Genomic DNA, 144,179 nt, shown 5'->3' with positions numbered 1-144,179 from the left:
CACTTTCCTCAAACCTGGTATCAATCCACTAATCAGAATGTCGCGAGATGCGATCCAATATACTCTTGGCTTCCGTATATGATCTATCCATCAATCCTCCTATTGCAGAGGCATCGGCAACTGCTTACATTGATTGATCTAAGCCATTGTAAAACGTCTCCATCAGAATGCTATCGGGAATCCCGATATGCGGACAATTTTTCATTAATTGTTTGAAACGCACCTAGACGATGCTCAAAGTTTCATAACCCTTTTGCTCAAAATTCAACACATCCCTCCGTCTCCTTGCATTGACAGTAGGAGGGAATAATCTATTCATGGACCTGTCAACCAACTGTTCCCATGCTTTAATCTCATCCGGCTGTAACAACTGAGCCCACCTCTTTGCTTCATCTCGTAATGTATACGGGAAAAGATATAACCTAAGTCTTTCTTGAGTCACATCAAGCATGGAGAATTCACTGCACATGTCTACAAAATTCGTCAAATGCGCATGTAGGTCTTCTCCTTGTAATCCTCCGAATTGACCTATATTCTGAATCATCTGCAGCATAATTGGTTTGATTTCAAAGTCTACATTCTCCTCAACCGTTGGTCTTGAGATTCCTGGTGAGAAGTTGTAGAAATCCGGTGTCGAATAGTCTCTCATTGGAACGTTACGGTCAACAGCAAGAAATATGGAATCTTGCGCTGGCCAATTTTCCCTTTGATTCCCTATGGGAGCCTCGTTGTTATTAGCCATGCTTCTTCACCACTTGATTCGGCCCTGATGTACTTTTATGCGAATAATACACTTGATCTTTGGGTCCACTTAGAATCTCTTGATCACTCCAGCACTCCTAAGACCTCCGACTGCTCTTCGCGTTGAACAACCAGTACAAAGAGATCTGTCGTGCAAAATACCACAAACATACTCAAACAATAAACCGTTAACCAATCCTCACCAACGGCGCCATAAATTTGATGGGGCATATTTTAAGTCTTTATCATCATAAACAATACAATGATGCAAGCAAGGATACAAGATACAATGTATTCTTATCTTATGCCATACAACACATGGATGAATGACGACTTTATTTCCTTTATGCGATACTACTTCTAGATATGCGTTATAAATTAGAATCTTGAAGTATACTATGCGTTGTCACAAGTTTCCTTGCGTTGAAACCAAGTATAATTCCACCACAAGTTTCTCGGTGTGATCCGAGGTCGAACACAGGGAATGTTTTAGGTTATTGCGTTACATTTGTGATATATGTGACCAAGGGTTTCTCAATTTATGAAAAAGTTATGTGTACAATGTGTATTTAAAAATGTGATAAAGTAAAGGTAAGTGATAAAAATGCGATAATAAAGTAAATTGCAATAAAAATAAAGTGTGATAAAATAAACCTAAGCTATGATGATATAAGATACATGTTTCATGATACAAGATACTGAGGTGGAGACTGACTATGAAGAATATACAAAGATTGTGTTATGCGGTGGCAAGTCTTATGTGTGAAATAGAAAGAGAAAAGATAATTAGTACAAACATCACAAGTTCCTTAATTGCGTTAAAGGTATAAGTACGGTTCCGCTTTTCCCTTGGCATACACCTCTCGGTGATCGGTCGTGTTCCTACATCTCTGTGGTGAAACAGGGACAAACGTAATGAATGCAAGGTTGCTTCCATCTCTGGAAGTACTTCTTGCTTTAGTTAACGCATTCTTTTAACCTTCTCTCGACAAATCAGAATGGCATCTTCACTTTTGCTCTCATAGGTGAAGATGTTATCTAGCATGCTTTAGCTAAACATCTTTATTTTTTTAGCACAAGTTAAGTTACTTGTTTAATTCATATTAATCACCAAGGGATTAAGAAAACATCATGGAGAAAATGATTTATGGAGGAACGGAAATAAACAGAGAAGTGGAAATGGAAATGATCAAGACATTCAATAATACTATTTAGTGTCTAATAGTATAGAGCCAATACTATTTAGTGTCTAATACTATTTAGTGTTTAATAGTGTCTAATAGTTAATGAAGAGATTAAGAAGATGAAATACAATTGATGAATGAGAGTTAGAAACAAATACAAATAAGCGCCAACGTCTTGGCACATATCTGGAATGGAGAATCGCTTGCCGGCATTGATGGAGTGAATGGAAGGATGAGCTTCCCTCTCAGGCTTGCTCAATTGGTAGAAGGGATGTAAGTATAGAGCTTCTCGGTGGGGATTTGGTAGAATTACACTGAGACTCACCTCTCGACCTTGTCTCTTCTCCTCTCGGATGTCCTCCTATCAGCACTCAGATCAGCTCTCTCTCTCACTAGCCTCGTATCAATTATCCTCTGTATCAAGTATATTTTTCAGTGAATTCTTTGAGGGTATTTATAGGCTGAAGGCTTTGACTCTCTGACTTGTGTGGTCCCCACTTTATTGATATAGAAATTTCAGAAATGGTGGAATAAATATTCATTCTGTTATGCAATCAATCCGTCGAATATGCACAACAGTTAGTTGTACACGTGTCACAATCCTCCGCGTTTACGTTGCTCATTTGCATCTTTCGATCGTGTGTCCGCATGCGGTGTTTTTTTTTTATTACCGCATGCGGTTGAAGTTCAGCTTTGGATCGACTGCTGCATTGCGCCGTCATTACGTTGATCGTCTCTTTAGTATTGATTTAACAGACGCATTGCGACGGAGATACGTTGTTCAGTTTCTCTCTGAGCCTTGAGCGCAAGCGGTGACTTGGTTTCCTGCAAAACAGACTTGAAATATCCTTTTCTACCATCTTAATGGTCTTTATGGGTGTATTTGCGATAATTTATAATTATTGTATTTCTTAGCTAATTTTCATACAATCGACACATATTTTCTCTCTTTTGGCCGCAATATCTGAATAAGACAGCATAAATAACTTGTATTTCTACAAGTTATCAGGGGACCTTATGGACCTACAGATCATGGGCTCCAACAATCTATGATTAACCAGCTAAACTTTTTAACCTAATTAACTACCATTCGTTAACTATCGGGCCACTCCACTAAAACCTAGTAGTTGCACTCTCCTCATTGTAGATATATTATGTTCACTCGATATAACTATGATTAGTAAGTTAACCCTTCATAGGTTGTTCGTAATAACGGCTGGGTCAAAAGCTGTTTTACCCCAAAGATTACATCTTGCTCCTTAAGTCCCACTGGTCCTCTAATGAACAATTGGTTTATGATCCAATCACTAAACCGAGTCCCTCTCAGGCCAATGAGAGAGTGGGGCCCCTTGTTCAAGATCCAGAGTCAGCACTTAAGGAAAAAACATCTCTACTATCCCTAAAAGTGGGTAGGAGTGAATTCTGTCTTGCACCCTATGTCCTTAGCTATCTACCCGGTCTTACCCCTGAAATGGGAGGCTTATTGAGCCAACGCTGTTGAGCCAACCCTCAACCATGCAAATCTAAAAATAATCCCGAATAAATAGGAGTTTATTGTTAGCTCATGATTAAGATCAAGTTACCTAGGTCATCGCTTTGAAATAGTCAGTCTTAAATAGTAAACAACGTTATAAAGTAAGAGTGACTTAATTCTTGGTCCAATCTTATGCAAACTCATTGCATAGGACGCCCCCCTCCTTATGTCAATACATGAACAAATCAAGATCATTTTGTTTATAGCACTTTACAACAAATTATAACAACTACAGATTGGGTCGCATCTAATAGTATTACCAGAATAAGGCAACCTTATTCATATACTATAGATCATTTTGACTATTTACTCGAACCTGATCCACTCTTATGTCTCCACATAAAGTTCAAGTACTCATGTAATAGTCATTGATCTTTTAGTTTATTGGATTTATTTTTAAAACAAAATAAGCAATTCCTATATTCAATAACAACTTTATCAATTTACAGAATAAGTTTATTGTTTACAAACCACGAGTTTTAAGACATGAAACCCATCACCAATGTGGGCACCACTACCAATGAACCTCCTGTATCCTCCTTAGAGGTTGAAAATTGGTAGGAGGTGTGGGCTCTGCTACTTTTTGGAAGATGGAGAGAAGCAATTTGAGATGTAATTTTTTTTCCTCTGGGAGAATGTGTTGGACGATCAAAATTACACACACAAAACAAAGAGTGATCCTGTAAATCTTATGTGAAGAAGATGAAGTACGTAAAACTGAATCCCCCTTCCTATTTCCATGAACTGAGAGACTTAAGGGGAAATGAGTTACAACTCCTTCCAATATTAAAATTCAAATAAAAATAAATTATTTAATAAATTATTAATTTATATATAAATATATGATAACTACCTTATCATATATTAAACTATATTTATCAAATATAACACATAACCTATAGTTTTTTTATATTGTATCAAATACAATATAATCTATAGTTTTTAATTGTCTCAATCATTTGTGGTATTTAATATAAATCACAATTATACTAATTAATTATATGAATCCAATCCATATAATTAATATTTAAATCATATTCAAATATTTAACTTCTTTCAAAATAAACTTTATATTATAATGTATCAAATACATTATTCTAATTATATCACATATAATTAATTTAAATTAATTATATCATATATAATTAATTCCCTCAATTGATTTGAAGAATTCAAATTAATCCAAAACCAATTCTCAATAATCCCAACTGAGCTATAGAGGGGACTTTATGGACCTGTAGATTGAAGCTCAAATGGTACTTGGATAATTAATTTAACTTCTTTAATTAAATTATTCAACATCCATTAATTACCAATCACTCCACTAAAGACCAACAACTTCACTTTTTGCACTATAGATATATTTCTGTATCCATTAGATATAACCAATCAACAGTGTGATAACCCTTCACAAATTGCTCGTAAGTATAATAAGGCCAAAATTATTGTTTTACCACTATATTTACATCTAACTCCTTAAGTACCACTAATCCCTCTAAAGAACAATAAGTCATAGTTCAACTATGACCAAACCCCACCCGGGTTAAGAGAGTGTGTGGCGCCATATTTTTCAAGCCTCGAAATCAGCCCTTAAGGGAGCAATTTATCTACTTACCCCGACATCAGGTAAAGAGTGAATTTCGTCTTGTGTAGTTGAGTTCCCAACTCCCAAATCAGGTGAATCCTCGAAATGGTAGGCTTATTGATTCGGCGATCTGGCCACTCTCACCCATACAAATCAAAGAACTGCCTTCATAGGTTGGAGTTCAAAACTCACTCAAGATTCTGGTAAAATGTAAGTTTCTACTTTTAACAACGTTATATAAAGAGACTATTTATTTCATGATCCGATCTTATACAAACTCTTTTGTATAGAACATCCCCGCTCATGTCTCTACATGAATGATCAAGATCAAATCATTTATAGCACTTTACAACAATTATAACATCCACAAAACGGGTCATATTCTAGTGTCACTAGGAAAAAGTATCCAACGTTATCCATCTCCTACAGATCATTTAGGTTATCACTTCAACATGATCCACTTGTATGTTTCCACATACATGTTTAAGTTACAAAAGATAACCTTGGATGTTAATTTATTAGTTTTGTGGGTTAATGCTATTAAATATCGAATAAAATATCGCATATTTTATTAAATAAATAAAATTATTTGTACATTACAATTACAAACTACAGGACCCATGAGATTTAAGGCATTAACCCCCAACAATTCCACTGTATCTAGAGACCCCATCCATCCACCATCCACCGAGCCCATTCTCCCCATCGTTACAGTATCCACCGCTCTCTTTATGATACCACATATTTCTATGTTGCTTCTAGAGATACCACCCTTTCCCCCATTGAAACTACTGTATCCTGAGTTGTTTCCCCATGGGCGTTGAAGAAGTTCAAGATTAAAGTTGAGCCCAAGGTGAAGGGCTAGTAGAAAGTGAAGGGTGAGCCTAAGGTGAAGGTTGAGCTTGATATGAAGGGTAAACCTGCAGACTTTGAGGGTGAACAGAGACGGAAAAGTAGGAAGAGGAAATCAACATAACCGTATATCCCTCCAGTTGACACGGCTAGGGTGGGGGAGAAAATTAGAAATACATTCAGCTATGTCAATGTTCGACTGACATCGTCCCCTATGACCCAGAACATACTATCCCAAAGGATGTGATAAATGTGTTCATGGTCTTGTTGACCAACATAGATATGGGTCCTCACTGGTCGGGTGATGAAGTCTTCTTCAGGACACATTGCACGAAGAAGAAGTTGTTCTGTAAGTTAACACGTGATAATTATTGGGTTGAGAACGACGTAAGTTAGCATCTTTATTACGTTTGTATGCTTGTTATTTACTATTTCCACTCATTAACTAGACTTATATAATATAGATTCTCGATGCTTTATTCATGTTTCTCTAATGGAAGTTTATTAGCTGGCCAGAGATATGTACTCATCAATTCACAACGTTGCCACATGGCATATTGGTAAGTATTATAGATTATTTAAATTTTACACGATACACTTAACCTATTGTTATCTATTTTGCACAGTCTTGAACCTGCAGGGTCTAGATAGCTTGTTTCATGCCATATATAAGAAAATACGTGAAAAAGCTACTAAATTGTGGGAGAAAGAGCACATGTATGTCAATTACATGCTCGGATTGGTAGTTGAACATCAAACTAGATAGGCAGATGTCGATTACGTGCTCAGATTGAGTCGGCGATCTGGTGAAATGTAAGTTTCTACTATTAACAGCGTTATATAAAGAAACTATTCATTTCGTGGTCCAATCTTATACAAACTCTTTTGTATGAATACCCCTGCTCACATGTCTCTACATGAATGATCAGGATAAGATCATTTATAGCACTTCACAACAATTGTAACATCCACAAAACAGGTCGTATTCATAGTGACACCAGGAAAAGATATCCAACCTTATCCATCTACTACAGACCATTTAGGTTATCACTTAAATATGATCCACCTGTATGTCTCCACATACATGTTTAAGCTATAAAAGATAACCTTGGATGTTAGCTTGTTGGTTTTATGGGTTAATGCTACTAAATGTCGAATAAAATATTGCATATTTTATTAAATAAATAAAAAAATTTATACATTACAATTACAAAATACAGAACCCACGAGATTTAGGGCATCAACCCCAACAATTCCTCCGTATCTAGTGACCCTATCCCTCCACCATCCATCGAGCCCATTCTCCCTATCATTATAGTATCCATCGCTCTCCCTGAGATACCACATATTTCTATGTTGCTTCTAGAGATAACACCATTTACCCCATTGACACTACTGCATCTTGAGTTGCTTCCACCACAGGCGTTGAAGAAGTTTAGGATTAAAGTCGAGCCCCGGATGAAGGGCGAGCAGAAAGTGAAGGGCGAGCCCAAGGTAAAGGTCGAGCCTGATGTGAAGGGTGAGCCTGCAGACTTTGAGGGGGAATAGAGATGGAAAAGTAAGAAGAGGAAGCCGACACAACCGTATACCCCGTTAGTTGACACAGCTAGGGTGGCGGGGAAAAAGCCGAAATACATTCAGCTACGTTAACGTCTGACTGATATCGTCCCCCATGACCCAACACATATTATCCCAGAGGACGTAATGAATGTGTTTATAGTCTAGTTAACCAGCACATATATGGTTCCTCACTAGTCGGGTGATAAAGTTTTCTTCAGGATACATTGCATGATGAAGAAGTTATTCTGTGAGCTAACATGTGATAATTATTGGGTTAAAAATGACGTAAGTTAGCATCTTCATTGCGTTTGTATGCTTGTTATTTACTATTTCCACTCATTAACCAGACTTATACATTATAGATTCTCGTTGCTTTATTCATGTTTCTCAACGGAAGTTTATTAGCCGTCCGAAGATATGTACTCATCGGTTCACGATGTTGCCACATGACATATTGGTATGTCTTATAGATTATTTAAATTTTTCACGATTGATATACACTTAACCTATTGTTATCTATTTTGCATAGTCACTTGAACGTACAGGGTCCAGATAGCTTGTTTCACACCATATATAAGAAAATACGTGAAGGAGCTGCTAAATTGTTGGAAAAAGAGCACATGTATGTCGATTACGTGCTTGGATTGGTAGTTGAACATCAACCTGAATGGGCAGATGTCAATTACATCTATAGCCCATTCAATTACAAGCAACACTGGATTATGTTGGTGATAGACATGAACCTTGGGCGCATCCTTTTGTATGACTTACTCCCTAAGTATATCACAAAGAAGGATCTGGTATTATTCCTAGTCCCCTATACTTCACTCTCCCTTCACTAGCATATTTCTACAACTTACATGCTGCAAAGCCCGACCTTGCACATAGTCTTTGGAGGTTGAGTCTTGTCAATACAAGTTTTCTATAAGGGTCAAATACACTAGACTGTGGGATATTTTGCCTTAAGATCTTCGAATACTTGGTGACCAGGTCTAGTCTGGAGTTTACGGTGAGATAAAATGCATGATTTTAGGTTATAGTATGGTGCCAAGTTATGGGCCAATCAGTTTTTTTTATTAGATCTTTCTATATAAATTTTGACAATTTTTGTAAATGTATGAACCTATTAATTTTATATGAGTAATTCGTATATTTCCATACTTATATGAGAAATTTTTTCCATAGTAAGCAACTGTATGTGTATCAAGTGTACATGATTTTAGGTGTCCTGTATCGAGTATCATGCATTGAGCATCAAGTAACATGCATCGAGTAACTTGCATCGTGTATTGGGTAACTTGCATCGAGTATGGTATAACGATTTTGTTGGGATTGGTGTCCTAATTCTCCGGAGTCTTGTAGTTTATAATCTATACACATTGTTATGAATAAATAAGAGTTATTTTATTTGGAATTTACTCATATCCAATAAACAAAGCTCCATGGTTATTGTATGTAAACTTAAGCATGTATATGAGATATACAAGTGGGTCATGCCTTAAGCGATAACCTAAATAGATCTATAGTATAAGGATTAAGGAGGGATACCTGATCCTAGTGACACTACAGATACGACCCGCTTTGGAGAGGTTTGCAAGTATTGTGAACTAGTATAGATGTTAGACCCTGACCATTCATGTGGAGACATGTGAGTGGGGGTGTCCTCTACAAAGAGTTTGTATAAGACCAGACCACGAGATGATTCATCTCTATATATAACGTCGTTGATACTAGAGACTTACATCTCACTTAAACGACCATAGATGACATGACCTCAATCCTGAATGTTTTGGGAACTCTTCCCTTTAAGCGTGGTCCTTTGATTAGTATGGGTGAGAGTGGCCAAATTGTCAACTCGGAGCTAGGAACTCAGTTACATAAGATGGAATTCACTTCTTCCCTGAAGCAGGGGTAAGTAGATAGATCTTAAGGGATGATTCCGGGGCTTGAACATAGTGGCCATAACTTCTCTTTGGAAAAGAGGACTCAGTCATAGTAGGATTATGACTTATGTTCATTAGAGGGATCAGTGGTACTTAAGGAGTTAAATGTAACTACAGGGGCACAACGGTTATTGGCTCAGCTGTGAAGGGTTATCGCACTGTTGATTGGTTGATATGGACATATAATATATCTATAGTAAGGAGAGTTCAGCTGTCGATCTTTAGTGGAATGCCTGACAGTTAATGGATGGTGGATCTTGTGACTAAAGAGTTTAGTTAGTTATTCACGTACCATTGGAGCTTCGAGCTACAGGTCCATAAGGTGCCATTGGTAGCTAATTGGATTTAAGTTGAGAATCAATTCTTGGTATTGATTTGAAATGTTCAAATTGACAAGAGGTAATTCGATTATATATGATATGATCGGTGTGGTGTATGAGATACATCAAGTGGAGGATTAATGTAAATGAGATTTACATTAAGTACCATGAAATCGAAAAGAAACTATGGTTTATATGTTTCATGAGATGAAATATTAAAACTATAGGTTATAAATATAATATGGTAAGTTGGTTATCATATATATTTATAATAATATTAATTATTGGATAATTATCTCTTTTTCTCTAATAACTAATTGAGTGGGAGGTTATTGGTGGTTTCATGGTAACCGTGAGATAGAAGAAAAAATGTTTTCCTAATTTTAGTAGTTGATGATTGAGATTTTCCATTCCCGAAAAGACTCACAGTGGCTGTCAAGTGAATGAGATTTACTAAACGACAGCTGCAGAGAGACTAAACGATCGTGGAGTGATACTACATGAAAGTGCACTCAGTTGGCCTTTAGCTAAACGATCGCGGAGCTTCTGCTAAATGATCGCATAACATTTTTTAAATGATTGGGCATCGTCTATACGATAGACCTCTACCATCTCCCATTGCTCAATTGTTTACACGATTGTTCTTCCTCCGGTCTCGTCCTCTAACCAAGTCCACACAGAGCCCACACTTCTGGATTCTCACACCGAGAATACTAAGGCGGCCATTGTGTTGTACTCAACTCGACATAGTCGAGGTTATTGGAGGTCGTTCGCTGTGTTTGTGGTCTTGGAGTTTGTTGTGTTCGTGATCGTTGTGATCGTGCACTGTAGCATTCGTAGTGTTCGAGCGTTCGTGATTGTTGTCTTGCTGTTGGAAGAGCATTCGTGATCAAGAGAGATTGAAGATGAGTCTTTAAAGGTATATGTATTCTTTCCCTTGATCGTATAGTAAAGCATGTTGTAATTTCGTTTTGTGCATAACCTATAAGTTTTTGTTTCTTGATTGTAATTGTTAATGTTCAAATACGAATGAAATTTGAAACGATCATTCCGCTGCTCATGGAAATCCCCACGTTCAATTTCCTTCACGATTATTGTATATCAAGTGAAGTCATTGGATCGAGTATTGTTTATCGAGTATTTTCGAGTAATCGTGTATCGAGTAACATGCATCGAGCAGTGAGTAACGTGTAAATTGAATTGAGTATCGAGTATTTATCATAATGTCTTTACTTTATAGAATGAATAATATAATGCAAAGTAATAAATTATAATGTGTTTATCAAAATGCTATACATTATTTGACATCGATTGTGTCTGGGTCCCTTGAGTCTCGATCCTAGCTCGTTTGTTGCATTTGGGCGTATCAAGTGTTTGGTTGCACTTTTGTCTATTATGTCCGGTTGGCCACACCGTCCACATTTCTTTAATGTGACATGTTCTCCAACAGATGTTATCTTGTTTACCCTTTGTCTACCGACTTGTACTACTCTTTTCAGTGGGAGTATTTTTACCTCGGTATAACCTAATAGCTTTTTTCATTTGGATACATGACCAAGTAGGTTTATTAACTCCGCGTATGCTAGCACTAGAGAATCAACACTATAGAATCTGCTACATAGAGTAAACTAATTGATATTGCACTCTCTAGTTGCAGCAATAGCGTGCAAACACGAAATCTTCAAACATTGAAATTGTACGCAACTACATTCTCGAGTGTTAAGGCTGATGATACTACCTAATCCACCATCCTTGACATGAAATCTATAACAATCGATTAGATTTACTTGGTATCGCCTAGCTTTGTCACACTCTAAACCCATTATTTTCTCTGCAAAGTACAATTTTCTAGTACCCTTGGGAGTATGGGTCATGCACCAAAAGAGAAAATTGATTGGCAAGGATAAACACTACAAGATTAAAAAATTAAGGATTCCGTTGGCTCCCCAGCAATGGCATCAATTTTGACGAACCGTATCTTACGATGTCGCTCTCAAAAGACGGCCGTGCAAATAAATTTATATACACCGAACAACTCTTTATACTAACTAGTAGTACAAGTACCAAGTCCAGGTTGAACTACAGAGAGCCTAATATGGATTCCTAAAAAGTTGGAACTTGTAGGAAGTAACCCGGGGGAGGGGGGTTGTGAAATTTGTTAAAATAGTGAGAGTGAAAACCGTGCAATGTAAACAATTGAGAAAATTTATTATGGAACAAATACTTAGCTTTGGTAATTATAATTCAATTCATTCCTCGTTAATTTTATCATGGACTACTTCGAAGATACATGAGATTATTTCAATTAAAAACTTAATCTACTCGATTAGAATCCTAAACGGTAGTCCATAAAATCAAGTTGATTAAGAGAAAAGAAAGAATTCTTAACCAATCAATTAATCAACAAGCACTAAGATTCCAGGCAAAACTAAGCCAATTATTCAGTTTCCATCATCTAACTGATTAATTGATTGAAATTTATCTAAGTTAGAAAGTAAATGCTTGATAATTGGTATCCCAAATTAACACAACAAACCTACTTAACTCATGCTTCTAGGTGACAACTACCTAACGATTACAAATTAGGACCAATCAAAGCAATCAATTTAACATGCATAGCTAATTTTTTAGATTATCCCATACACGAAAATTGAAGAATATGCTCAAGATAAATTTCATAAGATTCATAATAAAACTCATAGAATTACAAAACCAGTCTCAAGAACTAAATTGGAATGAAATTAAATTAACAAACCCAAGCTAAGTTCTTATCCTTTAGCCACTAAACATACTCGAATTCAATGCAATTGGCAAGGGGGATGAACTTATTACAAGAAATTAAAGAAAAAGGGACAAACATAGAACTAAAAGAGTGTTGGCGGCGCTCACAGCCTGAAAAAGAAGGGAATTTTTTGTATTGTATGAACTAGGCCTGAGGGGTTTATTTATAAGAATCGAGTCAGCGTCGCCCAATGCTACACACAGCGTCGCGACGCTGCCCTGCGCGCTTCAGCCAATTTGACACTTTAAGTCGTAGTGTCACGACGCTACCCTGTAGTCTTGGAAGTCTGCTTCGCGTCATAGCATTGTGACGCTGTGGATGGCATTGCAACACTGCCCTGCCTCCTCTTCGAATGATGTTACTGCCTTTTAGTGTCGCGCAATGGTCAAATCGAGCATTGCAACGCTCTAATTGGGCTGAGGATGCTATTTCCGTGACTCTCTTCCTTAATTTGTTCAATTGGGTGCTATCTTGGGTATCTTAGTGTCTTTTTGACCCAAACACTTAACTTGATCGCTTGTGCACTTGATTTCTACAAAATAATCAATTAAAACACATTAAGTAAATTAACTACCCTGAATTAAGCAAGAAAAGATAGCATATTTTCGGTGCTATCAAACACCCTGAACTTGATTTTTTATTGTCATCGATTAAGGTAAAACAAGCAATAACTTGATTTTTTATTGTCATCGATTAAGGTAAAACAAGCAATAACTTGATTTTTTATTGTCATCGATTAAGGTAAAACAAGCAATCATGCATGAATAATTAGTTTGTCAAACTAGAGTGCTTCCTACTCAAGCCTCAACAATCAACCAGAATCAAATTCACAATCAAATGGCTAATAAAAAAGCATTCCATCATTTCATGAACAGTCTGAAAATTCGTTTTAAAAATATTTTTAATGCATGTTCAAGATCAAAGTTATTTATTTTGAACTAGAGAGAACCTAGAATGGCTTTATGAATCTTCCATTTATTCCCCCCTTACACTGGCTCGAAGATCCTGAATTAGCTTTCCTAAATTCAAAGTGGTAATGACATAACATTGGATCGGTCAAAATCTATTCATCCATCGTCCTTTTTTTTCATGCTTTTTTTTACAACAAAAAATAAAGAGGGGAAACTTAATTCAGGAAACCGACTTTCGTTTTGGCTTGCCACACGGATGTCATGTGAATCATTCAACTACGAGTCAATTACCTTCAAAAGTGGCTAAGCTTACTCATTCCTCTAGGATACTTTAGCTTAAAGGGAAACCATGTGTCACACCCCCTCCCAAATTACCCTCTTAATCTAAAAGAACATGTGACGACAGCAGTTACCGACCCTCTTGTCGGCACTTACTGCCTAACTTACTTTTAAACCTGCTTTAGAACCCTGATATGCATTTATGTCTTGATAAAAACAATATTTGCAACCTTAGAGCTTAATATACTATACGTACTGAATAGATTAACTGAAACTTAACATTCTTACATCAACAGGGTTCCATAGCTACTATTCATGTACACAACTATGTATACTATAAAATCCAGTGAGCCCATGACACTAAGTTTAGTCCTTATACGCAAAAACATGTGTACTAGTATTTACAGAACAAACACCTAGTCTTCCTTTAGCCTTGAGTCTTTGAGTAGCAGAGCAGCAACAAAATTAGCTTCTGGGGAGTTGACTGCTACCTGGGGAGGGAAAAATATTTTTTTAAAAAAAATAGGGTGAGCGAGTAGCCCAATGAGTGACTTAATCAAACATAAATCTCATGCTTAAACTGAAAGCTAGGAAACTGAATACTGAAACTAAAAACTTGCCAAGCAAACGTGTACATAAAACTTTTAAAAGCATTGTATCTGAAAACATAGTTGAACTGATTCCCGGTTGAGAGAGAACCCCTTCGCTCGATCTCTCCACATCGAATATCCTTGTTTAAGAGAGAACCCTTTTGCTCAATCTCTCAAACATAAGCTTGGGCTGAGGTGAGAACCCTTTTGTTCAACACCTTTCAGCCAATGCTGGGAAAGAACCCTCGTGGTTCAATCCTACTGAACTAATTAACTGTCATATGTGCACGTAGAGTAAACTAGATCCTGACGACAAGAATCATAACTGAAGTAGGGTACCACTGCTCATTACTGAATTGAGTGAATTATTCTAATACCTTCTCTAAGTACTTCAGTATCAGAATCATAACATAACTGAAACTAGGTAGTACAGCTCAGAGACCTTCTCCTTGTACTTCAATATTGAGCTGGAAATACCTTATAGGAAAACATTTTCATAAGATAAGCTTACTAAAAACTTGATCTCATAAAACATAGTTTTCATAAGAATATCATTTGCTAACGCATGCTCAACAACATTAAGAGCACATATGCTTTAAAACATAATACAAATACTTGTAACTTAAACATGTCATAGAATCTTCTTTTGAGAGCTACCATGACTCAACCATTGTACCAAAGCATACTTCATAAATTTTGTAACTAGCACGCATTTATAAACTTTAGGAAAATGCGTTGCTTGGAACTTCCTGTAAAATAACTAGCATAAAAGTAACAGGAAATGAAGCATGGATTATTAAAACATTTATAAATCATTTATAATCACTCACTACTCGTCTGGGCTCTTAATAGTTTGTAAGCTTCTCCTAGCTCCTCTTGGTTTGAAACAACATAATTCCTTGTTAGATTCCTTAGAATTCTCATCAAGATGCTTCAAATAGTTTGCTTACTAGCGATATCCTTACTAGCGGGATCAACACTAGCGAGATCGTCACCAAACAGATCATCACTAGCGAGTTCTTCACCAACGAATCATCACTAGCGAGATCATCTTCTGAACGAGACTTAGCATGAAAATCAGTGAGATTAGGCATAAAACTAGCAAGAGTTTCCATTCTTAGCGAGACTTACAATTATTAGCGAGATTTAGTGTAATTTCTGGCAAGACTAGGTAGAAAACCAACAAGATTTGAGTGACCAGCGAGATTTACACCAAAAATTCAACGAGATTCTCTTCTTGAGCGAGATTTAGCACAAAAACTAGTGAGATTATCATCCTGAGCGAGATTCACATCTTCCTTGTCTCGCTCTCGCTCTCTATGGTGAGTTTCTTGCTTAATCTTGCCAAGCACCTACCTATTTACGCACCAAATTCCTATTTCAACTTCAAAAATTCATAACTCAAAATCCAAAGTTCTTTTCAAGAAACTTCCTTCTACAAACTTGTTTAAAATTGAGTAACGTATTTACCTTAAAATTTCGCCCTAAACTCCTTGTAATTTGGCCTGGAGCTTCCAATCTTCACCCCTAGCCTTGATTAATCCGAGAATCTAGCCTTTCTGCAATTTCTTTACTTTTCGTCCTTCTTCCTGTGAGATCTTCCTCCAAAAAACCAACCTAAAAAACTAGATTCTCCCAGCTTTCAAATGGTATCGATCTCACTTAATTCTCTCAAGTCATTTGCCAAAATCGAGCTTCTAAAGTTCATCTTTCTTTTATATTTCCGGTCGCTTCCCATGAATGAATATCAAACCACCACCTCACCCAGGAGTATCTTAATGCTTTTCGGCCAAGTTCCATTAATAAATTTCTTTAATCTTTTTTTTCTTTCCTTCATTCGTAATTCCATGTAATTAAACCATAGATTTCCACTTATCAATTAATTAACATAATATCCTCATGGCTAAACATACTTATATAGAAAATGTAGAATTTGGGGTTTACACCACGGGTGTCATGGCCGCCCCAGGTCAATCATACCCTTGAAGAAGAGGAGTAGACCCTTAAACATGCATAAATAAAAATTCTTTTTCTAAGCGACAGTGATATCAATTGACTACATCTCAAGCATGCATCACTAAATTGAACCGCAAAAAGACTAATATCTATCACCAAGGCCTATTGGAGTGACCAAGTCATAGTCCAATACCACTGATCCTTCTAATGAACAATAAGTCATAGTCCAACTATGACCAAGTCCCTCTCGTATCAAGAAAGGGTGTGGCCACAATGTTCAAGTACCGGAATCAGTCTTTAAGGTAACAATTTATCTACTTACCCCGACATTAGGGAAAAAGTGAATTCCGTCTTGTGTAGCTGTGTTCCCAACTTTTCAATTAGACGAAACCTCAAAATGGTAGGCATATTGAGTTGCCAATCTGGCCACTCTCACCCACATAAATCAAAGGACCGCCTCCATAGGCAGGAGTTCACAACTCACTCAGGATTCAGGTCATGTCACCTATGGTCATCCTGGTGAAATGTAAATATCTATAATTAATGGTGTTATATAATGAGATTAGTCATTTCGTGGTTCGATCTTATAAAAACTCTTTGTATAGGATACCCTCGCTTACATATCTCCACATGAATGATAAGTTAAAAATGTTGTGAAAGGAGCCTACTTGTAGTTGGATGTTCGTATGACACCCGTAGGAGCAAGCCAAAACGAAGGTGGGTTTCCAAGAACAACGTAGTATAAAGAAGAGAAAAATAAAAAGAGTGCAAGGGACAACTCCTCTGATTATCATGAGTTAAAGTTAAAAATGGCACACAATCATAGTTGGATGTTCGCATGACACCCGTGGGGACAAGCCAAAACGAAGAGTGTAACCATGATCAACTTTCTCTATGTGAAAAAATGATGCAAAGTTTTGACTCACCGCATATAGATACAGCAAGTTGTTTTGATAAAGAAGAGATAAACATTCTATTTTGAAAACTAGAAAAGTGTCTTTGAGCAGAATTTTGTTACATAGAAGAATAAAGTAGGGCTTGCTAAGAATTAGCAAGAATAGAAGGAAAGTGCGATGTCAAGTAATGTGCCTAAGTGTAACATTCGAAGCAACCAATCATTGCAGAAATATAGGATATGAATGGAGCATGATTGCCTTAGTAAAAGATATGCTTGTGGACAAGCATATATCTAAATTTGGGGGTGTGATAACTTGTAAAAAAAACAAGTTATTTATGCCACCTTATCTAGATATTACAGCCAAAAGTTAGTAATTATGTGCCAATTGTATGAAAATTAGCCTAGTATTACAATAATTATAAATATTTGCGATTACACCCACTAACACTAAAAAGATGGAAGACAAGTCGAACTTTACTCTGTTTTGCAGGAGACCAAGTCACCGCTTGCGCTCAAGGCTCACGAGAGACTAATTAACGCATCTCTGTCACATTGCGCCCGTCAATCAACAATGAAGAGATGAATACTGCAATGGCAGCAATGCGACAGTCGATCCAAGAGTTGTGTTTCAACCACATGTGGTAATAAAAACAAACATCGCATGCGAACCTATGATCGAAAGATGCAGCTGAGCAATGCAAGAGCGGAGGATTGAGACACGTGTACAACTAACGGTTGTGCAGAATTGACGGTCTGATTGCATAACAGAAGGAATAATATCCCTCCATCTTCGAAATTACCATAACCATGAGTGGGGACCACAAGGCTAGAGTCAAATATTTGTACCTATAAATACCCCATTGATTTCAGAGAAAAATATGCTACTTGATACGAGGCTAAATGCTGCTAGATTATAGAGAGAAGGTTGAGCTGAGTGTTTAAGAGAAGAAATCCGGGAAGAAGACGAGATAAGGTCGAGAGGTGAATCTCAAATCTAACCTTCCAAACACCCGATTGGAAGCTCTATGCAAAGATCCCTGCTACCGGTAGAGCAAGCCAAGAGGGAAGCTCTTCCTACCATCAAATCCATCATATCCAGCAAGCAGATCTCCATCGAATCTGTGTCAAGACATTGGCACTATTTGTATCTGTTCTATCTCTCTTTCATTGTGTAATTCATGTTTTCTTTATCTCTTCATTCACACACCATGTATTAAATGCTTAGTAGAAATATTAAATGTTTTCGATAAATTTCATTTACCATTTTCTGTCTATTTTCGTTCTCCCACCAATCACTTTCTCCATGATACCTTCTTAATCCTCTAATGAGCAATATGAATCACTAAGAACTTAATCTGTATTAAAGATATAAAATACGTTTAGTTAAAGCATGCTAGACGACGTCTTCACCTGTGAGAGCAGAAGTGAAGGTGTCATTCTGATCTATCGAGAGAAGGTCAGAAGAATGCATTAACTAAAGCGCGTAGTACTTCCAGACATGAAAACAACCTTGCGTTCATTATGTTAATCTCTGTTTTACCACAGACATGTGAGAGTGCAGCCGATCACTGAGAGGTGTACGCCAAGAGAAGAGCGGAACAGTATTTGTACCTTCAATCCAATTAAGAACTTGCGTCGTTTATATTATTTGTCTTTCTCTTTCTATTATGTTTATAAGACTTGTCGCCGCATCCCATGTCTTTACATAACTTTCGCAGCCAGCCTTAATCCCAGCATCTTGTACATGTAGTTTGTATCTTATATCATCTAGTTTAGGTTTACTGTCTTTTTATGTTTTTATCATATCTTTACTGCTTTCCTTTATTTTATTGCAATTTATATACTTGTACAAACACACTTTTAAAGATTGAAAACCTGGTCACATGTATCATGAACATACCGCAATAACCTAAACCAATCCCCGTGTTGGACCTCAGATCACACCGAGAAACTTGCGGTGGAATTACACTTGGTTCCATTGTAAGAAAACTTGTGACAACGCATGGCATACTACATGAACATCCATAATTAACACATAATTAGACTAAGTATCGCATCATTGTGAGTAATTTATATCATCCATCCAAACACGTTACAATCAACCCCAACAATCTCCAACTTGACCTAAAGCTAGTGAGGTGTACAATATAAAAGTCAAACTAATATTCAAAGTACACAAATAATAAACTAGCAGTACAGATCTCCCACTTTCCCTAGTCTAAACGTGGCCTATTTCATAGACCCATACTTTGTACGTGACCCTCAAACACCTTAGCCGGAAGGGCCTTTGTAAACGGATCAGCAACGTTGTGCTCTGAAGCTATCTATGTGACAATCACGTCCCCTATCTCATAAACCCATACTCTGCACGTGACGCTCTATGTGTTTCCTGCACTTGTGACTCCTAGGCTCTTTGGAATTAGCCACAACACCACTATTATCACAGTAAAGTCTGATGGGCTTTGACATGTCTGGAACCACTTCTAGATCAGTCAGGAATTTCCTGAGCCATGCAACTTCATAAGCCGCTACATACTCCGCCTCTATGGTGGAGTCAACAATGCACCCATGCTTGGTGCTCCTCCAGACTACTGCCCCTCCGTTAAGAGTGAACAATGATCCTGTTGTGGATTTCCTAGAATCCTTATCAGTCTAAAAGTTAGAGTTTGTATATCCTGTAAGGATCAAATCCTTAGAACCATACACGAGTATGTAGTCATTCGTTCTTCATAGATACTTAAGGATATTCTTAACAGAAGTCTAGTGATCATATCCTTGATTAGACTGATATCTATTGACTATCCCCACCGCATAGCAGATGCCAGGTCTAATACATAACATCGCATACATTAGACTCCCAATAGCCGATGCATAGGGGATCCGTCTCATTTCCTCAGCCTCTTGAGGTGTCTTAGGATGTTGTTCCTTAGATAATATAACTCCATGCCTGAAAGGTAATAAACCTCTCTTGGAGGTCTGCATCGAATACTTGACAAGCATTTTGTCAATGTACGATGCTTGAGCCAGAGCTGGCATTTTGTTCTTTTGATCTCTAAAGATCTGAATTTGTAGAACAAACTGAGCTTCTGTCAATTCTTTCATTTGGAATTGGATTGCTAGCCTATTTCTAACTTCAGTCAGTAGACCTACATCGTTCCAAATGAGTAGGATATCATCTATATACAACACTAGAAAAACTATTGAACTGTTGATGATCCTCTTATATACACAAGGCTCATCAACATTTTGATCAAAGCCATAAGATTTGATCGCAGTATCAAATCGTATGTTCCAAGATTGAGAAGCTTGTTTCAGTCTATAAATGGACCGATTAAGTGCCCTTTATTCTTGACCTTCGGTTATGAATCCCTCAAGCTACTCCATCTAAATGGTCTCTTCAAGATTGTCATTCATAAAAGTAGTCTTGACGTCCATTTGCAAAATCTCATAGTCATAATATGAGGAAATGGACAGGAGGATCTGGATAGACTTTAGTATGGCAACAGGTGAGAAAATCTCCTCATAGTCGACTCCCTCAACTTGGGTATAACTCTTTGCCACTAGTCTAGCCTTGAAGGTTTGCACATTCCCCTCAGCACCCTATTTTTTCTTGTACACTACCACAAATTTCACTTTTTAAAAAAAACAAAATAGCTATTAAAAAGGAAGAAAAAGGCGGAAGATCAAAATCTTAAAATTGTACACATGCGTGCTTCAAATTCTAGAAATATTAAGAAGTGTCATTAGGGCTCAAAACTTAATTATTTTTTTTTCATTTCTCCACCATTCTAGTTTCTCTCCCAAATTCACATATTTCTAATATTTTTCTTCGATTCTAAGGCATGTCGCAATCCAAGCCCCATCCTTTTCTACTTTAAGACTCGACGTCATCACTTCTCTTAGCTCGACAACAGCGATAAGGCCTCCACCTCTACCATCTCGACTCCATTTCTCCTTGCTCAAACTCTCCTCGATCGACTTCGATCAAGTTCTCCTCGCTCAAACATCAAGTTCTTCTCTCTCAGACTCTCCTCGATCGAGTTCTCCTCGCTCAGACTCTACTCGATCGAGTTCTCCTTGCTTAGATATCGAGTTCTCCTCGCTCAAACATCGAGTTATCCTCGCTCAGACATCAAGTTCTCCTTGCTCAAACCAACGAGTTTTCCTCGTTCAGACCATCGAGTTCTCCTTGATCAAGTTCTCCTCGCTTAGACATCAAGTTCTCCTCACTTAAACATCGAGTTCTCCTCACTCAGACTCTCCTCGATCGAAATCAAGTTCTCCTCACCCAGACTATCCTCGATCAACTTCCATCAAGTTCTCCTCGGTCAGACTCTCCTCGATCAACTTCCATCGAGTTCTCTTCGCTCAGACTCTCCTTGATTGACTTCTCAACTTTTTGCACTCGACTTTGACTTCTCCTCGACATAAAATTCTCCATCATATTCGACTTCACCTCTTCAATTTCTCCTTCTTTGGAGCTCTCCAAACGAAAGAATGTGAGCTCTCATTTCTTATTAGCATTACTAAAGGTGAACTTCAATTACTTCTTCCTTTTTGGGGCATTTTGTGTTCTTGCTTTTTCTTTTGAATGTTGTGAAATAGCTTTTAAGGATTCTATATATGTAAGATAGCTCTTGAGGATTTCCTACCATTAACACCTTTCTGAGTGAGAGTTTTGATTTTAGTTTTGTACTTGATCATATATACGACTTTAACTCTTTCATGATTTGAACATTAAAATTAATTGTATGTTGGAATCATGATTAATTTTTTGATTACGTGTATTTTTGTTGATTTGAGCTTTGTGTCATGATGTTAAGTCTGTTTGTAACTCAGATTTGTAAAAGCAAAATAAAGTCATTTCTTGTTTGTTAGTGACTTCCAAGACTTACTTGTATGTTTTATTCCGTGGGTTTGATTAACATCATTTATGAATCTCGTTATCTAGCATATTGTATTTCTTTTTAGTGAAGGTTAAATGCTTTTGTAGTCTCAAGTTCTAAAATATTCCACATTTGTAACTCTATTTTATGAACTTTGATTTAATTGTAATATCAGGATTTGTTTCTCTCTTTTATAGCATTGGTTATATATTTGACATCATGATAAATAAATTTTTCATTCCTAGTTTTGGATTGTAGGTAGTGGGGGGGTATATATCACTTGAGTTATTGTGGTTATTGTTATTGTTAGATTTTGCTTCCATTTTTCCCTTTATGAATGTTTTTTTTAATGTCTTTTGACTGTAAAACTATTATATATGTGAAAGTTTGATTTGGAAGGTTGTGGCTGTATTAGGTTTTGTTTTTTTTTTTTTTTTTTCATTTTGCTTTCTATCTATCTTTTTCACTGATTTCCTTTATCTTTACTCTTTTCTTTGTATGTCACTTTTGATATTTATGTTTTTGAAGTATGCCATCAAAAAGTTCATTGAAAAATTAGACATTAGAGCAAAGTAGCCGTTGATTTCACATTCTCACCTTCTTAAAAAACAACATATTTGAGAGTTGTAAGGTGAACACCTTTCACATACTCTTCTCTTTTATTAATTTGGAAATTTTTGTCCTCATTTGTTTGCTTTATGTCTAATTTCAATCTATTTTGAGTTAAATGAGCTGATCTCGTAGAGAGAGGTGATTAGAAACCCAAAAGGCAGAGGCATTATTTTTGCATATAGAGGGAATTTTATGTAACACAGACATACCATTTTGCCATTAATGGCCACAAAAGTACTACTCAAAGTTATAATTGTTAAGAGAATTTAGAAGGGGAAAAAAAAAAGAAGAAAAAGGTCATAACTTTTTAGTTGGCCATTAATTTTTTTAGATTATGACCCCTATTGATTATTTATTAATGATGATTTTAGGTTGAGATGAAGGAAAACATGCTACCACCTTAGACTATACAACACATACAGATACCTTGGAACTAAAAGTCAACGGAAAAAAAAGGTCCCTACGAAGGAAGATTTGTAGTGATGAAATGTTGCATGACCACCAACTAGAAGAGGTAGAGGTCCAGAGGAAAAAATCAAATGTGTCTAACCATGATAATGATAATTTGCATCTTCCGAATAACCACCCTGAATATTTCTCACCTAATCCTAATAAGAAGACAACTAAATGTAATCCTATTTCAATTCCTACATTAGACTCATCTCATCGGTTGCTCGAACAAGATTAGCAATTCGTAGGCAAACAACAACTTCTAATGTAAACAGACTTGAAAATGAAGATCATATAATTAACGAACCCCCATCTAAAACAACGACTCCGCCAAAAAGAACAAGGGGCTCTATAAAGATGAAGACAATAGCCGTTGATAAACAATCTAGAGTGAACCTTGTTTTCAATGAATATGGACAACCCATTAGGGATGAATCCATAAGGTTAGCTTCATTTCTTGGTCCACTAGTGAGCAATGTTGTACCAGTGAATTTAGAGAATTGGAAGAAACTATCTACGATGTTGAAAATAGTCTTATGGAAATCTATCTAGGTATAAAGTTACTTTATTTCATTTATATAATTCAAATTGAACGCATATATCATTATGATTTACTTTTAACTATTCATAACTTTAGTCAAGGTATAATGTAGATGAAGATTGGCAAAAAGAGTTTTTTTTTTTTTCTTTTTCCAAAAGATGGTTATATTATGGAGGGTGGGCAAATCTCGTCTGGTGAAACAAATTCGAGATGCCCCAACAAAGGATTCACTTTTGAAGCTAATGCTCGATAATTTGGAATTTGTAGATGACTGGATGGACTTTGTGAGTGAAAAGACTAGTGCAAACTTCATGGTATGAAAATCTTTACTTCAGAACATGTACATTTACATTTTCCTATTATTACTTTGATAAAAATATTGAATGTATTCTACTTGAGTAGTTGAAAAGTGAAAAATACAAAGCCATGAAGGAAAGAAATAGCTCCCGCATACATGTAGTAGGAAAGGGTATGCCCATTTGGCTGAAGAGATGGTAAACATCATTATTATTATATTTCAATTTCGCTTTCATATTGTACGTGAGTTCATTTTTTTAATCTTATTTTGTAGAAAAAAGTAGTTCAGATCAAACTTCAGTTACAAGGATTGCATTATGGACTAAAGCACACAAAAAGTGATGGAACTCTTATTCAAGAAACCATTGAGCGGAAGCAAGATCTTTCCAAACCCATTGTGAAAGAACAAAGCATTTACAAACATATAAGGAAAGTTATGCATTATAAAGCAAATTACATCATGCTTTCAACTAAAACAAAGGGAATCGAGTAACATACCTTTGAAGAACTCTTCTTCAAGGACTCCCTCGATCTACCCCAGTCTCGCGTCCCAGCAAACTCGATCACGAGCACGAACACAATGAACAACCAATGAGTTCACGAACTGTCAGATCCTCGACCCTCGAATATCAACATTTGACACTACCACTCAGTTACCTTGGTATTCTCGGTGTGAGAATCTAGGAGGTGTGGGCTCTGTGTGAATTTGGTAGAGGGAAGGAGAAAGTATACGATCAAGTAAGTGGGAGAAAGGCTTATGTCTATTGTATAAACCCTGGGTACTCGATCATCTAGTAATGAGGAGACATCGTCTAGTCAAATCGCTCGTTGTTTACTCTCTCAAAAGGCTATCGTATAGCTCTCTTTGTCACTTGATAAATTGTGATGTGCGATTCGAATATATTGAAAAAAATGAAAACTCTTTTCACTTTTTATTCTTCAGTTATTAAAATTGATAATAACCTCCTACTTCACAGACAGTTAAAGAAGAAACTAAAAAACCAACAAAAACAATTATCTTGTAATTGTTTTTATTATAAATAAATATAATAACTAATTTATCATATTATGTTTATAACCTATAGTTTTAATATCACATCATATGTAATATTTAAACCATAGTTCTATTCTCCTTTATTTAGTATAAATCATATTTATATTTATTCCTCTAATTAATGTATCTAATACATCAAATCAATTATATCATATATAATCAAACTCCCTCTTGTTAATTTGAACATTTCAATCTAACCCAAAAACTGATTCTCAACTTGAATCTATTGAGCTACCAAGGGGATCTTATGGACCTGTAGCTTGAAGCTCCAACGGTATGTGAATAACTGACTAAACTTTTTAATCACGATATCCACCATCTGTTAATTGTCGAGCACTCCACTAAAGACTGACAGCTGCACTTTTTGCATTACAGATATATTTCTGTGTCTAGTGGATATAACCAATCAATAGTATGATAACCCTTCACAGATCGCTCGTAAGTACAGTTGGGCCAATTTACCATTTTGCCCCTGTAGTTACATCTAACTTCTTAAGTACCACTGAATCCTCTAATGAACAATACATCATAGTCCTATTACAAGTAAACACTTCTTGAGCCATAAGAAATTGTGTGGCGCCACATTGTTCAAGTCCTGGAATCAGCACTTAAGGGAGCAATCTATCTACTTACCCTTACTTCAAGGAAGAAGTGAATTCTATCTTGTGTAGTTGAGTTACCAGCTCCCTAATCAGACGAATCCCCAAAGTGGTAGGTTTGAGTCGGCGATCTGGCCACTCGCACCCATACAAATCAAAGAACCGCCCTCATAGCCAGGAGTTCCCAACTCACTCAGGATTAAGGTCATGTTACTTATGGTCATCCTAGTAAAATGAAAGTCTCTATCATGAACGGAATTATATAACGAGACTAAACATTTCGTGGTCCGATCTTATACAAACTCCTTTGTATAGGATACCCCCGCTCGCATGTCTCCACATGAATGATCAGAATCAAACCATTTATAGCACTTTACAACACTTGTAACATTTACAACGGATGAGGTTTCCTTCCTTTATCCATACACTACAGACTATTTAAATTATCACTTAAGGCATGATCCACTTGTATGTCTCCACATACATGCTTAAGTTACAACGATAACCAGGGATCTTAGTTTATTGGTTTGTGGTTAATGTAACTAAAATATCTCATATTTCATAGACAATAATGAAGAAAATATCTCATATTATTACATCACAAATGTTTGTTCATACATGTGTTTATAAACTATAGGACCCTACGAGATTTAAGGCATCAACCCCAAAGTTGTTGAGACACTCGTATGTTTTCTTACTTACATTTTTAGTTATTGGGGGGGTAAGTCTTGAAAAATTTATAAGCATTGACTTTGTTTGAAAATGATATCTTTAAACTTTACTATGTTCTTTTTCTTAGCTTATGGAGTTTGTGAACTTTTATTGAAGAATGATTTGATTGAAGTGTATTATGTTTCGGGGGAAGGGGGGTTGACAAAGTTTATGAGTATTGACTTTGTTGGGATATTATGCTTATAGAGTATATGAAATTTGTTTGAAAGTGATATCTTTAAACATTACTATGTTCTTTTTCTTAAAAGGTTGTTAGGAATATACTTTGTTGGTATAATTAGCTTATGGAGTTTGTGAACTTCTATTGAAGAATGATTTGATTGAAGTGTAATATGTTTGGGGGGAGAGGGGGTTGAAAAATTTTATGAGTATTGAATTTGTTGGGATATTATGCTTATAGAGTATGTAAAATTTGTTTGAAAGTGATATCTTTAAACATTACTATGTTCTTTTTCTTAAAAGGTTGTTAGGAATATACTTTGTTAGTATAATTAGCTTATGGAGTTTGTGAACTTCTATTGAAGAATGACTTGATTGAAGTGTATTATGTTTTGTGGGATGGGGGAGGGCTGAAAAAGTTTATGAACATTGACTTTGTTGGGATATTGTGCTTATAGAGTATGTGAAATTTGTTTGAAAGTGATATCTCTTTAAACATTACTATGTTCTTTTTCTTAAAGGGTTGTTAGGAATGTACTTTGTTGGTATAATTAGCTTATGGAGTTTGTGAGCTTCTATCGAAGAATGATTTGTTGGTAAAGGATAGACGAAAATGTGGGATTTGTATTATATAATCATATACTTGTTGCTAGAAGCACATTGAACAAATTGAAGCTGAGATGCCAACTTCAACAACTAACGTGGTTGATGATGCTTTGAGTAAGTTTCTTGGCCCTGACCGTGGTCATGTAAGAGGATTTGGGTTTGGTGTGACTCGTACAAAACTATCTCTCTTGTCTCAACAAGATAACAAGTACAAGGTTCTTGAAAAAGAATATTTGAAGATGAAGGAGGAAATGATAGAAATGAAAACAATGAAGGATGAAATGATAGAAATGAAAGCAATGTCATGCTTTATAAAGAAACAAGTAATATTTTTTCTTTAAGTCACTTGCATTCTTTTTTTTTTTTTTTTGGTTAACTTTTTTGTTTCATATGAAATTATCATAGGTTGAACCAAGCGAGGAACTTTCAAATGCTACTGCAAGTGTACCTAAGGCAACAAATATTCCTTCAACTTTTCTAATATCATCTCTATCGGTAAATTTATTTGTAAATGATGAGAATTATTCTTGATTTCATTATTATCTTATTCTAATATCTCATATTTCCCTTTTGATAGAGTATCGATAAAAATAGTCAAATTAAGTGCAAGTTATTAGATTGGTATGGCTTAGGAGAGATTGTTGCAGAAGGACGATGGTCTTCTAATGATCCAGCCGCTCTTATACATCACATTCTTATTGATCCCCATGCAGTTAGAGTATGGGTTGATGTATCAAAGAAACCCGATGCATATTTGTGGAGGCCTACATCTAAGATCATATGTATTGAAGAAGCTTTAGACAGTACAGTTGCATGGTCATCTGATAAAGTGATTACTAGTATGTTATTTTCTAAGCTTTTTATCTACATTTATTAAAATATTTTCTATATTTATTTAATATTCACGACTGTTTGTGTATATAAAATCGTACATTGATATAGATTTTATAAATTTATGTAGGTGAATGAAATGATGCCTAACCAAAGAAAAAGAGAACCAACAATGACAACTCAACTACGTATTTTTGAACACTTGGTGAATTTTGAACAATTTGTATTTTGAGGGCTAACTTATGTTATTGGTGTGATCACTAAGTATTTTATCTAGCTTGTATCATTTAGACATAACTTTATTCTAGGAAATTATCGAATATTTTATTTTGTAATGTTAATAGATTATGAATGGAAATTATTAGTATTTATTATGTTATGAAGTATATTATGTGCATCTATTTTAACTAAAATAGAGTACTTGAGCTAAAATTTATCAAAATCTAATTAACTAAAAAATTATTTTTGAAAAAAAAAAAAAGTTACCTCTTTTATAGCCATGAGTTAAAGCTATAGAAAGATTTATATAGCAAAAATAAAATGCTATTAAAAGGTTATTATAATAATTATAATAATTGGAAAGGATTAACTAACATTACTATAGCATACAATTACAGCTTTAAATACTATATTATAGCATTGGAAAAATGCTATTATATGTTAAAGATAGCACATTATTTTAGCTAAACAAACATATTATAGCTTTAATAAAAAAACGCTATCAAATGTTTTTATAGCATCGTATATAAGCTGTATCTTCATACTTTATAATAGCAACCATTATAGCTTTAGAAAAATGTGATAAAAAGTCTTAGACTCTTAATAACATGGGCTGTCAAGACTTTTGAAAAGGGTATAAAAAGTCTATCATAGCTTTTTTCATTAGCTATTGTATATGTTATTTCTTGTAGTGGTAGATCCATTTGTAGCCTATAGGTTTAACCCCATCAGGCTGATCTATTAGATTCCAAACTAAATTGAAGTACATAGACTTCATTTCAAGATCCATAGCTTTGATCCACTCATCTTTGTCAACATCCTCTATTGCCTTCTTGTAAGACAATGGATCCTCAACATCTCTGTCAGCTACTATAGTTAGGATTTCTGTTAAACTCATATAACGAATAGGCATGTTCGCAACCCTCCCACTACGTCAAGGCTTCGTCAAAACTTAAGGTGGATTTGACCTACTAGATGATCCAACTTCAACAACTCTTGTTGGGGTGTTGGGTTCTTCAACAACTTTTGTTGAAGTTTCAGTAGTTTCTTTGAAATTTTATTCAACACTATTTTACTGTGGGGCATATGCTCCCTTATGTAGGCTTCTTATATAAAAGTACTGTTTCTCGATATAAACACTTTATTTTCTTTAGGGTCGAAGAAGTAACCACCTCTCATTCCTTTGTGATAGCCTACAAATAGGCACAATTTTAAACGAGGTTCCAATTTCTTAGGATTTACCTCAAGCATATATGCTGGACAACCCCAAATTCTGAAATCACGTAAACTAGCTTACGGCCATTCCATAGCTCCAAAGGTGTTCTCGTACCACTCTTGGATAAAATATGGTTCAAAACGTACACCGCAATATGTACTACAAAACCCCAAATCGAATCAGGTAAGGAAGCATAACTCATCATAAACCAAACCATGTTCAACAGTGTTCGATTTCTCTCTTATGATATATCATTCTGCTAAGGTGTACCAAGTGCTAAGAGTTGGGATACTATTCCATGCCCTATCAAATAGTTCTGGAATGTAAGATCCAAAAACTCTCCACCTCGATCAGATCGAAATGTCTTAATTGTTCTATTCAATGTATTTTCAACTTTGGCCTTGAACTCTTTCAACTTGATTTAGACTTATGTTGCATTAAATAAATATACCCATACCTTGAATAATCATCAATAAAGGTGATGAAATATTCAAACTTTCCTCTTTCTTTTACATTCATCGGATCACAGAGGTCTGAATGTACTAGCTCTAAAGGTTCTTTGGCCCTGTGATCTTTTCCAGTAAAAGATCTTTTAGTCATTTTACCTTCAAGGCATGACTCACACAAAAGTAAAGTATTTTCTTCTAGCTCGCTTAGAAGTCTGATAACGGGCAGAAATGCACGTTATCATAGTGCTAAGTTCTTAAACAATGTTGGTTTGCGTTGATGAAACATGTTAATTTGCGTCTATTAAGCATCAATTTCATAATATTGCGTTCAATGCATTAGAACAGTTGATTTTTGTATTTTTGTGCAGAATATGCATTGACGCAATGCAAAAATTGCAATCATAGGAAATCTTTGGTCGACTGCAACTTCACCGCAAGGCTTTGCGATGATTGTGTTTGCAAACATTCGCCCGAGAAGGATTGTCGCAACTTGATCAGCGCAACATGGTGAGCACATCTGGGTGAAAGGCTAATCAATCGCGATAGGACAGAAAGTTGATGACAGTCGAATTCGAATTAAGTTGACAGCCGATAACGGTCACAAAGTACATTCAACTTTTCGGTGACAATTATTCGACGCATCAGTCAGAATTAAAGTTGTCCCATCTGTACAACTAAAAGAGAGAAGTCACCTTTTACCATGGATGCTCTATAAATACCAAGGGCATTCTTCAGAGAATGGGTTGACGAATTAACGAGTTCAACTATTCTTTGTTCCATAAGTTCGCAGATTTCTTTCATTTTAAGGCGGAGCAAGAGAAGAGTGGTGTTGTCGGAGATCGCTCAGGGAAACTCGAGAGAGAACTTCGGGGCGAAGAAGCAGAGAGCGAGATTATCTTTTGAGCACGAGTAGAAATCAGTGTAAAAGCCTGGGCAACAAAAGATTGCTTCCAAGCCCTTTATTCTATACTTGCATTGTTATTTTGTACTTCATCTTCATATTTATACAATGGAAGTTCTATTTCTATCTATTCACTCTCTTAGCATGCATGAGTAGTTAAACTAGTCAAATGGGTTGAGGAAAACTAAGCTAACATGACCTAGGAAGTTCATTGCTTGCGATTGTCTTGATTTGTATTGTGTCAAATACCCTTTAGAGCTACTCGAGAGAGAGTCTAAAGAAAGAACCTAATGACTCGAGAGAGCTAGGTTAGAATCTGGACTCAAGAGAGCAAGATTAGAATTGCATAAACAAGAGATAGGAACTCAGAAATAAACTCTGTTTGTCAACTTACATCGCATGCATCCTAGAGATGGGAATGATGTTGGCTTTTTGGCCCTTAATCTCAAATTAATTAATTAATCAATGTTTTGATGATAACAAACTTAATTTTTAATTACTGAAAATTTTAGTGTTTTAATATGTCCATAGCGTAGAGCTCGGAACAACAATTCCAACACCTCTTGAATCACTCAAATCGGAGCTAAAACGAAGACGATATGACCGAAACAAGTCTATAGAGAAAATACCGTGGTGGATGTCGTGGCATAGCCAGACCATTTGCATGTAGACATATGGCAACATATTGGTTGAATGGTGGATCATTAAGAGATTAACATATGATGGACTTTTTATTTTTGGATTGATTTAAAATTAAAAAAAATGAAATTTAAAAGAAATTTAAAAGGAAAATAAATTTAATATTATTTTATGTTTGTGTCTAACGGCTAGTTTTTTACACATGGTATGTTTTTTATTTTTGGATTGACTTTAGAAAGAATGAATTTCAAAAGAAAATGAATTTAATATTATATTTTGTTTGTATCAAACGACTAGTTTAGTTTAAAATCTCTACCATTGATTTTTCTTTTCCAAAATTCAATAGTCCAAATTAATTGTGGTTTATAAAAATTTTTCCATCTACATATAAATCATCTTCCTCTCCAAATTTTAAATAAAAAAAAGTTTACATTTCATAATCCTCCAAAACTCAAAAGTTCCATTGTTGCTCTCTCTAAGTTCCCAATTTTTTTTTTCTTTTCATCTTATTCTTGAGAAAGTGTTATTGTATTGTGAGGATAAACTTGTTGAGTGCTTAAACTTGTAAATCCACTCTAGTGAGAGTTGTATTGTGTTCTTCAAAAATTTCAACATTTGTAACGGTTTGATCCTAAACCGTGGAAAGGATCGGGTTTGCTCTTGAATCAATAAAATGAGCGGAGGTGTAACGGTTGGGCTCTAATCCGTGGAAAGAGTCGAAAAGATTTTATTCAAATTCCCAAGAGGCGCTTGGGGAGTGGAGTAGGTCGAGTTTGACCGAACCACTATAAAAATTACGGTGTCTTCTTCTCTAACTCTTTCCTTTTTATTTTTGTAATTAATTTAAGCAATTTATTGTATGTTTTAGTTTGTTCTTATTTATTTGCTAAAATTTGATAGAATTAAATTATCACATTTTTTGTCATCTTATTTGTTGCATAATTTGAATTTTTCTTGCTAATTTAGAAAAACAAAAAATTAATTAAACCCTATTCACCCCTCCCCCCCCATCTAGAGTTGCCATATCGATCCAATAATTGGTATCAGAGCGGGTTGCTCTTCTTGGAATATTTATTTCTTGATAAATTTAATTGTTTTTTAGCTATGGCAACTTTAGGTTTTGTCCCTTTTACCGATAGTCAATCTATTACAAAGCCTCCTTTCTTTAATGGTACTAACTATAGTTATTGAAAAAATAGAATGAGATTTTTCTTGCTTTCTATTGATTATGATTTATAGGATATTGTTGAGGAAGGTTTTAAAATTTCAACAAAAGATGTTGATGGTGTTAGCACTATAAAACCTAAGGAAGAATGGTCAATAAATGAAAAGAAAAAATTCTCTTTAAATGTCAAAGCTATTAATTGCTTATTTTGTGCTTTGAATGAAGTTGAGTATAATAGAGTGTCTATTTGCAAAACTGTTAAAGAGATATGGGATAAATTAGAAATTACTCATGAAGGAACTAGTCAAGTAAAAGAAACAAAGATTGACATGTTAGTTCATCAATATGAAATGTTTAAAATTGATGAAAATGAAGCTATTTTCGATATGTTTATTAGATTTACTAACATTGTCAATGCTTTAGAAGGACTTGGAAAAAAGTACTCAAATCTTGAGAAGATAAAAAAGCTATTATGATCTTTGCCTAAGCAATGGGAGCCTAAAGTCACCGCCATTCAAGAGGCAAAGGATCTCAAATCTCTCTCCATTGATGAACTCATGGGCTCGTTGTTGACGCATGAGATAAAGATCAAGAACAACATGGAGGATGAGAAGAAAAAGAAAGAAAAGAGTATAGCTTTAAAAGACCTCTCTTTAAAAGTTGACTCCCACGATAAAGATGACCTTGATGAAGATGATGTTGCCTATCTTTCACGTAAGTATAAGAACTTCATTAAGAGAAAGAAGCAATTCAAGAAGCATCTCTCCAACCAAAAAGAGTCAAAAGGTGAAAAGAGCAAAAAGGATGAGGTAATATGCTATGAATGCAAGAAGTCGGGTCATATTAGTACTGATTGTCCTTTTCTCAAATCATCCAAGAAATCCAAGAAGAAAGCAATGAAAGATACTTGGGATGATAGCGATGAAAGCGAAAGTGGGAGAGATAATGAAGAAGTGGCCAATTTTTGCTTCATGGCTCATAGTGACAAAGAGGATGAACAAAATGATGAGGTAACTCTAGAACCTCTTTCTTATAATGAATTGTTCGAAGCTTTTGAAAATATGCAAAATGATTTAGAAAAACTTAGTTCTAAGTATGTTGTGCTTAAAAAGAAATACAATGTTTAGTAAAAATAAGTCTTTACTTGAAAAAATTGTTTGCTTAAAAGAGAATGAGCATGATGCTATGCATATTGATGAAATGAATATCTCTTGTGACAAGCATGCTTTTGATTGTGATGAGAAAAATTCCTTGCTTGACAAAGTTAAATTTCTTGAGCATGATAGTTGTGAAAAAGATCATTTGATTAAATTACTCAAAGAAAAGGAATTTAGTGCTTTGCAAGAACTTGATAAGGCTAAAGAATCTATTAAAAAGTTGACAATAGGTGCTCAAAGATTAGACAAGATAATTGAAGTAGGCAAGCCTTTTGGTGATAAAAGAGGTTTAGGCTATATTGATGAATGTTCTACTCCTTCAAGTTCTAAAACTATCTTTGTTAAAGCGTCTCATAATATGCCTAAGCTTAATATGCCTAAGGTTGTGTCTAAGCATGTTAAATCTAACTTTGTGCCTATATGTCATTATTATGGTGTTGATGGCCATATTAGACCTAAGTGTTTTAAATTGAAATATGCTCATACTACTTCTCCAAGAAGAAATTTTTCTCAAAGGGCAAAGTTTCGCAATGCTCCAATGAATAATTTCTCCAAGAAAAGTAGTGTGCATAAATTTGTTGTAAGAGATAAATCTTTGCATAATGTTGTTTGTTTCTCATGTGGCAAATTTGGACATACAACTTATTCTTGTTACTTGTCTAAATCCAATGCCTTAAATGTCTATGTAAAAATGAAATGGATTCCCAAGTTTGTCAATGCTAACCATCTAGGACCCAAACAAGTGTAGGTACCAAAGAATCAAACTTGAACATTTGTGTTTGTAGGTTTGTTTGAAATCCTCTAAGAAAAACAAGTTGTACTTGGATAGTGATTGCTCGAGGCACATGACGGGAGACCCATCCAAGTTTGTCTCTCTCTCCAAAAAGGATGGAGGTCTTGTAACCTTTGGTGACAACAAGAAAGGTAAAATAATTGGTAAAGGTAGTATAGGTAATGAATCTTCTATTTTAATTGAAAATGTACTTTTGGTTGATGGTTTGAAGCATGATTTACTTAGTATTAGTCAATTGTGTGATAAAGGCTTTAGAGTTGTGTTTGATAAAAAGAATTGCATCATTGAAAATGCTAGTGATAGAAAAGTTATATTTGTTGGAAATAGAGATGAAAATGTTTATACTATTGATTTGAATGATTGTCCTATTAATGATAAATGTTTATCGGCTTTGCATAATGATTCTTGGTTATGGCATAGAAGACTAGGACATGCTAACATGTACTTAATTTCAAATATTTCCAAGATTTCTTTAGTTAGAGGTCTTCCCAAATTTAAATTTGAAAAAGATAAATTTTGTGATGTTTGTCAAATGGGTAAGCAAACTAAGTCCTCTTTCAAATCTAAAAATGTAATCTCTACAACTAGACCCACCCCTTCAACTATTACACATGGACTTATTTGGCCCTTCTAGAATTGCTAGTTTTGGAGGGAACTATTATGCCTTTGTGATAGTTGATGATTTTTCAAGATTTACTTGGGTTTTGATGCTAAAACATAAGGATGATGCTTTGAAAAGCTTTTCTAGTTTTGCAAAAAGAGTTCAAAATGAAAAAAAAAATTTGATTTCTAAAATTAGGAGTGATCATGGAGGAGAATTTGATAGCAATGCTTTTGAAACTTTTTGTGAAGAAAATGGTTTTTCTCATAATTTCTCTGCTCCAAGAACTCATCAACAAAATGGTATAGTTGAAAGGAAAAATCGTACTTTGCAAGAATTTGCTTGATCAATGTTGCAAAAGTATGGTTTATCTACATACTTTTGGGCAGAAGCCGTTAACACTGCTTGTTATATTTTAAATTGAGTTTTAATTAGACCTTCTTTGGATAAAACTCCTTATGAACTTTGGCATAACAAAATTCTAAATATTGGGTATTTCAAAGTTTTTGGTTGTAAATGTTTTATTTTGGATAACAAAGAAAAACTTGGAAATTTGATTCTAAGATGGATGTTGGTATTTTCCTTGGCTATTCCTCTTCTAGTAAAGCTTATAGAGTTTTCAATCAAAGAACTTTAGTAATTGAGGAATCTATGCATGTAGTATTTGATGAATCTTGCAATGTTATTTCTAATGAGCCTATTTATAGTGATGTTTTAGAAGGAAATTTTGGAGATTTACTTGTCAGTGACAAAGGTAAGGAAATTGTTTCAAGTAAGCAAGAGGTGAGCTTAATTGAAAAGAACGAAGTTGGTTCTTCATCCATGCCTAAAGAGTAGAGGTATGCTCCTTCCCATCCCAAAGAATGAATTCTTGGTGATCCCGAACAAGGTGTGAAAACTCATTCTTCTCTTAATATGTTTAATAATCTTGCTTTTGTTTCTCAAATTGAACCAAAAAGTTTTAAAGATGTCGAAAATGATGAATTTTAGATTTTAGCTATGCAAGAAGAATTAAATCAATTTGAAAGAAATAAAGTTTGGGAGTTAGTCCCTAGGCCCTCTCATGTTTCTATAATTGGAACTAAATGGGTCTTTAGAAATAAAATGGATGAAAATGGAAATATCATTAGAAATAAAGCTAGACTTGTAGCTCAAGATTATTGTCAAGAGGAAGGAATAGATTATAAAGAAACTTTTGCACCCGTTACTAGATTAGAAGCTATTAGAATGTTGCTTTCTTTTGTTTCTTATAAGAATTTCATTTTGTATCAAATGGATGTGAAAAGTGCATTTTTAAATGGTTATATCATGGAGGAAGTTTATGTAGAACAACCTCCGGGGTTTGAAAGTTCTGATTTTTCTAATTATGTCTATAAGTTGAAAAAGGCTCTTTATGGCAAACAAGCTCCAAGAGCTTGGTATGATAGACTTAGTAATTTCTTGCTTGAGAATGGATTTAAAATGAGTAAAATTGATACTACTCTTTTTATTAAGACTAAAGAAAATGATATGCTTTTAGTATAAATATATGTGGATGCTATTATTTTTTGTTCTACTAATCCATCTTTGTGTGAAGAATTTTCTAAGTGTATGCATAGTGAATTTGAGATGAGTATGATAGGAGAACTTAGCTTCTTCCTTGGACTCCAAATCAAACAACTCAAGGATTGTATTTTCATAAGTCAAGAAAAATACACAAGGGATTTGCTCAAAAGGTTCAAATTCAATGAAGGTAAAATTGCAAAAACTCCTATGAGCACATCCACTAAGCTTGACAAGGATGAAAAAGGTAAGTGTGTGGATATAAAAACTTATAGAGGTATGATTGGATCTTTACTTTATTTAACCGCTAGTAGACCCGATATTATGTTTAGTGTATATCTTTGTGCTAGATTTCAATCTTGTCCTAAGGAATCACATTTACATGCCGTTAAAAGAATTTTTTAAATATTTGCTTGGTACTATTGATTTAGGCTTATGGTATCCTAGAAATATTGAATTTAATTTGGTAGGATATTCCGATGCGGATTTTGCGGGTAGTTTACTTGACTGTAAAGTACTAGTGGGACTTGTCAATTTCTTGGTAGTTCCTTAGTTTCTTGGTTTAGTAAAAAGCAAACTTCGGTTGCCTTATCCACTACCGAAGCGGAATATATTGCAGTTACTAGTTGTTGTGCTCAAATTCTTTGGATGAAACAAACTCTTTGTGATTTTGGATTAAAGTTTGATAATGTGCCTATATTTTGTGATAATACTAGTGTTATTAATTTGAAAAAATCCTATACATCATTCTAGGACTAAGCATATTGATATTAGGCATCATTTTATTAGAGAGCATGTGCAAAATGATAATATTACTCTTGAATTTGTAGGCTCTAATAATCAATTAGCGGATATTTTTACCAAGACTTTGAATGAAGAAAACTTTTGCAAAAATAGGCTTGAGCTCGATATTATTCGTTGTGATGCCTCTTGATTTTATAATTTTACTTGTTAAATCTTTTAGAAGGTATTTTGATAGGGGGAGATATAGAAAGCATGTGTTGATATTCTTAGGGAGAGTTATGCTAAATTTATGTTCATGTTTTTAAGGGAAACATTTATGTAGTTCTAAATTTTTCTTAATTATTCTTTTTTATGATTCTAAAGAGGGAGAAGTTTAAGAAAAATATGCTATGAATTTGTTATGATTTTGATTGTATTAATTAGTGGAGAATTTATTTTTTTTGAGTGAATTTCAAGAATGATCTTTATGGTGATATGTTGAATTTTATTATGTGCTACATATGGTTTACATGTATTTCAAGCTATTTTTCTTGAATAGTTTGTCATCATCAAAAAGGGGGAGATTGTTGGCTTTTTGGCCCTTAATCTCAAATTAATTAACTTTAATTAATTAATTAATCGATGTTTTGATGATAACAAACTTAATTTTTAATTACTAAAAATCTTAGTGCTTTAATATATCCATAGCGTAGAGCTCGGAACAACGATTCTAACACCTCTTGAATCACTCAAATCGGAGCTAAAACGAAGACGATATGACCGAAACAAGTCTATAGAGAAAATACCGTGGTGGATGTCGTGGCATAACCAGACCATTTGCATGTAGACATGTGGCAGCATATTGGTTAAATGGTGGATCATTAAGAGATTAACATATGATGAACTTTTGATTTTTGGATTAATTTAAAATAAAAAAAATGAAATTTAAAAGAAATTTAAAAGAAAAATAAATTTAATATTATTTTATGTTTGTGTCTAACGGTTAGTTTTTTACACATGGTATGTTTTTTATTTTTGGATTGACTTTAAAAAGAATGAATTTAAAAAGAAAATGAATTTAATATTATATTTTGTTTGTATCTAACAACTAGTTTAATTTAAAATCTCCACCATTGATTTTTCTTTTCTAAAATTCAATGGTCCATATTAATTGTGGTTTTTAAAAAAATTTCCATCTCTATATAAACCATCTTCCTCTCCAAATTTTAAACAAAAAAAAATTTTACATTTCATAATCCTCCAAAACTCAAAAGTTCCATTGTTGCTCTCTCTAAGTTCCCAATTCTTTTTTCTTTTCATCTTATTCTTGAGAGAGTGTTATTGTATTGTCAGGATAAACTTGTTGAGTGCTTAAACTTGTAAATCCACTCTAGTGGGAGTTATATTTGTTTCTTCAAAAATTCCAACATTTGTAACGGTTTGATCCTAAATCGTGGAAAGGATCGGGTTTGCTCTTGAACCCGTAAAAGGAGCGGTGGTGTAACGGTTGGGCTTTAATCCGTGAAAAGAGTCGGAAAAATTTTATTCAAATTCCCAAGAGGCGCTTGGGGAGTGGAATAGGTCGAGTTTGACCGAACCACTATAAAAATTACGGTGTCTTCTTCTCTAACTCTTTCCTTTTTATTTTTGCAATTAATTTAAGCAATTTATTTGTATGTTTTAGTTTGTTCTTATTTATTTGCTAAAATTTGATAGAATTAAATTATCACATTTTTGTCATCTTATTTGTTGCATAATTTGAATTTTTCTTATTATTTATAAAAAGTGTATTAATTAGTTTAATTGGATTAATTTAGAAAAAAAAGTTTAATTAAACCCTATTCACCCCCCTCTTGAGTTAATTTAAAAAAAAAAAAAAAAACTTAGCAATATCGTATATGTAAGCGATCGTGCAATCACTATCGTATAGACACTGATTTTCTAAATGATGACACTTTCTTTAACACAATATTCGTGCCTATAACTCATGTACACCGTCAGCTATTTATAATGCACTCATCCGTTATTTAGAACAGAAGAGACGCCATCCCATTTCCTTCATAACCGCCCAATGAATGTGATCTTTTCATATTCATAACATATAAATTAATACCATATATTAATTATAATATTTTCTTCTACTAGATATAAATTATATTTATATCCAATTTCCTCCAAATTAATGTATCTCACACATAAAGTTAATTATATCATATTAATTAACTCGTTCAATTATATCATAGATAATCAAACTCCCTCTTGTCAATTTGAACATTTCAAACTGACCCAAAAACTGATTCTCAACTTATATCTAAGCTACCAAGGGGACCTTATGAACCTATGGCTCGAAGCTCCAACGGTGCGTGAATAGCTGACTAAACTCTTTAGTCACGATATCCATCATTTGTTAACTGTCAGGCATTCCACTAAAGACCGACAGTTGAACTCTTCTTGCCATAGATATATTTCTATGTCCATTAGATATAACCAATCATTAGTACGATGACCCTTCACAGATGCTCGTAATTACAGTAGGTCAATTTACCATTTTGCCCCTATAATTACATCTTCCTCCTTAAGTACCACTGATCCCTCTAATGACTAATACAACATAGTCCTATTATGTGTGAACACCTCTCAGGCCATGAGAAAGTGTGTGGCGCCACATCGTTCAAGCCCAAGGATCAGCCCTTAAGAGAGTAATCTATCTACTTACCCCTACTTTAGGGAAGGAGTGAACTCCATCTTGTGAAGTTGAATTCCCAGCTCCCAAATCAGATGAATCCCCAAAATGGTAGGTTTGAGTCAGTGTTCTGGCCACTCGCGCCCATGCAAATCAAAGGACCGCTCTCAATGGCAGAAGTTCCCAATTCACTCAGGATTGAGGTCATGTTACCTATGGTCATCATAGTGAAGTGAAGTCTCAATCATGAACGGTGTTATATGACAAGACATTAACACTTCGAGGTCAAGTCTTATACAAACTCTTTGTATAGGACGCCCCCACTCGTGTGTTCACTACGAATGATTAGGATCAAACCATCTGTAACAAGTCACAACATTTGTAACAATTCCACAAGCGGACCGCGTCCGTATTGTTACCAAGATAATATTTCCCTCCTATATCCATATACTACAGACTATTTTTGTTGTCACTTAAGATATGATCCACTTGTATGTCACTACATACGTGCTTAAGTTACATAAAGACAACCAGGGATATTAAGTTTATTTGTTTGTGGTAAAATAAAAAACATCTAAATATGCAAAGTCAAGTAATGAAGTAAATATCATTTATATTATACATCACAAGTGTTCGTACAAAGTTGTTTACAAACTACAGGATACGAGACTTTAGGACACAAACCCCAACAGAACAAACATGGTTAGTGTCGCTCGAATCAATTATCTAGGTCGACTCATCATTCTCCACTGAACAGGTTTCCAAAATAAGTAAATCGAATTTACCTTACTTGGCTTTTTTTTTTTCTGCCAAGTATTTGGGATAGTTCCTCTTCCAATGTCCCTCCTAGTTGCAATGAAAATAGATTCCCTTTGCAACCTTGGCCTTCTTGTCCTTTTGGGAAGTAACTGGTAGGTTAGCTTTCCCCTTTCCACCTTTCTTCTTCTTCCACTTTTTGGTGCCGGAAGAAGAAGGCACATATTTTGTCCCAAAGGTCGAACCTCTGAAGAACTTCTTAGAGGATGAAATAACATTTACCCCATCCTTCTTTTCCTTGGTTTTCATCAAGGATTGAAAGGTCTATAGCTCATTGAGTAAGGTGGTCAGGTTGTAATCAATCTTGTACATAACAACATTGCTACGGAACTATAGGAAACTTTCGGGTAAAGTTTCCAGGATGAAGCTAACCTGACTGGCTTCATCGATTACGAACTCATTCATCTCCACCACGTTGAAGTGGACCATCATGTTGAGAACATATACTCTAACAGATGCCTCATCTTGCATACAGGCATTAAAGATTAATTTAAGAGCATCATGCCTGAGCTGTGCGGTCGGCTGTCCGAACATTCCCTTCAAAGACTCTTTGATCTCACGGGTCGTGAGCATAGGCTCATACTTTTTGGCCAAGACTTCAAAAAGGTTTGTTAAGATGTACGCTTGGTACTTCTCTTTTGCTCGTGTCCATCGCTCGTATGCTTCTTAAACATTTTAAGCAACATTTAGAGCTGGAATGGGAAGACAGTCCTCCATTAAGACAAACCAAAGGTCATCGATGATTAAGATAGTGTTGATTGTGTTTCTCCAACTTATCTTATTATCGTTTGTTAGATTGTCGGCGGTGAGTAAATTAAAATTTGCAGAAGTCATTATGAATAAATTTGCTGAAACCATATAATTTATTTATATTATTATATTTGCATTAAAACATTTAGAAAAACCAATCAATTTTAGTAAAATAATCTAATGCACCCTAAGTGACATCTATCTTGCAATGATGTTTCAGTGAAACGGGACAAAAGCCACCGTGGGGTGACAAGATGCCCCATCACTAAAATGAGACAATCTCAACCAATAGATAGAATAACTTCTTGTTACTATAACTATTAGTCACCATTGTTCGGTCCAAAAATTGTTAAACTTACTTAACATTTCTTGTAAGTGTAACCTCTCATTTTAGGTTTTGGAGTTCCACCCCAATGAGCCAATCGTAAGGAAAAACTTATTAGGGCAAAAACTAAAGTAACCCTTATCCATTTCTGGAGTTTGAATAAAGCATCACACAAAAATGTCATCCATAGGGGGACACTCAAGGTGCCATGATGTCGTGCATGAGACTTTACTTCAAACTAATGAAAGAGACTAGGGGATATGTCGTCACACGTCCCGCTCCCACTTACTATAAACACTCTCTCCATTCACCTTGATATTGATCTATACAAACACCATCCATAGGGGGACACTCAAAGTGCCTCGAGGCCGAGTATAGATCTCATGGTGTGAATTTTTAAGGAGAAACATGAAGAGGATAAAATGAAGTATCATATACCACATTTTCCTCCTACTGGGTGTTATACCTAGGGTTAATTAACCTAGGAAAATCCAACTACTAATTTTTAACTAAGTGATTGTTTAATTTGCCCAAAAACTGTTGGGTTTTATGTCCTAAAACTCGCAGTTTGTAAAAGATAAATATATTCTATAGTTAATAAACTTATTATTGATTCTATAAATTGCATACGTAAAAGTCTAATCCAATAAACTAAGATCCATGGCTATTATATGAATACTTGAACTTTATGTAGAGACATAGAGATGGATCAAGTTTGAGTAAACAGCCAAAACGGTCTATAGTACATGATTAAGGTTGGGTACCTTATTTTGGTAATACTATTGGATGTGGCCTACTCTATAGCTATTACAAGTTGTTGTAAAAATACTACAAACGAAGTGATCCAGATTCATTCATGTATTGACATGAGGAGTGTGGGTGTTCTATGCAATGAGTTTGCATAAGATCAGACCAAGAAATAAGTCACTCTTACTTTATAACGTTGTTTACTGTATAAGACTGATTATTTTACTTAGATGACCTAGATAACTCAATCTTAATCTTGAGCTAACTATGAATTCCTGTTTATTCAGGATTATCCTTAGATTTGCATAGGTGAGGGTTGGCTCAATAACGTCGGCTCAATAAGCCTCTCATTTCAGGGGTAAGATCGAGTACATAGTTGGAGACATAGGGTACAAGACGGAATTCACGCCTACCCGATTTAGGGATAGGAGAAAGGTTGTTCTCTTAAGTATTGAATCCAGGTCTTGAACAAGGGGCCCCACCCTCTCACTGGGCTGAGAGGGATCTGGTTTAGTGACTAGATCATACCAATTGTTCCTTAGAGGATCAGTAGAAACTTAAGAAACAAGACGTAATCTCAAGGGTAAAACAGACAATTGACCCGGCCGTTATTACGAACAACCTGTGAAGAGTCGATTTACTAATTATGGTTAAATCAAGTGGACATAATATATTTACAGTGAGGGGAGTGCAATTATGGGCTTGTGACCCATTAGTTAACGAATGGGGGTTAATTTGATGTAAAGAGTTTAGCCGATTAATCGCAGATCGTTGGAGCCTATGATCTGTAGGTCCAGAGATCCCCCTACTAGCTCGTAAATGGATTAGCCTTAGAGTAGCGTGATAAGTTAATTTGAAATGTTGAAATTAAAATTAAAGGAATTAGTAATTATATGAGATATAATTACGCGTTTAATTTTGGAATTAAACAAAATTGGAGAATTAATTAATATTTAAATGTGATGTAAATATTAAATTCATAAAGGTAGAATTTGTGTAAAATTAATTTAATATCTGATATTAAATTAATTAATTTTATTTAGAAAATTAATTTGTGAAATTAATTTTTATAAAATTAATAAAGTTTTCATTTTTTAAATTAAATTGATTTTGGAAATCAATTTGAAATTAGAAAATTGAAAAACACAAACTTTGGAAATATTGGATTTCTCCACTATAATTTAAGTTGCTCACAAAATATCCACTTAACTCTAGCTTCAATATTCCAAGCATGAGCTACATCTCATGCAGCCTTCTTCTTTGTATGAATGTCCTGAAATAAATATAGAAGATAGAAGTGGAATTAAGGCACGCAATAGCTGATGAACTTGCTGAAGTTTTGTTGAAAACTTGTAAGGTTGAAGAAGTGTTCTTCAAGTTGCATCAATGAGCTTCTTCTCTAAATTCCCTTCATTCAAGCTTATATTTGAGTCCCACAACTCAATCTAAGGCTCCAAGAGAATGATAGGGAAGATCTTGAGGTGGTTCAGAAGAAGATTTGGAGAAGACTTGTAGCTGAATTCGAGATTAAAGAGGTTCTACAAAAGTATTGAGACCCTTTTATTATTGTATGAGCATGCTTTATCTACAACCAAAATTAATGAATTAGAATGCTTATTAATCCTTGTTGCTTCTGCTGCATGCTAATATACTCCTTCAAAAACAATATTTTCTTTGGATAGTTAAACAATGTTTTATTAAGGTTCATTAAACACTTTAACAAACGTTAACTAATAATTGCATGCTTGTAACAAATCTATCTAATTCACCTTTCTAGGTAAGTTCCCAGGTAGGGGTGTTATGTTTCTATCAATTTAAATACCCCGGCCTAGACAGAGCTAGCCTTAGACAAAAGTCCCTTATAGATACATTTGTTACAAATTTAATCTTTTAATTAAGAATCGATTTAATCCTATTAAACCGATTTAATATTAAACTAAATTTCTAATCTCATTAGAAATGTGATCTTAAGTCTATATGATTCATATTTTAAAACTACTTTAAAAATGAATTTACCTAAGGTTTGCATGCAATTCTGATTTATTGATTTTAATGTCTAATTTCATTGTGTTATAACAATTATAAAGAAATGAAATAAACTAATATCATACATTGCAAGTTAAGCATACTTAGGTAATATTATAACAATTATAAATTACCCTAAAGTGGTGACATGCTTCATGCAATTTCATTTCATTACTAATATACATAACAATTATATACTAAAGTAACGAAATTATTAATAACATACTTTAACATACATTCATAATATATATTATAACTCTTATAATATAAATGATGCATGTATATGTTATTAATGTATGCATGCACATATTATAACATTTATACTATATGATGCATGAGCATACTATAAAATTAAATCATGCAAATATATATATTATAAAACTTATAATATAAATGATGCATGAAATTAAATGCATAACCTATAGTGGGATTTAATACTATATGACATTCATTATGGCATATAATAATAAAATTAAAATCATACATCACATGCATAATTTGAAGGAAATTAATGGATCAAGATTGGACATCAAAAACAAAATAAATCTAACTATTACAAAATAATAGTCATCTGGTTTGAAACATGTGAATCGGGCCTTGAACCGCCCAAACCAAACCGCGAACTACTCAAACCAGCCACGAACCGGTCCAGAAGAACCCAACTCACTCAAACCGGAGAACCCACGAACCGAACCGGACCAGCAGACCACGAATCACGTGCGAACCAGGGTTGGACCGTGCTTCCTCTCCGTCTCGAAGCATCGCGACGTCATGCCCTAGTGTCACAACACTACAAAGATCGTCTGCCGCATCGCAGCATTGCGACGCTAGGGTACAACGTTTCGCGATGCTACTGTACAATCGCCCATTGTATAGTTTCGTACTTATTCGAAACGCCTCTAATTTTGGTCTCGTTTAGAGAAGATGACTCAAGAACTTAAAATACAGACTGGATATCATAATTATGTCCCAAAACATGGGTCCTTACAAAACAATTTTGTAAATTCAAAGCAATAAACTAAATGCCCAATCTTGTAAACAATCCATAATTACAAACAACATTCATCAAAATTCATCATATGAATTATACAGAATGAAAAAATCCCACCAAAAATTGTAAAATTATTCCAAAATTTTGAAAATAAATTGGGCCAAAAACTCCACTCTGATACCAATTGAAGGAATCATTGAAGGTTCTTTAGCGATGTTCGGATCAGAAATCGACGCCGTTACTTGGACTCCAAACCAAAACAAAAGAAAATTTATAAATACCAAACTACTCCTATTACTACAAAGACGTAGTAAAAGTGGTAAGTTCGAGTCGATCCACAGAGAAGCGTGATTGGTTTCGTTAAGTTAACCTTCTAACTAAAGCAATAAATGGAGGGTTTTGATGTGGAAAAGATAAATGTGTGAAATTGAAATAAAAGGGTAAATGTAATTTGGGATAGGAGTCTATCTAATTTTCTCCTATGCAATTTCTTTCATTAGGCACCAATTAATTATACTGAACCTGTCAATCTCTCAACCTATTAGAAAATCTAATAGCCCAATTAGCTAATTTCAATAAAAATCTAAATCATCCCTAATTTAGTTTTAAAATTTTCCTTCTTAGTGACATACAAGTTAAGACTGAAAAGCATTAAGAAATGGTTCAATTGTTGAGAGATACTACAAGACGGAAAGCCATATCTTGTAGCACGATTTATTTGGAAAGATTATATTAGGGCAAATGTGAGTTTGGCCAGAAAAAGTCTAGACCCTAAACATGTGATCCTAATATGTGCAGCTTAATCAATCAACGATGCATAGGCTAGAAAGATTTTGCAAACAAGAATTTCAACAAATTAATTTGTTAGAAGAATTTATCGAAACTTCATTGAGATTAAAATGAATCCAACCAAAGAATTCACAAGATTGCAGTTAAATTAATTAGGAAACCTTCAAGAAATTAAACACATGGCTCTTGCTCAAAGAAATTAGATAGAGATTACCTCTCAATTCATAGACAAATCAGAGATACACATCCGTTCCATTGATTATAATCCAAAATAAAAAGAAAAACTAGCCTAAAGATACTGAAAATTGAAAAGAATGGACAAAGGGTCGAGTTTTACTTCAACCTCCATCAATTTGTCCTCCTAAATTCAGCAATATTTGACCTAGGGCCGAAGAGAATATTTATAAAAATTGAGGCAGCATCGCAATGCTGAAAACAACGTTGCAACGCTCACTTGCGCATGCACTCGGCCAGATTTTAGTCAAAGTTCACAGCATCGCGACGCTCTAAAGGAGCGTTGCAACGCTAAGCTTCTATCTTCCAGCGTCACACGGCATTGCAATGATGGTAATGATAATCATTTGGAGCGTTGCGACGCTCATGGCAGCGTCGACACTACCTTGTGACAGTGGTAGTTTGTAATTTTCACTGTTTTGAAGCATGGCTGCTCAAATCACCTCCAAATTGCTTCAAATTAGTCCGTTTGACTCCGATTTCTTTGTTCTACCTCTTCGGTGCATGATACCTACAAAATAGAAAAAATAAACACATAAAATTCAATAACAAGTCAGAATTAAGATAGGAATAATAGCTCTATTTGAGAGCTATCAAGCGAAAAATGGGATCGGACTCAAAATCCCAAATTTACAGAACATCAATTTTACAGCAAACAAATAGGTAAAATATACATTTAATTGAAGAACAATTAATTTCCAGCATGCTCAAAAAGAAAATTACATAAGAGAAAATTAGGTTTCAGAAACCTTTACCTTTTACTTTCACAATTTCTCTAGGTTTGATGGTATTCTATTACTTAAGCATCTAGCATGTCAGTAAAGAAATTTTCTCTTTCGCTGAAAGTCTCGTTAGTATCCCATTCCCTTGATTGCGGGCTTGTTTAATCAACTTGGGGAAGCTGTTCTTCAATTGAAAAAATCCCTCGAACCGATGAAACCTCTATACTCTCTGGGTGAGAATCCGGAGTTTGTATATGCTCTGGTTATTATGGAAGAGGGAATTGAGAGATGAGAGGAGAGAAATATTGGGAAAATCACACGACACTCTGTGTTCGTTGTTCTTTGTGAAAAACCAGAGGACGGAGAGAAGGCCCCCAACCCACTAATGTGTATTAGAGAGAAAGGAGTGGAGGGAGTCAACTCCCTCCCAAAATGATTTTTAAATAAAATAAATTTATTTATTTAATATATATTTATATGATAACTACCTTATCATATAATATATATTAAATTATATGTTATATCAAATACAACATATATAACCTATAGTTTCTATATTCTCTCAACAATAATGTTTAATATAAATTCATTTATATTAAATTTAATTATATGAATCCAGTTCACATAATTAACATTTAAATCATATTCAAATATTTATTTCGTCTCATATATACTTTATATTATAATTTATCAGATACATTATAGTAATTATATCATCTATAATTAGATTAAATTAATTAATCACATATAATTAATTCTCTCAATTAATTTGAACAATTCAAATTAATCCAAAAATTGATTCTCATTAATTTCCATTGAGCAACAGAGAGGACCTCATGGACCTATAGCTTGAAGCTCTAACGATACGTGAATAATTAATTAAACTCTTTAATTAAAATATTCACTATTCGTTAATTGTCGGGTATTCCACTAAAGACCGACAATTGCACTCTTAGCACTATATATATATATATTTCTGTATCTATTGGATATAACCAATCAATAGTACGATGACCCATTACAAATTGCTCTTAAGTACAGTTGGGCCAAAATTACCGTTTTACCCCTATAGTTACATCTAACTCCTTGAGTACCACTGATCCCTCTAATGAACAATAAATCATAGTCCAACTATGACCAAACCCCTCTCCGACCAGGAGAAGATGTGGCGTCACATTGTTCAAATCCCAGAATCAGCTCTTAAGGAGCAATTTATCTACTTACCCCGACATTGGGGAATGAGTGAATTCATTCTTGTGTAGCTGTATTCCCAACTCCTCAATCAGACTAATCCCCAAAATGGTAAGGTTTTTGAGTCGAGATCTGACCACTCTCACCCATACAAATCAAAGAACCACTTTCATAGGCAGGAGTTCATAACTCACTCAAGATTCAGGTTATGTCACCTATGGTCATCCTTGTGAAATGTAAGTCTCTATTATGAACGATGTTATATAATGAGACTAGTCATTTTGTGGTCCGATCTTATACAAATGCCTTTGTATAGAATATCTGTGCTCACATGTCTCCACATGAATGATCAGGATCAGATCCTTTGCAGCACTTTACAACAATTGTAACATCTATAAAACAGGTCATACTCGTAGTATCACTAGGATAAGGTATCCAATCTTATCCATCTACTACATACCATTTAGATTATCACTTAAATATAATCCACTCGTCTGTCTCTACATACATGTTTAAGCTACAAGATAATCTTGAATGTTAGTTTATTGGTTTTTGGGTTTTAACGCAACTAAATGTCAAATAAAACATCACATATTTTATTAGAATAATAAGATGTTTGTACAATACAATTACAAACTATAGGATCCTACAAGATTTAGGGCATCAACTCCAATATAAATTATATAAAATAATCTAGGATCTTAGTTTATTGGATTAAATGTATGTTCATAAAATAAAAATTTGTTTATACAATATTTACAAACTACGAGAATACAAGAGGGATTTTGGACACCAATCCCAACAACTTGAACTTTGAGTCTCGATACGCTCTGCAAGCATCATGAAACAATTTTCAAACGGACTCGTTGTTGAAGTATTTCTCCACGTTCCTTTTCAAATGGTAGGTACAATGTTTGTGGTAAGATTTGGGGAATACGGTAGCAATGACATTAGCTATACTTTATCCATGATCTGAGACGAATATGAGGCTAGGGCATTCTCCAATTGTTGTTTTAAGGTTCATCATGAACCACTTCAGGACTCGATCATTCTTACTATCAACAATTGCATATACTAGTGGGTACAGTTGGTTGTTTCCATCCATTGTAGCACCAACTAGCATTGTTCCCTTGTACTTACCCTTTAGATGAGTACCATCTACAATGATCGGGTCAACAACTCTTAAAACCTCTTAAACTCGCACCTAGTGCCATGAACATGTATTTGAAATATTTTTATTTTTCAAACTCGATCTCAAATAAAGTTCAAGAATTTTCTATCTTCAAAGGCTCACCATTGCATGCAAGTTCGCATATGATTCCTCTGACATCCCCCCTGCAAGAGCAAAAGCAGTTTCTCTTGCACGTGCCTTGTCATAACTAATATTGATATTGTACTATTGCCGCATGTCCTCAATAGTATGGTGTGGTTTGTCCCGCTGACCAATGCCAAACTTGTCCTTCATCAAGTGACCAATAACGAATGCACTGGCTTGTCTTTGGTCATGATTCAATACTTCAATCGAGCATGTGTGATTGGACGTGCATTTTGTGATTTTGAAAATATCACATTCGCCCATTTTAATTGCTCGAACGGCCACTTAAAAGTTAGGTCTAAACACCGAACAGTATACAATTTTTTGTTCGATTTTTTAACTCACTGCTCAAAGTTGTTCTTAATGGCCGACATTGCTAACCATATCTTCACATCACTCTTGTTGAAGAAAATTTAACCTACTTCAATGGTATCCCCCAACCCTACGGACGACTATGGTTGCATGATCATGTCCCCCATTCTGGCATTACTACTGGATGATACATTGCATGGATTTTAGCGAGGCACACTCTCAACAAAATAGCCAAAATCATTTGAAAGAATCGGAGTTGGTTGTTCTTCATTCATAACAGAAGGACCACTTCCTGAACAACCTAGGTTGGTTGTTATTCATTCTCACCCTCTTCCTCTTCTATCATTATATTCTCATTTACACATGTCCAAACCTCTTCTATTGTCATATTCTGATGTAATGCGTTCTCTATATTAACATCGATGTTGTCATTTTTTAGTGAGACACTGATGGACAAACATCATGCCCATTGACATTTGCTCCACACATGGGTTGGTCTTTTCTCTTTGGGTAATCAAATGTTGCCTCGCGATGAATTTCTTCAATTTCCTCAAGACTTATAAATACTTGCGATCTAATACGATCATACTCTGAGAGGAGAAATTAACATCGGCATCGTTCATTAAGCATACTGGAGGTGAATCTATATCCATCTTATATGTCACCCTCATTACAATCTTGAACTGTGTCGAACTAACTTGCATGATCTCATATACTAGATTTACCAGCTCATTAAACGTCAATATGTTCGGAACTAGCAAACCCTTCAAACGACCTCCAATATAGCGTTCTTCTGTGTCGTCCCATGTACCACTATAACGTAAGAATATATACTTCTCCATCCTTCAAGAAAAACAATACACAAAGTGAGCAGTTAGGAAAATTGGTTACTGTTAAATACTCGCTATACTCGATCCTCGCTACTTGCTTTTAAATACTCAATACTCATCCACTGATACTCGATATTTTTAACTCGATGCTTACTGTTTCGTAGCTTTCTCTTCCCTCATCCTCGCTCCATTGGGAGTTACTCGCATGTCTCAGTGCACACATACAAACTCAAACTCACTCGTTCCTTTTGCTACATTCATATGTCTTGCACAGCATCAAAAAAGTAAAAAACGTGAGCAAAAAATTAGGAAAAAAACTAGCACATTTACTTACTTGAGATGTGAGACAATATAGTGAAATGATCTGAATGCCTTTATAACTTGATCTCTGCCAAGAAAAATAGGTTTTGTGAAGTGGATTTTTTGGATGGAAAGTGAGCTCGATTTTCTCTTTTGTGTTTCAGTTCTATTTGTTCTTAGTTAATTAAAAAAAATCACTTCACATTTCAAGAAATTGATTTGAAAGAATAGTGAGAATTGTCAGAAAATTCTCCAATTTGTATATGTTTGTGCATGAGCATTAACTATAGAGCAGGTCCTCCAACAGGAATGAAAAATTCAAAATGATCGAGTATACGTTAATCGAGTATCGAGTATGACGTGACTATGATCGAGTATACACGTATCAAGTGACCATGCATTTGGGTATCGAGTGACCATGCATTTGGGTATCGACCGTGCATCAAGGATCGTGTGACGAGCCAACAAGGATCGTGTAATCGAGGATCGAGTGGCAGGTAATCGAGTACCGAGTTCCTTGGTAGGCCCGGGCGCATAAGGTGCATCTCAAGGGTGAAGAGGTAAAATCACACGTGGATGACGCCAGCAGAAGATCACTTTCCATTACTTTTTCTAAAGATGGCCATTTTTCATTGGGCCTCCCAAATGAGGCCATCCATACAAAAAACCCACGAGAATATAGCACTAAAAAATTTCTCAAACATAGCATATACTTTTAGTAGCATCTTATGGGCATATATATGTTAATATATAAAAGTCGATAATACCTACGAATATTGTCTAACTTATATTATATATATTTATCTATTATTGATACTCAATTAATCTTACATAAAAAAAAAATTAGTATATGCACATATAAGACTAATTTGTTTATATAAGTATGACCATACCCTTTTATTACAACTCATTAGTACCTTAGTTTTGTTTTCTTTTTTACGATCTATTGGATGGATGAATCGAATCTCTGACCTTGAAGTTGATAGTACAAAATTTATGCTAGTTGAACTATGCTTGCATTAAATTTTTATCATTTTAATAGAGAAGGTAAGATATCGAGAGTTATTTTGATAATATGTTGGATGAGAGATTGAACCTATGACGTTGAGGTTAATTGGGAGAATGAACCTAGGATATTGAGGTTAATAATTCATTCTAGATGACTATTGAGCTATACTCATTTTGAACAAAACTTTTAGACGATAAAACATAACTGAAAAAGTGTGTATCGACTTGTACAACTCACTGCACAGATCGGATTTTCCCCCTTAACAAAGAAGTTGACCAATATTTTGAACACATCTTAAAGATGGAGGTAGAAATAAACATACTATTGAAACCCGTCGAAAAGTAAGAACATAATAAACATATCTGCAAATATCACACATTTTTCTGTGCTTCCTTTTTCTTAATAAGAAAACGGAAACATTATCAAAGGATCTAACAATCCATTAAATACACATTAAAAACGCATTGACAGCCTCTAAAAAAATCACAATATCAGAGCTAACAAATACATGATACAAATACACAGGCAGTCCTTCCGTGGGTGGTGAGGGGAGGGAGGGATGGCAAATGAAAGTAACACTCGCAGTCAAAATTACACAAATTTTGGCTAATCCACATTATACCACAAGGCAAAGAATCTACATATCCAAACCTTTTCTCACTATGAAAAAAAAGAATGAACGCAACTTAATTAGCTTTGTTTGCTCTATCTTTACATAACATGTGCCATTCCTGAAGGACTGCAGCTTGAAGAGCGAGATGTTCAACCTCTTCTGCAGTTAATTTTGACAATGTAGACGGCCCCTTACTGTTTTCCTGACTGTCTTTCTTCTTTATTTCTCCTTCGCTGTCTTCGACATCATCTTCTTCTTCGTCGTCGTCTGATTTTGGTGTCTTTGGTGGAGGTTGGGCTGCCTTGAGTAAAGCTATCCGTTCCATTGATATCTTCAGCCTTTCTGCAGCAGCTACCTTGACTTCCTCTTCAGGCATGTACTCGACGCCTCCATCAGTTACGTCATCTAACCAACCTTGAGGATCGGCTTCGATTTCTTTTGTAATTGATGCATCAGATGCTCGAACAACAAATTTGCATAGCATGGTCGTTGTCTCATCGCCCAGATCTACGTTTCTGCTTACTTCACTAGCTCCAAATATCATCATCCCCACAAACCCCCCATACCATGTTTTTGCAGCCAAACAAAGCTACAGGCATTCAAGTAGGAACAGGTCAGCTTCCGAGAATAACAATTATATTTATCTTATTTTCTGGTACCATTTCAAGGATTATAAATTCAGTTCAGCATCAGCCAGCACAAAGGAACAAAAAAAAGATGCAAAGTTAAACGAGTTAATTTACAGTTGACAATTAAAATCAATGGACACCTGGAATGGAATCATGTTGAACAAGTACATTCTAAATCTTCAGAAGAGGAAAGAGAAAATGATGTTCTCAAAGGCTTTGAGGAAGGGGGATCACATCTAAATATTAACTATATGTAGTTAGCAAACAACACTATCAACTCCAATAAGAAGCAAGGTCACTAAGGGTAGAAATGGCAACTAAGCATGGCTCAGGCCGGGATGATAATCTCTATGTATCCTGCCTCATTCCCTGAATTCTCATTCTACTCCAAGCAAACCAAACACAAGATCAGTCTACTATTCTAAACAGACTACTACATAGTAACATTTCTTTAGGCTTTTTTTTTTTCGGACTTTCCCGTCAAATTCGTTAGACCACAGGCTACCTCAGGTAAGTACACTGTTGACTGCTGCCTGTGATAGCCAAAACTAACATTCCTATCTTCGGATATACTAAGCGAAAAGAACTCTTCCCATGAAGTCTCAATTAAGACTTGCTATCTATGTTTTAAAAAAAACTAACGTCCTATTTTGAGAAATTATGCCCCTTCCCTTGATACTAAAGATTTTTGGGAAAATCCATGCTTCTAAACATGAATGTCAAAAGTGAGAAGTCACTCAGCTTGAGAAAGCCACATAAGCCACGTGGCCGTATAATTGCATGTAACTTGGTGCTACTTGATGAATCTTCATCACACTTTCTGCCCAACACTTGAATTATCACAGTTAAGTTTTTCACACATTCCCACAATTCTAACATGGAAGTTCTTTAACTATTTTCACTTTGAAGTTTGCTTCCAATCGACTGGAATGGTTTTAGTTTTATATTAGCCGATACCTTCATGAACCTGTATTCCGAAGGAATCAGTTTCCCTCTCCGAGGACTCACCGGATCTGTCTTCAGGAAAGCAAATACATATGGGGATTTGTCCATTTTCCAGACAATTTTATTATATGACCATGGGCATGAAGACCGTCATCAACGCAGGAAAAGAAAATAACAACTTAAAAAGATATTTTTCCCCTTTTTTCAGGAAGCTTAGTGTGTCTAAGTTTATATATAGTGGATAAAGATAACTTTCATTGAAACAAAATAATAAAAGAATACCATGGCATGCAAACCCACAAAATGGAACCCAATTAAAGAAAATGGCATAGAACCTCACCTGAAACCCAGCCAAAGTCCGAATAATGTACGAGCAAACACTGTGGAAAGGCTTGGTGGGCAAAGATTTCAATCCACTTAAAAAAGGAGACGCTCCATATTGCTGTGCAGCAGTAGCCTTGAAGCCAGTCCCCTCATAAGTATAAGTGCCAGTATACTCTACAATTGCAGGCAAGCTGGGCCATAGGCGGAAAAACTCAACAGGAGATATTTTATGTGGCGAGAGAAGCTCAGTCAGTGGAATTTTGTAAGGAAGACACCTCAAAATCACAGGTTCTCCTAGCTCTGGCCTTAAGCTTCTCTTTTGTCTGATAATATGAGAATCTTCTTCGGAGTAATCACCTTCATAGTCTCCAGCCCCACCACTTCCGTAGAAAGGGTAGTATAAGACTTGAACCCAAAGGGCACATCTCTCGAAATGTGAGACACCGACTGTTACACTGCACAGAACTGGATCCTGGAAAGGGGGGTAAGTGTAGAGTCATGAGATTGCCTTTCCTTGTGAAACAAGGCAAAAGAGGGCAAGTGAAAAAGTTTTTCCTAATATCAAGTGAGAAGTTGAGAACAATTAATCCCAAAGGCAAAAAAATAAGCCATCATGCCACGACAAATAAAGTATTCAAAATATTTCTTAGCATTCTCCTAGCATGAGTTAAAAATTTTGTTTTAACATCATGGCCTGATATTTGAACTAGTAGTTTAGTATGGAGAGTTGATGCTACTGCAACGTATTAGAGCTTACTCTCTTGCTCCGCATCTATTAATTTCAAATGCTTAGTGCGTGGCTGTGGCTGTGGCTGTGGCTGACTCAAGCATTCTCACTCTTGACTAAAATTTCATAGGTGATGCTAATAGTTTTGCTAAAAATTAGATAATTCCACTCGAGCTATATATTCTTATCTACATGTAAATAGGCTTTTAAACAATCACAGCAAGAAGTAATTTAACATGAAATATGAACATCAATAGTTCACATACTTCTTATTTTCTGTCATGTAACTGAAAGTTCACATTAACCAATAAAAAGAACAAAAGATAAAATGATTCATCACAAATGGGTACCTGTGACACAAGATTACGCAGCTGTCTCACTGCTTGAGGAGAACCATCCATGAAATATAATGCTCCAGACAACCCAACTCGAATATCCACCCGATTAAGTTCAAGTTCAGTTAAATTTAGAACCTGCAATATGTCAATAGACTCAATACACTCACACCTAGAAAAGAACCAAATAAATATCCAACAGAAAGTGAAAGGAGGCGAATCATGAAAACATTTTTCAGATATTCCATTATTCTTGATTGTATAAATTGGGGATATTTTAATTGAGGGGGCATTTGGCCCCTCAAGTTGGATTCGTTTGGTTCACCAATAATTGAAGAGGTTTATTATCTCGTTATTCGTGTTAACTCACATTTTCACCTCATTATTCGCATCAACTCCCCTAATTACTCCCCTCTTATAATAATTACCAACTCAACACGTCAAACGTCTCCTGAGTTTCTTTAGATATAGCTCTTTCTAGGTTTGCAAGGGTTTTGATTTTCTTCCACCAAACCAGTCTTTATTTATAGCTCTTTTTTGGTGTTAGAAATAAAGGGCTTTGTTGATAGTTTATAGTCCCGAGGGTATTTTAATATTTTACTTTACCCTAGATTTATTTCCTTTTTTTTGTATTAGGGCTTGCTAGAACCAATAAATATGGCTTCTCTTGTAACTTTCATTTTATGTTAAAATAATAAAAAAAGACTCTTAATCGTGGTTTTTTCTTTTTGTTCTAAGGTTTTCCACGTAAACTTAGTGTTCTCTATTTTCTATCTTTTATCATGGTATCAGAGCGTAGTGACGAAACCCTAACTGCCATCGACAAAAATCAACTAGTGCAAGATAATCTTAGTTTTGCACCAGCCCTACTTCAGCCATAGCTGTCGATGGGGCCTCCGACCACTACCACTATTGCTACCGCCGCCAACATCGCCACTGCTATTGCCGTCCAAGCCGCCGTTGATTGGTATCTTTAGTCCTTGCATATCCGTCCAACTCTAGCGCCAACCGCAACCCTTTGATGGAAACCCTAACATCGTTGCTCTATTTCACATTGTCGTCGGAGTTCCTCCCCCGTTACCAAGTGTCGTTGCTGCCTATCCCTCCAACCTTGCTGCCGGCAGCCAAAACATACACCTTGAAGCCAAGATTGGTGAGTCGTCCGCCTACCACAGAGGTAAATCCCCTGCTGCTACAACAAGCCCCTCACAGCCATCGGGAATCCCCAGCTACTTTCCCTTCCAGTCGCAAGCAACCTACCTGCAGCCGCCGAGCCTTACTCATCACGCGCCGCCTAGTTTTCAGCAACAAATCGCTGCTTTTAGGGCAGCCTTAGGTTCTTCCACAAACTTAAATTCCAGTACGGTGAATTTTGTCATTCCTTCCGGTCTACCGATGTATCCAGAGAATTCGGTAACCTCTTTCCCTGCTTTAACTACTACAAACTATTTGTCTGGATCTATGGAAAATTCCTCAAGGTTAATTGCAGGAGAAAAGTTGAATGGTCAAAATTCTCTCCTGGTCACTCTCAGTCCATTAAAATGACTCTCGAGGGCGCCACAAGTTTGGTTATCTAACTGGTGAGATACCATGACCTAGGCTAGGGGATCCTCAGGAGCACATTTGGAAAGGAGAAGACTCCCTACTTCAATCACTGCCGATTAATATTATGGAACCTTAGATAGAGAAACTGTTGTTGTATGCTACAACGGCTCGAGATATCTAGGATGCAGTTCAAAAATTATATTCTAAGAGGGAGAATGTGTCTCGTCTTTACACTCTGCGTAAACAGGCTCACGAGTGCAAATAGGGGATGATGGATGTCACTTCATACTTTAACAAATTGTCCCTAATCTGGCAGTAGACCTGTGTCGTGAAATTATATGGGATTGTCCTTGTGGAGGTGTCCAGTATTTCAAGATTGAGGAAGTCGATCGTTTGAACTCCAAGTTCGATATAGTGCGAGGTCGTATACTGGGATAGAGGCCTATACGTTCTCTTATGGAAGTGTGCTCTGAGGTTCGTCTAGAGGAAGACAAAGTCAGTGCTATGAACATCACAACTGTATCTGTTGTTGATTCTACTGCTTTCAGTGTGAAATTATCTGGTTCTGATAATGACAAGAAAAATGGGAAACAGATCTCGGTGTGTGAACATTACAAGAAACCCTGGCATACGAAAGATCAATGTTGGAAGTTACATGGTAGACCACTGAATGGCAGAAGACGTCCTCCAAATGACAAGCCCAATCCTGGTCCGGGCTCTTATGAGTGAATCTGCGAATGCCTCCCAGTCACAACCTCAGTGAATTGCTAAAGTGACCCCGGTGTCTCTTCTCTTGGGGCCATTGCTCAATCAGGTACCTCTCAATCCTCAAGTCTCCTCGGCATAAATGGTAAGAAACCATGGATACTTGATTCAAGGGCTACGGATTATTTGACTGGATCTTTTGATAATTTTCTATCATATCTTCCGAGTACTGGTAATGAAAATATTTTGATTGCAAATGGGTCCTTTGCTCCTATTGCAGGCAAGGGTCATATTTCTCCTTTTGACGGTTTAACTTAACAGAATGTGTTGCATATACCCAAAATATCTTACAATTTACTAACTATTAGTAAGATAACTAGAGATCTGAATTGTCAAGTTGTCTTCTCACCAGATAATGTTTTCTTTCAAGATTTGAGCTCAAGGAAAACGATTGGCACTATCCGGCACAATAGGGGACTCTATTTCCTTTATGATGATGATTCCTCTAGGAACTATTATAGGACTAGTTTGTTGTCTTCTTATTTTTCAATTTCAAAAAAAAGATTTATGTTATGGCATATTCGCCTTGTTCACCCAAATTTCCAATATACGAAATATTTATTTCCTCATTGTTCAATAAAGTTGATGTCTCTTCTCTATATTGTGATGTGTGCATTCATGCAAAACAGCATAGGGTCACCTTTTCGTCTCAACCTTACAAACCTTTTCAGCCCTTCACCCTTATTCATAATGATGCTTGGGTCCCTCAAGTATTACCACCTCTTCAAGGAAACGTTGGTTTGTGACCTTTATTGATGATCATACCCATCTTATATGGGTTTTTCTCCTCACTAATAAATCTGAGGTTTCATCGATCTTTCAGCAATTTTACACTACTGTTGAGACTCAGTTCAACATCAAAATTGCTATTCTTCTTAGTGATAATGGTCGTGAGTTCCTTAATCATACCCTTCATGATTTTCTGTCCTCTAAAGGTATTGTCCACTAAAGCTCGTGTGCCTATACCCCCAACAGAATAGGTGGCTGAAAGGAAAAATCGTCACCTCCTCAAGGTTGCACGGTCTCTCATGCTTTCTAATTCACTTCCATCTTACTTATGGGGGGATGCAGTTCTGACTGCAGCTCATCTTATTAATCGAATGCCTTTCCATGTCCTCCAACTCCAAACCCCTCTTGAATGCCTCAAGGAGTCATACCCTACCACGCGGTTTATTCCTGATGTCCCTCTCCGAGTTTTTGGGTGCACTGCCTTTGTCCATAGTCATGGCCCTAACCAAACTAAGTTTACCCATCGTGCTTAGAAATGTCTCTTTGTTGGGTATCCCCTTCACCAGCAAGGTTATAAATGTTTCCACCCTTTTCCCGAAAATACTTCATCTCCATGGATGTAACATTTCTTGAGTATTAACCTTTCTTCCCCATTAGTCATCTTTAGGGGGAGAATACTAGTGAAGAGATTAGCTGGTCCACATCTTCAGTCCCATCTTCAATCCCTACTAACCTTCCCGAACCCATCCTGAGTGTCCATGCCACATTTCTAACCACTAAACAAGTCCCTTGAATAACTTACTACAGGAAGAATCTCAAAAAGGAAATGGTGTCCCCTACTACTCCGCCGGCTTTGGTCCATGAATCTGAACCAACACAAGCTCAAGGTACTACTAGCCCTGGTAATGCTAACTTGAGGATGTTGTTGATTCGGCCGAGAATAACAGAACCGATATATTAGTTCCAAAGAATAACAGGGTTGCAAGCAGTGATGAGACTTCGACTAAAACACAAGAGGGTGAGACTCTTCCTCAGGCTGAAAAATGTAATCAAAATCCCATTATAGATGAGGATTCAGACAAACCAGGGGATTATGATATCTCTATTGACATGCCCATTGCATTGAGAAAGGGCACCAGGTCCTGCACCAAGTAGCCCATGTATAGCTTTCTATCTTACAGTAATCTGTCTTCTGAGTTCAGGGCGTTCACTGCCAACCTTGATACAGCAACAATACCAAAAAAACATACATATGGCTATGGAAATTCATGAGTGGAAGACTGCCATCATAGAAGAAATGAGAGCTCTTGAAAAGAATAATACGTGGGACCTTGTAGCACTTCCCAAAGGGCATAAAACGGTTGTGTGCAAGTGAGTGTTCACTCTAAAGTATAAATCAAATGGAACTCTAGACAGGTACAAAGCCAGATTCGAAGCAAAAGGGATTACTCAAATGTATGGAATAGATTATTTTGGTACTTTCTCCCCTGTAGCGAAGTTAAACACGGTCTGGGTCCTTCTTTCTATTGCAGTTAATAAAGACTGGTCTCTCCGTCAACTTGATGTAAAAAATGTGAATGGTGAATTAGAAGAAAAGGTTTATATGAGCCCTCCCCCAGGTTTTGAAGCTCAGTTTAATCATCAGGTTTGTAAACTCAGGAAGTTTTTGTACGGTTTGAAACAGACCTGAGAACGTGGTTCGACGGATTTACTACCTTTGCTAAGTCCCAAGATTTCACTCAAGGACACTCTGATCGCACGTTGTTTACAAAAAGGTCAGTATCTGGGAAAATTGTTGCTCTAATTGTGTATGTAGATGATATTATCTTGTCAAGAGATGATACTGCTGAGATCACCAAGTTGAAAAAGAAAATGGCTGACGAGTTTGAGATCAAAGATCTAGAGAATCTAAAGTATTTCCTTGAAATGGAGGTGGCAAGATCAAGGGAAGGGATCTCTGTCTCACAACGGGAATACACTCTTAACGTGTTAAAAGAAACAGATATGACTGGATGTAGACCTGCTGACACTCCTATTGAATTCAATGCGAAATTGGGAGATTTTGCTGACAAAGTTCCTATTGATAAAGAGAGATATCTGCATCTAGTGGGAAAGTTGATTTACTTATCTCACACTAAACCAGATATTTCTTATGTTGTCAATGTTGTTAGTCAGTTTATGCAGGCACCCTACGAAGAACATATGGAAGCTATGAATCGGATTTTGAGATATTTGAAAAGCTCTCCGAGTAAAGGTCTGATGTTAAGGAAAACTGACAGGAAATGCATTGAGGCTTATACGACTCTGATTGGGCAGGATCAGTTATTGACAGAAAGTCTACCTCTGGATACTGTACTTTTGTGTGAAGTAACCTAGTTACTTGAAGAAGTAAGAAGCAAAGTGTTGCTAGAAGCAATGTTGAAGTTGAAAATAGAGCTATGAATTTGGGAATCTGTGGAGAAATCTGGTTGAAGAAAGTTCTATCTGATCTTCACCAAGACAGTGTTTTACCTATGAAGCTCCATTGTGATAATAAAGTGGCTATAAGCATAGCCAATGATCCTGTATAACGTGATAGAACGGAACATGTGAAAATTGATATACTTTATAAAAGAGAAACTGGACAATGACAATATCTATATTCTGAATATTCCATCTAGTTAACAAATAGCTGATGTTCTCACCGAAGGGTTACTCAGACAAAGTTTTCACTCATGTGTTAGCAAGTTGGGTCTGATTGACTTCTACGCCCCAACTTGAGGGGGAGTGCTAGAAATATTGTCGATAGTTTATAACCCTGAGGATATTTTAGTATTTTACTTTACCCTAGGTTTATTTCCCCTTTTTTTTGTATTAGGGCTTGCTATTCCCCTTTTTTTTGTATTAGGGCTTGCTAGAGCCCTATAAATATGGCTTCTCTTGTAACTTTCCTTTTATGTCAAAATTATTAAAAGGGACTCTCTATTGTGGTTTTTCTCCCTGTCCTAAGGTTTTTTACGTAAACTTAGTGTTCTCTATTTTCTATCTTTTATCACTTGGGTTTCATGGGTTTTGAATTTCTTCAGCTAAGCCAAGCCAATTTTTACTTTTCAATCTGATTTTTCAAATGCGCTATGGGCATGCAAACTCCTGTCTCAAGGAGAACTTACTATTTTTGATAGAAAGGTGAAAGCGTCGATGAGGAAGGATTGCTTGCAATTAGTCTCATTACCTAGTATGAAGTTTTGGCCAAAGTACTCACAAAAATACTAAAGGAGATATTTGCATCGTAAGGTTTTGAATGTGACTCCGCTTCTATAGCTCCATGCAGGTATCTTATTTGTGTTCTAGTGCTTGTCCTTTTTTATTGCCGACAATTAGGGTCGCTTCATGTAACTTCTGTACAGTGAATGTAGGCCAGCCTGAATATTGGTTCAACCCAATGATCCTATGTTTCGTTTCTCTACTATTGAACCCATATTCGTTAAGGGTATAGATTTTGTCCCGATATATTATGGATTATTAACATAATATTTCCTTTAGAAAAAATCAAATGACCCAAATTAATAATTTCTATCCAGTAAACTACAGTAATGAGAAGAGAAACATCTTTAACCTTCAAATGTAGAGTAATCCGTCCATCACTCGAGTTTGCCAAATGATATGCTTCCACATAGCAAGGATCACTACTTCCAGTCAAAGTAGTTGCAGTTGGAGGAACCTTGAGAAGAGTAGAATCAATTCCTTTCGTCAGCAAAAGAGTTAATTCACTAGGTTCTGGCCTCCAAAGCTCTAAAATAGCCTTGTGAACTAAACCTTCCAATTTTCTGTCCTGAGCTGCTGCTGCTTCATAGAACTGCACAGTTAGTTTGTGATGGCTAAATGGGTAATCTCCTCTGGCTTCACTGACCCCTGCCCACCTGTAAATGATCATAATCAATTTCATTAAACAAAATTTTCACTCGATTATTTATTAAATAGAAAGAGAGAAAGAAAAATATATCTGAAACGAAAATCAAAGGGGGATCCTAAGCATTGACCAGCATTTTGGAACAAACAGATAATCAATTTTACACAAAACGAAGACCAAGCATAAAATATAGATGTTTCTGGCTACCAAGTAACACACCCCACCTAGGGAGGGACACGCCAAGAAGCCTCTAAATGATAGAAGAATAGAAATTACAAAACAAAAAGATCTCTCATTCAAAATGTAAACAACTCCCCCGATATAAGAAACTCTGGTTTTCATAAAGTACACCCTGAGCCACTTCCAACAACCTAGCCAAACACCTAATAATCAGAGAAAACTCAATAGGAAACATTCGATGTAAATTTCTGGAAGAGAGCTAAAAATTTGACCCATAGGCTCCCTAACAAAGTCTCCCTGTCCTTTAGAGACAGGCAGGCCACAAACAAGAACACTATTTAATCACCCATCGGAAAGAAGGGAAAATTCCACTTCAATCTTTCAAGAAAAGAGAGAAAAGAGAGAGTTTCTAAAGGCAAGCGTCATTTTTTCCCCTTTTCTAAAATCATAGAAAACAGACATTTCACTAAAAATAATGAAATTTACAAAACCGAGGGGAAACAGCCCCACAGCTGAAGCTAAGAGTCTTCGACAGTGTGAACTCACAGAACTTGATCTAAACCAGCCAGCTTTTGCTACCTGCCATCCTTACTCAACAGGCTTTAAAAGTAAAAGATAACCAGACCTAACTAAAAATTTCATTTTTAGAAAGTTGTAGTTACTATTCTATTATTACAGAAAAGTCCAAGTTTGGGAGAGAATGCTAGTTCAACTAAATGAAGAAAAGGAGCTAGTGGCTTTTTGGGTGGTTCAGCAAGAACTAACATTAGGTAAAAATATTTTCCCCAAAAACTGACGGCCATTATATGATGAGCACTGAAAACCACCCAAAAAAGTTGATATTTAGCAATGCAATATACTGACCTGCTTTCTGAATTGTTTGAAGCATACTTAATTCTTTGTAGTATTAAGCGACATTGGTGTTTGTTGACTGAATCTGCCAAGCCATTATTTCGAAATTCTTCAAGTTCTTTAGTCAATAACTGGCCAGCCCTAGGATGACGTGATCCTAATCGCTGAGCACACAAAAGCACTGCCTGAACATCTTGAAGTCTATTTGTTGTCTCTGCTGCTGTATCTACGTTGAATAAGACCTTGTGGATATTTGTAATGATGATATTTAATGGGTCATCAGGGTCGTCAGCTAGAAGGGGGTCCAAACCTTCAAGATTGATATGCTCTGAAATAGCCCAAAGAAGACGGGCACTTATTCTTGGGGTGTTTACCTGCCACATCATTGAATTAATGATAAGGAACCATTAAAAGCAGGTAAATATATGTTGTAGAAAAGAGAGATACAACAAGCTGAAATACCTCGCGTAAATCTTTCACAAGTTCATGTTGCAAGTTTTGCAGCCTTGTCTCATTCAAAATTTGATCTTGGGATGCCCCATCTTTGATCCTTTTTACTCCTCCTCTGGTATCATATATATGGCATAGCCTAACTAGCAACTTCAAGTAACAATCAATTGCATATGTGCGACCATCACAATCCCACTTGACACAGGGCCTACAGACTTCAACCACCTCCAGTGCAGGCTCTGTCCAGTTTAGTGCTCCATAACCAGTTCCATAGGCCAAGGCTCCAATAACTCTGCTCTCCATCCCAGAGTTCTTTTGTTCGGGCAAAGGCAAAGATAACTGAAAGCAACTTTCCACCAATGAAGCAACTAATTCCTCCCTGAACAAACCTTTACTAGTAATGGAATTGAGATCATCTCTGATTCTAGCATCTTCAAATAAAGAAGCAATATCAGTTCCTGCAAGAGGCTTTTGACCTCTACGTACACTTTCCTTTGCAAAAAGGTCAACACAGAGAGCTGTACGGCAAATACATGCTAAGGCGTGCATACGATCTGACTCTGCTCTCAAGTTTCTCACCATCAGAAGTAGTCTCTTAAACAATGAAACCTACTAACAACAAGATATCATATTGTCAGGGTACAAGCCTACTTTGAAGGTCATTTCAGAGATATGAGATGTTGTAAAGAAATTATCGTCTTAGTACACCACAAAATGCAGGTAAACAACACGTTGCCTACAAAAATAGAATAGATCAATATGAATACACATACCTGCATATGCAAATCAAGGAGGTGAAGATTGGTAACAACGGCCCGAACAATACTTTCTCTAGCAGACGAAAATTCTTGCCTATCCCAGAGTGTGAGAATTGCTATGGTCGACTGTGAAGCCCACTCAGGCTTCCCTCCAGGCACATCAGCCAAGTACAACATATTAATCCCTACTTCAAAAATCAATGCCGGTTCCAACGACGAAGCTAAAAATGGCGCTAAATGGGTAACTACATCTGAGACTCCCACTAACCTCTCTGCACTTGAGTCCGTAATGGTTCCCTTGCCAGTAGAAGACTTCGAGAGCTTACTGATGACTTCAGCTGCCCCAGACGCGACAGCCTTCACTGCATACACAATTGGAAACACAGTGGCTCTAAAGCTCTCCACAGGCAAAATCAGGGACCTCGCCATTAAGGCATTTCGCTTCTTCCAAACGAAGTCTGCCATTGATGAAATCCAATTGGACCTAATAGCGAGTGAATTTTCACTATCCACCAACTTATCGCCTGCCAACCTACTCATTCTCTTCGAATCAAATTCCTGGAACAGCCTTCCGACTGACTCAAAGGCAACCTTCGAAACGGCATCCGACTTATCCAGCATGTTTTTCCCAATCCGTGACCACCAATTCGAGACCTTATCGAGCAGACTAACATTATTCTCACATAGCGTGACAAGATCATCCCTAGCAAGAATACACCCCAAAGTTTCGGTGATCGAGAACCTCAAATTATCACTAGGGGAATCAAAACAAGCAGAAATTTCTTTATGTGAGTCAGTAATCAGCTTGGCGAGGCGGTAGGAAGGGATCGCAGCGAGAATTGAGACCCCAGCAGCGGTGACATCGGGGTCAGGAAAGTCGAAATCTGTGCGAATGCCAGTGCACACAATGTCCCAGAGATCCGCAGTAAGACGCGTAGAACGAATGAGGTCAAACGCAAGTTTCTTACAAACGGCAGAAGCAGGGGAGGCTACGATCTCCTCGACGGCAGACTTGGCGATGACGGAGATGTCCCGACCGGCGGCGGATTGCTGTAGGGCCTGGAGGAGAGCGCCGGATTGGCGAAGGGCATCGTTGGAGCGAAGGTCAGCTTGGATCTGAGCAAAGAGAATGTCCATGAAGATATGCTCGCGATCCAAGGAGTATGAAACGAGAACCTTGAAGAATTACTGACAAAAGTTTGCGCCTGAGAAACCAGCATAAATTGATTTCGAGATTGTTATGTGTTCGATGGAACAGAGAAAGAAGAAATGGGAATGAACCTTAAGCCGGAATTTGCAGGTGGCAATGGCAAACGGACATGGCTTCGACGACTGAGCTTCTGGTCTCCGACGGAAATTCGGGCTACGGTAGGTTCTTTCAAATTGTGGGCTAAGGCTAGGAGTGAGCCCATTAGTCCTCATTCATGTTTTTTGGAAATTTGTACGGATGATCCAAAAATTGGACTCAAATTTCAAATGATTCATTTTTAAAAAATAATATCGATTGACTCTATGCTGACATAATCGTCATACCAAATTACGTAAATTACCCTTACACCAACCTCACGAGGTAAATCTCGCTCTCGTCTAATTAAACGCTCTCGCTCTCGCTCTCGCTTGAAATTCCCTGGTTTGATGTGATTGCTCGTCAGTGTACTATTGATTTGACAAAATGTCACGACGGAAGCCTCAAATCAAATCAATAATACTTAAACACAATACAATGGTGATTTCTTTAAACTCTAAACTCTATTTCAAAGGTGATTACTTCTCTAGTTTTCGATGGTGTTTTGTTGAACGGAGATTTTTCGAATGGGGATTTCCAAGACAAGGCTTTCTCAGAAAGGAACAGCTTTTTCAGAAAGGTGAATTATTTTGAGTCTGTTTAATTATTTTTTATGTGTTATTTCTGGAAATGTAGCATGATGAAATTTTGTATTGGGGGAGAGTAAGAAAGATGAAGAGTAAAAGAGAGAGCGAGATTATGAGAGAGAGCAAGATTTTGAGAGAGCGAGATTTTGAGAGAGAGCGAGATTTTAAGCAAGAGCGAGATTTTGAGAGAGGGCGATATTGAGAGCGTGAGGTTTTGAGAGAGAGCGAGAGTACACTTCAATTGCTTGTACAGCTTAATGACAAATGTTCTCTTGCTTTGTAGGATGACAGAAAAGTGTCTATTTATTCAATTTGGAGGTGATTGAGATAGGAATGAAAGTTCATATATTGGGGGACAGTTGAAAAGAATCGTTGTGCCCCCTATAGTGAATTATGAAGAACTTAAATCTCACATTTACAGGGCTACAAAAGCCAGCTCTTCAGAGTTTAAGTTTGATCTTATCTTGAAAGTTAAATATAATCTTGAATTTGAAGCCCCCCCACAATGCATAACGGATGATGATGATCTTCACTTCCTTCTTTTGCGAGAAGAGCTTAGTAGACTTCAGATAGTTGTAACGTTGAAGTCTAAATAGGACAAAAGGGTTAGAATGGGGTTTGAAAATGTGAGTTATGATGATACGGCTGTGGACAGACAATACGAGGAATCATATCAGATTCATCGGGAAAAGGATGATATTCCATTGTCTACCAACACTATACCATTAACATTCGATTATATGGATTGTGGTCCTTCAGTGGATGTGGATGTGAATGAGCAACCAGCAGGATTGAATGAAATGGTTCGTGATCATGGAGATGTGCGTCCTTCTATAGCAGCTTCAGTGATTCCACTATCTGTGTCTTTAAGTCATAGGACAGAGTTGATTATGCCTAACACCTATTCATCTAGGACAGATGACGTTGAAGTTGGTCAACTATTTTTTATCAAAAAGGACTTGAAAATGAGATTATTTATTCTGTCCATCAACAGAAATTTTGAATTTAAGGTCAGGAAATCAATCAAATCTCTGTTCACTGTCAAATGCATTGGGGAGACATGTAAGTGGAGCCTTCGTGCAGTCAAAATTGAAGGGTCTGATATATTCAAGATCACAAAGTACTGCAGTTCGCACACATGTTCCATAGGAATTTTGAATCATGACCATAGACAAGCAACTGCTACGGTTGTTGGTCAACTCATCAAAGATAAGTTCACAGGCATAGGACGTATTTATAAACCTTGTCATATCGTTGAGGATATGAGAAGAGATTATGGCATGAACATAAGTTATGATAAAGCGTGGCGTGCAAAGGAAGCCGCGTATGATCTCACTAGAGGTACTCCAGAATACTCATACTTCATACTACATGCTTATGGAGAAGCGCTAAAAATAGAGAATCTGGGTACAGTCTTTGAGATCGAACTTGAAGATGAGGTGCATTTCAAGTATATGTTTATGGCATTAGGGCCTTGTATTAGAGGTTTTGCAATATGTCGACCTTGTATTATTGTTGATGGGTCGCACTTGAAAGGAAAATACAAAGGCACCATGTTGGTTGCGGTTTCTATGGATGGGAACAATCAATTATACCCACTAGCATATGCAATAGTGGACAATGAAATCGATCGATCATGAAAATGGTTTATGTCATTAAAATGCAGTATCAGAGAACCCGATAATCTAGTGTTTGTGTCTGATCGGATGGTATCTATCGGCAATGCTATTCGTGCATTTTTTTTCCACAACATTTCATGGATTGTGCAAATGGCATATATAACAAAATCTGGTTACAAACTTTAAGGATAGCACAGTTGTTGGGATATTTAGAGATGCAGCAAGGACATTTCGTATGACAGAGTTCGAACTCCGTAGTTTTAGAGACGATGTTGTCATGAAATATTTGGAAGACATCGGTCTTCAAAGGTGGGCACGGGTTTACCAAATAGAACGAAGATATGATAACATGACATTCAATAGTGCAGAGTGTTTCAATTCCTTAACTAAAGAGTATCGACTAATGCCCATAGTATGCTTGATCGAACATGTTAGAGGAATGCTCCAATCGTGGTTCTATGAACGGAGGAATTACTGAGCATCTCGAACGACATTGCACTCTGACTACTGTGAAACCTGATTGGCAAGTGAAGCCGATAAGGGCAGACGATATCAGGCGGAGCCTATTGATTATTATCGGGTACACGTGCGAGATAATCGATTGGACAGTATTGTCAATCTTCACACGAAGGAATGCACGTGTAAGGAATTCAACTCACTTGGTATCCCGTGTTCCCATGCAATTGTTGCTGCCAATGAAAGAAATATACCCATCCACAGTCTTTGCAGTCGATTTTATACAGTGGACTCTCTAATGACTGTGTATGCGGAGCCTATAAATCCACTTGGCTACATATCTGAATGGAAAAGACCTTCTGGATACGTAGAAAAGATTATCCTTCCTTCAAAGTTTGTGCCACAAGCTAGGTGACGGAGAGTGAAAAGAATACCATCCAGAGGAGAATTTCGCAGATAAATGAAATGTGGTCGGTGTGGGAATTATGGACATAACCGCCAAAATTGTACTGAACCGCTTACAACCGTGCGACGTGCTGAAAATGCCAGAGACTGAGACACAAACACCCCTCATCCAGTTTAGTTATAAATACCATTGATCATTTTTTCATACGTCATACTTGTAACATATTTCATACTTTTTCATACTTGTAACATACTTCATACGTTTTCATACTTGTAACATACTTCATACGTTTTCATACTTGTAACATATTTCATACTTTTTCATACTTGTAACATACTTCATACGTTTTCATACTTGCAACATACTTCATACGTTTTCATACTTGTAACATATTTCATACTTTTTCATACTTGTAACATACTTCATACTTTTTCATACTTCATACTTTCATCTTGTAAACAAAAAACAATAACAAGCTGGAGTATTTATATAATAGCAATATTCATACTCTCTCAATCTTCATATTCTCTCCATCTTCATACTCTCGTAATCTTCATACTTGTAAAAAAAATGGATAACTTCATACTCTCTCAACCTCCATACTTGTAACAAAAAACAATAACTTCATACTCTCTCAATCTTCATATTTGTAACAAAAGTGGATAATAAATACTCTCTCAATCTTCATACTTGTAACAAAAATGGATAACAAATACTCTCTCAATCTCGTTCTCTCTCACGATCTCGCTCTCCATGAATCTCGTTCTCTCGCTTAGTTACTAATAACTAATAACTAAACGATCGTTTGGATTTGTCTAGACGATCGTATAGTAAGCTAAACGATCGTACACTAATAACTAAACTATCGTTTGGATTTCTCATAATCTCGCTCTCTCTCAATATCGCTCTCTCTAAACATCTCGTTCTCTCTCACAATCTCACTCTCTCTGAACATCTCGCTCTCTCAATCTTTGAACTTTGAACCTTGAACCATATAATGTTTTAAGCTCAATTATGCATGTTCTGATAAAATTATGATATTGAACTTTGAACTTACATAAAAATACATGTTCAATTATATAATGAAAAGAGCAGTAGCTCCATTATACATAAAAAATGCATGTTCTCATAAAATTCTGATATTGAACTTTGAACTTTGAACTTTCATAAAAAATATATGTTCAATTATACAATGAATGTTTTTACATACATAAAAAATACATGAATGTTTTTACATACATAAAAAATATAATAAAAAAATACATGTTCTTACATATAAAAAATATGAAGTGTTTGTCCATAGCTGACACGCTAATTGCATCCTATATTCACTCATCTTCTCCTGAGTGATTATGGATGGATCAGCACCAGTCACCAGGTGTTCCAGTAGTTTGATTGCGAAGATGCCACAATCATGCGACCCATGTTGTATGTCGATGTTCATAGGTCACGAGATTTACAAACGGGCTGTGGATAGGTCCGGCTTCGATAGATCCACGTCACAGTAGTGAAGTAGGGATGGTACTGTGACCATCAATGGATCTAGCCAATTCACCAACTTTGTCATTGGTGTGTATGATGGTAATGAATTGAACGCGAATATGTGGCCTCTGTTAATGTCCATTGCAAGGACCATCCAGTGGTCACTAATATTCATCGTTGTATAAACGAAATCCACATCTGCTCATTTGACATCGAATTTACCGGTGACGTAGTCTTATACGTATCTTCATCTTCTCAAGCTAGGGCAACCTTCAGAAGTGACTTCGGAAGTGGCTGTGGATAGATCCGGCTTCGATCGATCCCTAGCCTTAGCTCCAAGACATGGAAGAGAGCATGAGGATATACTAGTAGCATTCCAAGACAACATTTTAATTTAACATCTCCCCCTTTATTTATTAAAAACCTTAACATGTTTACAGTAATCTATCTAAATTTCATACATATAGCTCAATTTCCTATACTCTTCTATTACATGATCTGAGTCGTGCCCTGAGAAATTACCAAGTCTTGGTGTTTTGGTGGTTGTAGACTCCTTCCTGAACGTCCACTTTGCAATCTAGAGGAGGGATAAAGGAAAATATTTGGAAAAGCGTGAGCTAATAAGCCTAGTGAGTGGTGCCTTTTAAAATAATAATCACTTTACAAAACATATTTTTGGGAAGTCAATCACATAATCACAATTTCAGTATAATTTATGCATGATCATGTGTAATTTCATTTAATCATTATCTTCCAGTCTCATGCTATATTTGGCATGTTCACATCATGCATATATTAACAATCATAACAACTTTTTATGGAAACTTCCTAGAACCTGCTTTCCCCGCCAATGTGCACATCGACAATTCTTTCCCGCTAGTCATGCTTAGGTATCTTGACTATATTTCCTGTCGGTCGTCATCGACTATTATTTCCCGCCGATCGCGGCCGACTATATTTTTCTCGCCAAGTACCATTTTTAAGCATGCTAACTTATGTATTTTGGGTATAATCTTGGTTTCCATAGAAATTACATAGACAATATCATGGCAAGTAACATAATATCATAAGCACGCATCTTGTACTTACCTATGTGTTTGTTCACATATCAATGCATAAAACTAAATAACCACTCATCGTAAGCAAGATTCCTACTAAAATCACTTTGAGAATACCTTCCTGAGAGTTCCTCCATATCAATGAAAATTCCTCAATTAACACTTGTTATATCAATAAATAATGCAAAAATAGCCAAAATACCATTATATAATGAAAGTACCAGCTTACCCCATTCCAAACTTAGCCAAAATCCTAAAATTAGCCTATTTAGAGGTTATTTGGACTGTGGCAGGCAACTGGGTGTTCGGCCGGGTGCAGGGTGGGTGTGCTGTGTCGCACAGTGGGCTGCTATGTTGGGCGTGCGTGATGCGTCACACGGTGGCTGCTGTGTTGGGCTGGCGTGCATGATGCGTTCGTGCGAGACGCGCTGATGGACGGACGCAACGCTGTAAGGTGCAAGGCGTGCGTGCTGTGTGCTAGATGTGTTGGCTAACTGTGCGTTCGGGCTGGCTCCAATGTTTCACCAATACAACTTTAGCTCCTTCGGACCCCAATTAATTTGGCAGCCTAAATACTCAAGCATAACACTCTAAATAAGCTCTCAACACAGAGATTTTGGAGATGGCATGAATAAATTCTTTTCGCCCAATCCCTCTATTTATAGCCATCCCAAACTCACCCCTTGTGACAACTCAACTCCCATTTATCCCTTTTTTATGCTGCCAACACTTAGCATATTCCAGCACAGCCTTGAGTTGTTCTCACCTTAATTTGCCAGCCAAAATCTCCATTTTGCATGTAACCTCTTTCATCCATCTCCTACTTAAGGTGATAAGACCTCTTTTGCATGTAATATCCTTTTTCCACCTCCTGCTTAGTGCTTTGTGTGAACCTCCTTTTGCCACCTCAATCACTTAAATACTTAAACATGTTCATCTATCTAATTTGTTAGGCTTATCAACGCATTTCATAAATATTGTCATCTCCCATTGGAATTCTTTTCCCCATCAATTAGTCTTTCTTTTGTCTACAACGCATAGCAATCTAACTAACTTCCATCTAAATCTCACTTAGCCATCGCATGAGTCAGTCATCACCAATGCATAGGGTGGCCACTCATCGTCGACGCATGGCTCACTAGGTATATCCGCTCGGCTTGCTTGGCATGGACGCATAGGCGCTGGCCATCGCTCGCTTGCTTGGCCACATGGGCGTGCCTCGATGCATTAATGCTCGGTAGGGCTCTTCAATGCGTGGCCGTTCAACAATGTGCTGACAGTTCGACGCATGAACTGTGCGCTTGGCGCAAGGTATCGAAGCATGGCTGCTCGGCAGCGCTTGACGCATAGGTATGGCCACTCGGCAGGCTTGGCAGCGCTCGACGCATAGGTAAGGGCGTTTGGTGTCACAATTGCTCTTTCGGAAACTCAGAAGCTTCTCTTAGCGATTGTGTGGCATTTGTTCTCGCTCACAAACAAGTCAGCCAACTCGAATATGGACTTTCGGTGGCACACCGAGTGCCTCTCGCAACCTCCACCCCCGTTTTAGGGAAAACGGTTTTAGAAAATGAGTTTGGAGAAAAGGTTTTCGTAAGAAGTTTTTGTGAGTGTGAATAAAGAAAGAAAGATTGTAGTAGGCTAGAAAGCAATAAGCAACAACAACAGCTTTATAGAGTACTACTCCAGGTATAGGGAAGTGATGATTAGTTTTATCCCCATATAGTGCATTCTGAACAAAAAGCCAACTGGCACCCTTGCATATGCAAAAGGGCGAGTGGTCACTTACAATGAAAATGTAAAAAAAGCAAGCTAACTAAACTAATACAGTACATGATATGAAAGTATGCTAGAAGGGGGTTGGATCGGGCATGCGGCCATGGGCAACAGGCCCTGGACAAGCATAACCGTGACATTCTCCCCCACTTAATTGGTTGACATCCCCATCAATCAACCTTGTTCAAAATCTGCGATGGCTAGAGCTGCATTCTTCAAATCTTCGGCCCGCTCTCAACTGATCTCTTCGTCGGGGAGATCCTTCCATTTCACTAAGAACTCTGTCAATTCTTGTCTGGGTCTTCCAATACAGCGCGTACGTTTATTCAGGATTTGTGCAACTTCTTTCTCAGCGGAATTCTTCATCGTGACCGGTGGACGCCTTAGCATGTTTCGTTGTTCATTCTCGGGATCGGGATGATAGGGCTTCAGGATACTTACATGGATGACAGGATGAATCTTCATCCATGAGGGTAATTGAACCTTATATGAGGTTCTCCTGACCTTCTTAATTACCTCCACTGGACCTTCATATTTCCTTACTAGCCGTTGGTCTCTCTAGCCTTGGAAACGAAACTGTTCCGATCGTAGCTTGATCAGGACCTTGTCCCCAGCTTGAAACTCGAGGGCTCTTCGCTTCTTATCAACCCACTTCTTCATCCTTCTTGATGCTCTTTCTTGGTAGGTGTGAGTTATCTCAAAGGTTTTACTCCACTCTTTAGTGAAGTTATGTGCCTGAGGACTTTTACCTGCATAAGGGTGGTCCACCAAGTGTGGCATGAGCGGTTGTCTACCGCACACCACTTCGAAGGGCGTTTTTCCAGTCGCGGAACTCTGTTGGCTATTGAAGCTGAACTGAGCCACATCTAACAACTGGACCCAGTTCTTCTGCCTAGCGTCGATAAAGTGACGCAGATATTCCTCGAGCATACTATTGAAGCGTTTCGTTTGGCTGTCAGTTTGGGGATGATAGCTAGAGGAGATATTCAGTGTTGACCCCAATATTTTGAACAATTCTATCCAAAATGTCCCAGTGAATCTTCCGTCCCGATCGCTAATAATGCTCGTGGGGATGCCTCATAATTTCACGATGTGTTTGAAGAACAGCTGGGCACTCATCACGACTGTGCACATCTTCGGTGTTGAGATGAAGGTGGCATATTTTGAGAACCAGTCGATGATAACAAGGATCGATTCGAACTCTCCCACCTTAGGCAAATGGGTGATGAAGTCAAAGGATACGCTCTCCCATAGTCTCGAGGGCACAGGTAGGGGTTCCAGCAGACCCGCTAATTTTTCCCTTTCGACCTTGTCTTGTTGGCAGACAAGGCAAATCTTGGTAAATTGCATGACATCGTCTCGAAGGCTTGGCCAGTAGTAGCCTTGTTTCAGGAGGGCATAAGTCCTCTGCCAACCATTATGTCCTGCCCACGGTCTATCGTGACACTCCTTCATCAGCGACTTTCGTAACTCCCTGGATCTGGGGATGTAGAGGCGATTGCCCTTGGTGTATAGTAGATCGTCTTCCACCCAAAACTGGCGTGTCTTCCCTTCTTTGGCCAACTGTATGATGGCCTGCGCCGCTGTGTCGTTTGTCAAGTGAGTTTTGATAGTTTCTCGTACTGTTGCACTCAACGTACTTGCTTGTAGGCGGGCGGACATGTACAGGGCCGCATGTTCGCTCTTTCGACTAAGAGCATCGACCGCTTGGTTACTTTTCCCCGGTCTATGTTCGAATTGGAAATCGAACTCCGTTAGACACTCCTGCCACCATGTCTGTTTCGACAACAACTTCGATTGGTTGAAGAAGTGGTAAATGGGGTTGTTGTCGGTCTTGACCACGAACTTGGCCCCCAAGAGATACTGTCTTCAGGCCCTCAAGTAGTGAACTACTGCTAACATCTCTTTCTCGGAGGCAACATACCTTCGTTCGGCATCATTTAGTTTCCTACTCTCATACGCGATGGGGTGTCCGTCTTGGAGGAGGACACCACCCAACGCAAAGTCAGAAGCATAAAGATCTACTTCAAATGGCTTGGTCACGTCAGCAATTCCGAGGACTGACCCCTCAATCATCACTTTCTTCAAGCCCTCAAAGGCGGCTTGACATTCAGGAGTCCAGCTCCATTGGCTATCTTTCTTCAGCAGTTCGGTTAACGACCTTGTTCTTCTTGAGAATCCTTCTACGAACTGCCTATAGTAGTTGGCTAGTCCGAGGAAGGATCGTAGTTCGGTCATGAATGATGGTACCCTTCAGTCTCTGATCGAGGCCACCTTGCCCTCTTCCATACCAATCCGACCACACTCAATCACGTGGCCGAGGAAATTTATGCGCTCTTGGGTAAAGGAGCACTTTTCTCTCTTTACATACAACTGATTTTTCCTCAGCTTTTCGAAGATTAGTTGAAGGTGATGTCGATGGTCCTCCAGTGAGGCACTATAGACCACAATGTCATCGAGATACACTATGACGAATTTGTCGAGATATTCGTGAAACACTTGGTTCATTATGGTACAGAAAGTTGCTGGAGCATTGGTGAGGCCAAAGGGCATCACGAGGAATTTGAAGGCTCCATGTCTCGTGACACATGTCGTCTTAGGTTCGTCTCCTTCAGCAATTCGGACCTGATAATATCCCGACTGCAGGTCCAATTTCGAGAAATACTTAGCGTCGTGGAGCCGATCAGATAAGTCAGTAATGATAGGAAGGGGATATTTGTTGCGGACTGTGAGCTTGTTCAAGGCTCGATAGTCGATGCACAGCCGGAGGTTCCCATCTTTCTTCTTCTGAAACAGTACTGGGGCTCCGTAAGGGGCCTTTGCCGGTCTGATAAATCCTGCATCTAACAATTCATTTAACTATTTTCGGAGTTCAGCCAATTCTGGCGGGCCCATCCGATATGCATTCTTGGCGGACGGCTTTGCCCCTGGTAACAACTAATCTCATGATCAATCCCCGTTCGTGGGGGTAAGGACTTGGGCAAGCTTTTAGGCATGACATCTCGATACTCTTCCAAGACAAATAGAACGTCTTGGGGGATCTCATCTTTGGTGGATTCAACTGATTCTATCGGGATGGCCATGAACGTGGATTTGTCCTGGGCCAGGCCTCTTTTCAATTGGAGGGCTGAGATCATTCTCACCCCATTTGGCTACTTGATACTGGCTTGAACTACGGTGGGTGTAGATCCGGTAATGACTAGACATTTGACGAGGGGCATTGGTTGTCTTTATGTTCAAGTAGGAACTCCATCCCCAATACCACATCGAAATCATCCATCTTGACAATCACGAAGTCAACGAGGCCTTTCCAGTCCTCTAACTTCACCGAAGTTCTCTTCGCTATCCCTGTAATCGGTAGGGCTGCAGAATTCACAGCTTTCATCTTCCCTGCATCTCTTTCCCAGGTCAAGTTCAGGCGGCGGGCTTCCGTTTCAGCCATGAAGTTATGGGTGGCCCCAGAGTCGACCATAGTGCTCTTGACCGATCTTTAGTTGACCCAAGCGTCCACATACATGAGTCCTTTCTCTAGTGGCTCTGTCGCCTTTCCCATTTTCTTCTGAAGCGCAGATAAGAATTTCAATGCCCCCATCCTGGGATTCTCAATTTCTGCAGCTGGCTCGATTACTATCTCCTTCAGTTCAGCCTTGTCTTCGGAGGCAGAGGCTAATGTGGCTTGAAAAGCATTGAACGTGGTTCGATTTAGACATTCGCCTGCCCTGTGTGGCCCTCTACATATGAAACAAGACGGGGGGCGGTTGTAATTGTTATGCTGTTGCGGCGGCCCCCGCCAATTGTTTTCTGATCTCGGGTTGGATGGTTTACGGTCCCCCCTTGTGTTCTTGTCTCCTCCCCCAGGTCTGGGAGGACTGGAACGACTGTTTCTGTTTCCCCCATTTGAGGAAGTTGACTTCTTCTTCACATCTTGCGAGTCAGTGCTAAGGTCGTATAGCCGTTCAGCTGCCGCATAGACAGAGTGGAGATCATGTACTCTCTGTTCATATAATTTTGATTTCGCTCACGGTTTCAGCCCTTTGACAAAGCAAAAGACCTTGTCTTTCTTGGACATATCTCGTATGTCCAACATGAGTCCTGCAAACTGTTTTACGTAGTCCCTGATGTTACCTGTTTGCTTTAGCTCTTGGAGTTTTTGTCGAGCCAAGATCTCGACATTTTCAGGGAAAAACTGCGAGCGAAGTTCTTATTTCAATCTATCCCAAGTATCAATAGTGCATCGTTCTTCCTGTATGTCTGTAAATCGTGATCTCTAACATAGTTTTGCATCTTCAACCAGATGCATCGTTGTTAGTGTGACTTTCGACTCTTCAGTCACTGTGTTCATCGCCTTGAAATATTGCTCAAGGTCGAAGATAAAGTTTTCCAGGGCTTTTGCTTCTCGCACCCTACAAAAGGGTTTCAGTTCTGGGATTTTTATTCTGCTTACTGCCATTGGTCCCCCAAATGAGGCTTGGTTCCCTACCGCTCGGATGGTGAGATTCACCCTTGCGCTCACATCCGCTATCTCGGCTCTGACGACGTCAAGGGCCGACCGAAAGTCTTCAGACAAATCGGTTACCATCTGAAGTATTGCTTTTTGGGAGCCGTCCAGCTCTTCGACGTGCTTCTCTATGTGGGCAACAGAGCTCGATGAGCTATCGCCACGTTCAAAGTTGCCGGACCATACTGTTTTGGTCTCGAGGGTCTCTACCCTCATCATCAATTCTCTGACGGGTAATCCGTCTAGGCGGCCCACTACCGCATCAATTCCATCGGCTTTCTCAGCAACTTCTTGTAGCCGAGTCTCTAGGAAACGGACATTATCCGGGACCTCTCTCAGGTAGAGCATTTGCTCTTCCATCTCTACCAACCTATCCATATGGGACTTGTTCAGGTTCTTCGTCGCCGACATGATCACTGATCTTCCCTCTGTGAGCCAACTTGGCTCTGATACCAACTGTCACAATCGCTCTTTTGGAAGCTTCTCTTAGTGATTGTGCGGCACTTGTTTCCGCTCACGAACAAGTCAGCCAACTCGAATACAGACTAACGGTGGCACACCGAGTGCCTCTCGCAACCTCCACCCCCGTTTTAAGGAAAACGGTTTTAGAAAACGGGTTTGGAGAAAAGGTTTTCGTAAGAAGGTTTTGTGAGTGTGAATAAAGAAAGAAAGATTGTAGTAGGCTAGAAAGCAATAAGCAACAACAACAACTTTATAGAGTACTACTCCGGGTATAGGGAAGTAATGATTAGTCTTATCCCCATATAGTGCATTCTGAACAAAAAGCCAACTGGCACCCTTGCATATGCAAAAGGGCGAGTGGTCACTTACAATGAAAATGTAAAGAAAGCAAGCTAACTAAGCTAATACAGTACATGATATGAAAGTATGCTAGAAGGGGTTGGATCGGGCATGCGGCCATGGGCAACAGGCCCTGGACAAGCATGACTGTGACACTTGGCATACCTGCTCAACACATGGGCTGTGTGCTTGGGCTCGACGCATGGGCTGTGCGCTTGGCATGCCCGCTCGACACATGCCTCCAACGAATGCCTTGCTTACATCAGCATGTCCTTGCGTTAGTTGTATGCAAGCCCACGACCATTGCCTAAGTCTTCTTGCTTTTAGCCTCCCACGCACTCTTGCGTTTAATGTGCTTAAGTCCTCCATATGCGTTGGCCCACTTGCCACCTTTTGCTATAATTTAGTACTAACGCTTTCACCATTGCCCCAATATCTTTATTACTTAGGATTTTCCTTCTTCGAATAACCTTCCACCTTATATTTAGTGTTAGGGTCTTACACTCGTTGTCTGTATTATCGTCCAAGATCCAGCCCATCATTTATGTCAGGATATTGTGTGGAACATCGTGTGCTACGTTATATGTAACGATCGATCTGGATATTGACGTAGCTACACCTGGGAGAGGATGTTTAACCACACTTTTCTTCTTTACTTGGGCTGGGGGTGTATATTTATCAACCGATTTTCTCTTACGACTAATTCTTCGAGATTCCTACATAAACAGATAACAAAATGTTACTCATCAAGAAATATACAAATATAAACAAAGATTGCTGATCAATATTACTCACCAGTGGAACTCTTTTTGTGGTCGTAACAATCCCAGAAGTGTCGGCCTTTGGAATGCCAGACATGTCAGCCTCTGTATGTGGCATGGTGAGTAAGGCAGACATGTCGGGCCCTGTTTGTGGGACGTCGGCCTATATAGGTTTAATGTCAATTGGTGATGTCGTGGCAGTGGTGGTATCGAGTTGTACAGGGGGGTGGAAGTAGGTGAAATGGTGGTATCGAGCTATAAAGGGGGGATGGGAATGGGAGTGTCAGAGGCAGTCGCAGTCGTATCGGGATCCCGAGATGGGATGGGTGACCTGGTCGTCTCCTCATTCACTGTGGAACCCTTCAAGTAGTAAAGTAAAATGGTGAGTTTACAAACACGTAAAAGCTAAACACATAAAGACATAAAATGATGCAAACCTTGCACATAGACTGCAACAATGATAGGATGGCCGACAATTGCCCTTTCATGTTAATCATGTTTTCCTCCCTACTGGATACATGACTATCTAAACCCGATATATAGCCATCCAACCTCGATAGTGAGCTGTCAATGGACCGCAGGTATGAATAAATAGACTCGTCGGGATTGGCTCCCTCCCTGCGGCGGGCAACATACTCCGGACACTCCTCATCCACAGGTCGCTTTGTACCAGAGTTCGCAAGAAAGACATCAACTTGGTTCAACTCGTCCTCCTCGCGTACGTCCTCCATCATATCATGGAACATATCATCACTACGTGTGTATGTTCCTCCTTCCACCCTTCCATATTCAGCATCCCCATGCTCAAAATGCTCGGGTTTATCCCTTTCCTCCACCCTGACAACCTCATCATTGTCATCTCCACAATGGTCATCACCTCACTTTCACTTTCAGGACCATCCCCCTCACTCATCGACCTATTGCCACTTTCAGAACTATCATCATCCGCACTTAGCTCAAATATAGCTCATCGTTCCACTAGGGTATCCTGAAACTCCCTTTCAGCATCTGACATCACAGTGCCCTCTTTAACCTTTATCTGCATTAACAACCCAGTAAACTGGTTAGTGTCAATTTAATAACCAGATAAACATATTATGCATAGAGTAAACATACATTGTTAGACTCAAATATCTCTCTCTCGAGTACTTTGAAGGACATTGAGTGGGAGCATGACCATCGTAATATGTAGGACAAAGCCACCTTGCTCCTTCGCTTCGCAATGTTTCCAGCTATCGATGAAGCTAGGATCTCGTGTGTCCATACCTAAATAAAATTTAAAATATATTAAGAACAATAGTAATATTAGATCAAGCAACATGATTATTATGTTAATCAAATTTACCTGGAATGCTTGAGGAAATTCACGTAAGGAGTACTTCACAACGTAGTTTTTATTTGCTTTGACCCTCGTATTGTATAGACTACTCTTATCATTCAACGCAGTCTTCAGGGCATCTAATGTCCTCTCCCAAATAATGATACCCCAATCAAGACTATTGTAGTACTCCAAGTTTTGAACGTCCTTGAAACGTTTGAGTTCGATTGCATTTTTCTATTTGTTTTTCCCCATCATTGCGACCTCAGTATAGTAAACTAGGCTGATCTTCACAGCATCATCATCATTTTCAAACTCTAAGTCCTTGTATTTTTCTTTAAGTTGGCGGAGGTGTAAAGTATCCTTCGTCACTCGATTACCAAAATAATTGATAGCAAGTTCATATGAGGACTACTGGTTCCGATCAACTTGTGTTGGGAATTGCCACAAACCAGTCATCACCAAAAAGTCATCCTTCGAAAAGGTGATAACCTTCCTACAGACAGAGAATGACATTGAGTCTGATCTTGTCCTCTTCACTTCTCTAAGCAACATGTGATGGACAATTGGGCTGTTAAACACCATGTCAATGTCTACAAAACGCCTAAAAATTGTTCTCTTGAATATGTTCAACTGCGTTGGCGTGAGCTTCTCTTTGACAATCTTGTTTGCATTAGTAATGTGGGCCAAGCTGGTTACTTGACCGGGAAATCGATCGGCTTCGGCTATTCTGAAACGTGTAGCCATCTTAAATCACTCTTGCATGAAATAAAAATTCAATCAGTAAACTCCTTTAGAAAAAAAAATGTAAAACAACATTCTGTTTAAATCTCGCTGGCATCGCTCTCTCCGGTGTCGCTCTCACTTATCTCCCTGACATTCTCTCTTTTTACTCGTCTTCAACCATACAACAAATCGAAAACCATAAAAACCATAGGTTTACTTATCTCACTCACATTCGCTCTCTCCGGTGTCGCTCTACCGATTTCACTCTCACTTATCTCGCTCACAAACTATTTCTACTCGTCTTCAACCATAGAACACATCGAAAACCAAAAAAAAACAAAAAAACCATATTGAAAGATTTACCGATAAGATTCGATTTGTCAGCGGCAGTAGAATCGTTTGCAAGCCGGAAATAGTTTTTTCGTTTATGAGCGATACAAAGCCATTAGCCTTGGAAAATTTGAATGAAGAATAGTTTAGTTTTGGTGGGTTCTCAGTAAAAAGGTAAGAAGACGAAGAAATAAGAGCAAATTACGTAATTTGGTATGACGATGATGTCAGCAGAGGGTCAATTGACATTGTTTTTTAAAAATGGGTCATTAGACATTTTGGGCCCAATATTTGGGTCATTCGTACAAATTTCTCCATGTTTTTGGGGAAATTTGGATGGCTGACCGTTTTAGAGACCTAAAATGTTAAATGATCTCATATAAATATCAAATGATCTCATGATTCAGTGAAGTTACAAATATATCCCTAATTTGTTTCTTTTTTTTCCTTGTTCTTCTCCGATGCAATCTTCTGTCCTTTTTTCCTCTTTCAGACCTCTTATTCTCTGGTGGACCTTCAACTTTTTTTTTCCCCATTCCTTATTCTTTTCTCCTTCAACTTTATATTATTTTTTTTCTTTTTCTCTTTCGTTCTTGGTGGTGGCATTGAAAGACCAACCTGTAGGACATCAATCGTTCCTCTTCTTCACTGATGATGCTCATGATTTCTTCTCCGACCAACTTCGACAAACTAAAGTTGACAAAACGGAAGAAAGCGAAACCAAGAGAGAGCGAAATTGTGAGATTTTGAGTCACTTCCATAGAGATTTGCTTTAGCACCATGATTATAGTTGTTAGCAGAGTATGGGTAGAGCTATGAACAAGCCATGAAGAGAGAGCGAGAGATATAGGTAGAGCGAGAGAGAGAAAGATATAGAGAGAGGGAGCAAGATATATTAGAGAGAGAGCGAGATATATATAGAGAGAGCGAGAGATATAGAGAGCGAAAGATATAGAGAGAGATTCGAGAGATATAGAGAACAAAAGAGGGCAAGAGAGATATAGTGAGAGAGCAAGATGCTTTTCCACGTGCATGCAATTATATTTTGGTAATTTCACCCGAATTTAATATCAACAAAGGGTCATTCAATGTTTTTTTTTTTTAAATGGGATCATTTGACATTTTTTATCCAATTTTTGGTCATTCGTACAAAAAATCTTTTCCCCCCCTTTCTTTTCTCCTTTTAATCCAACCTCAAGTTGATAGAACAAACATTGTGTCCGTTGAACATAGAATAGTGTTAAAATCTAAGGTGAAATTATGAAATGAATAAAATGTTGGTATCGATAGATATTTGTAGGAAATGTATATATAAGTCTATTCGTAAAGTATATTTTTATGGCAGTAATTCAAGAATGGAGATTTTAAAGTTTAACAATATGCAAACGGAGATTTACCTTTGACCCTTTGTTTTTAGTACAGCCTCTAACCTCTTTGTCAATCGTATATATTTTATACTAACTGAGTCATGCTCACACGGTAACAAAAAATGCATAATTAAAGTAGTTATACGATATGAGTTTTAACATTACTTCAAAAGTTATTATAAGAATTGGACTTAAAGTGTTGCCATACGAAACATTGCAAATTTGTTATTTGCATTCATTTTATTTATAAAAAAGATAAAAGTGATGGAATTAACTCTTTGAGACGTGTCTCATTGATTTTCTCACTTATATTTTTTAAAATATGACCGTACATTAATATTTGCAAAACTCAAATGAGCTAGAAACTCAAGTCAGATGTCAAAAAATCTTATTTATTTACATATAATAATATAACCTTTTACGCGCATCAAATATTTAGAAAGATATATGTATTTATTTTTTAAAAAATTATTGGACTAAGCATTGAAATGTTTCTATAAAGAAAGTTAAAAACTATAGTAAATTATCCGTTGGAAAACAAGCATACATTTAAAAAAATGAGATGGTCATTAAACGATGTATGAGTAAATAGAAAAAGTCAACCATTGTAGACGTCCGTGATGAACTAAAAATAACCTTTCAAGTGAATCAAAATATTTAGAAATATATATATTTATTTTTAAGAAATACTGTACAAAGAATTAAAACATTTATATAAGGAGAGTTAAAAATTATAGTAAATTTTTATTTTTAAAAAAACAACATGCTCATTGCAAAAATCTGCCCATTGTAAAAAAAGTTGCATAGATTTAAGTTTAGAATTTTAACCCAACCAAATTATTCAAATCACATAGGTTAGTGTCGGAAAAAAAGACAATCTAACAATTATTTAGGTTATTTGTTCTTGATAAAATTAGATATTATGGATGAAGAGGAACCAAAATATTTACTTTAATAAAATAAGTTGAATTAAAATAAATATTAATCCGAGTTCAATTATAATTCACTATTGTCATAAGATATTAATCCGAATTCAATCATAATTCACTATTTCGAATTAATAAAAATGACAATTATTTATAGATTTTAAAGTGAAAATTATTAGCTGCAATGACCTTACTTCATATTTGTTGTACTTACAAAAATGAAATTGGTGAGAATTTAAAAAAGTAATATTTATTTTGAAAGTAAGATATAATGCAATTGAAAGTTTAGACATATAATTCATAAATTTTTAAGACAAAACAAAAAGGTTATTTGCTAAAATTTATGTAAAGTTAATTAAAAAATTAAAAAGGGAAGAAATTGATACAGCCCTAGCTGGTGGCTTCATCCCTCCCCTTCCCCTGCAAGCTGGTCCGGTGGCCATTCCTTCTCTTTGTCTTCTTCACAGATCTTCTTCCCTCGTCTGGTTTCAAGGTATTTTCTCTATTCCTATCTTCATTTTATGCTTATTCATATATGTCTACAAGCTCAAACTCTATTGGTTCCGCTGAAGATCGGTCTTTCACCATCAGATAATTCGCCATTGGTTTATCTAGGAATCAAAAACCAAATTAATTTTCAGTATTCATGAAAAAAAAGAAGAGAAAAACTTTCTCATTTGAGGGTTGATTCTTCGAATTCCACCTGTCTGAATCGAAATTAAGGGAAAAAGAACCATTAGTCAATGAAAGAAGATCCAGGGTATTGAAATGAGTTCATACTCTGCATCACACGTTGGGGCACATAAATTGTTGCTTTATTATATGCTTTGTTGTTTCAATACTGGAGAGTTTTTCTACTCCTAAATTTCTTTTATTTTCTTTGAACCAACCTGGGATTGTTTTTGTCTTTGAGTGGATCTGTGGCCTTTTGCTTTGGCTAGGTTTCTCATTTCCCAATCTCAATCTCAATTTTGTAGAAGGATCGTAAAAGAAATTGAACTGAGAAATGAATTTTCAGGCAATAAACACAGCTCTTTCAGAAAAAAAAAGGGAGTAATGAAAAGGGCCAAAGCTCAAGATAGTACAAAAGATAAAGAAGAGAGTAAATTTACAAAGGAAAAATAAAAGCATCCCAGTTTTAAAATCCAAAGACCCAGGTGACTGATAGCTTTTTTTTTTTTTTTTTTTTGGGTAACAAGTTGTTATTTAACATCCTCGAATTCCATTCCAGAAGTTCTTCGTTTCAAACTTTCTAAAGTTTAAGTATTTAATTAGAAATGGAAATTTTGGTTTTTGAACTAATTCAATTGAATTTATTAACAGCCCCAAATCACATAAAATAGTGGACATAGAGATATTATGAAAATAATGAAGGATATTGTCTAAAGAAATTATTGACATAGATTTAAAAATAAAAGTTTGAATACTATTTTGGGCCTTGCATTTTCGTCTCTATTTCATTTTGGTCCCTAAACTTACAATAGTGTTTGTTACGGTCCTTGTGCTTTTCATTTGTGTTTATTTTAGGCCTTATAATTTTAGTCTATGCACTTTTTAACTTATGTTTATTTTAGTTTCTATAATTTTAAAAAGTTCATTTTGGTCTATGTACTTTTAAAAAGTGACCAATTTGGTCACTGTTTGCAAAATTCTGACATGGATTCTTTACACTATGGAAACTTTTTAATACAAACTTATTGTTATAAGAAATTTATTGAAAGTAGTGGGTTGTTAAAACTGTGATAAAAATAAAATAAGAAAGAAAATTATGGGACCAAAACAAATACTTTTTAGAACCACAAGGACCAAGACAAGCGTTTCAAAAGTAAAAAGGCTAAAATCGATAGAAGCTTAAATTTGTGAAAGCTATATTTGAGGGGCTCCTTTTCTATTTGCAATTTGTTTAGAGTTTGGTGGGTAACGGGGTGGGCATATACTTTTGTGCGGAGAAGTGGCTGGGAATCATATATACCCATTTGCTCTTTATTTCTTTATTTATACCACTCACTACTGGGGTATTTCTCATTCTCTAGGCCGTGGGCTGTGTCATTTGTTGTTTGATAGGGAAACAATGGATATTTTGGCTCTTTTATCTTTACTCGGGGATTTCTCTATTAATCAAGAGAGGAGGGATATTCATATTTGGGACCCTAGTCCTTCTATGGGGTTCTCGTGAATTTCCTTTTTCTTTTTTTGTTTGGTTAATCCCTCCTCCACTAGTCTTTTCGTCTGTTATTTTATGTGGAATGTTAAAATTCCCAAGAAGGTAAAATTTTTTGTTCGGCAGGTTCTTCATGAGAAAGTTACATCCTGGATCAGATTATGAGAAGGATGCCTTGCTTGTTAAGCCACAATGTCGTATCTTGTTTAGAGGTGCAGTTGAGGACCTCGATCATCTTTTGACACCTAGGCAGTTTAGACTTGTTTCTTTTAGTCCAATGTTCTCAGCTTGGCCCAACTTAGAGATTGTAGTTCCGTGCGTTTGAGGAGTTTATGCTTCATTTTCCTTTTTGTAATAAGGGTCATTTTTTGTGGTTTGTTTGTATTCGTGCTTTGTTATGGGGCCTTTAGTGCGAGGAACAATAGAGTTGAGAGATTTTCATCAAAATCTGGACTTTTGATTCCGTTATGCTATTGAGGGTTTGTCATTGAGAGATAAAGCTAGAATTCTTTAGGGTTGTATGGTGAGGGCTCTCCTTTGGCACCTTTGGAGTCGTCTTCTTTAGTGCTAACAAAATAGTCCTTTAGTGCTTTGTTATGGGGCCTTTAGTGCAAGGAATTATATTTGTGACTCTATGTAAAAAATGTCTCTCTCCCCTCTCTCCCCTCCCTCCTTGTCCCAACTCAGCCTCCCTTCCCCTCCTCTACCCACCCCGCCGGTACTCACTATAGATCCTCACCCTAACCGTGCCCCTTTCCCTCTTGTTTCCCTCATCTCCTTCACTCTCAGGTGGTTTTCCTTCCCACGGCTCGCTGTGCTTTGTGTCTGTGCGATTTTCGGCCATGGTGATCAAAAGTTGTAGTATTCTTGATCACTTTTTCTGTATGTGGCAAGAGGTTCCGGGTTCCTCGTGGAAGATCTGAAAAGAGGTCAATCCATGTTCCTTTCTATGGTCTCAGCCCTTTGGCTTAAAGAAAGCTTTAGAAGACTACTGTTTGGTCCAACTTTTGAATTCTTTTTGCTAAAGGAAAGAGTGGACGAGAGTTTCATCCATTTAGCCAAATTCCGAGCTAAAGATATGTGGTTTGTAGAGTGTGCAATGTGGCCAGCCTCAGGGGGAAGAAAGAATATCCACATTCCGTATGGTGATGATAAATCTGGATGGCAAGAGTTCAAGGACACGATTGAAACCAGCATTCACATCTTCAAAGAGCCACCTGTTCAACAAGTAAGTTTTTCCTCCTTTAAACTTCTTTCTGAGATAGCTCAGGTCAATAATACTCGTTCAATGCTCCATCTATTGGATCATCAAGAGAAAAGTTATTCAGAGGTGTTGAAAGGAAGTAAAGAGCTCCCTCAGCCGGTTTCTAAACCCCCAAAGCTTAATGCATTCTCACATCAGAAGCCCCTGTTTAGAGGTTAGTAAAACAGAGTAAGAGCTTTTTTTGGATTCAAAAGGGTCATGAAGTTCTCAAAGAAGATTTTAGTAGCTTATGGATCATCTCAAGACTCCTGGTTTTTAATGATTGGAAGGAAATTTCAAAAGTGTTGAGTGAGGCCTTCAATTCCAGTGTTTCTATAAATCCCCTGTTTGCAGATAAAGCCTTAATTAAGGTCAGTAATGGTGATTTGAATGCTCTGATTTTAAACCCGGGCAAATGGCAAATGCTTGGTCCTTATCATTTGATGTTCGAAAAATGGAATCCGTCAAGGCATGGAAGAACCTCAGTAATAAAAGGATTTGGAGGTTGGTTATCAATCAAGAATCTTCCATTGGACTATTGGGAAAGAAATACGTTTGAAGCCATAGGAGCTTATTTAGGGGGTTTGAAATCAATTGCTTCAGAAACTCTCAACCTCACAAATTGTTTAGAAGCCAAAATTCAAGTTAGACGAAACCTTTGTGGATTCATGCTGGCTACTATCGAAATTAAGGATGAAAATCGTGGTAATTTTTATTTAAATTTTGGTAATATTGAATGTTTAGAAGCTCCGTCCAAGTCTTTTGGGAATTTATTCTTTAAGGATTTTTCTAATCCAATTGATCTTGTTCGGTTGAATCAAGTTATTAAAGATGAAGGAGTCAATTTCCATTTAGATATTTCAGATTGGACCTTCCTTGTCTCCTCTCAATCCAAGCCAAATTTCTCAAGAAACCCGAATCCAATCTAAAAAAAGTGTGCCCTGAAAAGAGCTGTAAGTTTTGCGGAGGAAGGTGAAAAGCCACATTCTCTGGGAAGATACACCGGAAATTCAACCACTCTTTCCTCCTTTTTAGTTGAAGAAGTCGAACAGTCACTAGCATGTAAAGGGTCTCATGTGAAAGAAGTCGAAAAGACACAGTCCTTTAATGACAAATCTGAAAAGGCGCCTCGAGTATTTAAGAAGAGAGAGATGGGAGAAGGAGATTGTGCAGCCGGCTTTTTGCCTTTTGAAGTTGAACAGCCGCTCGCTCAAGAAGGTGAAAAGTCCTTAGGATTTTGTGACGCGGAAGTATCTATTTCGAATCTTAATTCGCGGCAGGCACTTTTGCTTTCCCCATCCACCAAAGAAGTTCATTCGTCACCCAAGTCCGTTACACTTCTCCCCTGTTCTAACCCGATTAAGCCTTCTTCCCCTGTTTCCGCAAAAAATTTGGCTCCTCTGCCACTGTCGGTTCCTGTATCCTCCTTCAACAATTCCATCTCCTCCTTCGTGCAACATCTCCCTCCCTGCAGTAAGTCAGTGCCAAGGCCTAGCTAATTAGGGGCTAAATGACTCTATAAAGCAAAGCATCCCCCTGCCTCTTTAAATCCTTCCCAAAGCATTTCATCAGAAGAAAGCTTGTGAAGGATTCAATCAAGAAATCAAGTCTTAAAGCCAAATCAGTGGCTATTCAAAACCCGGATTTATTAGAAGCTCGTTGCACTTCAATTCAAGGTTTGCCCCAAAGTTTCAGGTCAGCCCCCTTTCCTCCTCTATTTGAACACTCTGTTTTTTCATTACCTAATTCAGAGTGTACTTTTCTGAGAGGCTCTCCAAGCTCCACCCCGGGTGGATTTTCAAAAGATAAAGGGGATGTCTTCATTAGTTCTCCTTCAGTGTGAGTAGTGAAGAAGTGGACTGGAATATATCAAAGGGAAATACAGAGGAGACAAGAAAAGAAGCCTCTCTTGTATCTGATTTAAATCCCCTGTTTCAGACAGAGGAGGATATCTTTTCAGAAGCTTTTGTTGTCGGCTCCATCTCTCTAGTCATCCGTGTGACCTTCCAGCCCATCTAAAGTCCATAGTCACTGATTGCCGCCTTATTCTGGATTGATAGTTGGTTGCTGAGGCTGCAACCAAAATTTTGGCCCTTAATTATAAAAATCGTGACTTGGAATACAAGAGGCCTAAAAGATGTTAATAAAAGGTTAGCTCTCAATCGTTTTCTAAAGAAACACAATCCAACAGTAGTTCTAATTCAAGAATCAAAGAGAGAAAGCTTTGAAATGAGCTTCATCAAATCCCTTTGGAGTTCCAAAGAAATAGGATGGGATTGGGAATTTGTGGAATCGTATGGCAATTTAGGTGGATTACTGACATTATGGGATATGAGTTTGATCTCTGTGGTTGAAACATTGAAAGGAGGGTATTCGTTATTAATAAAATGCAACACTACTTGTAAAAAGACTTGCTGGATCACTAATGTTTATGGACCAAATGACTACAAAGAAAGAAAATTCGTTTGGCCAGAACTTCTATCTCTTTCTTTATTGTGTAGAAGCTTGGTGTATTGGGGGAGACTTCAATATTACAAGATGGGCTCATGAAAGATTTCCTATGGGCAGAAGCACTAAAGGAATGAGGAAATTTAACAACTTCATAGACCAAGCCAATCTATTGGAGGTCCGGTTGGGAAATGACAACTTTACTTGGTCTAGGGAAGGTGTTTCAGCTTCAAGATCTCTATTAGATCGCTTTTTCATCTCTAAAGCATGGGATGAGCTGTTTGAAAACTATAGAGCTAATAGGCAAGTTCGATCCTTCTCAGATCACTTTCTAATTTTGCTAGAAGCAGGGTCTTTCAGCTGGGGTCCTTCCCCTTTTAGATTTTGTAACAGCTGGCTGCTCAATAAGGAGTGTGTCAAACTTATTGAGACAGTTTGGTTAAGCAGTGATGTCCAGGGTTGGGCCGGTTTTGCCCTTAATCAGAAGCTGAAAAAGGTAAAGACAGCAGTAAAGGAGTGGCATTCGAAATTCCAAGAAGTTCAAAGAAGGAAAAAGGAGGGGCTGTTAAAAGAAATTGAAAAATGGGATGCTCTTGCCGATTGCTCTACCCTTTCTAGCAGTGAATTGGCACTTAGATCCACTTTGAAATCAGATTTAATGTCTCTTTATAGATTGGAGGAAGTAAATCTAATTCAGAAAAGTAAGTTGAATTGGCTCAAGTTGGGAGATGAAAACACAAGTTTTTATCATAAATTCTTAGCTGCAAAGAAGAGAAGAAACTTTATTTTTGAACTAATAGATGATCAAGGGGTGCCAAAAAAATCTTTTAGAGAGATTGAACGCTTAATCCTGAATTTTTACAGCGGTATCTTCCTTACATCCCCGGGGATGAGGCATATTCTTTTGAACCTAGACTGGCCATGCATCAACTCAATTCAGAATTTAAGCCTACAATCCAAGTTCTCATCCGAAGAAATTAAGGCAGCTATAAGGAAACTTGGAAAATGCAAAGCACCTGGACCCGATGGATTCACTATGGAGTTTTTGTTGAAATTTTGGAACCTGATCAAGGAAAGTCTGCACTCCACCTTTGAAGATTTCTATAAGAATGGTAAGCTTAATGCGTGTATAAAAGAAAACTTCATCTGTCTTATTCAAAAGAAGAAAATAGCAGTCAAGCATTATAGCTTCTTTCCAAAGTGCCTTCATTGAAGGGAGACAAATTTTAGACCCCATTCTTATTGCTAACGAAGCAGTGGAGGAATATAGAGTGAAAAAGAAGAAGGGGTGGATTCTCAAGCTTGACTTGGAAAAGGCTTTCGACCGTGTTGATTGGGAATTTCTAGAAAAGGTGTTGAGAAGCAAAAACTTCAGTCAGAAATGGATAGATTGGATTATGGGTTGCGTTAAAAATCCAATGTTTTCAGTTTTCATCAATGGTAGACCAAGGGGAAGAGTGGCTGCCACAAGAGGTATAAGGCAAGGTGATCCCCTCTCACCTTTCCTTTTCCTTCTTGTTAGTGAAGTTTTAAGTGCTTTGGTGAACAAGATTATTCAAGCCGGTTTTTATGAAGGTTTTGTGGTTGGCAAAGATAAAATTCAGATTTCCATCCTCCAATCTGCGGATGATACTCTATTATTTTGTAAATATGACAGCAACATGTTTGCAAAACTTAAGCAAACGGTGAAGTTTTTTGAATGGTGTTCGGGGCAGAAAGTAAATTGGGATAAATCTGCCCTTTATGGTATAAATGTGGACGAAAATGAGTTGTTTTTCACAGTTGCTTCATTGAATTGTAAGGCTGATCACCTTCCCTTCCTATACCTTGGGCTGCCTTTAGGTGGGTACTCGAAAAAATGGTCCTTTTGGCAACCGGTTTTGGACAATTTTCAAGCTAAATTGGACAAATGGAAACGTTTCAACCTATCAAGAGGAGGTAGAGTCACTTTATGCAAATCAGTATTGTCTAACCTCCCAACTCATTTTATGTCCATCTTCCTATCGCTGGATGGAGTTGCATCAAAATTGGAGAGGATTACAAGGAATTTCTTTTGGGAAGGACACAATGGCAGCAAGTTAAATCACTTGGTAAAGTGGGCTTCGGTGCAAAAACCTATGACAGATGGAGGCCTCGGCCTTGGTGGATTCAAAATTATGAATTTAGCACTCCTTGCTAAATGGGGCTAGAGATTTATTAAAGAGGAAGGCTCTCTTTGGGGCCAAGTTATCAAAAGCATTCATGGTTTGGATTCTTTTAATTGGCACACGGCAGGTAAAGGGGGCAGAAGTTTGAGAAGCCCGTGGATCAGTATTTCGAAGTCTTGGTTAAAAGTTGAGTCGTTGGCCACTTTCAAACTTGGAAATGGCAGCAGGATTGCATTTTGATTAGACCCTTGAGAAGGAGTGACCCCTTTCAGTACCTTATTTCCAAGTCTCTTCAGAATCACCTTGTTTCCAAATGGTTCGGTTGCTGACCATTGGGACAGCAGATTGGCCGCTTGGTCAATCACCTTTTGTCGTTTGCTTAAAGATGAGGAGATTATTTCTTTTCAAGAGCTGCTTGGGGTTCTTGCAACAAGAAGAGTTTCAGAGGATTTTGATAAAAGGGAGTGGTCCATTTCAGCCTCGGGTCTCTTCACGGTCAATTCCCTTAAATTACACCTTTCCCCCTCTTCCCCTTTGGACAAATCTCTTTTCTCGGCCTTGTGGAAGACTTGTAGCCCGCGAAGGATTAATATTCTAGTCTAGATAATGCTTTTTGGACAGCTGAATGTAGCTTCGGTTTTGCAAAGGAAGTTGGCATCCAGCTATATTTCCCCCTCGATATGCCCTTTGTGCCTTCATTCGTTTGAAGACTCCCTCCACCTTTTCTTTACGTGTTCCTATTCAGCTTGGTGTTGGGAGAAGTTGCTGTCCTTCTTCAACTTTTCTTGGGTTATGAGCAATGATTTTAAGGGAAACTTGCTGCAGCTTTTAGTTGGAACAAATCTCCACAAATCCAGCCGTCTACTGTGGCTTAATGCGGTCGAGCCTCTTTTGGCAGACCTTTGGTTTGAAAGAAATCAAAGGGTGTTTCATGATAAGGCTCTTGTTTGCCAAGATCGCTTCGAATCCGCCCGACGGCTTGCCTCTTCTTGGTGTATCCTCTCCAAGCATTTTAATAGCTACAGTTTATCAGAATTCAATCTCAACTAGAGAGTATTTGCCTCCCTTCCAAGCGATGGTTTTTAGCTTCTTCAGTGGTCTACGGTTTTCTTGATTTTTCAGACTATATTTTTCTGTTTTTTCCTGTGTTCGATCATTTTGGGGGAGTGTAATGTTTTGTGCTATTCTTATGTTTATAGTTAGTTTTAGTTTGTTTTTGGATGTGATGAGAGTGCTAAGGGGGTGTCAACCTAGTTGAGATGTCCGGGTGCGTTTGCTGATCCGATTGGTCTTTGGTTGTTATTCCGCTCATTGTATAACCCTCTTGTACTCTGGGCCTTAGCTCACATTTCTCTTATTTTAATGAGTTGTTTCCTTTAAAAAAAATTGTACAAAATACATCACCTTGATAATGCTCAAATCTCAAAAAAATTCTTTTGTAATTATAACCCCCTCATTATTATCAATAATTTGAGTGCTCTTCTTTTTTAGATCCCTGGGAGGCGATTTTCTCTTCCCCGACATGTAAGCTGTCTCATTGCAATTAATTACACATCTCTCTCTTGTAAAATAATATAATAACATAAAATAAAAATAGAAAAGCAAGAGAAGGTTATTATTATTTTATGTGAATCAATTCTTTTGTTAGCAAACAGAGACCTTTGATTAACTTTTGGTCAATTGCGTAAATTCAGACTTTCACTCCAAAATTTTCCTCCTTCATTGTAGCCTGCAAAAGTCATCTCTCCCACTCTTTTTCCTCCCTTCCCCCATTTCTTGCGCCTGCCTCTCAATTTTCTTCCACATAATTCACTGTCCTCCAGGTGTTTTCTTTTTTGAACCTATTATGAATGCATTGGCAATTTGGATTTATGGTTGTAGTTTGGTTTCTTGCAATCTATGCCTTGGTTGTTGTGTTGTTCCTTTGATTTCTACCATTTGATTATTTATGTGTGTCTGGTTTGAGGGATTTTGATCCAATTTCTTGAACACCCTTTTCAGAGCTTTGCAGGTACTTGGAGTTTTGTTTGTTTGATGAAGAACTCGTGACTTGGGATTTCTGTGTTGTTTAGTTGCTTGCTTTACAAGGGTGTTTGTAGTTGATGGAGAAGGACAAACCCCAAAGCTATTCTGGTGGATATCCGCCACCATCAAGTCGTCACTCAGGTCTTTCACCAACTGGAAGCATTTTCAATGGAAAATCGGAGGGAACTTCATCTTCAATGTTGCTTCCTCCAATGCCTTCAGGTGTTCTTTCCGATTCAGGTCAATTTTGTCATGGGATGCCCACTGATTCTAATCGGTTCAGCCATGATGTTAGTCGAATGCCTGATAACCCACCGAGAAATATTGGTCACAGACGTGCCCATTCAGAAATACTGACCCTTCCTGATGATATTTGTTTTGACAATGACCTTGGTGTCACTGGTAGTGCTGATGGCCCTTCTTTTTCTGATGATACTGAGGAAGATTTATTGTCCATGTTCCTCGATATGGACAAATTCAATTCTTCGACCGCCACCTCTGCAATACAAGTTGGCGAGTCATCTTCTTCTGCTGTTGGAGAAGCAAGACCAATTCCTACTTCAACAATAGGAGCAGCAACCTCTAAAGATGATGCAACCGTTGGTTTGAAGGAGAGACCGAGAGTTAGACACCAGCATAGCCAGTCCATGGATGGCTTGACAACCATAAAGCCTGAGATGCTTGTCTCGGGGTCTGAAGAAGCCTCTGCAGCCGATTCCAAGAAAGCCATGTCAGCTACAAAGCTCGCTGAGCTTGCGCTAATTGACCCCAAACGTGCTAAGAGGTATAATTCCTTCATAACTCCTCTCTCTCTCTCTCTCTCTCTCTCTCCCTTCTTTAAACTTGAAAGAAACTGATAATGTGTTATTTCATGATTTATCCATATCCCCAACAGACTTTGCATGTTGCTTTATTTTGCTCAGTTTATATTTACTATTCATGTTCATATGCTAGTCAAAACTACTGTTGCTGCACGATTTATGATAACTCAACATTTGAACTTCGTTGGATGCTTTCCTAAATTTCAAGAAATGTATGATAGTAATGAAGTGTGTTTGTCAATGATTGACAGGTAGTTTAGGTTAAGCTTCTCTTTTTATTTTTTTTTGAAACATGAAACGAGAAGATTGTTGAGTTATCAAGTAGTTTAGGTTAACCTTCTATTATTATTAGTTACATGGTTTTTTTTTTTTTTTTTTTTAATTGTTGCCAATTATTTTACAGAAGCTATTCCTATTCTTTCTGTATAATAGTATATGAAGGGTTGTTGCAGCATTTTAACTAGTAATTAAACTCTGGGGCTTCTGCATGTTGTACAGCATTGCTTTCTAATAAATGTTTTTTTCCCCATATATTTGAGTGGTAGGAACTGAATCATTTGTCTTTGTAATTTCTCTTTTGATGAAATTACTTTATTTATTTTCAAGATAAAATAATTTGTCTATCAAGAGTTTCTTTGGGGAATTTTAACCATAAGAAATGAAACTCGATCTTTTGTGCTGAGTTATGAGGCAGCTTCTAGAATTTAACTGGTGTATGATCATTTACAACCTCTCTCTTATCTCGAAGAGCCTGGAGGCTTTATTTTACCCTGTATATTCCCTCCCCCTCTCCATTGTAAGCGTGTTCTTGAACTCTTTTCATGTTTGAGATTATTTGCTTCACGTCCTTCAACTATTATGTTCATTCTGTTTCCTGGGGAAAAAAGAAAAAAAAGGAAAATTTGGTTGTAATCCTCTTTGTTGTGCATTGTATAGGATATGGGCAAATCGACAGTCGGCTGCTAGGTCAAAGGAAAGAAAGATGCGGTACATTGCCGAGCTTGAACGGAAAGTTCAGACTCTGCAAACAGAGGCAACTTCTTTATCTGCTCAGTTAACCCTCTTACAGGTTGATTATCATATAGTTTATTGTGCGTGTTTATCATATTTTTGGATGCCCATTCTATAGTGTCATATCATTTGAATTTTAGCATTCTATTTGCTCTGTATTTCAGTATATAAAGATATTATGTTTTACTTATTGCCCTCTTATTATCAGAGAGACACAAACGGTCTTTCTGCTGAGAACAATGAACTAAAGCTGCGGTTGCAGACAATGGAGCAGCAGGTTCACCTGCAAGATGGTAAGGACCTCTGTAGTTTCATTTTCTGGTGGTTGCACATTATAGCTGTCTTCTCTTAGTTTTTATCTAGTCACTCTGTTTTCAATTGTATAAGTAAATTTAGGTACTTGTTGGATGATGATTTTATTTGCATTTTTGGCATTCATAGACATTGTCACATTGGAAATCTCCAACTCCAAGTCTCCATCCTATTGCATAAAAGCTTTTAGTGTTACGAATATGGGTTAAGGCTTGAGTACGAGTATGGCCCAAGTGAACATTTGTAGAGACGTAATAAGAGTTGATATTAAACAAGAGGTTGATTAGATGAAGTATCAGAGCATAGCTTTGTTATGACTGCCTTAACTTGCCAGTCGCTTGGGATTTGGAAGGGTTTGTCGAATTAAGCAATTGGAAACTTGAGGTTCAGAAGCGTTCATAGAAGTAAGCAATTGACATTTGTTTATGTAGGAAATCAACCTAAAGGTAGGAAATCAAGCTAATTATGCATTTGTAAATTAGAGAATAAATTTAGATTATTTCCTTTATACCTTGTAATTTTATTATTTCCTTATAGGTATATATTGACAGCTTAATTTCAGCACACTAATTGATAATCCTCTTGTATATATTTGAGTCTTTCTCAATCACTCAAATATAAGAAAAACATATCCTTTTTCTATACCTAGCTTCATGATATCAGAGCTACACAAATTTTAGGAAGTCTCAAAAACCCTATTTTAAAAGAGAAGAAAAACCCAGCCACATCTTCTTCTTCTCTTCGGCCAAGCATCTCGCGCTGTCTTTATAACTGCTGCATCAAACTCCGATCGGCAGCCTTCTGTCACTGTCATTCGCGCCGTCGATCCACTTGATCCGCACAGTCAGCTGCGTCTTCGATCGCAGCATCTCGCATCGTCGATTGAAGCATCTTGCATTGTCGATCGAAGCATCTGTCCATCTGATCTACCACACTTGCTCCTTGTTTACCGTCGCTGCATCAACAGCCTTCCGTCTTTGTTTCTGTCTGATCGGCATGGTGTGGATTTCTATCCAGTTAGCCTTTTGTCCACGGCCTCCGTTCACCGCTGCCTCCGTACCTCAACTCCGGAGCCGCTGCTGTTTTTTATAGACTATATTTTTTTCTCTTTCCCTCGTTTCAATGGCAGGGCAAGAACCTCGAGTTACTAGCTTCATCGAGCACAACATACTCAAATAACATGTCACAAACTCAAGGGCCCTAATTATCTCCAATGGTCCCAATCCGTGATGATGTTTATATATGGTGTGGACGAGAAGACTATATCACAGGAAAGGCAACTTCACCCAACTCCGAAGATCCAATGTTTCGCATATGGAGGGTTGAAAACAATCAAGTTATGAGTTGGTTAATCAACTCCATGACTACCAAAATTGGAGAGAATTTTCTCCTATGTTCAACCGCCAAAGGAATTTGGAATGCTGCTCGAGATACCTTCTCAAATCAAGAGAACACTACTGAACTTTTCCAAATTGAGACCACTCTTCAAGATCTCAAACAAGGTGACTTATCGGTTACAACTTATTACACCACTTTATCTCGCTATTGGCAATAATTGGATTTATTCGAAAATCATGAATGAAAATGTTCTACTGATGGTATTCAATTTCGAAAAATTGTGGAGACGAGATTTTCAAGTTCCTTATGGGTCTTAATAAATCTCTGGATGAAGTTCGTGGTCGAATCCTCAGTACTAAGTCATTACCTAGTCTTCGAGAAGTTTTTTCTGAAGTTCGTAGAGAAGAGAGTCGAAAGCAAGTGATGATGGGCCCAATTGAACATTCTCTTACTCCAAGTGGATCTACTCTTATTTCCCAACAAGGTCATGATCCACTTGCTCTTGTTGCTTGAGGTGATAGTCGACAGTGCAAAGGACGACCATGGTGTGACCATTGTAATAAATTGGACATGTCAAAGACACTTGCTGGAAACTACATGGAAAACCCGCAAATTGGAAGCCAAATGCCGTAAGATCACGCGAAACTAGGGCCATTGTTGCTATCTCTGAAACTTCAAACGAACAACCACTGACGAAAAATCTGTTGGACATGCTTCAACAATTGCTGAATAAAACAAATCAACCTTCAGTAAGTGGTTCTGGGACTGGGCAACTACAAGGTAACCAAAAGTCTTGGCTCTCCATACTCAAACCCTTCCATCCAAATGGATAGTGGACTCTAGAGCATCAAATCATATGACAGGTGATAGATCTTTATTTTCATCTTTCTCTCCCTATAGGGGAAACCTCTCCGTTCAAATTGCTGATGGTACACTCGTAAAGTAATTGGGATTGGCAATATTCAAATTTCAAGCTCCATAATCCTTAAATCAGTATTGTTTGTACCACAATTGGAATATAATTTGTTATTTGTGAGTAAGTTGAGTAAGTACTTGCATTGTTCAACTAAATTCATTGGCAACTCTTGTATTTTTCAGGACCTGGGATCGGGGAAGACGATTGCCAATGCTGAATTATGTGTCAGATTGTATCTTCTCAAAAGAATGATTTTCCCATCAATAATGAAATGCAGTAAACTTGCAGTTCAGTCTAATAATCAGTTTGTGTATGTTTCTAAGTTTTTAAATAGAGTCTTATCATGATGTTGCACTATCGTCTTGGTCATCCTAACTTTGTCTACCTCAAGCGTCTGTTTCCAAGTTTATTTCTTAATAAAAAGAGTCGGTCTTTCCAATGTGAAATTTGTCAACTCTCCAAACATACATGTGCTCATTTCTCACCTCATACTTACTGTCCATCTCAACCATTCTCTTTCATCCATGGAGACATCTGGGGACCTTCAAAGGTAAAAAATATCAATGGGACATGTTGGTTTCTTCTTTTTGTTGATGATCACACACGTTTAAATTGGACATTTCTGATGAAAGAGAAATCTGAGACTAGCCAGCTATTCACAGTTTTTCATAAAATGATCCAAACCCAGTTTCAAACCAATATCCAAATCCTTAAAACTGACAGTGCTCGTGATTTTTTCAACTCTACTTTTGGCCCCTATCTTCAATCTCATGGTATAGTTCACCAAAGTTCTTGTGTCGACACACCACAACAAAATGGTGTCGTTGAATGCAAGAATCGCCACCTCCTTGATGTAGCCCGATCCATAATGCTTACTTCTTAGGTTCCAAAAATTTTTTGTGGTGAAGCTGGCCTAACTGCTACCCATCTCATAAATCGATTGCCCTCTCGCATCCTAGAATTCGACACACTGTTACATAGTCTACTTAAACTATACCCTACCTCCCACCTCGTATCTCCTCTACCACTGAAAGTTTTTGGATGCACTGCATTTATGTTCATATACATTCCCACCATCGTAGTAAACTTGATGCAAGATCTATGAAGTGCATCTTCCTCGAGTACTCTCCAAACAAGAAAGGGTACAAATGTTATCCTCCAACTCACAAATTCTTTCACACCATGGATGTCACATTTTTTGAAAAATAGTTATATTTTCTCAATTTTGCGATTCAGGGGGAGCATTCTGATCTTGAGTCACAAAATTGAGACTGTATTTCTAACTTTCCTCTAATCTCATCTTCTGAAAATACTCACGTGCCTTCCTCTGAGCAAATTCCTTCTGAAAATGCTCACGTGCCTTCTTCTGAGCAAACTCCTGATGAGAATGCTCACATGCCCTCTTCTGAGCCTGAACTGCAAGTATACTTACGAAGAACGAGGGAACCTAAGAGAAATAAAGTACAATCTACACAAGTTCAGCAAAGCCAAGATCTAAACCAAAATCCTAGTGTCTCTGAAATAGTACACGAGATTCAGAAGAAGACATGGACAGACCTACTGCTTTAAGAAAAGGTGTTCGCTCATGTACTCAACATCCTATACAGTACCACTTATCTTATACTAATTTGTCACTGCTTTTTAGAGCATTTTGTGATGCCACTAGATCAGGTAAAAATTCCAAAAATTGTACAGGAAGCTTTACAGAAACCTGAATGGAAAGCAGCTACTCTGGAGGAATTGCAGGCACTTGAAAAAAATGGAACATGAGTTCTTACAGATTTGCCCCTTGGTAAACGCACAGTTGGATGTAAATGGATTTTTTAAACCAAACATAAACCGGATGGCAGTATAAAGAGATTCAAAGCTCGCCTTGTGGCCAAAGGATTCACCCAAGCTTATGGGATTGACTATTAGGAAACTTTGCACCGTCGCCAAGTTAAATACTATCTGGGTACTCCTTTCTATTGCTGCCAATTTAGATTGGCCATTATTTCAACTTGATGTAAAGAATGCATTTTTAAATGGTGATCTAGTAGAGGAAGTGTACATGAATATACCCCCAGGATTTGGGGACAAATATACTAGAGGAAAGGTATGTAAACTCAAGAAGTCCCTTTATGGACTGAAATAGTCACCTCGAGCCTGGTTTGAAAAGTTTAGCACTGTATTGAAGCAAGATGGCTATACTCAGTGTCAATCTGATCATACTCTATTCATCAAACATTTTTCCCTAGGTAAGATCACCGTGTTAGTAGTATATACATTGATGATATAATTCTTACCAGAAATGTTTTTGATGAAATAACTTGACTGAAGCAACTCCTGTCAAAGACATTTGAGATCAAAGGCTTGGGATACTTAAGGTACTTCCTAGGGATGGAGGTAGCAAGATCAAGCAAAGAAATATTTGTCACCCAACGAAAATACACTTTAGACCTCTTAAAAGAAACTGGAATGAGTGGTTGCAAACCTGCTGACACACCAATGGATGCAAATTCAAAACTTGGAATTTATCTTGAAGATGAATCAGTTGATCGCGATAGGTATCAATGGCTGGTGGGAAAATTGATATACTTGACTAAGGCTTTGTATCGAACAAACCTTGGTAGCCTAATTTCCAAGATTGGAATGGCTAGCATATACCATTCAGCTTGAGGGGGAGCGTAGGAAATCAAGCTAAGTATGCATTTGTAAATTGGAGAATTAATTTAAATTATTTCTATATACCTTATAATTTTATTCTTTTCTTATAGGTGTAGATTGACAACTTAATTTCAGCACACTAATTGATAATCCTCTTGTATATATAGAGTCTTTCTCAATCACTCAATTAGAAGAAAAACATATCTTTTTTCTATACCTAGTTTCAGTTTACTTATATATTTTTCTAGGACATTTTTGCGCTTTTATAATTTCCAAAATGAGATGAACTTTGTAATGTTATAGGTCCCGTTAAAGTTCTTTTTGTAACTCTTCTCTATTGAATTATAACATTGTGTGTTAGATCATATGAGATTCAGTAATATTCTTGGGGGGGCCCATCTTTATCAGTATCTCTCTTTTGACAGCTCTAAATGAAGCACTTAAAGAGGAAATTCAGCATTTGAAAGTATTGACTGGCCAAACAATCCCAAATGGTGGATCAGTTACAAACTTTGCTTCATTTGGAGCTGGCCAACCATTTTACCCAAACAATCAAGCAATGCACACTTTGTTAACTGCTCAGCAATTTCAACAACTTCAAATCCACTCGCAGCAGCAGCAGCAACAACAACATTACCAGTACCATCAACTGCATCAGCTTCATCAACAACCAACTGGAGACAACAAATCGAAAGGATCTACTTCTTCTCCAAGTCCGAAAGACAACAACACATCAGATACGTCCTCTCCCACTTGTTGAAAGATATAGCCTAGTGAACCTACCGTTTCTTGTTGCCAATAGTTTATTTAATATATATATATATAAAAGAAGAGATGACCCACTGTTCAAAACTTTTGAGTTTAGCTGCCAGAAATTTAGTTGCATTTGTTATCCAAATACCACATTTCGCTCCTCCACCTACAAAATCTTGTATTTGTTTTCCTCATTTAAGGCCCTTCCCCTCTCCACAAGCATATTGTTTGCTTTCCTGCATCTGTTAAATTATGTATAATGTTCATTGTTGTAGACAGAAACTGTTTGTAGTTGACTTGTTAGATTTTGTGGATATCACAGTTTCTTATACGATTCATACTTTTTTTTTCCCCATCTTTTCTTCCTCGAACCCTAGTCATTGTTCTAATATATACGCATGGAGGTATGGAGGCACTCTTTCATCAATTCACACTTTATTCGGTTATGTAATTGGTTCTCTGCACTTAAATTGTTAAATGCAGAGGACGCGATAATTCTCCCCCCCCCCCCCCCCCCCCCCCCCAACCCGAGAGAGAGATTGTGAGTTCTTAAAAGAATGTTTAACACCACCGTAACTAGCTCCTTAGTTGGCAGAATTAAAACATTATACTTAGGGGTCGTTTGATGCATAGATTTGGAATACAAAGTTTGGGAATATTAAGTCTTTTTGAGTTTGAGTTTAAGAAGCTTGTGTTTGGAATGCAGATTTTTAGGAAGCTTGAAAATGAAATGTAAATTTTGGGTTTGTGAAATATTTTTTTTATATTTAATTAGTGGTTAGATTTAAAATTAGTTTAAATTTTTCATCTTAATTATTTTAATATGGTCAAGTTTAAAACAATCTAAAAATTAAGATCGATTTTTTTTTTTTTTGAATTTTGAAATAGAAGCTTGATTAAAACTATAATTTTATTTAATTAATTGTCTTAATAATTTGATATTTTGATTTTACTCGGTGTTTGTGGGAAAAGAGGAGGAAAAATGCACTCGGCTGTCGTTATGCGTTAATCTCTATGCATCGATGGTCATGCGTTGGATTGAAGAATATGCAATATGCGTTAAGGGTGTATGCGATGACCATGCATTTGTGTTACGAGTTTTCTTGCTTTCTTGCCAAGTATAACGAGAACGCAAGTTTCTCGGGATGATTCGAGGTCGATCACAGAGACTTGTAAACAAATAATGTTTGTGAAGTAGTGTTTGAGGCGATGAATAAAAGTAAAAAGACAATTTAATGGATTATACGTCACTCTTACTAACTAAACAAATTGAGCAATGGAAGTTTAACTATGAGAATTGGTAGAGATGCTACAACTGTTAACGCATAATAAGGTGACTTTATTATGTTTGGTCGCTATGCCAAGTATAACGAGAACACAAGTTTCCTGGGATGATTCGAGGTCGATCACGGGGACTTGTAACTAAATAATGTTTGTGAAGTAATGCATTTGAGGCGATGAATAAAAGTAAAATGACAAGTTAATGGAATATACGCCACTCCTACTTCTAACTAAACAGATTGAGCAATAGAAGTTTAACTATGAGAATTGGTAGAGATGTTGCAATTGTTAACACATAATAAGGTGACTTCATTATGTTTGGTCACTAAAGTAATCTCAGCTCGCCACACTAACGCATCGCATACCTCTCGGTGGCCAGCCGCATGCTTATATCTCTATGATGCATGTTTGCGTCGAGCATAAGATCGTTCCTATCTCTAGGAACAAAGCTTACTTGGTTGTAGCTAATTAGCTCATAGACAAGCATTGCGACAGCTTCTCACCTAATAAAGAGGATTAACTCACTATACTCGTGCAACGTACACCTCTCGGTGGTTTGCTACATGCGTCATATTTCTAGGTCGCATGACTGAGTATGTGACTTGTCTTCGATACTTAACTAAACGATGAATGTAAACGATGATAAAGAAGACAAAGATGGTAAAGATGGTGCTGAAAGACCTAAGAGATGCATTGATTAAAAATGTATTAATGTCTTAAGTCAAAATGTAATACAATACAGAGATAAGAAGAGAGGTGGAGGGCTAGATGTAATCAATCTCTTGCTTTTCATCCGAAATGCGTCAAGGCTGCATGTGGTGCCATGGATGGATGGTGGGGAAGTCTCTCTCAAGCTCTATCTCCGGCGAAACTCCGATCGTCACTCGGAAGGGGTTGTGGAGATGAAGAACCCTCAAAGAATGTCTTGCTCATGCTCTCATCTGTGATCACAAGAATCTGCTTAAGGCAGAAACTCAGATGGTTTAAAGTGAAGATCCAAGGCTCTATTTATAGCGCTCAAACGCTGACAGCTTTGATACCCCATTCTGACTCACTACTGCTTCTGTCGCGGTATGGGAAATGTCAGCATCACCTTATCTTTTTGATATTCCCTAGGTATGCATTCATGCTTGTTTCTCCTGAAATGTCAACGCATTCCACCTACTTTGCGATCACTCTTCTGTCATGATTATCATTCTGTGGACGCAACATTCCATGCGACGAGCTAGACTTTATGACGATCAACGCATGCGGTCAGCCTTGCAACGGTCTGGGACCAACGCATGTGATCAATTCCTGCAATAGCTGCAAAAATAGACACTTTGATGCGGAATAATGCATGATATAGGGTTAGTGAAGATTTTCGGTGCTAGTCGACGCAAGCTCACTTTTCCATATGAATTATTTGTATTATTGACGCATATTCTGTTTATTAGCCCTCATAATTCTAAGTAAAATGCTACACTAGCTTGTATTTTTACAAGCTATCATTAGGTTTTGAAATAAAATTTCCTAGACTATTGTCACTTTAACTAATTTAAATTAAGGTTTTCTACACCTATATAACTTAAATAAATATACTTAATTACAAAATTGCATCTAATGAGCTATTATTTTACCCAAAAAACTTGTTCAGTTTACTTTATAGTCCACCTTTTAAACATCTTTTTTTTTTTTTTTTTTTTTTTTTTTTTTTTTTTTTTTTTTTTTTTTTTTAAATACTTGTGACATTGATTTAAGCATTTTTTTATATTTAGTTTAATATATAAACCTTTAGCTTTTTTGTTGGGTACAATGTCTTCAGAGGTTAGAACATCGAGAAGATTTTTGCTTTAATTGTTGAGATATGCTCGGATTAGGATGTGTGAGAACTCATTACATAAGAACTCAAATCCTCATTATTCATCTCAAAATAGACAAATTTGAATTAGCATTCGAGTTTTCAAAATTGACTATTATGATTGCATACTTAATTAGTTTTTCTCATCTTAAAAAAGATATCATTGTTATCCTGCACATGTATCGAAGACTTTATTAATTTTAAATTCAGAAAATTTTCCTTACAAGTCAAAACTTAAATTTTCAGCCCATGATTTTTCTCTCTTTTTTTTCTTTAAAGGAATATATGAGAGTTAGAATGAAGCCTTTTAAGTTATAGAAGAAATTAGTGATGTCCTAGCCATTCAGGCATGTCTTAGCAAGAGGGAATCTAGGGGAGCTAGAGGGAGGGGAAACAGGGAAGGAGAGTTGAGATTACAAAAAGTATACGAAAAAAAAATCATTAACGCAGCTAAGGATTAGCTTAAATTGAGAAACTAAGTCAAAATCAGATAATTTTTTAGGTCAACCCATCAAAATATTTGGGTTCAATCACCTAATTCATTATTGTATAATTCAAAATTGTTATACAATTCAAGCTTGATTTGATTTTCGGGAGGTAGCTGGTTGGAGAGTTTTGCCTCTTCGAAGAAGAATTAGTTTCTTAAAAAGCTTCTACGTTTCAAAGATGAACAAGGAGAAACTGCAATTCATAGTTTGTTTCTCTTGGCCTTGGCCTATTATTTTTTATGCATCCAGTACAAAGTGTGTGCCGCTATTATATCTTGATTGCAAGGAACACATTGATAGCTGAAGTATTTTGTCATTGCTTGATGACAAGCTGAGTGTAAGCAACTAATATTGCTGGTTCATTTGCCTTTTCCTTTTGCTTTCAACATCATCAATGCAATAAATTTTCATCCTTATCATATTTCGACATCTTTCAAACTTGAAACATTTTGTTTTAAGCAAGGAAGACACAATTAGTAGTGCTAGGTTTGCATCTAGAGTAGTTACGTTTTAGTTGACTTTCAAAACAGGCTTTTGTTTTGTTTTATCTTTTTCTCAAAATGATGGAGAAAAAACCAACAAAACAAAACTATTGTATACACAAAATTTAGTAACCAAAAGAATATTTGGGAGTTGAAAAGCTCAAACAGGGTCAGAGAAAACTTAAGAGGCCAAACAAAACTTTATTAAAAAAATGACCTTTCTAAAAAATTGCTTTGAAAAACCATTTTACGAGATGACACTCCAAATTCAGTTCAAAATCAACCCAAAAAATGTAAGAACCACATTACTTGATGCATGCATTTGAGTTCATTGAATGCAACTAGAGTCCTTCCATGCAACTCAACTTCAACTTTAATGCCATTTGACTTCATTTAATTTAACTCAAATTTAACTTTTATTCGTCATGCATGAAGCTCTAGTTATTTGATACAATTCCATTTTGTTGTAATTTTGGACACATGAATAAGATGACTTCATTGTGATGGACCTTTATCTATGAGATTTGTGACGCTTCCACGAGTGATCATCTCTATCATTAGAATCTCTTCTGCGAGATCGGTGCTTGTCTGAAGAGCTCCTCCGATAAAGATCCCATCACAATGAAGCCATCTTATTCATGTGTCCAAAATTACAACAAAATGGAATTGCATCAAATACACTAGAATTTGATGGACCTTTATCTATGAGATTTGTGACGCTTTCGCGAGTGATCATCTCTATCATTAGAATCTCTTCTGCGAGATCGGTGCTTGTCTGAAGAGCTCCTCCGATAAAGATCTTCCTTCTCAGCAGATCTCCTCTGATAATAGTCTTCCTTCTCAGAAAATCTCATGTGGGGGGAATAATCATCCTTGTCGTTTGAGGCCCTCCTAGATTCATGTTTCATCTTCTCGTAGTTTCCCTTGTGTGAGTGCCCCCCTCTGTAGTCATTTGAGTCCCTCATATGAGACCAATCATCTTCATCTATAGAACTATCTCTTTGATTGTATCCATCCTTCTCCGTAAGATCATTCTTATTAGAGCCTTCTTCCCGACGTAAAGAATCTGTTTCTCTTCTGGGAGGAGAAGGTACCTAAAACAAACAAGGAAATAAAAATAAATAAATATTACTTCTGGTGTAACTGTATACAGACCTCAGTTCAAGTCAAGTGATCATGTGCTGCATTACAAAATATCAAGTGGAAGAGCAGAAGAATGTCACCGTGAGAACACAAGGGTATTTGGCCCACCAACTTCAAAAATTGATGTTAAATAACTCAATTTCAATAGTAAATACAACTAAACTTTTTGCACATTTATCAAGGAACTCCATCTTCCTCTCTTTCTCTATTTTGCACATTTATTAAGAAACTCCATTTTACAACTCTACATCTCAAATAAACTTCTTACCTTGAAGATATTAACTCTAGATTTCAGAATACAACTTAGTACTCTGAAAACCCCCTAAAAGGTCATATAATATGTATGAACACCATAGACGTTCCTACTACTAAATTGCACCACAAAATATAATGTGGAAGAGCAGAATAATGGCACTGTGAAAACATATTAAGGTTCTACAATATGTATGAACATCAAAGACGTTCCTAATATTAAATTGAGACAGATTATAAAGCTTATATGTTCCTTGTTTTAACAGTTAGATCAATAATATTTGAGAAGAAATACCTGAAACCGGGACATGTATCTTCCTTCAGGAGGAGGAGTAATCCCAAGCCTTTTCAAATCATCATAAGGGATCGGACGTCTGCCAAAAGATATGGATTATGAATGAGTCGATGAATGACATAAATGCACCCAAAAGGACAACTGAATAGTCTGATTAAGAAATCCATATCAAACACCTGCCCTGAATAAGCAAACAAAAGCACTAAAAATAAAAGAAGCCACCTCATCATTGAAGTACTTGCTATAAGCTTGGAAAATAACGGGAATTCACAGATTATTAATTGGGCTGGGAAATATAGAGAGGTATCGTATCCCAATGTCAAACGAACAGGGATTACTTTTCTAACCTAGCAACTTGAGATGCAACCATTGGCAGCGGTACTTAACTAGCTCCACAATGATGAGTTTTGGCAGTATTTATCAAGAACTTCTGATTTCCACGAAACTTGCTGATAACGATGGCCATTGTCTAATATCAAAGAAATTGAGAGTTCGGTGTTGAAAACTATGCAACAAAGAATTTGAAATTACTTGCAAATTGACTTTAACAATTCCCTGTAGAAACTGAATCTCTTTGGACTGGAAATGCTATAATTGTTCCCTACAAGGTCTATAAGACAATAAAAGGAATACAAAGACTGACTAGAGTAATTATATGTCCTCTATAACTTTATTCCTGAAGGCGTAAAACAATTTTTTGAAGCAAGAAAAAAAGGCGAGGAAACAAAATTTTGGCAGGACCCATGGACTGATCACATTATCAAGACCTATGATTCAACAGGAAAACTTAGCTCAAAAGGTCAAATATTATATATATATATGTTTGAAGGGACAGAGCTGTGTCCAAGTTCATGGTGTACAACTTCCTCCTTATGGAAATACAATTAAGTGACGACATGTTGGAGGAGTGTAACGGAAGTTCAGACCAAAACCACAGCTATATGGCAAGAAAACATTCTTTGGCATAACACAAGAGAACCGAGGAAGCAGAACTGAAATCCATGCAAAAGGAAAGCAGGAGTCTAATAACCACCCCATATAGTTAATAACCAACCGGCATACACAATAAGGGAAGTAGAGCATACAATGGAGCTCGAAACGGCCTTTCTCTTCCTCCAAATCGAAGCTGTCCAGATTCCTTCTTACCCCCAAGGCCACCTCCTATTACAAATAGCACAGATAAAATCAAATAGACTTAAGTAGGGGGGTACTACAAAACTATAAGACTTCCATTTACCTAATCCCAAGGCCACCTCCTATTACAAATAGCACAGATAAAATCAAATAGACTTAAGTAGAGGGGTACTACAAAACTATAAGACTTCCATTTACCTAATCTCCGTGGAATCCATCCAGACATTAGCCGTTGTCGATTATAATCAACTACAACTTCGCAATCATCTATCATAGAATGATGAGCATCCTGATTAATAAAGGAACTTACTATTATTAATCAATATCATTCACCATCAAAACAAACTTATTAATATATTTCTCACTGAAAAATGAAATGATTGGAGGGTCTTTTTAACTAACTAATTAAAAGGACCTAGAAATTCCATGAGGGATAAGAGATAGAGTAAAGGTAGGACAAGCAACAAGAATCGCTCTACCAAGACCTTCCAGAGAATCAAACATTTAATTAAGAAAAACCTAGTAACTTAGGAAGAGAATGAAATATAACATCACATCCCACACAAGTTTGTTTACTATTAGTTACCGTACGGCAATATATATATATATATATATATATATATATATATATAAACAAAAAAACAAGAACACAAGAATAAGATCAGGTGAAATTAAAGGATTCAAGAAGTTGTACCACCTTATATGCACGTCGCATCTCTTTTTCAGTTTCATATTCAACAAACGCATAACCACGTGAAGAACCAGTTACTGCAAAATATAATGCAGATTAGGTAAGGAACATTATTGTCTCTTCCATCTGTTGAACCTCTAGGAACAGAGTAATCTATTGAACGTAAAACATATTTATAGTATGAATATCCCAAATATTGAACTATGACTTGAATTTTTGGGCACCTAATCACTAATTAGGAAACCCTTTAAGCCAAATAAAAGATAAAATGAGAAGTAGATAAGGTAATCACCAATGTGTCTGACTAAGCGTAGATTCTTAACCTCACCATACTTGCCCATAGCCTGAGAGATGAAATTCCTTTTTCAGCTAATGAGATGTAGAAAGGGAAATAAATAGAAAAACTGTAAAAATGAAATATCAAACACAACAGTGCAAGTAATTTAAAAAGGCAAGCAAGCTTTTGAGAATCCAGAGCTTGAGAAAGCTTCTTGTACGCCAAATCCTTTTCTAGTCAAAATTTTAGAAGGTGTAGACAAGAACTGCACAGTCTGAATGGATGCTTCTCCTCAGTCCTCTTGATGTAATCTATTATTTGCAGTTTTAGGAAATAGCTGTTAGAGCTTAATTTATGAAGCTACAAACAGTTTGCTGTTTATTTGTTAAGTCATTTGATTTTCAGTTATGCTTTTAGCTAAAGTAGCTAAATTTAGGTTTAGATTGTAAAAGGGAGATTTTTATCATTTAATAAATCCGTCACTTGGTTTACACAAAACCATAGAGAACAAAATGCTGTGAAACCTCCACCCAGAGGCAAGAACCATCTCTTCAAGAGGCAAGAAGACCCAAAAGAAAGAATATACACTCCAGGTGGATTTGAACCTTCATTCCCCAAGGACATTGAGGCAGGAAATACAAAAGCACCTTATCAAGAATCCAATTCTTTGTTAGGAAGGATTCCTTCCCCAACACACACCACAACCCAAAATGGAAACGCCTTAATCAGGCGGCCAAGTGACTTCATTGCCAACTAACCTCAAAATTTCAATACTCAAGACTACAAGATGAAGATAGACTTACGAAGTCTCAGTGGCAACCTAGAGGTAGAAGACCTTCATGGAAGGCTTCTCTGACTACATGGATATGTTGAATGAAAAGAAAGTTAAGTTGGTAAACTATAAATTAAAAGGAGGGGCATCGGTCTAGTCAGATCAGTTACAAGAGAACAGAAGAATGAGCAACAAAACATTCGACCTTGTGTCAAATAGGTACTTTTGGCCCCAGTTAAGAAAAGATAATTACAACTATCTCAAACAATACTTTGTTTTCCAAACTTCTAAAGGCAAATCCCAAAATGTCAACCTTTATACACCAGTACCTGCTCCTATATCAATTTAGGGGGGTCTTGCGATTTTTATCTTGGCTGACCTAGAACATGAAGGATATGACTCAACTTTAGTAATTATCGTTATATTCAGCAAACTGTTACATTTCCTAGCTTGTAGAAAGAACTCTGATGCAGTCTATGTCATTACTTGCGAAGCTCTTCTTTCGAGAGAAGTACAAATTCCATGGCATTCCTAAATCAATGTTTTGGATCATGATTTAAGATTTCAAAGCTATTTCTAGAGTACTTTTCAGGAGAAGATTGACACCCATCTCAAGTTGAGTACTACGAGTCACCCTCTGATGGCCAAACTATGACCATCAATTGAACCCTTGTAATCTTATTGAAGCTTGAGCGACAATCATCCTAAACAATGGGACCACAGCTTGGCACAAGAACAGTTTGCTTATTACAACACAGAATAGGTCGACAAAGGAATTGCCATTTGATGATGTTTACACTAGACTTCTACTTACTAATGATCTTGCTAACACTCCTTATTCTATTGATCTTAGTGGAGGTGTAAAGGCAATGGCTGAAGGAGTCATAAAACACTTCAAAAGGTCTAAGAGCACATCGAGAAGTTTATTCCTATCTACAAGGAGCATGTTGATCAACATAAAAAGACAAAACTTTGGCTGCAGACGGCCTTCTTATGGTCCCACCTTAGAAAACAGAGACTTTCATGGGAACCTATTCTAAACTAACAACTAAAAGCAATGGGACAGTCAATATTCCCCAAAGATTTGGTAATAATGCCTACAAGGTTGAGCTTCCTGATGACCTTAAAGTCAACTCTACTTTGAACGTGGCAAGGATGAGTAATTCGTTCTAAACAGATTTACTTTCATCTACTAAACTCATGGACGAGTTGTTTTATTCCTTTTTAGGAAATTCATGTAATCTAGTCTTTAATGTTGTAGAAAAAAGTAGTTAAAGCTTAGTTTGTAAGCTTTAACTATTGGTTGTCTACTTGATAAGTTCTTTTTTTTTTTTTTTTTTTAATTTTAAATTAAAAAAAAAAAAGTTTATTGATAAGATAGTTACAGTTTTTGGTCGTCCTTAGTTTAAATAGCTAGCTTTAGGTTATAACAGGCATGTTTTAATCATTCAATAAGTCAATTGGTTTATACCACCTCTCTTCTTAAAGAACTTCAATCTCCAAGGGTAACTCAGATGTAAATATCTTATTTTGAAGCCAAAACTCGAAGTTGACATACACTTAACCTTGAGATGGGACCTTTATAGTTACCGTGGCCACACACGACTGTTGGTTGCTGACTGTCCAGTCATCCCTATCAGACAACCACCAGCAACCCTCAAATGTTCGTTCCAACCAACAACCTTTGTCGTAAGGGCAAAATTGCCCTATCAGGGCTACTAAAGTCTCTTCTCTATCAAACTTCATCAAGGAAATAAAACTCTTCACTCCCTCCTTCCTTTATACTTTCTTTACCCCTCTACTTTCTCCATTCCCACTGGTCTGTTAATATGAGTTGGACAAAAAATCCTAAATGCTTCAAGTAACCAAACAGACCTGTCCCACCTAGGAGTTATGCTCACAACACTTCTCTTCTGGCGGAATAGTATTAGCAATCGGTTCTACGTTGCAACAATCCTTATCCTATGAAAATCCAGTCGAGGAGTTCCCTTTTTCTTTATCCTCGATTGCATCCAAAGAACAAAAAACCACAGCTCTCTCGTCTAGTTTCAATTATAGTTTTAGCTGCACCTCCAACAAATCGTGTTGCCAGTTACCTATATAACTGATAATCCTCTTCTCCCTCAGTATCCCTCTTCCTAGGCCTGCTTAAACTTTATACGAATCATCTGAGACGAAGTAAAACAGTAGAGGAATAATAACAATCAACACAAAATGGCCATTAACACCCACCATGAAATTCTCATTAATCCATCTCAGTTCTTATCAGAAATCAATAAACAACAAGAAACGGATCAACGAATGGAGAATACCCTACGAAGAGTGTCTTCGGTAGTCAAATGCGAAAGGCGACCAACGAAGAGAGTGCAATAAGGGTCACCGAAGACCTTGAGATCGCCGAGAGGGTCATCTGCCAAAAACAGACCACAGCAGTAGATTAGAATAGAAGACGGTGAAGAACATCAACAAATACAAAGTGGGAGTTGAAAGATTAGAAGGGAGAGAATTACAGAGGCCAGCAGAGGAACAGAGCAAAGCTCGGTAGACGGCGTTGTCGTGGGGAAGAATATCGGTGCCGTCGATGCTGCCGGCTTGAATGGGATGGTAGTTTTCGGCGTAGAAGACCTTGTTAACGTTGCTCCCGCTCATGGCGCAGGAAGCACACTTCTCGTCTCCCTCTATTAATGAAAATTGCCCATCAATTCATCACAGACAGAGAAATAAAAGAAAGGGCGGAAAGAATAAATAAATGAAACTCCAAATTTGGTTTCAATACTTTGGAGTTGATCCTTTCGTAAATAAATTGAATTCTGTTTTTTAATATTGTTTTCGAATTCTAGGGTACAAAAGGTACAAATTTAAGAATAATTAATACAAAGATTTTAGAGGTGAGTTAATAAAAAATAGTTTATATTCATTCTAATAGTTCCACGTAATTATAATTAGTTTAAAAAATAGTTTATATTCATTCTAATAATTCCACTTAAATATAATTAGTTTTATGATTTATATAATATTATCATACTCATTTTGAATCATTATTTAAATTTGAATTAAATTGTTCAATTAACTACAGAATACATACTTGAAGATATGAAATATAACTTTGTTTTCGTTGAATCCTTTATTTTCAAATTGCCTACCAAATAGGTCGTTATTCTTTTCTCTTAATAAAGTCTTGTAACAAATAGTCACACATGTTTTGACAAAATCTTCTAAAATAATTTTGGTGTGAAAATGAATATAGTTTTTAAGTTTTAAGGCAAAATACAATTTCAGTCTTTGAATTTAGCATCATCAGAAGTCAATGTGAAAGGAGGTAAGTTGTTGACCGTGTATTGATGAGGGAACAACCAATGAGCATTACTTCAACAAAATTTTAAACATAAGAACTAAAATGTCATATTTTAATGTAACGACCCAACTTTCTAGAATGAGAATTGGACTACTACTATATACATGTATAAATCTCAAAACGACATTTTTACAAAATTTGACTAAATTCAAAAGAATAAAACAATTTTTTTTCATAAAACCTATAAAAAAAATAAAATCTTTGTTCGGGATACCCCTAACTTTAATTTAAAATAAATTAAATAAAATATTGAATAAAATATTCAAAAAAAAATTAAAGGTTTAATTACAAAGCTAAAACTTGCAAACATAAGAAAAATGTATGCGAAAGCGTTGTCAAATCTCAATGCCCGGTCATGAATTCCTCTTGTCTTTCACCGTTTTGTCCTCTCCTTTACCTAAAAGAAAATATAGATAAAAGAGTGAGTATAAAAATATCCATAAGTTATCCACTACTGGGCCCAGTACAGGTTAGTATTTCTATCAAGACAAAGGTGTGCATCCCGACATTTGCATAGACATAGGCATAAGGGGCAAACCCGAAGGCACACTTTCATAGCATGTAAGCCCCTAACCCTACTTTACTAAGTAATTATGTTTAAACTTCTTCTTGGTTATGTGTCGACGATATTTGTGATGTTAACCTAAGTATATGCCAATACTATGTATGATGTAAAGGTATATAAGTATAAAGAAGATAAGCCTTGGGTAATGACTAGATAACCAACACTCAGTAAAGTCTTGAGAGTTGTAAGTAAAGGGAACCTAAGCCAATAAAGGAAGGAAATTCGCTAAGTAAGGGATACCATGGCTCTCGGATAAGTTAGGAAGTTAATACTTAGAGGAATGGGCAAAGGGAAGGTCATGCCTATTGGGGTTGATGTCCTAAATCTCGTGGGTCATGTAGTTTGTAATTGTAATGTAAAAATAATTTATTTATTTAATTAAATATGAGATATTTTATTCGACATTTAGTAGCATTAACTCACAAACCAATAAACTAACATCCAAGGTTATATTTTGTAGGTTAAACATGTATGTAGAGACATACATGTGGATCATGTTTAAGTGATAACCTAAATAGTCTGTAGTAGATAGATAAGGCTAGATACCTTATCCTGGTGACACTACGAATACGACCCGCTTTGTAGATGTTACAATTATTGTAAAGTGCTACAAATCATTTGATCCTGATCATTCATGTGGAGATATGTGAGTGAGGGTATGTTATGCAAAGGGGGCTTGTATAAGACCGGACCACGAAATGACTAGTCTCATTATATAATACCGTTAATAACAGAGACTCTCATTATATAATACCGTTGACTTACATTTCACCAAGATGACCATAGATGACATGACCTGAATCCAAAATGAGTTGTGAACTCCTGGTTATGAAGGCGGTCCTTTGATTTGAATGAGTGAGAGTGACCAGATCGCCGACTCAATAAGTCTACCATTTTGAAGATTCGTCTGATTATGGAGTTGGGAACACAACTACATAAGATGGAATTCACTCATTCCCTAACGTCTGGGTAAATAGATAAATTGCTCAATTAAAAGCTAATTTCGGGGTTTGAACAATGTGGCGCTACACCCTCTCTTGGCTCGAGAGGGGTTTGGTCTTAGTTGGACTGTGACTTATTATTCGTTAGAAGTATCAGTGGTACTTAAAGAGTTAGATGTAACTACAGGGGAAAAACGATAATTTTGGCTCAACTGTACTTACAAGCAATTTATGAAGGATCATCGCACTATTGATTGGTTATATCTAATGGACACAAAAATATATCTGTAGTGCGGACAGTGCAACTTTCGATCTTTAATGGAGTGGCCGACAGTTAATGAATGTTGAATAATTTAGTTAAAGGAGTTTAATTAATTATTCAAATACCATTGGAGCTTCAATCTACAGGTCTATAAGGTCCCCTTTGTAGCTTAATAGGGATCATTGAAAATCAATTTTGGATTAATTTGAATTGTTCAAATTAATCGAGGGAATTAATTATATGTGATATAATTAATTTAACTTAATTATATATTATATAATTAATATAATGTATTTGATACATTATAATATAAAGTTTATTTGAGAGGAATTAAAATATTTGAATGTGATTTAAATATTACTTATATGGATGAGATTCATATAATTAAATTTAGTATAAATGTGATTTATATTAAATAACATGTATTATTGAAAGAGAAACAAATTATAGGTTATATTGTATTTGATACAATATAAAAACTATAGGTTATGTGTTATATTTGATATAACATATAGTTTAATATATATTATATGGTAAGATGGTTATTATATATATATAATTTATTAAATAACTGTTATTTATCAAATTATTTTTTAATTTAATTAAATATTTTTTAAAAATTAATTAAGAAGGCAGTTGTAACTCCCTCCCCCTCTTTTCTCTCTTGATTAGTCGTGGTAGTGGGTGGTTCTGATTGAGGTGTCTTCATCTTCTTCATAGAAGATATTATTGGAGTAAATCAGCAAGCAGTAGAAGCAACAAGGATCAATAAGTACTCTAATTCATTAATTTTGGCAGTAACTAAAGCATGCTCATACAATAACAAGAGGGTTTTAAACTATACCTATGTAGAACTTCTTGAAATCTTGATTCTCAGCTGCAAACTTCTCCAAATCTTGCTGTAGACCACCTCAAGATCTTCCTCACTATTCTATTGGAGCTTTAGATTGAGTTATGGGACTCAAAATAAGCTTGAATGAAGGGAACTTGGAGAAGAACTCACTACAACAACCCACTTGAAGAACAACTTATTCAACACGAATTTTTCAGCAAAAACTCTATAGATGCATGCCTCAATTCCACTCCAATCTTCTCAATATATTGCAGGACTTTCATGCAAAGAAGATGGTTGCATGAGATGCAGCTCATGCTTGGAGTTATTGAAGCAAAAAATAGGTGGGTTTTGTGTGAGCTAGTTGAAGGTGTTATTGGGAAAAACCATAATTCCATTTTGTGTTTTTCAAACTTTTTCAATTTTTCCAAATGATTTCAAAAATTAAAAATTTTATTAATTTTGCAAAATTAATTTTCTAAATTAATAAATAATTATTTAAATAATTTAGTTAATTATAATTAATTTAATATCAAATATTAAATTAATTTTACACAAAACCACCTTCATATATTTAAATCATATTTAAATATTAATTCTCCTATTTTGTTTAATTCTTAAAATTAAACGTGTAACTATATTTCATATAATTAATAATTTCTTTAATTCTAATTTGAACGTTTCAAATTAACTTATCACGCTACTCTAAAGCTAATCCATTTACGAGCTAGTAGGGGAACCTCGCGAACCTACAAATCATGGGCTCCAACGATCTGAGATTAATTGGCTAAACTCATTACACCGAATTAACCCTCATTCGTTAACTAATGGGCCACTCCATTAAAGCCCATGGTTGAATTCCTTAGATATATTATGTCCACTTGATATAATCATGATTAGTAAGTTAACCCTTCACAAGTTGTTTGTAATAACGGCTAGGTTAAATGTTTGTTTTACCCCTCGAGATTACCTCTTGTTCAAGTCCCATTGATCCTCTAATGACCAAGAAGTCATACTTTCCTCCCACTGCATTGAGATACTCTCAACTCTTTGAGTAAGACACATCGACCTATCTTAAATCTTTAAATTTTCTATATTTTGATCTAATTGATTTCTAGCCATTTTAAATATCAGAATATTTACAAATGGCTTTTAACTAGTATGATTCTTAATAGAAGTTGCTATGAGATAGAACAAACATAATTTTCGAAAATAATATTTCAATTACAACAAAAATATATACATTTTGTTCTTTACAAGATAACAAAAGCAAGTAAGATTGTCATAAGACAACAACATCTCCCACTGGTTAAGCTGAGCATGAAGGAAATTGTAATCGGGATTTCCGTGAGCAGTGGAAGCAAGACTATTCCAAATTACAATCATGAATTAACATATATTTACAGTCGACTTCAAACAAATGGTTATGCAAATATATAGAGAAATTGTAGCATGAATTATACAATGCATAAAGAAGACAAACTCTACGAACAATGGCAGATGTGTCTCCACGCTCTGATGCGTACGAACGCTCGAACAACAGCGACCTCAAACGCCTGATCTACAAGACCGTAACACCGCACGAACACAGCACAAACACTTTGCGCTCATCCTCAACGATCTCCTCGGTCACGAACTCCTCCGCAACAGCGAACGGCTTCCACAGCACCACGAACGACCTCTAGAAAACCTCGACGGTGTCGAGTTGGGTCTAACACCACCAACAAGGCGACCTTGGTATTCTCGGTGCGAGAATCTAGAGGGTGAGCTTTGTTCGGACTTGGTGTGAGGCAGATGAATGGAGGAAACAACGATCGTGTACATGACTGGGCAAGTGGGAGAAGTCGGAGACCTATCGTATAGGTCGATGCCCAATCGTTTAGATAAAACTATGCGATTATCTAGCAAAAGCTATGCGATCGTTTAGCTCTATCGTCTAGCTCGGTCTGCCGCGTACAGACTCTACACGATCGTTTACCTTGGGCCAGTGATCGTCTAGCAAAGCTATGTGATCGTTTAGTAAATACTACTCGATCGTTTAGCTCGCATCTACACGATCGTTTAGCTCGCCCAGCCATCGTTTAGTAAATCTGTATTTACTTGACAACTTCCATGAGTTTCTTTTCGCCGGAGAGAAAACTCAAAATCTTTTCAAACTTTTATGAAAAACTTCTTTTTCAAAAATGGGAAACCACTTTCCTTTATACTCACGATTACCATGATCCAATAACCACCCACTACATTTGGTTATTTAAAAGAAAAAAATATTAATTATCTAATAAATAATATTATTATAAATATAAATGATAACCAACTTATCATATTATATTTATAACCTATAGTTTTAATATTTCATCTCATGAAACATATAAACCATAGTTCTTTTCCTATTCCATGGTACTTAATGTAAATCTCATTTACATCAATCCTCCACTAGATGTATCTTATTCATTATACCGATTATATCATATATAATCAAAATACCTCTTGTCAATTTGAACATTTCAAATCAACACCAAGAACTGATCCTTCGATATGAATCTAAGCTACTAAGGAGACTTCATGGATCTGTAGATCCAAAGCTCCAATGGTACATGAATAATTGATTAAACTCTTTAGTCACAGGATCCACCATCCGTTAACTGCCAGGCACTCCACTAAAGACCGATAGTTGAACTCTCCTCACTACAGATATATTATGTGTCTATCTTAACCAATCAGCAGTGCGACAACCCTTTACAAATCGCTCGTAAGTACAGCTGGGCCAATAATCGTTATGCCCCTATAGTTACATCTGTCTTCTTAAGTACCATTGATCCCTCTAATGAACATAAGTCATAGTTCTACTATGACCAAGTCTTCTCTTCCAAAGAGAAGGTGTGGCCAGTATGTTCAAGCCCCGGAATCAGCCCTTAAGGGAGCAATCTCTCTACTTATTCCTGCTTCGGAAAAGGAGTGAATTCCATATTGTGAATTGAGTTCCCAGCTCCCAGATCAGACAAGTCCCCAAAAAGGTAGGCATGTTGAGTTGACAATCTGGCCACTCTCACCCATACTAATCAAAGGACTGCCCTCAAAGGCAGGAGTTCACAAAACACTCAGGATTAAGGTCGTGTCATCTATGGTCGTTTAGTGAGATGCAAGTCTCTAGTATCAACGGTGTTATATACATAGTTTAGTCATCTCGTGGTCCAGGTCTTATACAAACTCTTTGTATAGGACACCCCCGCTCCACGCCTCCACACGAATGGTTAGAATTAACCATCTGTAGTAGTTTACAACACTTGCAAACCTATACAAAGGGGCCGTATCTGTAGTGTCACCAGGATCAGGTATCCCACCTTAATCCTTATACTACAGACCGATTTAAGTTATCACTTAAGGCATGATCCACTTGTATATCACATATACATGCTTAAGTTCACATAAGATAACCAAAGAGCTTTGTTTATTGGATATAAGTAAATGTCAGAATTAAATAACACTTATTTTATTCATTGAACAATGTGTATCTTTACATAACAACGAGACTCCGAGAGAATTAAGACACCAATCCCAACAATCTCCCACTTGTCCTAATGACTTGGGAGACTAATGTACAATACAATATAAAAATGTACAATATACAATAAACTAGGGCATACCCCAGTATCATCTTCTACTTGCCCTAGACAAGATGTCACATGTCCCGCAGACCCAGACTTTCTAGGTGACCCTCGAACACTTTAGCCGTGAGGGCCTTTGTAAAGGGATCAACAACGTTATGCTCCGATGCGATCTACTTAACTATCATATCACCGCAACGCACAATCTCTTTGATCTGGTGATATTTCTATTCAATGTGCTTACCCCGATGATGACTCCGAGGCTTCTTTGAATTTGCCACGGCCCCGCTGTTATCACAATAAAGAGTGATAGGCAAATCCATATTTGGAACAACTTCCAAATATATAAGGAACTTCCTCAGCCAAACAACCTCTTTAGTTGCTTCAGAAGCTGCTACGTATTCGACTTCCATAGTAGAGTCCGCGATGCATCCTTGCTTAATGCTTCGCTAAACTACAACCCCTCCATTCAGAGTAAACACTGACCTCAATGTCGATTTGCGAGAATCTCGATCGGTCTGAAAGTCAGAGTCTGTGTATCCTGTAAGGATCAAATCCTTATCTCCATACACAAGCATGTAGTCCCTCGTTCTTCGAAGATTCTTGAGGATCGTCTTGACCGCCGTTTAGTGATCAAATCCTGGATTGAACTAATATCGACTGACAATCCCTACTGCATAGCAAATGTCGGGTCTGGTACACAACATTGCATACATCAAGCTTCCTACAGCAGAAGCATAGGGAATCTGTCTCATCTTCTCAATCTCTTGAGGTGTCTTAGGACATTGATCCTTAGACAGAACGATTCCATGCCTGAAAGGTAACAAACCCCTTTTGGAATCCTGCATCCTGTATCTGATTAACATTTGATCAATGTACGATGCTTGAGACAGGGTTAACCGTTTGTTCTTGCGATCCCAAATGATCTGGATCCCGAGAACATACTGTGCCTCACCCAAATCTTTCATTTGGAACTGGGCAGCTATCCAACTCTTAATCTCAGTCAGATATCCTACATCATTCCCAATGAGTAGGATATCATCCATATACAGTATCAGGAAAGCTACTGAGCTATTGATGATCTTCTTGTAAACACAAGGCTCATCAACGTTCTGGTCAAAGCCAAACGACTTGACAGCAGTGTCAAATATGATGTTCCAAGATCGAGATGCTTGTTTCAGCCTATAAATGGACCTATTAAGCTTGCAAACTCTTTGCTCTTGATCTGGAACTACGAACCCCCCTGGTTGAGTCATATAGATGGTCTCCTCAAGATTACCATTCAGAAAGGTATTCTTGACATCCATTTGCCATATTTCATAATCATAAAATGTGGCTATGGACAGGAGAATCCTGATAGACTTAAGCATGACAATAAGTGAGAAAGTTTCCTCATAGTCAACTTCTTCAACCTGGGTATAATCCTTTACCCCGAGCCTAGCCTTAAAGGTTTGCACCTTTCCATCTACACCTCTCTTTCGCTTATAGATCCACTTGCACCCAATAGGTTTGACCCTATCAGGTGGATCAATAAGCTGATGCGTTATTTTTATTGAAGTGGAAATGTGGATGATATGCGATAGTGAAATTGCGTTGTGCACTCAAGTTTCCTCAGCGGAATCCAAGTGTAAATTCCACTGAGTTTCCTGGTAAGTCTAGGGTCGAACTCAGGGACTTGTGAAAACAGGTTGCATTGGTAATTTTTATGAAGACTTTGCTGTAACTGGATAAATAAATAAAGTGGTGGGATTGTTGTTTGTGTTGATGAAAAATAAACAAATGCGGTGAAGTTCGAAAAGAGTTGATAAACGAGAAATGCGATGAGTATGCGGTGAACGGGTTGAGAAAAGTTTCGGCTAACACTTCCTAGGATGCGTTCATGTTATGCGATCATGCAACATGCATACAACAGTAAACCACCTCTCGGTGCGAATGCCACGGCTTCTAAGGCTAGAACGCATGCATATATGCGCTAAGTCTATAGGACCTACATATAAGCCTCTATTCTTATTTATGCGATGACGAAATGACACACATACAAATAAGGCGACCACATAATATCATTCCCATCTCTAGGATGCATGCGATGCAGGTTGATAAACAGAGCTTATCTCTAAGTCCCTATCTCTTGTTTATGCAGTTCTAATCTTGCTCTCTCGAGTCCAGATTCTAACCAAGCTCTTTCGAGTCAGTAGGTTCTTTCTTTAGACTCTCTCTCGAGTAGCTCTAAAGGGTATTTGGCACAACATAAAACAAAACAATCGCAAGCAATGAACTTCCTAGGTCATGTTAGCTTAGTTTTTCTCAACCCATTCGAGTAGTTTAACTACTTTTGCATGTTAAAAGAGTGAACAGATGTATAAATAGAATTTTCATTGTATAAATATGATGATGAAGTACAAAATAACAATGCAAGTATAGAATAAAGGGCCTGGAAGCAATCTCTTACTGCCTAGGCTTTTACACTGATTTCTACTCATACTCAAAAGATAATCTCGCTCTCGCGAGAGTCGGCCCGCTTTCTGCTTCTTCGTCTCAAGGTTCTCTCTCGAGTTACCCTGGGCGATCTCCGGTATCACCACTCTTCTCTTGCTCCGCCTTAAAACGAAAGGAAAACTATGCACAAAGACGAGCGAACTGAAGTATGAAATTTCGAATTGCTGAATGTTGGATCGATATGGCAACCCTAGAGGGGGGGGGGGGTGAATAGGGTTTAATTAAACTTTTTTTTTTCTAAATTAACCCAATTAAACTAATTAATACACTTTTTTATAAATAATAAGAAAAATTCAATTTATGCAACAAATAAGATGACAAAAATGTGATAATTTAATTCTATCAAATTTTAGCAAATAAATAAGAATAAACTAAAACATACAATAAATTGCTTAAATTAATTACAAAAATAAAAAGGAAAGAGTTAGAGAAGAAGACACCGTAATTTTTATAGTGGTTCGGTCAAACTCGACCTACTCCACTCCTCAAGCACCTCTTGGGAATTTGAATAAAATCTTTCCGACTCTTTCCACGGATTAGAGCCCAATCGTTACACCACCGTTCCTTTTACTGATTCAAGAGCAAACCCGATCCTTTTCACGGTTTAGGATCAAACCGTTACAAATGTTGGAATTTTTGAAGAACACAATACAACTCTCACTAGAGTGGATTTACAAGTTTAAGCACTCAACAAGTTTATCCTGACAATACAATAACACTATCTCAAGAATAAGAAGAAAAGAAAAAAAAATTGTGAACTTAAAGAGAGCAACAATGGAACTTTTGAGATTTGGAGGATTATGAAATGTAAAATTTGTTGGTTTAAAATTTGGAGAGGAAGATGGTTTATATAAAGATGGAAATTTTTTTAGAAACCACAATTAATTTGGACCATTGGATTTTGGAAAAGAAAAATCAATGGTGGAGATTTTAAACTAAACTAGTCGTTGGATACAAACAAAATATAATATTAAATTCCTTCTCTTTTGAAATTCATTTTCTTTTTAAAATTAATCCAAAAATAAAAAAAACATACCATGTATAAAAAACTAGCCGTTAGACACAAACATAAAATAATATTAAATTCATTTTCCTTTTAATTCATTTTCTTTTTAAATTCATTCTTTTTAAAGTCAGTCCAAAAATAAAAAATATACCATGTGTAAAAAAAACTAGCTGTTAGACACAAACATAAAATAATATTAAATTTATTTTCCTTTTAAATTTCTTTTAAATTTCATTTTTTTTTATTTTAAATCAATCCAAAAATCAAAAGTCCATCATATGTTAATCTCTTAATGATCCACCATTCAACCAATATGCTGCCACATGTCTACACGCAAATGGTCTGGTTTTGCCATGTCATCCACCACGGTATTTTCTCTATAGATTTGTTTCGGTCATATCGTCTTCGTTTTAGCTCCGATTTGAGTGATTCAAGAGGTGTTGGAATCGTTGTTTCGAGCTCTACACTATGGACATATTAAAACACTAATATTTTCAGTAATTAAAAATTGAGTTAGTTATCATCAAAATATTGATTAATTAATTAATTAAAATTAATTAATTTGAGATTAAGGGCCAAAAAGCCAACACTGAATTAGTTAACCCCTTTTCTGAAGGATGCCCTTGGTATTTATAGAGCATCCAGGTGAAAGACGGCTTCTCTCTCATGATTGTACAGATGGGACGGCTTTAATTTCTGACTGATGTGCCGAATAATTGTCACCGAAAAGCTGAATGTACTTGTGATCGTTATCAGCTGTCAACTTAATTCGGATTCGACTGTCATCAGCTTTTTGTCCCATCGCAATTAATTAGTCTTTCACCCAGATGCACCCACCATGTTGTGCTGACCAAGTTGCGGCAATCCTTCTCGGGCGAATGTTTGCGAACACAATCATCACAAAGCCTTGCGGTGAAGTTGCGCTCGACCAATGATTTCCTATGATTGCAATTATTGCATTGCATCAACGCATATTTTGCATAAAAATATTAAAATCAACTGTTCCTATGCGATGAACGTATGCGACCGCAATATTATGAAACTGATGCTTGATGGACACAATTTAACATGTTTTATCAATGCAATCCAACATTGTTTAAGAACTTAACACTATGATAACGTGCAATTCTGCCCATTATCACACCCCCAAATTTAAACAATGCTTGTCCTCAAGCATAAGCTAAAGACTTCCTTTAGCAGGTCAACCACAATATTCTTTTCCTAGATTTCTCAAGGATACTACGTTCAAATCCTATATACCAAAGTTTCCTTAAGCCTTATTCAAGTCTCTTCTTGAAATATTTCTAAGACCTAGGGACTACAAGCTTAACCTTCAAAAGGACTTTATAATTTTCGGAATTTCGCATGATTTATTTCAAAAAGATTTTTTTTTTCACTGGGGTGTCAAATGATTTTATCCTTGCATATTTTTTGACATTATTATTTTTTTTCTGACCTTGCGCTGATCCAAGTGCCTTGCCTTTGTTTTGGCTTGCCCCCACGTGTGTCATGCGGACATCCAACTACGAGTAATGCACTCTTTCTCAGACTAAACTTATGCCTACTTGGCAGTGGATTTGCGGTCATTTATTTATGCATTGATCCTGGTGACTTACTTTCGTTTTGGCTTGCCCCCACGTGTGTAATGTGGACATCCAACTATAGGTAAGTACCTTTCACAACTTAACTCTTATCAACATGGGTTTCCCATTGTGTTGACAGTGGAGTTGTAAATTTTTTTTTTTTTAGAAATTAGCAAGGTTGAAAATAAATACCTCACCCCCAAATTTAAAATGCGGCAATGTCCTCATTGCCAAAAGATTGAAATAAGTCATGCGATGTTCGTAGAAAGCTTTGTAAAGAGAGTTTGAAAGAAAGCTGACAAAACCCTAACTTCTAGAAATATTTTATGAGGTGACTATCTTAAAGTTAAGATGACTCTAGTATATACGAAAGAAATAGAAGCATGTTTTTCATCATTGAAATCATACTTGGCAAAGAAACAACATGTGGTAATTTACTAAATTTATCTATGTCACATGATTGCGGTGATGAAAGAGGATGCAGTGATAAGACTTTTAAAACTAATATGCGAATTGATAGCGCAAAATTTGAAATAAAGATAAGGAAGAATACACCCCCATTAAACTCTTTAACGGAGTCTTTGACCAAAACGTCGCATGCTTGTTGAAAATCTATCTAATTCACCTTTCCAGGTAGGTTTCTAGGTAGGGGTGTTATGTTTCCGTTAACTTAAGAACCCAGCCTAGCCAGAACCCGCCTTAGACAAAAGGTGCCTTATAAATAGGTTTACAACAAATTTAATCTTTTATTCCAACCAATTTAATCCTATTAAACCGATTTTAAAAGATTAATCTAGGTTACTAAACTCTTTAGAACCATTTGAACTTAGGTCTATCTCAAACCAAATTTAAAACTCTTTTAAAAAACTTGAGTTCACCCTAAGTCCACATGAAACTCTGAATTATTGATTTTAGGTCTAATTTCCTTTATAACACTTATAAATAGAAACAACCACAATGCGAAGCTAACACATGCAAGACATTCATAACGATTATAAACGGCCTAAATGTCATGCTCAATGCATTGTCCATTCATTGCTACTTCTTTTATATAACACTTATACAAAAAACATAATGAAACAAGCAAGACATGCTTCCATTCACCCTTAGACTATAACACTTATAATAAAAGGATGATGCATGATAATGCTCACTGCATGCAAAATATAACTCTTATATTTCATGATGCATGCATATGCTTTCAAGTAATTTCTTCATGCAATATTATAACATTTATAATATATGATGCATGAGTAATTGCACAACCTAAGGTGGGTTTTTAACTATATGACAAACACTTTGACATATAAGTACCATATATCACATGTATAAGCAATAAAATTTGATGACCCGAGTAAAATTGCCTTAAAACACAAAAGGGAAAGCTAACTATTAGAAAGACAAGGAGTCTCCGATTCAAATAGACGAACCGGGTCTTGAACCGCTCGGCAAAGCATCGCTTCTTCAACCATCCATCGTGTACTAAGTACCCTGCGATCGTCTACACGATAAAACAAACCCTTCGTTTTATCGCTTACCAGCGCTTCTAGAGTTAAACGATCGTTTAGCATTACTATACGATCGTCTAGAAAAATCCAAACGATCGTTTAACCATTACAACATGATCATGTACCTTTACTAAGTGATGAAACTTGAAGTACATGATCGCTTAGCACGCTCCACATGACGCCCGCCTTCCGCGTCGTCTAAGTGACTACGCTGCCGTGAAGCACCATCGCCTAAGTGATCGCTTAACTAGCGTCTCCGTATTTCATATGCACGATCGCATAGGTAGTAACTAAGCGATAAAGCTTGCTAACTACAAGATCGTTTAACGCTCGCCTTCTACTAAACGACGAGCATCGCATGCTCCCACTACGATCGCCTACCTCCAGCGCTTCCACGATCGTGCAACCAACGCTACGCGATATGGTAAACAATTTACCCCATCGCTTAGCATTAGCTAAACGATCGATTAGAAAATACTATATGATCGTTTAGAAAAAAATACTAAACGATCGCTTAATAAAATCCTTACAATCGTTTACCTGAGACTACACGATCCGATCAACACTAGATCTTCTTCTTCATTGAGAACTGCATTGCCATGCGCCGAAACTTCATCACGAACGACTCAACGAACTTGAAATTTTCAAATTACAATCTCGATTGCAAAATTAATTTCGCCCAAAAACGCAGGGGCCCTTATAATTAACACTTTGTAATACCAAAAGCTTTAACAAAAAGGCAATTTCAAACCCGAAACATTCATCAATTCATCCACAAAGGCAGAAAACAGTTAACTATAAATGCAAAAACCCACCGCGACTGTAAAAACCATTCAATACAGATCTGTAATTTGGCATATCAGAGAACCTAGCTCTGGTACCAATTGAAGGAAATCGTAAACGATGATTTCCGTGAGCAACAGAACAAAACTATTCCAAATTACAATTATGAATCAACAAATCATTTACAGTCGACTTCAATACAAATGGTTATGCAAATATATAGAGAAATTACAGCATGAACAACAAATGTATAGAGGGAAAAACTATACTAACAACGACAGTAGTGTCTCTTTGCTCCGATGCGCGACCGCTCGAACAACAACAACCATGAGCGCTTGATGGCGGGAAATTAGGAGTCAAATTTACTCGACAACCAAAATCCCGTGGATGCGGTATGCGATGCATGTTCCTAAGATATACGTTGATAGTCATGCGTCGATGGTCATGCGTTGGACTGATAATGCGTTAATGAATGTATGCACTGACCATGCATCCTGCCACAAGTTTTCTTACGCTGGAACCAAGTATAATTTCAACACAAGTTTCTGGGGTAATCCGAGGTCGAACACAGGGACTTGTAGCTATATCTTTGCGGTGATGTGCATGCAGCGGTATAAATAAAAGAATGGAGGGGATGTTGCTAAGTTAATCCTACTCCTACTCCTATCTAACAGACAACACAATGAGAATATACATGAAAGGTTAAGATACGACAAACCTTGACATGAAATAAATGTGTGGGAAAATAGATAAAATGCAGAGATGTTCTCATTGCAACCCTTAAGACTAACTGCGAGGGCAACCCTAGTCAACGCAAGCTAATGCGATCATGCTACACTCATGCACAACAAATCATTTTCCAATGCAAATGCGGTGCTCTTAAATCTAGGATGCACGTGTTGAATGCAAAAGTGTCCATAGAGCTTATTCCTAAGTCACTACTCTTTTCCTATGCGATGATGCAAAATGCATACAACACTGCGGTGACCGCACTCAATCTTATCCTATCTCTAGGATGCATGCGATGGGTTAATAGCAAACAGTGCTTATTCCTAAGCTCCTATTTCTTGTGTTATACGTTCTAATCTGACTCTTCCAAGCTGAGATTCTGACCTGACCGTCCCAAGCCTAGATCCTGCCCTTAGACTACCTTCCCGAGTATCCCTAATGGACGAATGAAGCATACATACTACAAGACAATAGTATGAACTTGGTTGACGCAAGGTTGTTACTATCCCTGGTGAACAACGTATACATTTCTTAATGCGTCCAACCACTTACCCTCCCGGGCAGTTGATTGTTGCTGACTTGACTCATAGATAAGCAATGCATTAGCCTATAGACAGGCGTTGCGGCAACTTCACATTAAGCAAATAAGGTTACTCACACACTCGCGCAACGCACACCTCTCGGTGGGTTGCTACATGCTTCATATTCCTAATCCACATGACTAAGTATGCAATACCCAAGCACTCCCACTAAGTGTTGCAATGAAAGTAAAGATACTAAGCAAAGAAGATGGAGATGGATTCGAAGGAACAGAGAGATGCATTGAAAATAGATTGTATTAATTCCTTAATTCCAAAATGTCATACAATACGATATGAGAAAAGAAAGGAAAAGGAAATGACCGGCTGGAAGCAAAGATTTGCTCCCAGCAGATGTGTGACAAGGCTGCCGGTGGTGCCATGGATGGGCAGAAGAGTTGACTCTCTCGAGATCTAGCTCCAGTCGAAGGCTTCGGTTGTCACTCGGAATGGAGGAAGGAGATGAAGAACTCTCAGCCATCTTCTCACACAGTTGTCTGGATTGCAAGGGTCCGCCCTAGGTGAACTCAGGCAAAAACCTTGAATAACTTGAATTTCTGCTCATTGGCTTCTATTTATAGAGCTTGGGTCACCGACAGTATTAATTGGACTGCTCTGAGTCTGACGTTCAACACGTTAGTCCTTTCTGAACCTCTGCCACCAATGGCGTGGTAAGTGAAATGTCAACATCATCTTTTGGATTTTCTCGAGGTAGATGCGTTGATATGTTCATTCCACATACCTTGCGTTGATCCCCTTAGTTTGCGTTGGCGCGTAGCCGCAATCATTCAATGGTCGCATTCACTTAATACCGCAACTCTACATGATGACTGCAATCACTTGACGCGCACAACTCCCATGCGATGGACGCATACGGTTGATTACCGCAACATTCATGCGTTGATCGATGCGTTTGCCTTTGTGATGGAGTGTTTCTCCACATGCGGTCGTCTATGAGGTGGTCTGATTTCCGCGTTTGCGTTCATTTCTTGCATTAGCTACAAAAATAGAACATTGAATGAATAATTAACACAAAATAACGAGTTAGCTGAGATTTGACATGCTGATCGATGAAAACTCTCTTTCTTGTAAATTCTTAATATGATTGCTGCATATTCTGCCTAACAACCTTCATAATTCTAAGTAAAAGGACTAAGATGACATGCATTTCTGCATGTCATCAGCGCTCGATCTACACGACCGCAACACTGCATGAACACAGCATTAACACTTTGTGCTTGTTCTCAATGATCTCCTCAGTCACAATCTCCTCCGCAACAGCGAACGGACTCCACAGCACGATCCTTATTCATGATCGTGTACCTTTACAAAGCAATGAAGCCTGAAGTACACGATCGCTTAGTGTGCTTCGCACGATGCCCGCCTTTCGCGATCGTCTAAGCGACTACGATGCCGCAAAGCACCATCGCCTAAGCGATCACTTAGCTAGTGTCTTCGTATCGCATATGCGTGATCGCATAGGTAGTAACTAAGTGATGAAGCTTTCTAACTACACGATCGTCTAGCGCGTGCCTTCTACTAAACGACGAGCATCGCATGCTCCCACTACGATTGCCTACCTCCAGCGCCTCCGCGATCGCGCAACCAACGCTACGCGATATGGTAAACAATTTACCCCACCGCTTAACATTAGCTAAACGATCGATTAGAAAATACTACACGATCGTCTAAAAAAAATCTAAACGATCGCTTAGTAAAATCCCTACGATCGTTTACCTGAGGCTACATGATCCGATCAATGCTTGATCTTCTTCTTCGTTGAGAACTGCATCGCCATGCGTCAAAGCTTCATCACAAACGACTCGACGAACTTGAACTTTTCGAATTACAGACTCGATTGCAAAGTTAATTTCGCTAAAAAACGTAGGGGCCCTTACAATTAACACTTTGTAATACCAAAAGTTTTAACAAAAAGGCAATTTTAAACCCAAAACATTCATCAATTCATCCACAAATGTAGAAAATGGTTAACTACAAATGCAGAAACCCATTGCGACTGTAAAAATCGTTCGATTCCGATCTGTAATTTGGAATATTAGAGAACTTGGCTCTGATACCAATTGAAGGAAGTCATAATCGGGATTTTCGTGAGCAGCGGAAGCAAGACTATTCCAAATTACAATCATGAATTAACATATATTTACAGTTGACTTCAAACAAATGGTTATGCAAATATACAGAGAAATTACAGCATGAATTATACAATGCATAAAGGAGACAAACTCTACGAACAATGACAGATGTGTCTCCACGCTCCGATGCGTATGAACGCTCGAACAACAGCGACCTCGAACGCCCGATCTACACGACCACAACACCGCACGAACACTTCGCGCTCGTCTGAACAATCTCCTCGGTCACAAAAGCCTCCGCAACAGCGAACGACCTCCACAACACCACGAACGGTCTCCAGAAAACCTCAACGGTGTCGAGTTGAGTCTGACACCACTAACAAGGCGATCTTGGTATTCTCGGTGTAAGAATCCAGAAGGTAGGCTCTGTTCGGACTTGGTGTGAGGTAGATGAATAGAGGAAACAACGATCGCGTACATGACTGGGTAAGTGGGAGAAGTCAGAGAACTATCGTATAGGTCGATGCTCAATCGTTTAGATAAAACTATGCGATTGTCTAGCAAAAGCTATGCGATCATTTAGCTCTATCGTCTAGCTCGGTTTGTCACGTACAGACTCTACACGATCATTTACCTTGGGCCAGTGAATGTCTAGCAAAGTTATGTGATCGTTTAGTAAACATTGCTCGATCGTTTAGCTCACCCAGCCGTCGTTTAGTAAATCTGTATTTATTTGACGACTTCCGTGAGTTTCTTTTTGCCGGAGAGAAAACTTAAAATCCTTTTCAAACTTTTGTAAAACTTTTTTTTTTTTTTTTTTTTAAATTTAGGAAACCACTTTCCTTTTAAACTCACGATTACCATGATCAATAACCACCCATTACTTTGGTTATTTAAAAGAAAAAAGTATTAATTATCTCATAATTAATATTATTATAAACATAAATGATAACCAACTTATCATACTATATTTATATCCTATAGTTTTAATATTTCATCTCATGAAACATATAAACCATAGTTCTTTTCCTATTCCATGGTACTTAGTGTAAATCTCATTTACATCAATCTTCCACTAGATGTATCTTATACATCATACCAATTATATCATATATAATAAAGATACCTCTTGTCAATTTGAACATTTCAAATCAATACCAAGAACTAATCCTTCAACATGAATCCAAGCTACCAAGGGGACCTCATGGACCTGTAGATCTGAAGCTCCAATGGTATGTGAGTAATTGACTAAACTCTTTAGTCACGAGATCCACCATCCGTTAACTGCCAGGCACTCCACTAAAGACCGACAACTTAACTCTCCTCACTACAGATATATTATGTGTCCATCTTAACCAATCAGCAGTGCGATAACCCTTCACAGATCTCTCGTAAGTATAGCTGGGCCAATAACCGTTATGCCCCTGTAGTTACATTTGTCTTGTTAAGTTCCACTCATCCTTCTAATGAACATAAGTCATAGTCCCACTATGATTGAGCCTTCTCTTCCAAAGAGAAGTTGTGGCCACTATGTTCAAGCCCCAGAATCAGCCTTTAAGGGAGCAATCTCTCTATTTATCCCTGTTTTGGGAAAAGAGTGAATTCCATATTATGGATTGAGTTCTCAGCTCCCAGATCAGACAAGTATCTAAAAAGGTAGGCTCCCAGATCAGACAAGTCCTTAAAAAGGTAGGCATGTTGAGTTGGTAATCTGGCCACTCTCACTCGTACTAATCAAAGGACCGCCCTCAAAGGCAGGAGTTCACAAAACACTCAGGATTGAGGTCGTGCCACCTATGGTCGTTTAGGTAAGATGCAAGTCTCTAGTATCGACGGCGTTATATACAGAATCTAGTCATCTCGTGGTCCAGGTCTTATACAAACTCTTTGTATAGGACACCCCCGCTCCACGTCTCACATGAATGGTCAGGATCAACCATCTGTCTTAGTTTACAACACTTGCAAACCTCTACATAAGCGAGCCGTATCCGTAGTGTCACCAAGATCAGATATCCCACCTTAATCCTTATACTACAAACTGATTTAGGTTATTGTTTAAGGCATGATCCAGTTGTATATCACATATATATGCTTAAGTTCACATAAGATAACCAGAGAGCTTTTTTTATTGGATATAAGTAAATGTCAGAATTAAATAACACTTATTTTATTCATTGAACAATGTGTATCTTTACAAAACAATGAGACCCCGGGAGAATTAGGACATCAATCCCAACAGAGCAAACGGTTCTCATGAACTAGTTTGCCTTTTATCTTTTTCTGCTCCCTTCTCAGCAAGGTACCGAGGGCAGTTTCTCTTCTAGTGCCCTTCTTCATTGCAGTAGAAACACTTACCTTTGTCTACAGCGTTGTTCTTGCCTTCTTTCCAGCGGTTTCTTCTTCCCTTGCCCTTTGCTTTTCTTAGCAGGAATACTCTTACTCTGTGTAGATGACGTAACATCAGGATTTTTGGAGGACGTTTCTCTCTTTTTAGCAGTACGTTTACTTTTGATTCCAGACCTTTAGTTCTCAACATAGTCTGGTAAGCCTGTAGCTCATTCGGCAAAGTAGTCAAACTGTATTCGATTTTATTCATGAGTGCATTCGTGCATAACTGCAGAAAACTCTTCGGAAGAGATTCTAGAATAAAACTGATTCACTTCTCTCGTGAACAACAACGCCATTTACTTCTGCCATATTAAAGTGGACCATCATGTTCAAGACATGTTTATGAACAGAGGCCCATTCTTTCATGCGATAGTTGTAAACGTACTTTATAGCATCATGCCTTAGGGAGAAGGACGGTTGCCTGAACATCCCTCGTAGAGATTCCATAATCTCTTTGGCAATACCTATATCTTCATGTTTCTGTGCCAAAACATAAGATATGATGGCAAGGATATAAGCACGGGCTTTATCATTTGCCCTGATCCATCTATCATACGCATCCCAAATAGTTCGGTTTGTGTTAGAGCTCGGAACGGGAGGACAATCTTCTGTTAAGACGAACCGTAAATCGCCTATCACTAGTATAATATTCAAATTTGATTTCCAGGTGATAACAGACAGAAATGCACGTTATCATAGTGCTAGGCTCTTTACTATACTTGCATTGTTATTCTGTACTTCATCTTATATCTATTCAATGGAAGTTCTATTTCTACATCTGCTCACTCTCTTAATATACATGAGTAGCTAAACTAGTTGAATAGGTTGAGAGGAACTAAACTAACATGATCTAGGAAGTTCATTACTTGCGATTGTCTTGTTTTATGTTGTGCAAAATACCCTTTTAGAGTTACTCGAGATAGGATCTAAAGAAAGAACCTAATGTCTCAAGAGAGCTAGGATAAAATCTAGACTCGAAAGTGCAAGATTAGGCTTGCATAAACAAGAGATAGGGACTTAGAGATAAGCTCTATTTGTCAACTTGCATCGCATGCATCCTAGGAATAGGAATGATATTATGTGGTCGCATATTTGTGTGAATGTCATGTTGTCATCGCATAAATAGAGATAAAGGTTTATGTGTAAACCCTACAGACCTATCGCATATTTATCGCATGCGTTCTAGCCTTAGAAACTGTGGCATTCACGCTGAGAGGTGGTTTGTATGCATGTTGTATGATCGCAAGGCATGAATGCTTCCTAGGGAATGTTAGCCGAAACCCTTATTAACCCGTTCACCGCATATTCATCGTATTTCCCGTTTACCAACTATTTTTGAACTCTGCCGCATTCGTTATTATTTTCATTAACGCAACAACAACTCAACACTTATCTATTCAATTGGTTACCGCAAGTTTTCATAAAAATCTCCAATGCAACTATTTTCACAAGTCCCTATGTTCGACCCTGGACTTACCAGGAAACTCATAGGAATTTACACTTGGATTCCTCTGGGGAAACTTGAGTGCACATGCAATCCACCACACATATCATCCATAATTTCCACTTCATAAAATTCAAGCATCAAGTTTTTGGCGTCATTGCCAGAGACTTCAGCAAAATAGTTGTTAATGGTAATTTTTGTGATTTTTTTGCAGAACTCTCAATATCTGGCGAACTACACCCGAGATTGAGAGAAGATTTCGAAGGAGACTAAGAGACCGCCAATAGCAACCACAATCCGATAAAGAAGAGATGGCGGAGCAGCCTAGGAATGAAGCACTAAACAACAATAATGTCATGGCAAATCCGATTCTGTTGGCAAACGATCACAATAGGCCCATTAAGGACTATGCATCGACAAACCTTTATGATTTCTCTCCTGGAATCATGAGGCCTGCCTTAGATGGAAGTAGATTTGACATGAAAACGGTGATGCTACAGATGATCCAGTCTGCAGGTCAATTCAGAGGAAGGCGTGGTGAGGTTCCGCACGCCCATCTCCGAAATTTTATTTAAATCTGCAATACTTTTGTGTTCCCGAACATCTCTATTGAAGAAGTTCGACTAATGTTGTTCCCATTTTCTCTCTGTGATCAGGCTAGAAAATGGGCTTATTCGCTCGAACTAGGAAAGATTACTTCTTGGAAGCAGGTGGTGGAGAAGTTTATGAAGAAGTATTTCCCACCTACCGAGAACACGAGACAAAGAAAGCTTATTACTAATTTTGAACAAGATATGAACGATTCGCTCAACGATGCTTGGGTGAGGTTTAAAAGGTTGGTCCGAGATTGTCCGCATAATGGGCTACCAGATTGCCTGCAAATGGAAATTTTCTACCATGGTTTGAATCCTGCTTCGCAGACCGCTGCCAATGCGGCAGCAGCTGGTGGTCTGCTTGACAAGACTTATGATGAGACGAAGAATATCCTGAACTGTATCTCCAAGAATCATGAAGACTGGAGTGAGAGTGACAAGAGATTAAGATTCAAGGATTCTGACGCAAATAATGGTGTTATTATCTCATTACAAAACCAAATGACCGCAATGGTGTAAGGAATGACGATCAGCAGCCCAGTACTGCAAGGTGGGCAGATTAATGCAATAAGTCAAAACACCGCAAGGTGTGCGACTTACGGTGATGGGCATGCAATGGAGGATTGCCCGCAAAATCCACAGTCTGTATATTTTGTAAAGAACAACCCCTTTTCAAACACCTACAGCCCCGGGTGGAAAAACCACCCCAATTTTGCTTGGAAAAATCAACAACAAAATTTTCAATCTATGGCGCAAAAAGAAGGGCCACCAGGATTCTTTCAACATAGTAACGGTCAACAGAGCAACCAAGCAAGTAGCTTACAACAACCACCGTAATTTTCTTCTTTAGAAAGCCTATTGAAGCAATACATAGAGAAAAACGAGACAGTGCTTCAAAGTCAGGCTACGTCCATCCGCAACCTTGAATTGCAAATGGGCCAGATTGCGAATGAGCTCAAAAGTAGACCGCAAGGGCATTGCTAAGTTCAACCGAGCTTCTGCACAACCTAGGGGGATCAGGTAAAGAGCAATGTTAGGTTGTGACATTGCGTAGTGGAAAGACCGTGGAGGGAGGAAGAAAGGACAAGAGAAGAACAACTTCCATCGCAGCTGAGCCTGAGATTGCAGCAATGCAAGAAGAAGAAAAGGAAAATGAAGCAGTAGAACATGAGGTTGCGTCAACCTCAAAGTCAAATGAAACGGGAACCGTGAAAATTCGGTTACCACCCTTTCCTCAGAGGCTAGGAAGAAGAAAAACGAAGAGGTACTGTACCAACGCTTTCTGTCTATCTAAAACGATTACATGTTAATATTCCTTTCAGTGAAGCGATTGAGGAGATGCCTGCCTACGCCAAGTCTGAAGGACATGGTAACTAAGAAGAGAGGCATTGGAAAATTTGCCACGGTGGCACTAACACAAAGTTCCAAATCTATTATCCCATCGAAGATGAGCGATCCTGGGAGCTTCACTATTCCTTGCTCCATAGGAGGACTCTATATTCGGCAAGCCCTGTGTGACTTGGGGGCCAGTTGATGCTGCTGTCAATCTTTCGACAATTAAATGTAGGGCAACTTGTGCCCACATCTGTGACTCTCCAACTGGCTGACAGATCTCTGGTTCATCCAGAGGGTAAGGTGAACAACGTGCTAATCACGATTGATAAATTTATTTTGCCAGCTGATTTTATCATCCTGGATTATAAGGCCGATAAAGATGTGCCCATAATTTTGGGACGACCTTTCCTATTAACGGGTCGTGCTCAAATTGATGTGCACAATGAAGAAATCACTTTGTGCATAAACGGACAGAAGCTCAAATTTAACATAATTCGTGCCATGAAATTTCCTGATGAGGAAGACTTGCCAGATTCTGAAGATGACCTGAATTTGATTGAAGAAGAAAAGTGTGATGAAGAGTGTAAAGAAGAGGATGCCAACGCATCCGTAGCTGTCTGCAATGCGATCGTAGCAAAAATAAACAAAGAAGAAGGATTGATTGCAGCGCAAGAAGAAGAGCCAAAAGAAGAAAGAAAAATAACGCAACCTTCTCTCGTGGAACTACCAATGCTTAAATTGAAAACCCTACAAACACATTTAAAGTACGTATTCCTGGGGCAGAATGAGAAGCTGCCAGTGATAATTTCCTCCACACTTAACGCAGATCAAGAGAATGCGTTGATGAGCATTCTCAAGAAGCATGTGCGAGCAATCGGCTGGACACTCGCTGATATCAGAGGAATTAGCCCCGCGTACTGCATGCACCACATTTGTCTTGAGGATGACCACAAAATAACCATTGAAAATCAACGCAGACTTAACCCTACGATGAAGGAGGTCGTCAAAAAGGAGATTATCAAGTGGCTGGATGCGAACATTATCTAGCCCATTGCAGATAGCACGTGGGTCAGCCCCGTGCAATGTGTGTCGAAGAAGGGAGGAATGACAGTAGTCCCAAATGAGAACAATGAATTAATACTGCAAAGGACCATCACTGGATGGCGCATCTACATGGACTACCATAAATTGAATGCGGCCATAAAGAAAGATCACTTCCTTTTGCCATTCATCGATCAAATGTTGGACAGATTAGCAGAGAACGATTTTTATTGCTTCTTGGATGGATATGCCAGGTATAATTAGATCATGATAGCTTCTGAAGACCAAGACAAGATCACATTTACCTGCCCATATGGGACATTTGCTTTTCGCCACATGCCGTTTGGCCTCTGCAATGTGCCAAGCACGTCCCAGAGGTGCATGATGGCGATCTTTTCAGATTATCTCGAGAACTCAGTAGAAATATTTATGGATGGTTTCTCCGTTTACGGGAGCACTTATGAAGTCTGCTTGGCCAATTTGGAGAAAATTCTGAAAAGATGTGAAGAGACGAACCTGGTGCTCAAATGAGAAAAATGTCACTTCATAGTGAAGAAGGGAATAGTGTTGGGACACAAAGTCTCCTAGAATGGTTGGAGGTGGATAAAGTAAAGCTTGACGCAATTGAAAAGCTTCCACCTCCAACCAACATGAAGGTTGTGCAAAGCTTCTTGGGGCATGCCGGATTCTATAGACGATTTGTCAAGGACTTTTCTAAAATAGCAAGACCACTGAGTGCGTTGTTAGAGGCAGACAAGAAGTTTGAATTTGACAACAATTGCCTCAATGCATTCAAAATTTTAAAAGATGCGCTAATTACTGCACCCGTCTTGATTGCGCTGGATTGGACACTCCCATTCGAACTCATGTGGGACGCAAATGGGTATGCAATGGGAGCTGCATGAGCGCAAAAGAATAAAACTATTTTGCACCCCATCGCTTATGCGAGTAAAACTCTGAACCCTACTCAACTTAATTATACCACCACTGAAAAAGAGCTCTTGGCTGTGATTTTTGTGTTGGAAAAATTCCGGGCATATCTATTGGGAACCAAGATACTCATTTACACTAATCACTCGGCAATCAAATATTTGATGACCAAGAAGGATGCAAAACCGAGGTTGATCAGATGGGTTTTCCTCCTTCAAGAATTTGATATCGAGATAATTGATCCGAAGAGGACAGAGAATCAAGTTGCGGATCACTTGTCTAGATTAGAAAATCCTAAGGTTGATCGCAATGAATCTGAAGTGAGTATTGTGTTCCTGGACGAGCAAATGTTTTGCACAGAAGAACTGCCCTGGTATGCAGACATCATTAATTATTTGGTTTGTGAACAATTTTATGAAGATTACACCTAACATCAACAGAAGAAACTCAAGAATGAATATAGACACTATTATTGGGATGAGCCGAATCTGTATAAAAGAGGTGCAGACCAAATCATTCGATTATGCATCCCAGATGCTGTTCAACAACGCATATTATCACAGTGCCACGATTCGCCATATGGAGGGCACTTTGGAGGACAACGTATGGCAGCCAAAGTTTTACAAAGTGGATTCTTCTGGCCTTCATTATTTAAGAATGTTGTTGACTACACAATGAAATGTGATCGGTGTTAACGCACCGGCAAAATTTCATGGAAGAACGCAATGCCAATGAATACTATCTTGGAGCTGGAACTATTTGACGTATGGGGGATTGATTTCACGGGACAATTCCCTCCTTCAATGGTAAGCACTATATTCTATTAGCCGTTGACTATGTCTCCAAGTGGGTAGAGGCAATTGCTTGCGCTGCAAGTGATGCGGCAATAGTCTCCCAGTTTCTTAAGAAAAATATTTTCATGCATTTTGGCACTCCGTATGCTATCATAAGTGATGAAGGATCACACTTTTTCAACCACAATATAAAGGAGCTACTGCGCAAGTACAATATCCTCCACAAAGTGGCCACCGCATACCATCCGCAAACAAATGGCCAAGCTGAAGTGTCCAATCGGGAAAATAAATTGACACTTGAGAAGGTAGTCAAACCTTCGCGGAAGGATTGGACAATGAAGCTTGATGATGCGTTATGGGCATACCGAACCGCATTTAAAACACCTATAAGTATGTCCTCTTATGCGTTTGTATTCGGCAAGGCGTATCACTTGCGTTTGGAGCTGGAATATAAAGCATTATGGGCGGTCAAGAAACTAAATTTCAATTTGAAGAAAGCAGGGGAAGCACGGAAAGTGCAACTGGTCGAGCTAGAAGAATGGAGGAACAATGTATATGAAAATGGGAAAATTTATAAAGAGCGCACTAAGCACTACCATGATCAACGCATATGCTATAAGAACCTCCAAGTCGGGTAGAAAGACTTGCTTTTGAATTCACGTCTGCAACTCTTCCTGGGAAAGCTAAAGTCTCATTGGTCCGGACCATTCATAATTTGACAAGTACTTCTGCATGGCGCGGTGGAATTATCAAATAATGACGGAACCAAAATATTCAAGGTCAATGGGCATTGAGTAAAGGCATACCATGGAGAAGACTGGCATCGCCAAGTCGACTCCATGGAATTAAGAAATCTTGAATGAAGAAGGAAGTAGGTGGTCCCTGCGTTATCAGATGATCGCAATTTATCAGGGACACAAAGTTTTGGAAAATCTCAAGTCTTCAGCTCTTTTCTCCACTACTCAGAATTATCCTTACTTTACTATCTTTTTATTTTTCACTTCTATTTCTAAAAAAAAATGCCTTTTATTTTGTTTGAAATAATTTGACCTTCTCTTTGTTTTCCTTTCAACGATCGAGGCGCTGGATTGCAGAAATGTTACGCGAAGCAGCACTTATCTTATTCCATCACCGCAACCCAACGAAGAATGATTGCCGCAAGATGGATGCGTCAATACAATGCGGGTGACAACGCTAAATTTGGGGGTGTACTCTTCCTTATTCTTACTTCAAATTTTGCACTATCACATTGCATATTACTTTTCAAAGTTTTATCACCGCATCCTCCTTGACTACCGCAAACATATCACAAGTAGATAACTTTAGTAGTTTACCGCATGTATTCTTTGCCAAGTATGATTTCAATGATGAAAAATATGCTTCTATCTCTTTCATATATACTAGAGTCAACGTAGATCTTAGGATAGTTACCTCATGAAATATTTCTCGAAGTTGGGGGTTTGCTAGCTTTCTTTCAAATTTTCTTTACAATGCATTTTATGACCATTGCATGACTTATTTTAACTTTTGCCAATGAGGACATTGCCGTATTTTAAATTTGGGGGTGGGGTATTTGTTTCCGACCTTGCTACAAAAAAAAAATTGAATAACAACTCAACTGTCAACGCAATGGGAAACCCATGTTGATAAGAGTAAGTTGTGAAAGACACTTACTCGTAGTTGGATGTCCGCATGACACACATGGGGGCAAGCCAAAACGAAAGTAAGTCACAGGATCAACGCATAAATAAATGACCGCAACTCCACTGCCAAGTTTGTATGAGTTTAGTCTAAGAAAGAATGCATTGCTCGCATTTGGATGTTTGCATGACACCCGTGGGGGCAAGTCAAAACGAAGGCAAGGCACTCAGATCGGCACAAGGTTAGAAAAAATAGCAATGAAGAAAATTTTTGTGTAAGGATAAATCATTTGACAACCCGGTAGAAAATTTTCTTTTTGAAATAAATCATGCGATGTTCCAGAATTCAGTAAAGTCCTTTTGAAAGTTAAGCTTGCAATCCCTAAGTCTTAAAAGTATTTGAGGAAGAGATTTGAATAAGACTTAAGGAAATTCTGGCATATAGGATTTGAACGAAGTATCCTTGAGAAATCTAGGGAAAGAACTTTGCGGCTAACTTGCTAAAGGAATCTTTAGCTTATGCTTGAGGACAAGCATTATTTAAATTTGAGGGTATGATAACGGGCAGAAATGCACGTTATCATAGTGCTAAATCCTTAAACAATGTTGGATTGCGTTGATGATATATGTTAAATTGCGTCCATTAAGCATAAATTCTATAATATTGCGGTTGCATGCGTCCAATGCATTATAGCAATTGATCTTTATATTTTTGTGCAGAATAATGTGTTAACGCAATGCAAATAATGCGATCATAGGAATACATTGGTCGAGTGCAACTTCACCGCAAGACTTTGCGTTGATCGTGCTTGTAAACATTCACCCAAGAAGAATCACCGCAACATGGTGGACGCATCCGAACGAAAGGATAATTAAGATCAATGGGACAGAAAGCTGACGGCAGTCGGATCCAAATTAAGTTGACAGCCGATAACGGTCACAAAGTACATCCAACTTTATTGGTGACAATTATCCAGCACATCAATCAGGAATTAAAGCTGTCCCATCTGTACAACCAGGAGAGAGAAGTTGCCTTTCACCTTTGATGCCCTATAAATACTAAGTGCATTCTTCAGAGAAGGGGTTAAGTAGTCGATTACCTCATCACCATAAGTTCATACCTCTGTTCATAGTTTTCTTTTCCATTTTACGGCGGAGCAAGAGAAGAGTGGTGACGCCGGAGATTGTCTAAGGCAACTCAAGAGAGAACCTTGAGGTGTAAGAGTAGAGAACGGTCTGACTCTCGCGAAAGCGAGAATATCTTTAGAGCACGAGTAGAAACAGTGTGACGCCTGGCAGCAAGAAATTGCTCCAGGTTCTTTACTATACGTGCATTGTTATTCTGTACTTCATCTTATATCTATTCAATGGAAGTTCTATTTCTACATCTGCCCACTCTCTTAATACGCATGAGTAGCTAAACTAGTTGAATAGGTTGAGAGGAACTAAACTAACATGATCTAGGAAGTTCATTGCTTGCGATTGTCTTGTTTTATGTTGTGCAAAATACCCCTTTAGAGTTACTCGAGAGAGGATCTAAAGAAAGAACCTAATATCTCGAGAGAGCTAGGATAGAATCTGGACTCGAAAGTGCAAGATTAGGCTTGCATAAACAAAAGATAGGCACTTAGATATAAGCTCTATTTGTCAACTTGCATCGCATGCATCCTAGGAATAGAAATGATATTATGTGGTCGCATATTTGTATGAATGTCATGTTGTCATTGCATAAATAGAGATAGAGGTTTATGTTTAAGCCCTGTAGACTTATCGCATATTTATCGCATGTTCTAGCCTTAGAAGCTGTGGCATTCATGCCAAGAGGTGGTTTACTATTGTATGCATGTTTCATGATCGCAAGGCATGAACGTATCCTAGGGAGTGTTAGCCGAAACTCTTCTCAACCCATTCACCACATATTCATCGTATTTCTCGTTTACCAACTCTTTTCGAACTCTGCCGCATTCGTTATTATTTTCATTAATGCAACAATAACCCAACACTTATCTATTCAACTGCTTACCGAAAGTTTTCATAAAAATCTCCAATGCAACTATTTTCACAAGTTCCTGTGTTCGACCCTAGACTTACCAGGAAACTCAGAGGAATTTACACTTGGATTCCTTTGGGGAAACTTGAGTGCACAACGCAATCCACCACACATATCATCCATAATTTCCCCTTCATAAAATTCAAACATCACCAGGTTGCATAATTATCCCTTATCAGTTTATCAGACACCAACAATTGTACTAGTAAACTCGTCATTTTGAAATTATAAACAAATTCTATAAGTAAATTGCTTCTTAAACCCAATCAATTTTTAGCAAAGTAATAATATAATTAAAATTATTTTTGCAACGATACTACAACAAGATATTCTTGACTAAATACTATCTCCAGAATAACTCATATTTCGATAGTCATTTAGCTACCGCTTTTGGTCAGAAATTATTAACACTTTAATAATTTTGTAAGTGTAACCCCCCGTTTTCAGATGTCAGAGGTCGGGCCCAACTATGCTACCGAAATGGAGAGTCAAGGTTGGGAATGGACCTAAGAAATTCTATCCATTTCTAGAGTTTGAGTTGTTTCGAATCCTATGTTACAACCCTCCGTGGGGATAGCTGTCATTAAACGACTAGTAAGGGCCGTTTAAAGCAAACCAGCAGGCACAACATAAGAATCCCATGGTTCAAACTAACGAAAGAGACTGCAAGAT

At 37.3% G+C, this 144,179-nt stretch overlaps 3 protein-coding genes across 6 annotated transcripts; 1 reads left to right on the top strand and 2 right to left on the bottom strand.

The window, feature by feature from the left end:
- Positions 1 to 52,810: 52,810 nt before the first annotated feature.
- On the bottom strand, positions 52,811 to 66,508 carry TPLATE (ARM repeat superfamily protein). Its single transcript, XM_039027605.2, has 8 exons — positions 66,369 to 66,508; positions 65,103 to 66,292; positions 64,342 to 64,938; positions 63,892 to 64,253; positions 62,554 to 62,857; positions 55,935 to 56,057; positions 54,874 to 55,329; positions 52,811 to 53,548 (listed from the first exon to the last, which is right to left on the bottom strand). The coding sequence occupies exons 2-8, from the start codon at positions 66,222 to 66,224 to the stop codon at positions 53,033 to 53,035; spliced, it is 3,480 nt and encodes a 1,159-aa protein (XP_038883533.1). The 5' UTR covers positions 66,225 to 66,292; positions 66,369 to 66,508; the 3' UTR covers positions 52,811 to 53,032.
- Positions 66,509 to 84,688: 18,180 nt separating this feature from the next.
- LOC120084643 (putative transcription factor PosF21) lies at positions 84,689 to 102,654 on the top strand. Of its 3 annotated transcripts, none has more exons than XM_039040460.2 (6): positions 84,856 to 84,973; positions 93,971 to 94,003; positions 94,481 to 95,288; positions 96,262 to 96,394; positions 96,545 to 96,629; positions 101,974 to 102,654. In XM_039040460.2, exons 3-6 carry the CDS (start codon positions 94,582 to 94,584, stop codon positions 102,306 to 102,308), a joined length of 1,260 nt encoding a protein of 419 aa, XP_038896388.1. In that variant the 5' UTR covers positions 84,856 to 84,973; positions 93,971 to 94,003; positions 94,481 to 94,581; the 3' UTR covers positions 102,309 to 102,654. The 3 variants fall into 3 exon arrangements, with proteins under 3 accessions (XP_038896384.1, XP_038896388.1, XP_038896397.1); XM_039040469.2 differs by lacking the exon at positions 93,971 to 94,003 and adding an exon at positions 85,499 to 85,637 and having other exon boundaries at positions 84,867 to 84,973; XM_039040456.2 differs by lacking the exon at positions 93,971 to 94,003 and having other exon boundaries at positions 84,689 to 84,973.
- Positions 102,655 to 106,659: 4,005 nt separating this feature from the next.
- LOC120069175 (RNA-binding (RRM/RBD/RNP motifs) family protein) lies at positions 106,660 to 113,761 on the bottom strand. Of its 2 annotated transcripts, XM_039020853.2 has the most exons (8): positions 113,467 to 113,756; positions 113,269 to 113,366; positions 110,200 to 110,251; positions 109,914 to 109,984; positions 109,415 to 109,505; positions 109,168 to 109,243; positions 108,083 to 108,161; positions 106,660 to 107,486 (listed from the first exon to the last, which is right to left on the bottom strand). In XM_039020853.2, exons 1-8 carry the CDS (start codon positions 113,603 to 113,605, stop codon positions 107,091 to 107,093), a joined length of 1,002 nt encoding a protein of 333 aa, XP_038876781.1. In that variant the 5' UTR covers positions 113,606 to 113,756; the 3' UTR covers positions 106,660 to 107,090. The 2 variants fall into 2 exon arrangements, with proteins under 2 accessions (XP_038876781.1, XP_090166861.1); XM_090310735.1 differs by lacking the exon at positions 110,200 to 110,251 and having other exon boundaries at positions 106,941 to 107,486; positions 113,274 to 113,366; positions 113,467 to 113,761.
- Positions 113,762 to 144,179: the final 30,418 nt, after the last annotated feature.

This window comes from Benincasa hispida, chromosome 1 (genome assembly GCF_027475165.1).
Source record: "Benincasa hispida cultivar pf3 chromosome 1, pf3_genome.v1.1, whole genome shotgun sequence".
In the NCBI taxonomy this organism is placed as follows: domain Eukaryota; kingdom Viridiplantae; phylum Streptophyta; class Magnoliopsida; order Cucurbitales; family Cucurbitaceae; genus Benincasa; species Benincasa hispida.
This window is presented reverse-complemented; position numbering and strand designations above follow the sequence as displayed.

Coding starts and splice junctions, on each gene's coding strand:
- TPLATE (XM_039027605.2), bottom strand. CDS start 66,224: ATGGACATTCTCTTTGCTCAGATCCAAGCTGACCTTCGCTCCAACGAT. Junction 64,939..65,102: donor TCCTTGATTTGCATATGCAG/GTATGTGTATTC, acceptor TGTTGTTAGTAG/GTTTCATTGTTTAAGAGACT. Junction 64,254..64,341: donor TTGTGAAAGATTTACGCGAG/GTATTTCAGCTT, acceptor ATGATGTGGCAG/GTAAACACCCCAAGAATAAG.
- LOC120069175 (XM_039020853.2), bottom strand. CDS start 113,605: ATGAGCGGGAGCAACGTTAACAAGGTCTTCTACGCCGAAAACTACCAT. Junction 109,244..109,414: donor ATGGATTCCACGGAGATTAG/GTAAATGGAAGT, acceptor TATTTGTAATAG/GAGGTGGCCTTGGGGGTAAG. Junction 108,162..109,167: donor AGGCCGTTTCGAGCTCCATT/GTATGCTCTACT, acceptor ATCTTTTGGCAG/ACGTCCGATCCCTTATGATG.
- LOC120084643 (XM_039040456.2), top strand. CDS start 94,582: ATGGAGAAGGACAAACCCCAAAGCTATTCTGGTGGATATCCGCCACCA. Junction 95,289..96,261: donor GACCCCAAACGTGCTAAGAG/GTATAATTCCTT, acceptor TGCATTGTATAG/GATATGGGCAAATCGACAGT. Junction 96,630..101,973: donor GCAGGTTCACCTGCAAGATG/GTAAGGACCTCT, acceptor CTCTTTTGACAG/CTCTAAATGAAGCACTTAAA.